The following is a 140,433-nucleotide window of genomic DNA, read 5'->3' on the forward strand; positions in this document are numbered from 1 at the left end:
GTGGGGCAGGGCTTAGAACCCGAATCTCTTGCTTTGCAGGTGGCCTGTCCAATCTGACCGTTGCATCCTAGGGTGTCCCAGGCAGAGGTGGCTGGGGGAAGCTCCAGGCTTAGCCATCTCAGAGCTCCTTCCCAGCAGGCTGAACCAGGCCTGTGGAGGCACAGCAGGAGGGAAGCGGGGAGAGAATGACCCTAATCAGTGTGTTTATTGGATCATAACTGTATTAGCCTCACAACTCAGCAAATCTCCCAGAAATCACTTTCCTCTCCATGAGGATCTAGCCGCAGCTCCATTAAAAGCTGCTGGCCCACGTGTACCTGTGAGGAAGCTCTTGTAGAGCAGAAGCAGTGGGGGAAGAGGGAGAAGCAATATTTCTACTTCCTCATTACACTGAAAGGGAAAATGGCTATTTCACATTCACTGTAGAGGAGAAACCCCTGAAGGAAAGGGAATCCGAGGTTCACGATTGTCTTGTCGGCAACATTCGGCTCAGAGAAAATGTTCTCTTTGCGCCTCCCTTTTTGAAAGCACTTGTGATGCTGTTTAAGATAAAACAAGAGTCGGGAAGGAACTTGTGTTTGAGGAACATACCAGGTGCCAGATGCTTTCCACATATTATTCCATTGAAGCTCTCCAAAGGCCTGTGAACAAGGCATCATAATGCCCCATTCACAGAAGCATCCATTCCACGGGTGAAGGCCTCCTCACTCAGTGGGCTGGGCCTCGGCAGGGCTGAGCTTCAAGCTGGGGGTCCGCTCTCTCCCTCCGCCCTACCTTAACCTCCCGTAGGTTCGGTTTCTACCTTTGCACCCTCCTCCTTCCCCTCAAAAAAAACCATGGAAACTAGTTTTCAAACCAGGTCACTGTGCACCCATGGCAGCTTCCTTTGCCCAGCCTCTGTCTGTAGACTGAGGACTAGCCCCCCACTCTGGTCTCAAAACTTTAATGATTTGATGATGGTATTTTTCTTCCCTGGTCGCTCTCAGCACATCCTCATCTAATTATTGGAGGGAGTGGTAGTATGGGTATTATTCCCACGCAGAAAAGTAATGGAGGGGGGTCAAGGTTACAGCGTGAATGGAGAAGCGGGCAGTCTGCCTCCAGCCCCTCAGACATGCATGCACGCAGCCTCCAAGGCCGTCAGCAGCAGCTCTGGAAGCCTGACACCTGAGCCTCACCCTGGCTCCTGATAGAATTATCAGAGAACTGGGGAACACATACTTCCCGTAATCAGGGCAACTTTTCTTAGCCAGGGCTGGAGGGAAGCAAGATGTGAAGTGTGTCTGATGAGCTCCTCTTCCAGGGCAGGGCCCAGAGTTAATAAAACCCAGGCAAATCACGGCAGACAGCTGGAGATGCAAGCAGGCGAGCTCCAGGGGCAGGGCTGCAGGGACGTGAGCTGCCACACAAAGCCAGTCTCGTGGCATCTCGTGTACGTTTTAGTTTTCTTCAGCGGCCAGGCAGGCAAACACAGACAGCTTGGCATGAAAATTAATTTAGGCCTTAAAAAAACTGTTTCATTCTCAGTGGATTTTTAGGCCGCCCCACTCCAGGTGCAGCCAGGGGAGACACTAAGGAGCAGTGGTGACAGAATCTGAGGGATGGGGCAACCCCGCAGCCCTGAGCCCATCAGCTTGAGGTAGGGAGGGGTAGAGAGTGCCGTGGCCGAGGCAGGCCCTCACAGCAACTGGGACAGGGGACAACGGTAGGGGAGGGAGGTTTCTGGGAATAGAATCCATCAAGGCCACCCAGGTACAAATCCAGCTGTTCTGTCCCTCATCCGGGCATGAACATGCCACTCTGGAATGTGACAAGTGTGTTGGTTAGAGGTTGGGACTTCAGGGAGGGACACAGTTTGCTTTTAAGTTCATGAAGAAATGCGAGGACTCACCCTCCATTTCCCAAGATGCTCAAACAAGAGGAAATGGGCTTAGATCAAGTGGAGAGAGGGTACAGGAGGCTGGGGAGCAGACTGGCTGACTGGCAGTAATGTATTCAAATGCAATTAAGTCCAGTGAAAAGAAAGAGGGAGGCTGAGGCCCGGGAAAAGTCAGGCTGTGGAGGACCAGGACCCACGGCTTGCAAGGTACACCCCTTGCTAGTGGGGAGAGGAGAAAAAAAAAAAAATCCACCTAAGAAAAGAGTTTTGGAAGTTCTGTGGAAGGAGAAACTCTGTCAGGTTGGAAGAATCCACTTTAACTTCTCGAAAGTGCTAGGACCTGAAAGATGGGGAGGATTTGGGCATGGCAGAGAGGAAATGGCAGGAGGAAAGGCCAAGGGTAGCCTTCCACAAGGTGTGGCCAGTTCTGGTTGGGCATAAAAGCCCGATGGTGGGTATGGGGAGGAATCCCCTTGGCTTTTATTCTGGAAGGCCCAGAGATGGCACATCTGTGTTTACCAATCAACAGAAAGTCAAGGGGGCCCATCTCTTCCTGAAGGAGCCAAGGTGAGAGAAGATTCTTGAGACTGATTTTTTTTTTTTTAAAGATTTTATTTATTTATTTGACAGACAGAGATCACAAGTAGGCAGAGAGGCAGGCAGGGGGAGAGAGAGGGAGGGAAGCGGGCTCCCCGCTAAGCAGAGAGCCCGATGTGGGGCTCGATCCCAGGACCCTGGGACCATGACCTGAGCCAAAGGCAGAGGCTTTAACCCACTGAGCCACCCAGGCACCCCCCGAGACTGATTCTAATCAGAGCTCCTGTTAGTTTTTCTTTCTGGTTACTGCCTTTTGGTAGGACAACCTTGGGCCAATCTCTTCTCTCGAGGACTCAGTTTCCAGACCTATAAAGTCTAAGTCGAGTTATCTTCAAAGGCAGCAGCACGGAGCTTTCTAATATTATCACTAACAATACCAAGCTAAATACTGGATTTAACTATTGGGGGGAGGGTGACAGACTATGATGTCTATGCTGGACAAAGTGAGAAGTGGGTCAAGGCCCCAAACACAGATCAGGTGGAGACTGGTGAGGGGCTAGGGGCCTGGGCCATGCTGGCAGTGGCTGGAGCTCCTGGTCAAGCCCTGAACGAGGCCTGGAAGGATGCCGCATGGCGTTGGGTAAAGACAGGACTTTGGACCCACACAGTCCTGGGGCTGCATCCTGTTACCACTTGCCTGTGTGAACTTGGGCAAGTTAAGGTACTGAACTACTTCAGACCTCAGTTTCTGTATCTGTAAAATGTAGCAGATAATGCCCTTATTCTACAGGTTTCTCGAACATTAGTCCCAAGCACGTGCTCCAATTCCACTGCACACCCTCTGAGGAGACGGGCTGTCCCTCATCGCTCTATCCCTGGTGATGAACTAGTGTAGCTAGTTTGCACAGCTGCTTTGCACAGAGGAGTAATTGCCAAGAGAGACAACGGCATCTCGGAGTTAGGATTAAATGTATGACATGTTTAATTCTACCTATTCTATGGCGGATTCTCCGTAAAAAACAAATGCATAAAAAATTCCTTCCCATCTCTGTAGTACCAGCCAAGGGGCCCAGAGATTCTTGGTATGACAGTCGTCACACAGTTCAATGACTGAAGTCATTATAGATGCTTAATATGTGTCTGCTGGACAGAAGAAGGCTAGATGAGATGTGTGTGGTGGGGAAGACTGCCCCCCCTGTTTGGGACTGGTAGGTGGAGGCCGAGGGTCCTCCTGAATGAGCCGAAGTTTCAGAGGGAAGGGGTGGATTTTTTTCATTGAGTCATTTGACAAGCTGAGCACCTGCGATGTGCCAGGCACTGTCTTAGGGGTGGGAATGCAACACTGAACAAGGCAAGGTCCCTGCCTGCATAAAATTTACATCCTAGTGGGACACAGACAAGGAAAATGGTATAAGGGACAGTAAAATGGATCGGGGAGCAGAGTAATGAGGCGCTGTGTTGGGTGGTGTGGTCAGGAAAGGGTCCATGCAGAGGGGGCATTTGGGCAGAGACCCAAGGGACTGGGCTGAGGGAACAGCAGGTTCAAAGGCCCTGAGATAGAAGTTGCAGGGCCAATGAGAAGAAGGTCGGTGTGGCTGAGATGGTGAGGAGAAGAGAAAGATGAGAGGAAGTCAAAGAGGTCACAGGGAGGAGAGGGGACTGAGCCCGTAAGCAGTAAGTCCTCATATCAAAGAGTGAGATGGGAACCAGGGAAGGATCTCCAGCAGAGCCAAGCCATAACCTGACTTTGGTCTCAAGTGGATCCCATGCTGCTGGGAACATTCCAGTAGCTAGGCTGTGTGGGGTGGTAGGTTCCCCTGACTTGGAAAAGCCTGAGTGGCGGGAAGGAAGAAGAGCGCAGGAGAAGGGAGAGAGGAAGCTAGTGCTCACTGGGCCACCACAGATGCCAGGCCAGGGGGAGGTGGAGGGGCAGATCCGAAGGTAAGAAAGGCTGCTGGGTGGACAGCAGAAGTGCCCTGGGGCTTCTCTCTGCCCTGATGACAGCTGGCCCCAGCTAGCCTGTGCTATGATCTGGGGAGAAGGGGAAGGAAGGGACAGTGTGGGGTTCTGGTTGGGATGGTAGGGCGCCTGGCTGGAAGACTGCCACCCTCAGGGAAGAATGGGGGCTGGAGGTGTAGAGAGCTGTGGACAGAACATGGCTTCTCCCCACAACTTCTCAGGCAGGTCCTCGCTGCTCATGGGTGCCTGACCTTGCTGTTTTTGGTGGCATTTCTTGTCAGGGGAAGAGTTCAGGTGACCTTGAGCCCATCGTTCTCCCTCTCTAAGCTTCTTAGTTAAAGAAGGGGTTTAACTCAGTGGTCTCCAACCAAGCCCCTTCTAGCATTTCTATTAATGGATGGAATCAGACACTACATCTCTCCCACCTCCCTACTGCCATGGTCGTTTCAGGTTTCTGTCATGCCCTCTATCTTTCCTCTTCTCCCCAGGGCTGCCATGTACAGTAGTGGGGAGGGGGGGTATTCACTGCACAAGGACACACAGCCAAGGGAGTAAGTGGAGGCTCAAAGCCTGCCCACACTCTGCTCAATGAGCCATGTGCCCTGTTTAGCTCAGCGTTTCATTTACCCAGAGTAAAGAACACATCTTTCTAGTTTGCTCTAAGTTGCAGGATGGACAGCCCTCACTGCCCTGTCCCACACAGAGCCCTTCTTCTGCTCTTCTGTGTCCCTTTCCTCCTACCATCACGAGTCTGACCCAGGGCAGATCTGAGGGCAGCATTCACACAAAGTGTCTTGAGAAGGGTGGGCAGCAGCTGGCTCCTCTCTGAGGCTCTCTGCCTCCTAAACCCCGTGGTGCTTTTCCTCTTCTTATCAATGCTGCAAGTTGCCTCTCAAAATTGCTCTGCCGTCATTAACACCGCGGATTAGGTCAGACGAGAGTGTGTTTGCAGTCTTGGATGGCAAAGGCAAAGCGCTGATGCTGATTATTCCAGATCTTCTGGGCATGGCCCGTTCCGTGCTCATAGTTCTTAATCAGAGGGACGAGCACTGGTTATGTGGCCGGCGGGTGGGGTGGGGGGGGGGGGGGGCGGAGCAGGGCCATGGTCAGTTCTAATCTGGCTGCCGGGCCCAGACAACACGTCTGCAGCACTTGCTGGCCTGGCGGCCAGCTTGCCTGAACATCACAGGTGACCTAAGCAACTTGGCATTAGCTGATGCCTCAAAGAAGAAGTGACCCATCCGATGGCATGCCTCTGGCTGCTTTTGAACCATGAGCGATTCATCTGAGCAAGGAATGTGAGCATTTGGCCTTGGGCCTGATCAGCAAGCTTTGTGTTCTGGGGTTCATTCTGTTGGCCCTGTAGCTGGGTGGGGAGGTCTTCCAGACACCAGCCATCCTTCGGTGTCCCCTTCTGAAAAGCTCCTGCGACTGGAGGAGGCCTTGCATCGTGGCCCCTCACCCCTGGCCTTGCGTTCTACCACCTCCCTCGTCATCCTGTCCTCCAGCCACGCTGCCACAAAACAGCATTCCTCAGCCACTAAGCCAACGACTGACCAAAAAATTGGGGCATACACACCCCTGCTCTGTCACCCCTCTGGTGGACTAAGTTTGAGGCATGTTCTACCTAGTCTGCCAGAGCTCCTCAGTGGGGATGAGCCCTAGGCACCCAGGGATAACCGACTTGGTAAACCACCTGTATTGCCTGCTTACCTGTAGTCTCACCTCTGTACTCTCCCCCCAGGGTGTTTCCTTCTTTTCCCAAATACACCACTCACACTTCAATCTTTCTCTCAGGGTTTGCTTCTGGGGGAACCAAACAGACATCACCTTCAACGACCTACTCAAGATCACCTTTATTTAAGAGAGAGAGTTCTTGCTCATAGAGGGAAGGGGTGCAGAGGGAGAGGGAAAGAATCTTAAGCAGGCTCCACGGCGAGGACAGAGTCTGACGCAGGGCTCAGTCTCACGACCCTGAGATCATGACCCAAGCTGAAATCAAGAGTCAGATGCTGGGGTGCCTGGCTGGCTCAGTTATTAAGCATCTGCCTTTGGCTCAGATCATGATCTCAGGGTCCCAGGACCGAGCCCCACATCAGGTTCCCTGCTGGGCCAGAAGCCTGCTTCTCCCTCTTTTACTCCCCCTGTTTGTGTTCCCTCTCTCTCTGGGTCTCTGTCTTTGTCTCTGTAAAATAAATAAATAAAATCTTTAAAAACCAAAAAAAGAGTCAGATGCTTAACTGACTGAGCCCCCAGGGAATCCCCAGACCACCTCTTTTTGCACTTTCCCCTGACCATCCCTGTTCCCACTCCTGAGGCAGAACTGTTGGCCACTCTTCCGTTCCCAGGGCCTTTATAGCTCCTTCAACAACATCCATCATGCTGCACTGTAGCTTAAATGTCTGCAAGTCCTGGGATCCTTACTAGCCTGCAGACTCTTGAGGGACAAAGTCTTTCTTGCCTTTATATTCTTGGAGCCTAGGACAGCCTCTGGCACAGAACAGGTACCTGAAACAATGTTTTGCCAAAACCCAGCAGTGGAAATACAATGACTGAGAGGGAATGGAGAAACAGACAAGTAGAGAATCCTTCCAGAAAGAGGCCCTGGGGCTGCTCTCCCAGGTGCTGTCACATTGCAAGGTAATATGATAGAGCTTCAGTCTCACTACTCACCTGCTGGACAACCTTTAGTGGCTCCCTATGGTTGGGAGTAGGTCCCTGATTTCATAGATGGTTTTTAAGACCATCATCTGGCCCCATCCCAAGAGGCAGTCAAACTTGGGTTCCAACGACCAGGGTTCAAATTCTCACTCTATCAGTTCCCAGCTGGAGGTTCATGGGCAAGTTCCTTAGCCTCCCTGGCCACTAGCTTCCTTATTTATTACATGCAGACAGTAATGCCTCACACCTGTAATTATTTTTTGAGAATTTAAAATCATATATGGTCATTGTAAGATATACTAAAACCACTGAACTGTATAGTTTAAAATGGTGAATTGTATGGTATGGGAATAATAATATGTTTTAAAAAAAAATTAAGCATGGGCTCTAAGGGGTAGGCTCTTTGAAAATTGAAAGGTGGTTATCAAGAAGTTTCCCAAGCGGCCCTGGCAGTGGCCAGGCACACAGTAGGTCTTCAGTAAGTACAGCTGGAATGAACAGATAACATATACCACAAGTATGTCTGGAAAATCGTTTAGGAGAGGTATGTGGGGGGTGGGAGGGTGGAGGGCATAGAAATTCCAAGCCCAGAATGACATCTCTCAGGAAAGGAGGCCGGAATTAATCTCTGGGGAGATAGGGCCACAGGCTCAAACCGAGAGTGGGGCCTTTGGACTGGGGCTGCCCCTCTGCCCCCTTGGTGTCAGTCTCGGGTGGCAGAAGGAGTCCAGTTCGACCAAGCCGTGGGTAAACGGGAAACACTTAACCTAGGCCAAGGAATATGCTTTTATATTCATCTTTGACACTCTGGCTGTTTCTCCTGTTCTGAGAATTGACTTCAGCCAGCCGCTGAAGGCAAGGACCAGAGGGCGTGGCTTTTCCGGGTCCAGCCTCAGGCTCTCGGCAGCCCGGGGAGCGGGGACGGGGTGCGGGGGGGGGGGGGGGGGGGGGGGGGGGGGGGGTGGTCCCCTCCTCCCGCCAGTGTCAGGCTGTGGGCACAGTAAAAGGGGTTCCATCTCAGCAAAGCTTGCACGGGGACTGAGGAGGGGCTGCGGGGGATTTTCTGGAGACGAGTTTATGCATGCTGCAGCCCCCGGAAAGAAGCCACAGCGCGTCGACCTCCGGGTCTGGAAGGGCCTTGCTGAGGCAGAGTGGGGCCTGTCCCGCCTTGAGGCCATGAAGGACTTGGCTGGGAGTTGGGGGTACCTGAGAGGTACCTCTACTGTCCCCTCGCTCCCAGGGGAGGGATCAGAGCCCGGCACACAGCAGGCGCCTACTCGGTGCTGGTTAAATAGGAGCCCAGGTTAATCCGGCCACCTTTCAGTCTGGTGGAGGAAGCTTCTAGACCCCAGGGGCTGGCTCAGCTGTGTAGTCACGACTGGCCGGGGATGGGGAGGGAGCTGACGTGTGGCTTATGTGGCTGGCTCCGGGTGGCCAGGCCCCGTGGGAGCCAGAGGAGGATGCGGAGAGCCCGTGCACAGACCCTGCCTAGGCCTAATGGCCCTCCGCGGGAAATTGAGGAGGCCCCTCGGGCCATTGGGGTGGTCCCCACACCCCTCCGGAAGAGATGTGATTCTGTTTATAGGCTGACACCTGCCACCCCCACCCCCCGTTGGACGCACCCTCAGCAAAGAGCACCCCCAAACCTCTTGGGGGGTGATGTCTCTTTTGCGCACATCGCTCCCACTTAGCCCCGCACGGACCCTTCTCAAACAGACACCCTTTGGTTCTCAAAACCCCCCTTTCTCTTCCAGTCGGAAACCCCTGAGCTGCTGGGGGTGGGCGCAGAGGGAGCCGCTCACCGCCCGGACCGTCTCTGGGTGTCACCACCCCCCAGACGCCCAGCATCTGGAGCCGTATCCCCACGCCCGCCACGCGCACGCACACACACGCACACACAGAGACTCACGCTCACACAGACACACTCACACCCGTGCGCAGACCCCGCCCGCGGCCCCGCCCCGGCCCCTGCGGGCGCCCCCTCCGGCGCTCGCGGACCCGGCACGCAGCCCGCCCCAGCTGGCGGGAGGCGGCGGCTTCGGGCAGATTTGATTTTCCCGCAGCCCGGGCGCCCTGAAGCCCGAGCCCGAGCCCGAGACCAAGCCCGTGCCGAGGAGGTGGCGCTCGCACCGGGTCCCCGGCCCCGCTGCCGCCCGCGCCGAGCTCCAGGGAGAGGCGGCGCAGCCTCGGCGCTCCGGGCTCCGCGCTGCCGGCGTCCGGCCACCCCCGCCGCCCGCGCCGGATCCGGACCCCACGCCCCTCTTCCCTCTTCCCTCTCCCTCACGCCTTCGGTCCCCACCCGAAGCTGCACGCCCCTCTCCCCATACCCTTCCCCACGACTCCGAGCGTCCCTCCCGGTGCCCTCTCCCCGCGCCCCTCCGCCTCTCTCCGCTGCGCCCCAGCTCCCTGGGCACCTGGCCCCTCTCTGCCGGCCCCCCAGCCTCCTCGCCGCGCCCCCCCCCCCCCTTCCCTCTCTCACTTCCCACGCCCCCTCTTCGCGCTCCTCTCTCCTCCCTTTGCCGCCCAGCGCCGGCTCCGGAGTTGGGGGAGAGCCCAGGGTTTCAGTCGCTTTGGAGGAGGCGTGAATCCCGCAGGGATTGACTAATTGGGGGTGGGGGGCGCGGTGGGCGATGGAGCAGCCCGAGGACATGGCGTCGCTGAGCGAGTTCGACTCCTTGGCGGGCAGCATCCCGGCCACCAAGGTGGAAATCACCGTGTCCTGCAGGTGAGCCGCCCGCTGGCCGGGTCCCCCTGCCCCGCCCCTGGACCCGGAGCCCCGCGGCCCCCGCCGCGCCGACCCTCTACCCTCGCGCGCCCCCTTTCAGAGTGTCCTTGCCTCCAGGACCCCCCCTTGCCTGTCCAGCGGGAGCCCCTGCCCAGCCATGGGTGGTGACGGCGGAATGGGAAGGCAGGCTTGGGGTCGTATCGCGGAAAGTTTGGACTCCAGGCGGCTGCGGAGAGGAGAAATGCAGACACAGGAACAAGGGTCCAGACGCCAGAGGAAGGAGAAGGAGGTAGTGAAAGGCTATCCCAGGCTATTTCTGATCAACTCCTCCCCAAATGGAGAAGTGAGTGATTTGCCCCATCCTAACCAGGCATAAGCAGCCTCTGCCTTTTGTGCCCTTCTCTCCTCTCTTCTCCCTGCTCGTTTGCCCCAACACCCTCCTCTCCTCCCCGCCCACCCAGTGTCCTAGACCCCAAGATTTAAAGCTTTTCTTCACCTCCAACAGCAAAACTGACTCGTGGAAAGGGATCAGATTGATTCATTCATACTGAGCTGTGGATAACTGATAATAACTTCAAGGGGCATCATTAAAAAACAACAACAACAACTTAGGTACAAAATCTTAAGCGAAAGGACTACAACACTGAGTGTGGAATTTGAGAGCCCAGTAGGGGAGGGGAGGTGTGTTTTTGTGGGCTACCACCCCCAAATCCTCAGTTATGTTACAGACTTTGGGGGTATCTCCCCCTGTTTCTCCTATCTGAGGAGAAGGCTGCCCCAAGCAGTAAGTGGGTACTGGTGGAGAAGGGGGATTTTTCTCTAGTTCAGTCATGGCCTCGGGCTGGCCTATGGTCACTACCTGGCTGGGGCTGTGAGGGGTACTGTGGCCCAGGCATAGCCCCCTTGACGTTCCCCTGGAGATGCCATTCCTCCCCCCTCAGGTGACCAACAGCATTTCCCTAGTCCTGGCTGTATGCTTGTTCCAAATCACCCACCTCATTTTTTGCCCAGGTCCCTCTCTGGTCAGACCCTCCACTCAACCTCATAGCCTCCCAACCCTCTTTTCCAAAGTTGTGGCACTGCTATGTGTGTGTGTGTGTGTGTGTGTGTGTGCGCGTGTGCGTGTGTGTGTTGGGGGGGGGGTTGTAAACCGAGCCAGAGGTACTGGGCTGATGTGTGAGAAAGGGAGGGACTGAGGGGATTTGAGGGTGAGTGGGAGTGAGGGCTGGTGAGGTGGACCACAGTACCCCCACCCCCACCCATGCTGGGGCCTTCCTGGGTCTTCTGTGACAGCTCCCACATGTCTCCGCTGTGGTCCTGCACATCCCTATCATAATTATCGCCCGACACCATTTATTTGCATCTTGCCATTGCGCTGCTGGGAGATTCCTGATGGCCCATTAGCTCTCATCTCACCTCCTCAGCCATCAACAGTTGCCAGGGCCTGCCTTCCCTCCCTTGTGAAGCACACACCTGATGCTCCCTCCTAGCTTGTCAGGCTCCTGTCAGAGCTGTCCTCTGGATCCTTGTCACCCCGGAGCTCTGAGCAGCCGATTCCCCGTCCTGATTTCACCCCTCCTTCATCTCCACCAGTTCGTGTCCCCCCCATCCTGAAAACCCTAGCCTCATGCCCCCCACTTCCAGCCATCTTTCTCACCCATGAGACACCCAGCTCAAATCACACAATCTTCTGTGTTCTCTGGGTCCTGAGTCCTCAGCCGGGGGTCGGGGTATTACAGACCGAGTGCTCAGCCTCTGAAGGCAGTGTAGACTTCATCCCTCCTCCCCCAAAACAACTGTACAAAATAAGCATTTGAGGCAGGGATCCCTACCCTGGCTTTGACCACAAACCCTCCACTGTAGTGGAGAGGAGACAAGGCAGAGAGCGCATGGCGCAGTGGCTTCGGGGTCGACACTTTGAAATTGATGCTGCTTCACCCTTTGCAACAAACTTTTAGTCTCCATCGCCCCCATTTGACAAGGGCACACAAAGAACCTGCATTCTAGAAATCTTACTTGCTGAGGGAGCTCCCGTGCTTAGACGAGTGGTTGGCATGTATTCTCCACAAATACTTTTGGAGGAATCAACTTCCAGAAATCGAGGGTTGAGAAGCACCCAGTACACTGCTTTGCACTAGCTTGGCATGTGGTAGGTGCTCAGTAAGTGGTCACGATGATTCCTGTAAGGCAGTAGTGCTTGGCCCCTCCTGTTTGCTCTCTGAAAGTGGAGGTGTCCAAAGGACTCAGACCTTTTGCTCAAGAAGTACCTATGGATGCCTCTGAGTGCCTGGGGAAAGTGGTTTGGGATCAAGCCGGGGATCTCTTCCCCCTCAAGAGACATGACCCATCAGCCTGAGGAGGGCCTGCCTCGGGGCTTCTGAAAGCCACAGGGGTGGGAAGTGGGTTCTGGGAAGAAGAATGAGGAGGCAGGAGTCACCTGGAATAGAGGGGAGACAAGAAAACAGTTTGCGTGGGCGTGAGTTTGTAAATCCATCTCTTTGCCTCAATAAGGTCCAACTACCTGGGTTCTAGAAGAGAGAGAGAAGGAAAAGGGGGAGGGGGCGAAGAGGAGCATGGGGAGGAGGGAGGGCTGCGCAGAATGTCTTTCTTCAGCATATTCTACACTCCATGGTCATAAGTCTTCCTCCATTGTATCCCATGATCCTGACAGGGTCCCAGGAGAGGAGGCTAAGGGGTGCCCTGCCCTGGGCATCCAAGTGACACATTCTGGTTGGGCAGGAAATAGTAAGGCAAGCAGAGGGGTTGGTGGGGTGAGAACTCCAGTAGGCTCTAGAATGGGCAGCTGGAGTTGAGGGGGCCCAACATTTCAGGTAACTGGAAACTAGCATTTCTGGGAGCCGGTTACCATCCCGCTGTGCTCTGCTTCTTAGGAAGGTCCCTGCCACCCCCTGCAGCCCCAGGAGGCTATCTCTCTGCACTTGCCTCTGGGAAGACCCAACCCCCCACCATGCTTAGCCTACAGCACTCCTCATTGAGCCCAGCTGCCTGGTAGAGGGGCACATTTGAGCCCCAGCACCAGCCAAACCTCCGCTAAAAGCACCTGACACTGTGGGATGGGTCATATTTGTGTCCCTGCTTTGGGTAGAGTATTTCTTAGACTGAAGATCTATATTGTCCACTCCCAAACAGTGGTTGTTAGCAACTTTGGTAGATTCAGGGTCAAATATTGTAAAGCTTCTGGTGGTTAGGCTCAATGGTTAGGAATGTGGGCTGTGGGGTCTCTCTACCTGGGTTCAAATCCCAGCCCTGTCCTTGAGACATTGCATAAATGACTCAGTTTATGAGTCTGTGCTTCAGTTTCCTCATCTATAAGAGATGCGCACTAATTCTTCTCTTTTTTAAAAGATTATTTATTTATTTATTTAACAGACAGAGAGAGAGATATCACAAGCAGGCAGAAAGGCAGACAGGGGGTTGGGGAGCAGGCTTCCTGCCAAGCTCGATCCCAGGACCTGAGATCATGACCCAAGCAGAAGGCAGATGCGCACTAATTCTTATCATAGCTATGAGGGTGAAGTGGATTCATTCACCAGTGGTAATTTGCCCATTATTTGACACCTGAAAGTAAATTTTCAAAAAAAAAGTCTGTCTTTCTAGCTGGGTCCCAAGGTTTGTCTGGGTCCTGGAGATCTGATCCATCGAGAGATTTTTATTTGCCCCTCCCCCCAGCTTTATTGAGATATATTTTACATATTGTGCACATTTAGATTTTCTGAGGGGTTTTTTGGGAGTGAGTAGGATAGATGGTTTGTGGAACCACATACCAGCAGACGTTATAGAAAATGTGAGCCTCAAGCTTCTCCTCCCTCTGGCCCTCTGTTTCAGACCTCTTCTGACTCTTAGCCTCCCCGCCAGACCCAGTCAGAAGTCAAGCTATCCAGCGTCCCATTCCCCAAAGTCCTCACTGTTTTTCAGGTCTCTTTATGCAGGGATCTGGACCAGCAGAGTGTAGCTTAGAAAGAGTGATTTGCATTTTTTATGTAACAGGAAACCTTTGCACTTCCACGGGGTCCTGCTGGAAGAAGGGGTGCATAGTTTCACATGGTGGGGCTCCTGAGACCCATCGGGAGGTCGAGGAGGGGAGGGTCCAGAGGTGGACAGTTGCTGGGCCCTGCTGGGATCCCTCAAGCAGCTTCCCTGTCCCTGCCAGTGGGCGGGGCTGGTGGGCAGCTGTCATCTCTGCCCCCAAGATATTTTCTGCTGTCGGTTCAGGTTGGTGGTTTGCTGCCCTGGGGCCTGAGAGGCAGCCTCGCTCAGGAGCCCTGCCCTGGGCGTCTCAGAAGAGGGTGTGAATGGGCTCTGAATGCTTTCTTCTGACAGGCTCCCGGAGGTTGGCTTTGGGGAAGGAAGAGCCTGGGCACTGCGTGACAGCTGTCAAAGCCAGAGCTAGGAAAAAAAAGGTCCAACCAGCCACTGAATATTCCACCGCCCTCCTTAGTTGAATCGGGGGGATGGAAACAGTGGGCTTTACTGAGTGCTCACTACATGCTAGGCGCTTTACATCTGTATTAGGCCGAACCATATGCAGTTGCCTATATTCAGCTGTTTTTGACCTACTTGATTAGCAATTTGGCTCAAACTGAGATTATGATGTTAATTTCCAATTGCCACCTAATACATTACCACAAAGCTAGCGGCTTAAAGCAGCAGCCGTTTATAATCTCACGGCTTCAGTAGGTCAGAAACGTATCTGGCCTTTCTGCTCAGGGTCCCCCTGAAAGCAAGCTGTCTGTAGGGGCTGTGATCCCAATCTGAGGCTCAGGGTCCAAGCCAAGCTCATTTAGATGGTTGGCAGAATCCAATTCCTCACAGCTGTGAGATGGAAGTCCTGTTTTCTTGCTTGTGGTTGGATTGGGAAGGTTCTCAGCTCCTAGAGGCCACCCTCAGGTCCTATCCATGTGGGCCTCTCAAAACATGGCAGCTTCCTTCTTGAGAGCCATTAGGAGAGGCTCCCCAGTCTGCCATGACAGGATCCTTTCTAAGTAACAGTAATCACAGGAGTGAGTGTCTACCCTATTACCAGGTCCCACCCACACTCAAGGGGAGGGGATTATGCAGATTTGTATGGGGGTGGGAGGGTAGAACTCTCCGGCACCATCTTAGATTTCTGCTTTCCTGCAGTTACTGTATCTTTTTAACCTGACCACAATCGACAATCAACAACCGCGTAAGGTAGGGAGTAGTATTTTCCCTTTTTTGCTGATTAGGAAACCAGAGCTCAGAGAGGTTAAGGGACCTGCCCAAAGTTATAGTTAGCATATTTTGGAGAAAGGGCCCCAAATGCAGTTTCCTCAGACTTCAAAGTCTTGAGGCCTTCTTGAGGTTGGGGGTTGGGGTCTCCATGGGGTCATGGTAGGGGCCTGGGTACCAATGATAGTAGTTGTCATCAAAGAGTTGGTGTTCTCTCTCCTGGGATGGGAGAGGACTTCCTTACTCAGTGATGGCCTCTGGCTCTGTGTGGCAAATCCAGAACTGGAGAAATCCCCAGGGAGCAGAGACCAGAGAGTCGTGGGAGGGCAGCCAGCTTTCATGTAGCTTACCATTCCTTCTCTCCCAGCTCACAATTCTCCCTGCTTAGACCCAATTCTCCCTGCTTAGACCCATTGGTAGAGATGACCTACCATTGGGAAGAGAGGGTGGGGAGGAGGTAAGGGGAATAAGACTGGGAAGCTTTGGAGCACAGAGGAGTCAGGTTCAGCTAGGAATCCTTTGGCTATAGATATCAGAAATAGTGGCTCGAACACAAAATATATTTATTTTTCTCAGATCACAGTGAGTTTGGTGGTAGATTGTCTCAGTGTGAGTTTGTCAGCTTACTTTGCTGTCAAGGACCCAGCTAGCTGTATTTCTACTCTGCCATCACCCCAAATGGTGGACCTCTTTCTTACAAAATGGTTGCCTCTGTTCCAGGCATCACAACCACATCCAAAGATAGGAAGCAAGGAGTGTGACTGGGTGGCTCATGGGTTAAGTGTCTGCTTTTGGTTCAGGTCATGATCCTAGGGTCTTGGCATTGAGTCCTGCTTTGGGCTCCCTGCTCAGTGGATGTGGGGAGTCTGCTCCTCCCTCTTTTGCCCCCTACACATGTTCTCTCTCTCTCTCTCACTCTCTTTCTCCCCCTATAAATAAATAAATAAATAAATAAATAAATAAATAAATAAAATCTTTTAAAAACCCAAACAAACAATAATAACAAAGGTAGGAAGCAAGACAGAGGGCCAAAGCCCTCTCTTTGACAAGTTCTTTTTATCTGAAACTTACCCTCCCTCCCCAAATCTCTCACCACATTTGTCCTTCTATTTCAGTGGCTGAAGCCAGGTCTCATGTGCACCTAGACTAACATATTCGTTAGCAAGGGCTGCCATAACAAAACACCGTAGAATGAGTGGCTTAAACAACAGAAATTTATTTCCCACTGTTCTCAAGGACAGAAGTCTGAGACCAAGGTGTCAGCATAGTTAGGCTCTGGAGAGACTGTCTTCCTGGCTTCAGATAGCCACCTTCTCACTGTGCTATTCCGTGACAGAGAAAGAAAGAGTAAGCTCTCTAGTGTCTTTCCTTGTAAGGGCACTAATCATGAGGGACTCACCCTCCTGACCTTCAATTATCCTAATTACCTTCCAAAGGCCACGTCTCCAAATACTGTGACATTGGGGATTAGAGTTTCAATATATAAATTTTAGGAGGTACACAATTCAGTGGATAGCAACAAGGGACAGGAACCTACCCTCTAGGACTTTGAGTGTTTTCACCAGACACTTGAACTAATGTAGATTCTGTTAATGGGAAGAGAGTGAGGCATGCTTGCTGGGTGGACAGCCATGGCCTCTGCCACAGGAGAATTTCAAAGGGATCCATAGGCTACCTGAGCTCCCTGGAGGTGTGAGGGGCCTAGAGTTTGGTGTCTCTGAGGACTAGCTCTTCAGATTTTTCTGTGGTCAGTTGACAGCCCATGTTAGGTGACTAGGGACTTATTTTCCAAGCATAGCTTGACTGGATCCCTGACTACCTCTCTTCCTGTTTCCTGGGCAAGAAAAAAACCACTAAAAACTTAGTGTGATAATTTGGCAAACATTCATGAACAAAGCATTGCAGGGTACCTCTGTTCTCTACTATTACTCACTTCTGATGACCTAGCATAGTGCCTAAAGGTCCCAGTAGGAGAGCTGTATGCCTTTGGACACTGAAGAATCCTGGGCAGGACACTGAAAGTCAATGCGATTCCTGGCTTATCCTCTCTTAAAATCTTGGCCAGGTTATTATTTCTTTTGCCTCAGTCTCTATTTGTAGAATGGGGGGAAATATTGGTCCTGTCCCCATTCTATAAGGTTGTTATGAAGACAAAAGAGATTATATTTGTGAAGTTTTATATAAACTGGAGTGTGCTAAATAAAATTAATAATGACAATAGGTACCAATAACTGAACGCTACTGATACATTCATTCCTTCAGTAGTTAACACTGATCCTTATTTGCTATTGAGAGTCTTCACAGTTTGAAGTGCCGAGGATATAGTGGTGAACAAGACACACAGACCACCTCAGAGAACTCCAAATGGTGTGGTGTGGTAATAGAACAAATACATACTTTTAAAAAAATTAATTCAATTATGTCTGATAGGGACAGGTGCTCTGCAAGTAAGTTTGGGGTTGATGGGGACACTTTAGACAGGACAAGCAGGTGACATTGAGCTGAGATCCAAAGGATGAGAAAGCCATCTGGGGGAGGATCTGGAGGGAAGGTGATTCAGATAGGGAGAACGGCAAGTGCAAAGGCCCTGTAGCAGAAAAGGCCTTGGTAATGCTTGCAAAACTGCAGTGAGGCCACTGTGGCTGGAGTAGTGTGATACAGGGAAGGGAAGGAGAATGAGATTAGAGAGGAAATGGGGGGCTGGGAGAACGGTGTGGAGGGGGTGTTTGGGTCACGGTCTTGTGACCCATGCTAAGGAGTCTGATGTCCTAACAGCATTTCGGGGTTTGGGTTGTTAAACAGGAGTAATGCGATCTGACTCTCTTTTCTTTTTAAAAGATTTATTATTTATTTGAGAGAGAGAGAGAGAGAGAGAGAGTAGTGGGGAAGGGGCAGAGGGAGAATGAGAGAGGGTCCCAAGCAGACTCCATGCTGGGCTCCATCCCAAGACCCCGAGATCATGACCTGAGCTGAAACCAAGAGTCAGATACCTAACCAACTGTGCCAGCCAGGCGCCCTGATCTGATTCATTTTCTAAAAAACTTTCTCTGGTTGCTGTGAAGAGAATGGCTATTGGTGGGTAGGCTAGGGTGGGGAGAAACAGGAGTTGAAGACTGTTGCTAGGCCAGAAGCCACCGCAGCACCCAAGGGAGAGACAATGGATGGTGGTGTGGGGGAGATTGGACAGACTTGGAATGTGTTTTTGAAGGAGAAACCGTTAAGACTTGATGGATAGGACAGGAGGGGGCATAAGGGCAAGAGGAATCCGACAGACTTCCTGCATTTCTGTTTTAAGCTATTGCTTTCACAATAGTGGAAGGCAGGGACATGACCCCATGGACAGATGAGGAAACTGAGGTTCGGTAGCTTGTCAAGGGTCACAGCGCTACCATGTGGCCATGCGGGGGGACTCAGCGTGGATGCCTCTGAGGCCAGAGCTCATGCTCTCTTCCTTTGGCCACATGGCATGGGAGGGATGATTGTTGCAGTAATTAATAATAATAATAATAATAATAATGCAAATAGTCTCAGGAAAGAGAGCTCTTGAAACCATGTGCAAATTGCTTTTTAGACCTTGGTGAGGTGGCTTGGCAGGGAGACAGAGCTTGCGGGTGAGGAGCCAGATCTGAAAGGGGAGATGGGCGAGTGCCAGGGGCTGGGCGCCAACATCCCTTTCCTCCCCAGCTCCTTCTTTTCATGGATGGCTTCTGCATGTCTGGGTGGAGAGCAGGGCAGGAGGGAATGGTAGCCCTCCAGTTCCTCTCTGCAGCTGTTCCCTTTGGGAGCAGCCCTGATGAGGTCGGGGGCAGGACACGGGAGAATAAGATTGGGAAGGGGTGCTGCTGGTTGGAATGGGAGTTTTGGGAGAGCCTGGGTTTGGAAAGGCAGACACTTCCCATGGGCACTTCTAGATGGGTTTGGGCTTCAGAGTTCAATCTCAGCATGTTCCCCCACAAGGTGGATGGTACTGTGCGCACATTTCAGCCCCAGCTTCCTGGCCTCTAGAATGAGGTGATGCCAACCTCCTGTCATTGATACATAGGGTAAATGGGGTGTCAAGGGTTAAGTACCCAACAGAAGACTTGGTGTAGACCATATCTGCGATTAATGTCTCCTGCTCCCATGTTCTTTGCCTGCCTATGGTGTCGGCAGGGCAGGGCGTTTGAGGCTGAACTGTTCTATGGGCAGGGCTGTGTCTCCCGCCTCAGACTGGGGCTCCCTGAGGACAGGGCTGTGTCTCCCCCCTCAGACTGGGGCTCCCTGAAGGCAGGGCTGTGTCTCCCCCCTTCAGACTAGGGCTCCCTGAAGGCAGGGCTGTGTCTCCCCCCTCAGACTGCAGCTCCCTGAGGACACGGCCATATCTTCTCCTGTCTCTGACTGGAGAGTCCCAGCCTTTACTCCCTACTCTTGTAAGCCCCAAGATGGGAGTGCGGGACCCTCAGGCTCCCTCCTTTAGTACCAACAAAGAGGTCTTATTATAACCGTTCCATGCTTTCTCTCTTTGCTGGGGCCCTGGAGACTTCTGATCTCAGCCCCCAGTGCATGGTTGTTTTCTTGCGGCCATTGAATTGAAAAATGATTCCTTGGGGGAAAGCAAGGAGGAAAGGGGCCCTGGGCTCCGTTTCCTGGCCTTGATTTAAGGAACAAAAGAAGCTAAGCTCCAGGCTGCTGCGCGGACAGCTGAAGGGTTTTATGCTCTTTTGGGGAAAAAATACATTTGCCTGTTGGAAAAAATTTCTCTTTGAGCTCTCCAAAGACAGAAAGTGGAGAAAAAGCACTTAGGTCTGATCTGTCTATGCCCTGTGGTTAGGGCCCTGCTTTGGGCCAGAAGACCTGGTTTCCTTCCCCTGGGCTTCTTGCTGGTGTGTGTCTGTGGGAAATTCACCCACTGTCTCTCGGCCTGGGAGTCCTCAGTGTGTTGGGGTGAGGGTCACGGAAGAACTTTCTGGTGCTGCGTGGGTGTACATTGTTACAGTGGGGGAAACTGAGGTCCTCAAGACTGCTGCCATCAGAAGCATGATGTGTTTGGGTGTGTGTGGGATGAAGGTGGGTGTGTATGGTGGAGAAGTTAGTTGAAACCTGACTTCCAGGGCCTCATCCAGACCTGCAAAACTGGGCCCCGGGTAGGGGCCCAACCAAGAATCTACCTTTTTACAAGGAGGGACAGGGGCGAGTCCCAGGAAGTGAGGCTCCTGAGGGGGGAAGCCCTTATCTCAAGGCCACGAGAATAGGCTCAGCGGGCCACGGGGCTTCAGGTAGAACAGGCATTGAGGTGAGGCACAGAGAGGAGCGAGTGTGAAGGGACCAGAGAGGGGTGTAGGACGCAGGGACTTGGGCAAAGGGGCAGAAGGGCCTCAAAGCTGAGCAGGGGAGAGGACAGGAGACGAAGGAGGAGCCTGAGGCTGAGGTGAGCAGGGCTGTTGTTGGCCAGTGGGGTGATTCAGCACAGACTCACAGTGGGGTGCTGGGGGCATATGCGCTTGTGGGGGGAGCTTCTTTGGACAGGTGAGGGCAGAGGTGGCTTGTGTTGCCCATCCCTGTGTGTCTGTGGGAAATTTTCTCACCAAGGGAACCTGAGCACCCCCCATGAGGGAGACTGCCCTGCTCAGCCCCAGGCCGGGGATGACCAGTCCTCTGAATAGCCCCGCTTTGCGCAGATGCTCCAGAGCAGTCCTGACGAGAGGAACTGTGTTAGTCCTACTTTTCCGACAGGGAAACTGAGGCACAAGGAAGCCGAGTCATTTGGCCAGAGTTGGGATGTGAACCCAGGCACTTAGCCATCAGGCTGTGCAGCTAACAGAAAGTATAGGGGCCGTCCCTGAACGCGATCGGACACCACGCAAGTGGAGAGACAAGAGCCTTCCTCTGCCATGGGGCCATTCCTTTGGTCTTCCTTCATCCATCCCATCAGCCAGCCCACCAGCGCCCCCCCTCGCCCCCGCCCAGCTCTGAGTCAGGTGCAGAGCTGGCCCGCAGCAGAGGTCCCTAGCATGGAGGAGCACCCACCCGTGTGAGAGATCGACACGCCCCTCATTTTGCAGCCCAGGGTGTGCTGAGCAGGGACGTGGGGTCCTACCAGTCAGGGGGTTGTGCACTACAGGCCAAAGAGAGCTCGGCCGAGGGGAGGAGAGATGGTTGTTGATCAGGGCCTGTTCAGGGCAGGCAGCGTGGAGGAGGATAGATTGGAATGAGTCTGGAAGGATGATGAGGATCATCTCAGCAGGGCGGAGGGACTGGGGTCTTCAGCCTCCTCAGGGGCCGTGGTGAGCTAACCCAAGCCGCAGGACTCAGTGAGAGGCCTGAGGCCATGGGGCAGGGAGCCCCTGAAGCTACGTGGCTCGTTCTATTTCTCATTCCAGATGTGTCCCTCTCGCCCAGCTGGGGGGGTGGGCGGAGCCAGGGAAATCCCTGCTTGCTTCTCTTTGAAGCTAGGACCCCTTCTCTCCTTCTCCCTCTGTCTCTCTGTCAGTCATCTTCTGTTTCTCTGTCTCTCTCTCACTCTCACACGTACACACACACAGAGTTTGAAATCCAGGGTCTCACTAGCCTGAACATGACAAAACCTGAGTTCCAGAGCCAGACCCTGGAGAAGTCAGAGATTCTCTCTGAGTCTCATATTCCTTTAAAAATAAAAAAATATTTTATTTTATTTTTGTCAGAGAGAGCACAAGCAGGGGGAGGGGCAGGCAGAGGGAGAAGCAGGCCCCCAGCTGAGCGGGGAGCCTGATGTAGGACTCGATCCCAGGACCCTGGGATTATGACCCGAGCCGAAGGCAGCTGCTTAACTGACAGAGCCTCCCAGGTGCCCCGAGTCTCACATTCCTGATTTATAAAAGAATTGGAAAAGGTGACCTCGGAGGTCCCTTCCAACTTGAGTGTTCTAAGCTTTTGAGCTATTGTAGAATTTCATTATAGAATACAAAGATAAACCCCGACACTCTTTAATAAATTCCCGGCCCCCCTTCTTTATTGCTTCTAGCTCCTCACCCTGCCTCAGATTTCACCAGAATAAAGGTTCCTTTTTGGGGTGAAGGCATTTTGTCCTTTACTGAAATCAAGACAGGCATTTGTGTCCCCTAACCTAGCATCCTGCAGGAGGAGAACAGGTCAGCCCTCTTCGGTGTGACTGAGCATATGTAAAAGTGGTATCTCACCTGGCCCTGAGCCCCCGCCGCCAACCCCTACCCACCCCTTCAGCCACCTTGCCTGTCATTTCATCTGCTGCTCCCTGCAGGGGCCTGGGAGTTTTATCAGATGGTTTCCAAAGTGACAGCCAGCTGGGAGCAGGTCTGGTGCAGGAGCGGTGGAGACCAGCAGAGGGGGTGTGTGTCTTGGGGTCATGGAGGGCTAGCTGGGGGTGGCTGCCTTTTGGGAAGAGATCCCTGAAAGAAGAGAGTGGAACAGAGGTTGGGGATCTGGAGATCCCCCCGCCCTCAGAGACACCGCTGGGAATCTTGGGGACTGAAGCTGGGGTGGCTCGTAAACACAATCAGGGTCTCCCCAGCAGCAGGTGGCAACTGCATCTGTCTGTCCGTCAGCTGGTCTTTGGCTCCCACCTCAGGATGAGGGGCAGGAATTGACTGTGGGTCAAACTGCCCTATAGGCTGTCACTCTTGATGGCTCTGGTGAGGGAGCCAGGATAAGGACTCCTTACAGGTCTTTCTGGCTCTACCTCTGTTTGTTCCCTGCCATTCCCTGGGCCTCAGTCTCCCCCTTCTCTGGGAGAAGATGAAACAGATGATCCAGAGCGTTCCATCCAGCTCTGACAGTTGGAGTTTGGTGGTCAGGGAGACACACAGACTAGTGAGAATTGTTTCTTCTTTCTGAGAAAGGGGTTCATGTGGAGTGGAGGGAGGAGGAAGAAGACCCTTGGGGACCTCTGGGCAGAGCTTACTCGTAGGACGGAGTCAGGAACAAGAGAATGGAGGATGCCTGGCAGCTGCCCCCAGTTGGGGGTGGGAGAGAACAAGAAACTGGGTATTTATCCCCCAGATCCTGCCCCTGGGGGCGGATAAACTTCCTGGTATTTGCAGCTGGCTTGCCCGAAAGAGCCCTTTGGAGAGAAGTAGCATAGGAGGAAACCCTGGGTGTGTCCAGGAACTAGAAGGGCTGAGGAGATAGGATAGGGAGTCCACAATCTTTAGGACTGGCTCTATGGTACGATAAAGAAACAGACGTTCAGAGAAGTGGAGTCACTTCCCAGCCTGAAACTGAGGTTCCAGTGGGCTGTGTTGCTTTGTAACAGCAGCATGTCACTGTGGAATGGAAGACACCAGAGGTGCAGGACCTAGCCTTGCCTGATCCGTCTGTGCCTCCACTTCCACATCTGTAAGATGGGATGATGCCTGCTCCGTACTGACCTTGCAGGATTGTGTGAGAATTGGGGGCTAGTATTGCAGAACGCTTAGCTATGTGCTTGACCCGTCCCTGGGGTTCAAGAGCGGGGGCCGTGATTACATGGAAGCAGAGCAGGAGCAGCGGGCCCCCTCTTCCACACCTCTCAGTCCCTCAGCGTCTCCACCATCCTGCTGACGTGCTTCCAAGTCTGATGATCAGGGCCACATGTTAGCTCCCGGCCTTGGCCTTGACCACAGAAGGACCCCGTTCCAATGAGTCTGCATCCTGTGGGAGGTTTCACTGGTTCATCTACTAACATAGGTGACAGATGCAATAAACTGGCTCTACCTAGAGCCCGCAGGGAATTATGGGACACTATGTGGCTAAGTTTTGTTTGCTTGTTTTACTTTTTTTTTTTTTTTTTTTTTTTTGAGAAGTAGAGATGTCTTACGAGGAGAATTTCTAGAACAGGCTAAGCCATTGGGCAGATGGAGATGTGTCTCAAGAGTGAGGTCCTGCAGGATGTGGGGTACTCAGAGTGCATGGCACGGGTTGGGGGGTAGGAGTGGACAGCCACACTCCTCAGGAAGCAGGGCTGAGGGGCCTCCAGGGCCCGCTCTGTGCCTGCTTTAATGAGCACCCAAGAGATGTGTGCCCAAGGAAACTTCTCTTCCTATTTTGCCTGCGGCCAGGCCTGAGGCGGTCTCTGGGTCTCACCCTGGGCCTTACTCCCCTGAGACCCTTCTCTCCTCTGGCTGTGCTAACTCTTCCTCTCTCCCCCTCTTTTAGGAATCTCTTGGACAAAGACATGTTTTCCAAGTCCGATCCACGTAAGTCCTGCTCTGACACTAATAACAGTAACAACAACAGCAATGACATGGTGACGGATGGCAGTGACACACTTGAGCCCTTCCTGAGCTCTAATGAGGCGCTAGGCCCCTTTCCCGGCCCATCCAGGCTGTTTATTGTCTCACTGATACTGTCTGGAGGAGAACTAGGGCTCTGACCCTTCCCAGGCCGCAGGAACCTATGAAAATTCAGCCCAACCAGGGGGGTTGGTGGGGGTCAGGGTGTCTGGGGGCCAGAAGTTCTCAGTCCCAAAATGCAGTACATTTCAGAGCCCCAACTGGCTGTGGTCTGGGGTGATGACGAGCACTGATTTTCGAGTCCAGGGATCTAGCCCTGAGCAATGCCATTCAACTCTCTGACCTTTGATGGGTCTTTGGGGAGCCTCAGTTTGCCCATCTGTGGAATGGGGCTGATGATACTAATAGGCTTCATGAGGTTGCCTTGGGCTCTAAAAGGATGACTGATTTGGGTTTCAGATGCTCTCTCCCGACACATCTCTGCAACCCAGTCCTTCACGTGCCCTCCATCATGTTCTGGCCTAGATGTGAATTACCCTCAACCCCCTCCACGAGGGTCCTTCGAGAGGAGGGTCCCCTTCTATATTCTAGGACCCCTTCTCCAAGCTGACCCCCCCAACTCCAGACTCAACAGTGCTGCCCAGGCCAGAGTCTCCTGAGGTGCCCTTCCCCTCCAGAGATCTCCCCATCTGGAGCACCCACCTTCCTCTTGGCCTGGGTTTTTAACCCTCTTTTTCTCCTCTCCCCACAGTATGTGTTATGTATACTCAAGGGATGGAGAACAAGCAGTGGCGGGAGGTAGGTGGTCCTTTCCCCATCCCAGACACATCGCTTGTCCCTCGTTGTCTGTTTGTCTGACTCTGGAGACATCCCACCTGATGTGTTTTGAAATGCAGCATTTAGGCCCTTGGGAAAAGTAGTAAGGTGGGAAGAACATGGAGTTTTATCCTGCTATTGTAGGAAGAAGCATGGTGGAGGGGAAATTTCCTGCCCTGTGTAAGCCAGGCTGAGGAAGAGGTACACTCTTGCCTAAGGGAGCCCCAGTCTGGGGCGGGGGGGACATAGCTGTGCCCTCAGCAAACCCCATTCTGAAGGGGAGACATAGCCCTGCCTCAGGGAACCCTAGTCTGAGGGGGGAGACAGGAGACACAGCCCTGTTCTCAGGGAACCCCAGTCTGAGGGGGGACACAGCCCTGCCCTCAGGGAGCCCCAGTCTGAGTGGAAGACAAAGGGAGTCCAGGCCCAACAAAAAAGACCTCCTCTGGTGGCCTAAGACTGGATATAGCAGCTGGTGCCCCGTCTCATCTACCCCGGCCTTCGTTTGGTGTCCGACCAACATGAACATTCAGTTAGGAGATTGTCTTGCCTGGAAAGCTTCAGTGACTCCTCTCCGTTTTGAATCAAGTCCCAGCTCTTTAGCGGGGCTTCCAAGCTCTGCCAAGAGCCTGGGGAGTCCCTCCCAGATGACAAGACCAGAATGAGAATAGCCAGTAAAGCTTCAGTAACCCAGGGGCGCCTGGGTGGCTCAGTGGGTTAAAGCCTCTGCCTTTGGCTCAGGTCATGATCTCAGGGTCCTGGGATCCAGCCCCGCATCAGGCTCTCTGCTCGGCAGGGAGCCTGCTTCCTCCTCTCTCTCTCTGTCTGCCTCTTGTGATCGCTGTCAAATAAATAAATAAATAAATAAAATCTTTTTTTTTTAAAAAAAGAAGGAATTTAAAAAAAAAAACACCCAAAAAAAAAAAAAAAAAAACCCAGCTTCAGTAACCCAGACTTTAGTAACCTCATCTTCCTTGTCCGTGGCTTGGCCAGAGCATCACCTGTCCTTACGCCATCACTACCCCTTACCCCCAGGCGTGGTAGGAGCAAGTGGCTAAAGGGGGTGAATTTTATCCATAAAATGTATGGGAAATATTTCCACAGGGGCTGGGCTAAAGTTTACTTTTTTCGCCTTCTCTAAGACTCTGAGCCAATTAAAGCGGAAACCAGATTGCTGAGGAAACATTTAGCCTACTTAAGTGAACTAATTACTTTTGAGGCCTTTTGGCCAAGCTTCATAGAAAGCAGCAGTGTGCTAATGTCAGAGTGATTCATTCAGGAAAGTCTGGAAGGGCCTCTTCAGAAGGCACTGCTCCGTTGGCCATTAATGACATTCAGTAATGTCATAATTGTCCCCATTCGGGCCAGGGTTCCTGACTGTCCCTGAGACGTCATCACCACCTGCACCATTGGGGCAGAGTGGACGAAAGGCAGGAGGCCTCGATGCTGGCTCTAGCCCTTTCTGGAGGTGGAATCTGGAGCAAGTTGCTTACCCTCACTATGCCTCAGTTTCCCCATATGTAATATGGGGATAACACTGCCCTGGTACTCCTGTGGTGAGGGCGAAACAAGGCAATGGATGGAAGGTGGCTGCTGTGTAGTCATTGCTCGGTAAATCGCATTGCTTGCATCATCCAGAACGTTTGGGGCCTCCCAGTCACTCCCACAATGGGTCGATATTTGCAACAGTAAGCACTGATGTGTCCCAGGCAACATACCAGGTGCAGTGGGGAAAGAAGGAGGTAGTCAAAAGAACAGAGCTTCACCAAAAATGTGAGCTGGCCCTGGAGTTTGCCGCCGGGAAGGGGAGAGTCACCTATGTGAATAAATCCTAACGGAGGAAACAGGGAGTAGAGAAGTATCAGTGAGAGTAAGAGGGGGGTTCACGGAGAGAACATGCTGACCAGCACGCCATGTTTCGCCAAAGCACTTTGATAGCTTGTTGGACTCTCACAAATCACATGTGATGAAGGGAAGCTGGGGGCCCAGCAGCACAGCTGGTGGCAGAAGAGACGGCACGGAGGGGGGGATCCAAAAGGAGCAGGTCAGTCCAGCGCCTGGGTAGCTGGGTGAGTAATAAGGGGCTATTTATGAAGGAGAGCTCAGGGTTTAGGGAAGCCATGAGGGGTGACAAATCACCAGGCTGGCAACAGTAGAAAGCCATTACTACTCCAGGCCTGAGGAAGTCCGTGGAGGCCAAGGTTCCTGGAATCCCCGGGGAACCTTAAAATGAGCCCGGGCAACCTCACTCTCTTTCCACCCTCTGCTCTCCTGCCGGTGCCTCTTCCTGGTATAAACCCCACTGGGAGCCCCAGCGGAGGGTCTCCCTCCTGGGCACAGGGCAGGGTGGACAAGCCAGTGGATCCAGAGGGACAAAGAGGGACAGTCCAGAAGGGACAGTGAGCAGATGAGCGAGGTGGGACAACAGAGAGGAGGAGGCCACCGAGGGCGACCTGGCGGCTGTCGGGCTGAGGACAACTGGGACCATGAGGTCAGAATGTCAGAGCAGGAGGGTCCCAGCCCCAGGGAAAGCCAGTGCCACGCACAGCCTTCAGGGGTGACGGTGGCTGAGCTCAGGCTTCCAGCTCTTTCTGGAGAAGGGAAGATGCACGCAGACATATTGGGGCCCTGTTTCTTTGCCTGATTCTCTCTATGACCCACAGAGGACAGTATTAGGAATGGAAAATTTAAAGCAAAATCCGGAATCCATCTCTGGAACTACCCCTGTGGTGGAAGACTGCTTTTGCTCGTAAACAGGAACCGGCTCCCACCTGCTAGTTCATTGCAAAATGTCTGTTAGCAGAACCTTGGCCGAGAGGTAATCAGCCTGTGACCAGGAGTCATCAAGTGCGGGCACGGCAGTTTCTGCAGGCAAGGTCCAGACCCCGGGGTTTGCACAGGCTGCAGAGGGATGAAAGCTCTTCTCTCAGCCCCTGGCTGTGGGGTTTCAGCTGATTTTAACTGTTTGGGTCATTTTAAATGCCTTCTGAGAAAGCTCCAGCTTCCAGCACCTAAATCTGTCAATGCATTTTATGAAAATTGACTCAAGATGTAATTTTAGCCCAGGAAATTGAGCCCTATTTGCATCAAGGTTGGCCAGGGCCTTCTGCATGTCCCAGGGAAGACAGGATGACCAGGTAGGAAGAGTCCTAGAAACCTTCTCACAGGGAGGAGGCTGTTATGGGGAGCGTCTCTCCATTCCCCATTTGAAAAATGTGTGGGCAGGTGATCCCTACCCCTCCCTGGCCAGACAGCTGTCCTGGTCAGGGGGGCCCCTTGGAAATGAGGAGATGGATATTACAGAATTTTAGGGTGTCCCACTGCTGGACCCACACTGCTTGTGGGGATTGTCACCAATTGCGACCACGCCCGCACATCCCTGCCAGAGCGCTATTTTTTTTTAAAGTTTTAAAAAAAATTATTTATTTATTTGACTGAGAGAGAAAGCTCACAAGTAGGCAGAGAGGCAGGCAGAGAGAGAGGGGGAAGCAGGCTCCCCGCTGAGCAGAGAGCCTGATGTGGGGCTCGACCCCAGGACCCTGAGATCATGACCTGAGCTGAAGGCAGAGGCTTAACCCACTGAGCCACCCAGGCACCCCCAGAGCACTGTTTTTGAGCAATCTCAGTTCCCGGAACATTCAACACCCGCTGGGAAGGACGGTTCATCTCTAAATGTCAACAAGAATGTGTGGATACCTACTGTGTGCCACCGTAGAATGCCAGGGATGCAAAGGGGGACCACACGCCACCAGAGGAACTCCCTCTGGGTTCTGGAAGGTACCAATTAGGGAACAGCAATAAGAATACTAATAGCAGAGGTGTCTGAGTTAAAGTGTCTAACTTCGGCTCAGGTCATGCTCGGGGTCCTGGGGTTGACCCCCGGGGTCAAGCCCTGTTTGGCCCACACTCAGCAGGAAGACTGATTCTCTCTTTTCCTCTGCCCCTCCCCCTGCTCATGTTCTCTCTCTCTCTAAAATAAATAAACAAAATCTTAAAAAAAAAAAAAAGGAATGCTAGTAGCAGACACTGCTGTAACAGTGATGTTCTGGGCACGGATTCTAAGTATTTACATGTAGTCACTAATTAAATGCATTAATTAGTGCATTAAATGCACTAATTAAATATCATGCAGAAGGTATTATTACTATTATTATTATTGGCCCCATTTCACAGAGATGGAAATTAAAGCAGAGAGAATTTAAATGTGAAAGGAACTTCTGGAACATTGATGCTGTAGGATATCTAATAGTTATATATAAAGGGCAAAATTCTGCTAATCCCAAATTCGACCCTCCCTGGGTGCACAGAGCAAGCTGATTTTCTCTTCCGCATGCTCTTTCTCTCATCATCTGAGGACAGCTCACACAGTCCACTTTTGGGCAGATTTATTTGTTTACTTATAAAGATTTTGTTTATTTGAGAGAGAGCACAAGTGAGGGGGTAGCGGCAAGGAGCAGGGTGGACAGAGGCAGAGGGAGAAACATGGTCCCTGATAAGCAGGGAGTGCGATGCGGGGTCTCAATCCCAGGACCCTGAGATTGTGACCTGAGCTGGAAGTAGACGCTTAATCGACTGAGCCACCCAAGCACCCCAACTTATGGGCAGATTAAGAAGGTGACCATTTCCATCTGTGCTTCCTCTATCACTTTCTCTTGTCCCTGTCCCTCTTGTCCGTCTTGTTACCTGTTGGGTTACATGTTACCTGTTGGCTTGTCCCTGGAACCCGGGTCCACGCATCAGTGTTCTCCCCAGAGCTGGACCCACTTCTTTGTCCAAACTGCTGTCCAGACAGGATTCCCCCAGCTCAGACTTCATGATTGGATTTTTGACCCTCGGTGTGAGATTTTGCATTTATCTTCGTTACGTAGTAGACTTGTCATTTGGTAGGTTCCATCTATTGTTTGGCTGTGAAGATTGTGTTGAATGATGGTCGTGCATTTGGCATCTTGGTTCCGCCTCCTAGACCCCGGTTGGCTGTGGTTGCCGTTCACGCGAATGATAAGGGATTGCATGGGATGGAGTGTTGTGGTCCCCCACTGGAGACCTTGTCCCAAACGGACCTTGTTTCTCTAGTTGGTCTTGGAGGTATGCTGTTCAGCCACCAAGGAGCTACATGATCTGGTTATCATCTATCCTGCGTTTCTCAATCTGTTCTCTAAGCGCTTCCTTGATAACCATCCTTTGCCTTCTCAGATGAGGGCCTGAACTTGATGTCTAGAACACAGCATTCCCATCCTAGCTCTGAGATTTACTATGGGACATGGGTGAGGTCTTTATCTTCTCTGAGTCTCAGCTTACTCATCTGTAAAATGGGACTCGGAGTCCTCCTTAGGAGACCAGCTAAAATAACTCTTCTGAAAATACTGGAAGTACTAATGGCAATGTGCTATTACCCAGCTTGAGCACCCAAGTGCTCTGTCACAGTGGGAACAGCCGTATGTGGAGACCCTGTGAACTTTCCCAAACCCGAGTCCCCTTCTCAGTCTGGGGCTCTAGGACCCAATTGGCTCTAAGGAGTGAGGGCTTCCAGGAAAAGGAAAACATCTCATCCTTGTGTGGGAGGGGTCCTTCCTTAGGAGGGGCTCTTCCAGGAAATGCTGGACCAAGGGAGGCCATTGTCACTGTGCTGTGTCCAAATAGCATGGCAGTGTGGCACACTGGCACAGTGGGGAACCCCACTCCCTGCCCCTCTAGTGCTTTTGTCCCAGGGTGTCTCTTCATAGTCTGCCCACAACACCCTGCGTCTCTGTGTGGTGGCCTGTCTGGCTCTTGCCCCCTTCCAAGCCCCGGTCTTCCCTGGCTCTCGCCTTGAATTTCACCCCATGCTCGCTCCCAGCAGCCAGCGTTTTTTCTGCTTCTCCTGAACAGAAAAGGGCCTTTTCGTGGTTCCCGTGGCTTTCAAAATCACAGCTCAGTCATTCAGCGGTTTCCCAAGCCTGGGAGACAAACATCAGCTTCTTAGCTTGGTGTCCAAACCTCTCCCACTTGGGCTACCCTAGAATTGGCTGTATGGAGGAACGGGCATGGAGTGAGCCCCTGCAGGTGCGCTCCTGGCTTGTCCCTAAGGCTGCAGCCCTCTGTGAGGAGCTTCGATGGGTCCACGTCACAGCTGGGAAACTGAAGCCGGGAAGGTTGAAGCGGCTTGTCCACGGCCACGCTATGAATTGGCTCAGGATTGGGATTCACATCTGTGTGGAAGCCACCTAAACCGGATGGCTGTCCAGAGCTGCCAGGCTTTTAGGGGTGCCAGCTCTGCTTCCACACAACCTTGACCCTGGAGCCCACGTAAGCATGAAAGCCGGACTCAGGCTTACTTCTGCCCCGTGCACCCGCTGGCTAAGTTGAACCATATGGATTTGCAGTTTGAAAATTTGGTGAAATAATTGGCAATTTCATGTCATCTGATGGTCAGGTTAGACTCTCATCTAATATTAGCAAGTGGCCCCTAGTGACCTGCTTGTCCTTATCAGCAAAGTGAGGTCCCAGGGCCTGCTTGTTGCCTTAAGGCACACTGGGGGCCGACCAATGAGAGCTGATGTTCCGGCACCAGGGAGGGTCAGGCAGCCTCCGCTGGCAGGAGAGCCCTGGGGTATCAGAAGCCCAGGCCCACTCCCAAGGCATGAGGTCTCTGCAGGTTCTCACACTGTGTTTGTACAAGTGCTTACGGGTTTGTATGGCACTTCAGCCATATGTGTGCCTCTCCGTACCTTCCTCTTGGCGGTGAAAAATGATTGGTAACCTCCTTCTGTGAAAAGGGTTCTCCAGTGCCGGGGAGATAATGTACTGGAGATGATATCTCCTCGTTTGGGCTTTCAAATGTGACAGCCATCCCTAGGATGGATGAAACTCATTAAAAATTTTTTTTTTACTTTATTTTATTTCTTTAGAAGATTTTTCATTTATTTATTAGAGAGAGAGAGAGAAAGAGAGAGAGAGAGAGTGTGCGAGCAGAGGGAGGTGTGGAGGGAGGGGCAGAGGATGAAGCGGACTCCAGTTGAGCGGGGACGGGCTCGTCCCTGCTGGACCCGATCCCAGGACCCTGGGATCATGACCTGAGTCAAAGGCAGACCCTTCACTGACTGAGTCACCCAGGCACCCCAAAATTAGCTTTAAATAATATACTATAGACAATAGAACAGAAGCCAAGCTATTGGACTCCAGGCTTCTCCCACCTGACAGTGTGTCCCCTGCCTTCTTCCCTAGCTCTGTCTTTCCTCTTGCACCCGGACATTCAGAGTCTGGCCTGCTTCCACCCTCATGCTGTTCCTCTAGAGGAAATGCCTTTCTCCGACTCTGAGCTACCTTTGGCCCTCTCTGAGCGCCCCCAGGCAACCCTATCCCAGCAGCCAAGACGGTGGCCCAATAACTTTGATGGTTTAAGGTACTCAAAGAACCAGCCAAGCTGGTTGAAAAATCTGCCATGTTACAGCAGAATTCCTTTAGAATGTGCCTGGTGTGGGCCTGACATCACATCTCCCACTTGGTCCCGATCCTTAGAATGGCTTTTATCTCCAGACCTCAGCGAGGTGACGGAACTTGGCCCAGGTGACAAGGCTAGAAAACCAGGGTTCTCTCCCTATTGAATCACAGAGGAGGGGTGGTGTCGTGGGCAGTTCCTGGGTTTGGGTCAGGACCTTGGTTTTAGAACTGTGTGACCTTGAACAAGGCGCTTATCTTTTTGGACCCCCTGTTTCTCACCTGTAAAATGGGCAACTAGCAATCCTTACTGGCTGGATTTTGTAAGTGTTAGAGAGAACATAGGATAAGGTGGAGGAAACAGGTAGGCGGTTGGTAAGAGGTAGCTCTTGTTCATGGTACCATTGATGGGCTGTGGGTGTCGGGCAACGTAGCACCTCCGTCCCAGGTAACCCCTTCTGTATATAGATAGCAACAGGGAGGCAAACAGGCAAAGTAACTTGAATAAGGGACTGTGATATCCTCCAGGGTACAAAGCTGTAGCAGCAAGGTCCCTGCCTTCAGAGACCTCATGGGGAGCTGGGGACACCAGACACAGGTATGGAAGGAACTAAAAACCTTGTTTTCTTCATTCTCGTGAGAGTGTTGTAGCAGATCCTCTCAGAGGCCCCGAGTTCCAGAAGGTAGCTAGGCCAGGAGCTACCCAAGCAGTTTAGATGTGAATTCTCAGCTCTTCACAGCTGGGAGAGGGCCGGGAGGGCCTGAAGGGCTTCCAAGGGTAGGTGACACCAGATTTGGGAATTGAAGGATAGTGGGGAGAAGAAAGAGCATTCCGGGAACGGGGCTTGCCATGAGTGAAGCCTGGTGGTGGAAACATTCTGTGTGTCTGAGAGCTGGCGGTGACTAAGTCTGGCTATGGCCCGGGCTGTGTTGGAGGGAGGGGAGAGATGAGCTGATGAAGGGAAGGCCGTGCCCCATTGGGAGCCCTCCTGGGAATACAAGGCCTTCGATTTAATCACAGTTTCCAAAGAGTCAGCAGTCAGTGAGCAAGCATTTATTGTACACCTACCATATGCTACCCACCGATTCAGACATATAGTAGAGAATAAGACAGGCAGAGTCCCTACTCTGGAGAGGCTTATTTATTCAGCAAAGAAGTTGGATAATTTCAGGTATTGTTTGATGAGTGCTGTGACAAAGATAAAAAAACAGCATAATGAGATAGAGAGTGACCAGGGTGGAGGGAGTCCCTTCTGAGGGACAGGTGACTTAACTGAGTCCTGAGTGTTACCATGCCTATGTCTGGGAGGGGGTATTCCAGGCAGGAGGTACAGCAGGTGTGAAGGCCCTGAGGTGGGAGCAAGCTCAGTGCACTCAAAGGACAAAAAGAAAGTCTGTGTAATTGGAGTGCTGAGAACAATGAAGACAGTGGGCAGATCCTCTAGGGTTTCATAGGCCATGTAGGAATTCAAACACTGCTCTGAGTGTTGTGGGAAACTATCTGAGAGTTTTGAGCAGGGTAGGGATGCAACCCCGTTTATGTTTTGGAAAGACAACTCTGGCCACCGTGTGCAGAGCAGATGGCAGGCAAAAGTACAGAAACAGGAAGACACATTGCAGTCTTGTGGAGCTCCTAGTTTAAGACAGTAGTGGGCAAAGGCAGTGGGGATCCAGTTTGTTCAATGGTCAAGAGTTTAGATGCGAAATGAACTCACCCTCTGCCACCATACTCTGAGCCCAGTTTGGGATCCCTGATGACCAACCCAGGACCCAGCCCCAGTCACACTACACAGATCTCTATCAAAAGATTTCCCTATCAAAAGGAACAAGTGGATCATTATTACTGTTTTATAATGGATCATTATTATTGTTAAACTTCAAAGCAGGAGACAAGCCTCCCTAGGAGGTGGGTGCCAAGGCAAGCATGGGGCTGGCTTTCTGGGCTCTCCTGTTTTTGGAGAGAGGGGTCTGCCTCTTCAGGGAAAGGTTCCACTTGAGCCTCGGGACCCATGCAACAGCCTCTCGTGGCCTTCGCTCTTGTCCTGCAGCTGGATTTCCAGGGCCCTCCCTTGCAGTCAGCAGGAGCAAGCAGCCTGGGACCGAGGCCTGACTGGGGACCAGACGGGTCACAGGCACCTGCTCGTAATCTTAGGGTTAGGGCTTTAGAATCTGCTTTGGCACAGCCAGGTGCTGTCACTGTGTCCCTTGAAATCTTGACTCTGTCACTTCCTTTAAACTCTCTGAGCTGTAGTTTCTTTTTCCTTCTGTGTAAATGGGATCCCGACGCCTACTCCCTGGGCTGTGGTGGGAACTTGAGGACAGAATCGCTCAGCACAGTGCCTGGCTGTGCTTGACACTTGGAAATATTATTATGCAATTCTGTCAAAGCTGGGAAGAGGCTGTACCCCCTGTCCTGCTTCTCCCTCCGTAGCCGGGATGACGTTTCCTAGCGCTGGTATGGTCTCTACATGAGCAATACCCCATAACTCCCCTTAGCCCTCACCATACCCCAGATGAGTAAGCAGAGGCACAGAGGGTCCCCGCTTGGCCCAGCGCCTCAGCTCGAGAGTGTGGAGCTGAGGTGTGCTATGGTCTTCTGAGTCTGCCCGTCTGGCCAGGCCGCTATCGGAGTGGAATTTTCTAGATCCGGGGTTGGATGTGGTGTGTCAGGGCTGACTGTGAACTTGTGTGTGGCTCCTATTGCCCTCCCCTTAGCCGACCAGAGCTGTTCTGTGAGTTCTGTGTAATACATTCGACAGGAGCCCAAGATTTCCTCTGAAGAAAGGAGTTTGCTTTTCTGGTAAACCCTGAGGTTCTCGAGTACGTTGTTTGGCTGCTGATAAATCTCTTTTCTCTTTAGTGTGAACGTCCAGGTGCCTGCTCTTTACAGCTGTGGTGGAGCCGCTGAGAGTGTGGGTTCCAAAGTTAGGGTGACTGGGTCTGAATCCGGGCCACCACCTCCCTGGCTGGGGCTCTTGGGCAAGTGCTTCAGCTCACAGCCTGCTTTGAGGAATAAAGGAGCTAATTTTGGTAAAGCGCCTGGCAGGAGACAATGCGCAACAGTGACTCCATAGAAGGAGGCCTTAAGCAAGAAACCAGGGCTTCACCTGGGGGAAACAACCATTGGGGGTATCCCTTCAGACACCATCATGCCATTCCACAGGAGTGACAGACATTTTGGAGTGCCCTGGAGGACCAGTGCCTCTAGGGCAGGGCTCACTCAGGGCCCTCCTTGCACAGGTGCCGCTGGACGCTGGCTCAGCCGCCCAGGCAAGATCAGGGCACGGGCTGGTGGAGTGTTTTGCCAGCTACTTGGCAGCTAGGCTCATTGGTAAAAGGGCCATTCCCCCAGGAGCTGGGACGTTTTAACAGATTATCTGGAACAATGGCTAATTAGGAACTAAGCCTTTTGTCAGGAAGTCTTTCATTATAAGCTTGGCTGTGGCTGCTGATGTCTGGGGCCAGAGAGGGAAAATTCTCCGTCCAGGCCTGAGCAGGGAGAAGGCCTTTGGAGCCTCCGTTCTCCTTACTCACCTCTGCCCTTCCTCACCTAGAGGCCTTAAGGCAACGGGAAGTGGTCTGGAAGGTACCAGGCCACAGAAGTCATGGCTCACTCTGCTTGGCTTTAGGCCAGCCCCTTCCTCTCTCTTGGGGCCTGCTTTTCCTCACTCTCCAAGGAGAGGGTGGCTACAGACTCCTGCCCCCGCCTCTCTGTGAGGGAACCTCAGAGAACTTTCCAGACCCCAAACCATGCAGGCCTGGCCTGGAACTAGGTCCTCTGTGCTCCTCCTTGAAACCTCGGTCCTCCTTCCTGGTGCCCAGACCTCAGGCCATTCTCCAGCATCAGGCACCCAGTTGGACCCCTGTTCCCAGCACCCAGCTCGCTGCCTTTTCCAGTTTCTATTTGAGTCAGATAGCTTTCTGGCCTCTAATTTTAATCCCAGTGAACATGATTCATGAGGGGCCAGGGCTGGGCTCTCTAGCAGGGCTTTTAGAATCCCCAATTAAGGAGCCATCAATTATATATGAAAATTATAGGGGAGCTCCGGCTGGGGATGGGTGGGCAGCTTCGAGGTGGAGAGCAGTCTGTCAGTGCTGGCCTCCTTCTGTCCCAGGAGGCATAGCCACTGGGGGCTTTGCAGCTGGGGGGAGGTCTCTGGAGCTTCATCCAGCTGTAATTTGTAAAAAGGCCAGAGCTGCTTAAATCTGGGGCCGTGAACATCGTTCAGGCTTGCAGAGCAACCCACTCATTACTGAGGCAGGGGACCGTGGTGAACACCATGGGAAGCCACGACTCCATCACTCCTGGGAGCCCTGGTCCTCCATCCCCACCACTGGGTGCCTCTGGGAGGTCCTGCTGGCCTCCTGGAGCTCCGTTCTCTCCTCTATCAAATGGGGATGACAGTAATAACGTCTCCATGGGGTCACTGGCGGGGGGCGCTGAATGAGATCACGGGTGTGGAAGGTGTTTTGAAGATGAGGAGTCACGAAAAGAAGAGGTAGGAGGAGGATTTGATGGAAGGAAGACCTGAGAAAAACCTGACAGAGGGGGTGACAGGCTTCTGGGAGAATCAGAGATCACTCTGGGTGGGAACTGACCTGACCTGGGCTCCCATTATAGCCCTTTTCCTAAATAGCCGTGTGACACGTGTCAAAGCACGGTCCCCCCACCCCGCTTTTCTGCCTCTCTCTTCTCATTGCTTGAGATGATTTGATTCCTTCCAGCTCCAGAATCTTCAAGTTCTAAGTCAACTTGTCAGTCAGTAAATCCTTATGGGAATCATAGGAGGGGCCAGGAGTGCCTGTGTGGTCTGTAGGGATTGGAAATGTGGGTGGGGGGTGAGCAGAGGAATAGGTCAGGGGCACTCACCTGTGCCCTGTGACCTAAAGCCCCCCAACAGGAAGAGTCAGCAAGGTGGAAGAGAGAGTTAACATTGAGGAAGCTCAGAGGTTTGGCTGCAGGTAAGAAAAGAACAAGAATAAAGATTGAATAGGACATAGTCCAAGCCTCATTCACAGTACTGACTTCCTACTGGTTAATGACTACATTGACTCCTTACTGATTTGGAACCAGACCAGAGAGTCTGGGTTCGAATCCTGTTTCTCCCACCCACTGGCTATAGGACCCTGGGCAAGTCACTCCAGCTCTCTGAGCCTCATCTTAGTTAACTTATCTGTAAAATGGGAATAACAGCCATGTTTCATAAAGCTGTTATGAAGATTGAATGAGAAAAAATGTGGAAAACACTTAGCACCTGGCTGTCTTTAGGGCTACGTGAGGATTATTCTCAGTATTGAAGATCAGTAGCAGACATTCTGGGTCAGGCTCCATGCACGTTCCCTTCTGTCCTTGCCCTGGAGAGGGAATGATTTGCTCTGTCTTAGCAGTTGGGGAAGTGCACCCTCTTAACTATTCTAGGTAGCCTCCTGTAAATAATTAGCAACAGAACCCTGGCCAGTGGGGGGTCCTAAATCCAAGCCTAGCTATCCCTCTACTCCACCCTGGCTCTGGGCCCCAGGGCCCTCCAGCTGTGGGCATTTGCAGGGAGTTACCGGGGGCTTGTGTGGAAGGAGGGGTCCAGACTTGACAAATCTAGAAGCAACAGAGAAAGCTTCTTTCTAGGCTGCTTTGCTTTGTGCCTCCTAGCCCAGTAGTCGTGTGTCTGAGCAGGGACTGAGAGGGTCAAGGGCTCTCCTCCCCTCCCTCTCCTCACTAAGCAGCCTCCACGCCCAAGGGGTCTTTCCGCTTCACTTTTCCTGCCAGTGGCAAGAGAGTGAATTTTCTTCTCCAGGCCTGGGTCTCTAAGCAAGCATTACACATACTACTGCCTTTTCCTTTCCCCCCTAACAAAGGCCTTGGGCTTTGCTGGACCCAAGCTTGTGGGAAGCCCATGGGCAGGGCAGAGCTTAGATCTTAATGGAGTAGCTGTTTGGTAAGAGCAAACGGACAGCCCCGCATTTTTCTCTCAGCCTTGCCTGTGTGTGGAAGATGTCTGGAGAGAAACCACTCAGAGCTGGGGCCTTTTGGGCAAGGAAGATGAGCAGAGTGTCAGCAGCTCCTGCCGGGAGCCTCTTAGAGATAAGGCTGAGTTCAGCGACCCAGGAAAGACACACCTCCTGGGTGCCTGGGCCAGGGTTTGGGGTTCAGGAAGGACCAGAGTGTAGAATCACTAATTTAGACTTCATTTTAGGCCCCGGGCTGCCTTCTAAGTACACTACATAAATCAGATCATGTAAGCCTTCAACAACCCTGTAAGGTATGGATAAATTGTTGTTCCCATTTTACAAAAGAGCAAACTGAAACACAGTGGGGGAAAGGGATTTCTCCTGTCACATGGCCAATGAGAACTACAAAACCAGATTTGAACCCAGGAAGTGGGGCCCCAGACTCTGCTCTCTGTACTTCACTATTCACTGCTTTCTGGGGGAAAACCTAAGATGTGTCTTCAAAGCTAGAATCATAGGTTCTTAAAGGTTTCTGTAGGCATGCTTTCCCTTGGAGAAACTGATGGAAACCAGAGCTCCTTTCCCCGGAAAATGCAGACACGTACAGACAGACATTTCATTCGATTTCGGGGAGCCACAGACCCACTTAGAGCTGATTAAAAGCATCAAACTTGACTCTAATCAGGTAGGTGGCCACTTTCTATAAAGCCAAGGACACTGGTGTGGGGAGCCCTGGTCCTAGAGAGCTCCCACTGGCGCCCTTAGGGTGGGACAGCTGTGCTGAGACCCTGCATCCCAGAAGGTGGTCGTGGGACATCAGGTGTCTTGGCCGCACAAGTGGGGGTCATGCACTTTATTGGTGACAAGAGCATTCCACGTGTTTCAGCAAAAGGAGGGGGGTGGGGACTGTTCTTGGTTTATGTTCACTTGAGTTGGCAATTGAATGTGTTAGGAACGTGTTTGGTGAGAGAGAAAATAGATCAGTCAGGGCCCCAGCAGAAGAGCAAGTTTCCTCGGTCAGTTTAACTGAGGAGATTTGATGGGTTTCTTTCGAAGGTATGGGTGAGGTGGAGGATTCAAATCTGCAGGAGGTCGCCCCCCACCCAGGGCCCAGCACCAGCAAGTAGCTGCTCTCACTCAGGGCTCGAAGGGGCAGTGAGAGGAGACAGTGCTCTTGTCTGTGAGTGAGAGGCGGACCATCATTCTGGGAGAAGAAGCACCTCCTTCCAGAACCCAGGGGCCAAGGCTGGGCCAGAGTGGGAAGAAATACCCTATCTTCTCTCTCCACCCATCTCCCATCTGCTGGTGCCTCCCGTTGGCCAAACCCAACCTGGAACCCGCAGGGCAAGGGAATGAGGTTCAAAGGGGAAACCGGGTCCCCTGGCGTGTAGAGCAGGACAGAGAAGGAGCTGGGTGGGCAGCCATGAGAGACCCTCTGGCACAGAGAATAAGCTTCCAGATCCATCCAGGCCTTACTGCCAGCCCTGTGCCTCATTGCAGCTCAAGAGGCCCATGTCTTGACAGGATCCCCCCACTCCTGGCCTCCTAGTTGGATGTGGAATGGGGAGACCTTAGGGTCTCAGGCAGGGAGACCTGCCTGAACCAGGTTTTCCATCCCAGCCTGGCAGCAGCCCTTGTCCAGAGGGCGGTTTGGCAGGACCGCTGCCCAGCCGGCCCCATAGATGTCAACTTCTGTGTGTAGCAGAGCCCCGGGGAGCCATCTAATTTAGTCCTCAAAGAAGTTTCAAGTCTGCTTTCCCTTTGGGGGTCTCCCTGGAACTGATGATATGTAATTAATGCTGTTTAATTGATATTCTTGGGGCTTAGTCATAGAGGTTTTAGGAGCCCTCGGGAGCATCTTTTGTGGCGTGTTAGGAGCTTTTCCCACTGGGTTTTGTTGCCAAGAACAAGACATGAGCTTTGGAGAGGGTGAATGTCCTGATTTCCAGGTTTCGCACTCATCTGTACTTTCTCTTTCTTTCTCCCCTCCTGGGAGGCTATTCCAGGCCTTGAAGTCAGGGAAGTCCCCCTCACCTTTATTTCTGATTGCTCAGCCCCTTCCCCAGTTTCACACCAAGCCCTCACTAGTCTGCACTTACCCCCATAAGCAACAGTTCTTAAAGGCTGTCTGTATCAGAATTGCTTGTTAAAACAAAGATTTCAGGGTTTCTCTCCAACATTGCTGATCAGAAAATCCCCGTGCCCACTGATGTTGGGTGGCCTACGCCCCAGACCATGAGCAGTACCATTCTCAGAACCTGGAGTGTGGACAGAGGAGTTCAGAATGGACGAGAGGCAGGGACAGGCACTTCCAGGGTGCTGGAAGAGCGTTCAGCACTGGTTCAGCTCCGATTATGATTACAGGCGCAAATGGTTAATCCCTCTCCCCTTCGCCCCCAAGCCCAATTTGCCACACATCATTCAGACTATATGCTTCCCACTGCTCCGTGCTAACACCTCATCTGTCCAAGTCCCTTCGGGCTTGGAAACTAATTCTATGTGGAATGAAAAACAATCAAATTGATGTTTTTAAAAGACATCAGTTAGGTTGTTTCCTAATGTCATATTTAATAGGGGTATAAAATTGGAACTGACAGAGACCTAGCGGCTTCTTGGATTTTCAAAATCCAAGTTTTTTGGTTTTTTTTTTTTTTTTGTCTTTGTTCCCTTTGTGATTAGCCCAGGTAATGAAGGCTATAAAACATCTTTAGTAAGTCCCTCCTTGATTTTAGATTTCACAGTTGTTTGTGCCCGGCATATGTTAATTACCTCTGCCTGTTGGAAATTCATCACTGCCCAGCCTGGCTCAATGGCCCCCTCTCCTCTCTAGGAGATCTTGGGGGCCTTTGCAGTCCCACTCCAAGTCCTGTTTCCAGGGGAACTCCATTTTCTTCTCTGGCAGAGATCAATCTCTAGGGAATTCCCCTCTATTGAAGCTTCAAGTGCCATTTTAAAAGCGGCGCTGTCATCTTCCCTAATGGGTGTTTTCCTTGGAGTCTCTGCTGAGAGCCCGGTGGGAGAGAGGCGGCACAAATGCTTTCTCCTTCTGGGCTGGGGTGTATCTAAAATCCAGCCGGAAGCATTGTTTAACATATTTCGGGGAGCTGTACACTGAAGAGGAGGTAGAGCCCTTTCCTAAAGGAGGATTCTCTCACACCTGGATGTTTACCCAGAATACTCTGCAAGAAAGCCATTAGGAGAAATTTTCCTTTTGTCTGAAGACTAGAGGTATTAAGAATGAGAGCAGAAGAGGAGAATGCAGGAATTCTCTTAGAACAAGGATGGATTATACATTGTAAGATTGTTACTGAATTTAGGGGATATGCCAGGAACCCAGTCTTAATTGACTCAATATCTACCCCATTGCCTGTACACAGTGGGACTTTTATAAATATTTGTGAAGTAAATCTCATCTTTATTTGATTTTCATAGTGCTTGAGAACATTAGATGAAGTAAAAATATAATGCGCTTTGGATTACACATACCTGCATTTAGGTCCCAGCTCTGCCTAGCTGTGTGACCTTGGGCAAGTGACTTAACCGCTCTTGATTCTGTTTCCTCACTTTGAAAATGGGTAGGTAGTTACTCACCGGGGTGGGGTGAGGTGGGGTGGGGGTGGCAGTGTGAGAATCGAATGAGATAATGATGCACTTGATCTAGTGAGCATTCAGAAGGGGTTCAGTAAATGTTAGTGTTCTTCCTCCATTAGTGGTTCTCAACTCCAACTGTGCGTTAGAATCACCTAGGAAACTGAAAAAAACAGTTGTTCAGGCCCCACCCAGGGAGACTGGGTTTCATTGGTCTGTGGCGGGATTTTGAGCATGGGTATTTTTAAAAAGCTCCTATTAAAGGATACATCCTCTCTAAAGGTAAAATGAACACATGGTAAAGATTTGTTTAACTTATTAATTAAATGAAGGAACCAGTAAGATGTTACAGCTGGTTCAGATGACTCAACACACATTCTCTTGACCCTTGAACAACACAAGTTTGACTGGCACAGGTCCACTGATACACAGATTTTTTTCAGTAAATAATTTTTTTTTTCATTTCAATAAATTTCTTCTTCTTTATGACTTTCTTAATAACATATTCTTTTTTCTGGCTTACTTTATCGTAAGAATACAGTATGTAATACATATAACATACAAAATATTTCTTCATCAACTGCTTGTTGTCTGCAAGGCTTCCGGTCAACAGTAGGCTGGCTATTAGTTAAGTTTTGGGGGAGTCGAAAGTTATACCTGGATTTTCGACAGCGTGTGGAGGTCCACTCCCCTAACCCCTGCATTGTGGCAGGTCAGCTGTATACAGGCAATCAGGAATGCCGAAATTAATTTAAAAATAGATGCAAAGTTGGTCAGTATCAACAGGACAGTAATCAAATAATTGCATTCCACTGAGCCAAATGTATTTACATTTCTACAGATAAGAATCATTTGCATTATGATGTGCTTTCTGCAATTTTCTGTTATAGAATAGCTCAATAATCATGAAGGGTGCAGATCTCGATGAAGTCAGATGCCTGGACCAGTCTGTGAAATAGGACACCCAGTAATCTGTCTTCGTGTCAACATCTTTCACTTTTTGCCCCGGGGGCTTCTGGTGTGTAGCTGGGGAAGACCCTGTTGTAGAGGTTTATCTATGGCTCTGTTGTGACACTGTGTTAGGGTTATTGTTTATAAGTTGTTTCACCAATGACAGAGAAGTCCTTAAGTAAAGGATTCACGTTCTCTTTATATTCATAGCTCAGCACCCAGCTCTTTGTCTGGCCTATAGTAAGTGCTGAAAAACTTTGTTGAATCGGTAATTGACTTGGATGATACCTCTAAGAAGTAAGCAGGACACGTAGTGTTCTCCCATCTTTTGATGAGGAAATAGAAGCTTTCTTCAATCAAGTCCCACAATTAGCTTGTGATAAGCTTGCGACTCAAACCCACTCATCCCTTTCCTCATTCAACCTTACTTCATTCAATGGTTTCTGAGTCCCCAGTGCATACCAGACACTGAGAGCAGTGACCAGCCTTTGCCCTCGAGAAAGACCTCACAGGGTGCACCTGGAGCATGAAAGGCATGGGCCAGAATACCTAGGTTGTGACTTGCCCTCAGCAATGATCAGTTGTGGAACCCTAGACAGGTAACTTAGCTTTTCTGTGCTTTTGTTTTCCTATCTGTAAAATGGGGGAGCCTACCATAAAAGAACGAAATAAGGTAAATACGGTGCAAAATGTGTCACGTGGTTCCTCATACTTATAATTACTGGTGACTATGAGAATGGGAGTCTGTTAAACGATGGCCGGTCCTGGGCTGCAAAAATGAGGGGAACTTGAATCCTCAGCTGTTCGAGAAACTTTAGTGGGGTGGGAAGAGCCTCAGTAGGTCGTTGTCAGGGGACATAGTAAGTGCAGCCATAGAGATACCAGGTGCATTATGGGAGCACAGGGGAAAGGTTGGGAGTTGTAGAGCAGGAGCTCCCGGGGACTGGGTCTTCAAGCATTAGCAGTGTTCTCACTTAGGGGGCCCTCTAGGAGGCTGCGGCAGGGGTTGAGTTCAGAAAATGGGGAGCCCTGGCCGAGGTCACAAGGGAGGAAGTGGGTACGGGGGAAAGGAGAGAGGTTCGGTTGGTGGAATTGATAGAGAGTAAAGTCAAGATGATGCCAGATGGAGTGCTCAGATGACCCCACACGTCCTTGGGTGGGAGGTTCCCTTTGCAGCTTTCTAACTTAAATCAGGGTACAAGTGACTGCTGGGCTAAGTCCCAGAGAAGAAGATCTTGCCCACCACACAAGAGAGGTACCTGTGTACTGGCATTTTTCTGAGCTGCAGAGCCCCATTAAGGGGGACTAATACTCGGGATTAATTTTTTATTTTGGCAATTACCGCCCAAATTGAAAAAAATGAGTTTATGTATTCAGAAATATTCACAACTTATTTAAAATATTTATCATGCATCTGTCCGTCTTATTCACTTTGTAGGGTTGGTATCATGCCTTCATTTCATGGAACACAGAGCACACTGCTTTTACACTTGATCTTTTAGCCTTGTGTCCCTTTTTTTAAACAAAATATCACCAGAAATGTCCAGTGTATTGAATAGATGTAAGAAAAAAAAACAGATGTAAGAGAGAGCTGTTTTGATGGGCCTGATGGCCAGGAAACATGTCCCCACTGCCCTCCTCCGTAGTGCAGGGAGACCTCGAGGAGCTCAGAGCCCTGTGAACCACAGTTAAACCCGAGAGTTGTCAAAGGGAGGTCAAAGGGATATTTGTCAAAGGGATATTTGGGAGTGAGGCCTATAATCGGTCTTTTATCAAATCCTCCAAGTGACTCTGGTGCCCAGACCTGGGAGTTACTTGCCTTAAGTCATTTGGGGAGTTTAAGGGGATTCAACTTATGAGTGCCTAGAGTGTCTGCTGCAGGGGATGTGGAGAAAGTTAAATCCGTATATTAGGTATCTGTTGCTGTGTTACAGATTAGCCCAGAGTTTAGCAACTTAAACAACAGGGTCATAAATCTGGGTGTGGCTTTGTGGGGTCTTCTACCTCAGGGTCTTCTATAAGGCTGTGGTCAAGGTGTTGGCTAGGGTCTCAGTTGTCTTGAGCTTCTGCTGGGGCAGGGTACGCTTCCAAGTTCCCTTGGTACTTTCGGGAAGATTCAGTTTCTTACAGGCAGGTTGGCTGACAGTCTGGCTTCTCACTGGGTGTTGGCCCAAGGCTGCTCTCAGTTCCTTGCCACACGGACCTCTCCATAGTGCAGCTGGCTTCCTCGAAGTGAGCAAGCAAAAGAGAGTGAGAGAGGGTCCCCAAGACAGAAGTCATGGTAGTTTATAACATATTTTGGGCAGTGGCTTGTGCTCTATTCTATTCATTAGTAGTGAGTTGTGAAGTCCAGCCCACTTCAAGGGGAGGGGAGTGCGCATGGGCGGGAGGTGGGGATTTTAAAAGCTCCTACAATCCCTTCTTCCTCCCTTTCATTTACAATGGTGACATCAAATAATTAGTCACCTAACTGTGGAATCAGAGAAGGATGGTGGTCATAGGGGTGAGCCCAAGTTCAGCAGTGGTTCAGAGGGAAGTAAACCTCTCTGGGTGGAAGAATCAGGAAGACTTTCTAGAGGAGGCAGCATTAACAGGATTTTGAAGAAATGGAGGACGTGCCACTGGCAGAAAAGGGAAAGCCGAAGTGAAGGGCCTGCTCAGGTATTCAGGTATCAAAACCTTGCAACTTGGGTGGAGCCTAGATGGAGGTCGGGAGAAGAAAGCCGAGGTTGGATTTGGAGCTGGGGATGGTTTCCATTGTTAGATGGAAGAGCTCTTGCCCTGACTGGGGATAGGGGATGGGGGCCAGAAGGCAAGGCTTCCATTCCTACTGGGGCCAGGACTGAGGAGCTTGGAGCCCTGTGCTCTCGCCTGCCCCACAGCCTGGTCCTGAGGTCCACACCCTATTTTCTCTTGCAGTTCGGACGCACCGAAGTCATTGACAACACACTCAACCCTGACTTTGTGCGCAAATTCATTGTGGATTACTTCTTTGAGGAGAAGCAGAACCTCCGTTTTGATCTGTAAGTGTTTTGATCTGTAAGTGGAAGCTAGTACTGAGGATGGGTCTGTGGGGGCGGGGGGACCATAGATGGGAGAGGAGCTCTAGGACCTGCGATTGGTAGTAGTTTCTCTTACCAAGGAAGGGAATGGGTGCCATGACATTAGAGGGATCTCAGGTTTGGCCTGGGACAAAAACAATTAACTCAAGTTCAGACCCACCCTCATCAGGAGATGGAAAAGAGGTGGGAAGAGAGAACAGAGGCTCCCCACCATTTGTCTCCCTTAAGTGTGGGAGGACCCCAAGCAAGCCACCTGACTCTGGGGGTTAGATCTTGGGGGCTTCCCGGGAGCCGTTTTCTCCCCAGGTGATGGGGACTTCCCCATTGACCTCTCCCTCTGTCGGAGCTTATTCTTTTTTTCTTTTTTTAAAGATTTTATTTATTTATTTATTTAACAGACAGAGATCACAAGTAGGCAGAGAGGCAGACGGGGGCGGAGGGGGAGGAAGCAGGCTCCCTGCTGAGCAGAGAGCCTGATGTGGGGCTCGATCCCAGGACCCTGGGATCATGACCTGAGCCGAAGGCAGAGGCTTAACCCACTGAGCCACCCAGGTGCCCCTCTCAGAGCTTATTCTGGGAGAGGGGTGCCCTCTGGTCTCCCCTCCTGCAGAGGTAACCTGACTTGATGGGGCCTTGGGCATGTGCATGTGTTCCACAAAGGTGCAGACCACCCTTCTGTTGAGGTTAAAGACGATGATGGGATTTCAGTCTGGCGAGCGGGTGTGGGGAGCCTTGTTTCATTGTTTTTCCTAGGCATGAGGATGGTTAGAAAGGACTGTATCCCAGAGGACTGTGGACAGAGTGGGCCAAAAGGGGGTTGGGGGCTTGCAGGAGCAGAGGAAAAAAAAATGCAATGGAAGGACATGACTTTGGAGGGACTGAGGGAGGACTTTTAGCCCATCATAGAGAAGACACCATTTGGGGACATTTTGGAGAAAGAAAGTGCTAGAGCAAGGGTAGAGTAAAAAGGACTGCCCCTCAGTGGGAGGCCTGGACAGCCAGTGGGGTTAGGCGGGGGAGGGGGATGCTGGAAAAGGGACTGCAAGAGTGGCTCCAGGTCAAGAGAGGGGCCCAGGTGCAGATGGAAGAGGGTAAAATGTTCATGCCTCTCCTGTTCTTGAGTGAGGAGGCCCCAGGTCATGCTGGGCAGGCCTGGGCAAGGTGAAACCATCAGGAGGTTCAAAGGCAAGGTATTGAGCTCCAAGGGCACCTCGCCTTAGCTGGGAAGATGGGAGAACAGGTTTTGAAGGGCAAGGTGGCTCAACCACCTGAGAACCAGCCAGGGTTGCCAAGCAAGTTTATTTTAGTTTTTCGGTCTTTAACGAGGTACAACACATACACAGTGAAGTACACAAATCTTTAGAGTCCATCCCATGATGCATTCTGTATCTGTTTACCTTCATGTAACCATCAGCCAGATCAAGAGACAGAATATGGCCAGTACCCTGCAAGGCTCCCATGTGGGCCTCCCAGTCGTTACTCCCAGAAATATCCTACCTTCTCAGAGCCTGTATTTGGGGATGTGGGGGTCTTGACTCAGATCAGGGACCCCAGCAGTTCTGGACAGGATGCCCCAGCAGTCTTTACCATCTCTGTGTGTTCCCTGCAGTTACGACGTTGACTCGAAGAGCCCGGATTTATCCAAACATGTGAGTTCTGCCAGTGACTGCCCAGAAATTCAGAAACTCTCTTCAGTGCCAGAGTCTGGGTTAGCCTCGAGCTTCCCTGGGACACAGACTCATATGTCTGATGCTGCTTCTGGTTATTTCAGAGTCTACCTACTTCTAGGCATGGGGTGATGGGGGAGGTAGGGTGGCCGTGGGTAGAGTGAGTGACACTGGCTTTTTTTTTTTTTTTTTTTTTTTGTACCCTGGGCATGCAGGATTTCCTGGGCCAGGCCTTCTGCACCCTCGGAGAGATTGTGGGGTCCCCTGGGAGCCGCCTGGAGAAGCCCCTCACGTAAGTATAGAAGGGAGTGGGGCCTGTTTGGGTTGCTTCCCTGGGGATGGGCCAAACTCCCACCCACCCTTACTTAGGTCAGGGTAGGAGCGCAGCAAGCCACCACTCATGCAGGGTGATTAGGAATAAGGAGACCCTGGAGACCTAGCAGGGCCATTAACCCAGTGAACTTGGAGGGACCCAGGTTCAGTTATTAGAGCCCCGTATTCCTGGGACGACGTGAGACACTATCTAGTCTACTCCTACCTCCCACCCTTGCCAATGTAAAGGGAAGGAATCGGTGCCCAGAGAGGGAAAAGTGACTTGCTCAGGGGCACACAGCTAGGAAATAGGAGAGCTGGGATTTGAATTCAGGGGTTCTCCTCACATAGCATATCCCTCAGATTATTTACCTCTTACTGTAGGCCAGAGGTGGGTAGGGTGAGGTCCTCCTCATCTTACCCTGCCCTGAAAATCTGCATTATAGGGCTGTAAGTGCTTTTAGGGGAATGCTATTCTTCTAGGAAGACTCTGGGATAAGGAATCCCAAGGCTGCTTCTGGTGGAAGCTGCAGGCGGCTGTAGGGACCAACCAAGGGTAGCGGGACTGCCCTCTCTTTTCCCTATTTCTCAGGAAGCCCTAGGGGCAGAACCCAGACAAAAGGAGACTGCAGACTGGGACAGGTGTCCTGGCCACATGACAGGATGGGCAGGAAGGGGACAGCAGGTCGGGCTGGATATCAGCTCCCTGCTGGCTTCTGCTAAATTCGAACTGGGGGTGCTATCCCCTCACCATGACCAAGAAGTGCAGAATGCATTATGGTCAGGAACGGGGGTCTCTCTCCCAGCCCCTTGTCTCTGACTCCCACTAACTGTATGTTAACTTCAGGGCCCCTAGAGAGGCCTCTCTGTCCCTGAAAATGTCTCCTTCTCTGGGTTCACAAAGAATAATGATATACGCTATCATTTATTGAGAATAGGAAAAAAACATCCAGGTTTGGAAGGCTCTGACATTTATAGAATTTGGGGTTCCCAGAGTGAGTATGTGTGTCTGCCTATTCGGCCCCCAGATGTGGGTCAAAAGACTGCTTGTCATTCCGGTCTGTTTCTTCCCTGCTGTCCCCCTGCCCACCCATGGTGGACAGGCACACCTGCTAAGTGGATTGAGGAAGACCTCTGCAGGAGACAGCTGGGGAGGCAAGCCTTGGAGGGGGGGCAGCAGGATCTTGGAGATGATGGATTGGTGAAGGAGGAGGATCTGTTTCCCATACTGAAAATGTCCTGTGTCTGTCTCATCGTCTCCCTGCTAGACCCATACACAACACCTCCCTTTCCCTGGGGTGTCTCTTCAGGACTAGACTGACATCAGCTTCTCTGATCTCCTGTGATTCTCTCAGCAGTCTCCCCATTTCACAGTCTAGAGGTAGAGCTGTGGTCCTCAAAGCGTACAGCCTTTGGCTGCCACCCCCCCTTAGTCTATGGGGCTGCCTGAGAACTTACATTTCTAACACATTCTCCGGGGATGCTGACGGTGCTGGGCCCCAGATCACACTTTGAGGACCCCCGAGGTAGAGGCACCTAGCACCTCACAGCAAGGTTTGGGAGGAAGACCTCTCTTTCCTCTGGCCTGCAGCTCTTGGTCGTGTTTTGATGTTTGATGCAGAACAGACACCTGTCTCCAAGAATTCTGATGCCAAGTGCTATGTCCTCTCAGGACCAGGGGCTGACTCATGACATGCTCTCTCTGCCTCTCTCTCTACAGGATAGGAGCATTCAGCCTGAATTCCAGGACAGGCAAACCCATGCCAGCTGTTTCCAACGGGTAGGTCAACAGACATCCTTGGCCCTGGAGTCCTCAGACATCCAGCCGGCTCTGCAGAGGGGGCCTCAGTGTCCAGGCCTGGGCCCTGTTCCCACCACTGTGCCTTCAGCCCCGGTCAGGCAGGGCGGGGATGGGGGGTTGGGGTGAGAGAGAGAGAGAGAGAGCACCAAGTGTGCACAAGTGCCACTCTGCAGCCGGCCCCTCCCACACCCGGCTGCAGCTCCAGCATCCCCAACCCCAGTGGCTCATGGGACTTCTGGGAGCAGGGTGGGGCGCAGCGGTAGGGGCTGCTTCCAGTGGCCAGCAGGAGCTGGGCACTTGCCCTGCCTCTCTCCCTGACCTGGTTTCTTCCGCCTCCTACCTCTTGCCCTTCTCCCCTCCCTCTGTCCCTTTCTTCGTTTAGCTTCTTACCCCACTTCCCCTCCACTGCTTCCACTGCTGGATGTCAGCCTCCTTTCAGAATAGATTCTGCTAAATCCTTACTTTCTGTATTTGCTCCCTGTCACTGGAGGGCCTGCCTTGCTTGCTCCCCTGGCCTCCACCCCAACCATCTGCTTTTGGCGGGCTTCATGCAACTACATGCAACAAAGACACACCACTCCCCTGCCCTGGTACTCCTTCCTGCTCCCCCTCTCCTGGTTGGAGGGAGGATCCTCATCAGAGGGTGTGGGGTGGGGCAGGATAGGGAATATCTGCCCCCCTCCCGCCCCGGGTGGGGGGCCAGCCTGGAGGGGCTTGAGCCTTGTGGCTGAGAAAGCAAAACTCCCCTCTCCTTGCTGAGAGCTCCTAGGAGCCAGGGTCCCAGCCGCTGGGCTGGCTGCTGGGGCCGCTGGATATGGGAAAGGGGCCTCTTGGGGCCCTGGGTGCTCACAGCCCAGGAAGGGTGTGGATGCTTATTTACATGGAGAGTTATGGAAGCTGCAGTTGGAGATGGAGCAGGAGTCTGGGAGAGAAGCAGCCGGGGAGGGCCGGAAAGGCAATGGGGGAGCAAAAGGAAGGCCCTAGGCAGGTGGGAGCGGGTTGGGTCTGGAGGGGAGGGAAGGGAAGATGGGAAATCAAAGAAAGGCCCAGGGCCCAGAGGCAGAGGGAGGAACAGATGGAGAAACACTGGCGGAGGAGGATGGTGTGAGGATTGTCTCTCTGGTCAAACAAATCATGTCTTTATACTCGGGAGGGCCAGACCAGAGCAGGGGCACTCTGCTCACCGGCCCATGTCTAAGGGGACAAGCTGGCAGGCCTGTGGCAGGGGACCCTACTCTACTCTCGTTTTGTGGAGAGATCTGGGCTGTCTCAGCCTCGGGGGCCGGCGCCCCTGCCTCCTGTACTTGAGAGCCTCTTCCTCCAGAAGCTGGCACTGGGGAGAGCTCCATCAGTGGTTCTCAAAGTGTGTTCTGCCGACAGCAGGCTGGGAGCTTCAAGGCTGGCCTGAGGTGTGGGGCTGGATTTTAGCAGCTTGGGGAGATTGTGAAGGAAAGGAGGCAGGGAGCGAAATGCTGCTCCTTGGGGGCCTTTTTTGGTGCCATGCGCTGCGTGTGCACATTCTTACTCATGGAACCTACAAACATACTCATTCTCTGGGCAAGGAACCCGGGAGTTGGAGAGGTACCATCATGAGTCCAAAGTTAAACAGCTACTGGACAGCATGACATTTTTTTCCCTCCTTCCCAGTGGCCCCTGGCCACACTGGAGACCTACAACCCTGGGTTTGTCCCAAACACTGGAGTGGAATGGGCTGGTGCCCGGGAGAGGGGGCCCTCCTGACCCAGTGGGGAGGTGGTCCAGGTTCCCTGGGCGAAGACCCAGCTTGGGAACTCTACCTCTTGGTGGGGATTCTCTGGGTGGGCCGACTTCACATCATGGTTGCCCACCTCACTGAGGAGCTGCATGAATGGCCATGGGATCTCTCTTCCTTGGAGAGACCCCAGCCAAGGTATTCAAGGGGAGGTAGCCATGGGAGAGAGCCTGGACAAGCTACCACTGGGAGGATACCAGCCCTTCTGCTTAACTCCCTCCTCTGCTTGCTCTCCCACCCATGATCAGTCAGAGTGGCTCAGAGCTGAAAGGTTCCAGGACTCTGGGGGTCAGCTGGGTGCAGGGTGGGGTGGCTGGCCCACGAGGTCTTTTGCCCACAGAAGTGGTCTTTGGATGGAAAATTTGAGAACCACTGGTCTGGAAGCCTCCGGGTGAGTCTGGATGCTTTTCCGCTTCTAGGACTTTCATTGCAGGCACTATACTTCCTGGCGGGCTCTTGGGGGAGCAGGGGGTGGGGCGGCTCCAGGCCTGGGGGGCCTGGCCCAAGAAGCAAGTGCCCTAGGCCACACTGCCCCGAGTATTTCAGGAGACTCTGTCTTCTCAGGGGCTCTGGGCAGATCTGCTGGTTGGGGAAGGGGGAGGCTGAGGAAGGCCCATTCAGGGAGTGCTCAGGCTTTGTCTGTCTTTGTCTGGCTCTCCATTCTTTCATCTTCTCCTCTCCCAGTGGGGTCCCAGGGAAGAAATGTGGCACCATCATCCTGTCCGCTGAGGAGCTGAGCAACTGTAGGGTGAGTGGCAGAGGGAATCAGGACCGGGTCTGGTGGGGGTGGGGGTGGAGCCATGGCAGAGGGCAGACTGTGCTCCCTGTGACCCCAGGGCCACACGTGTTGTTAGAGGGATCTGAGGAAGTCAGGTCTCCCCAGTTTTACCTGGCTGTCCAAGAATTCTGTACCATCTGAGCTAGAAGTTTGTCTCCTTTTATAGCTGAGCCAACTGAGGCCCAGAAGGCATGGAACTCGCCCACAGTTAGTGGCAGAGCCAGCTGCCACTGGTCCCCGGGCTTCTAGGCTGGGGCTCCTCCATTCCTCGTCATGGTCCTCTCTCCCTGAACCAAGACTGCTTTGGCTCCAGCCCTGGCAGCAGAGGGCTTTTTCAGTCGTGAGCCTGGGTGCTTGGCAGTTAGCTGTCATGTTTCGCTTTTAGCTCTGGAGTAGGGTGACACCCTGCTTGGGATTGAGGGAGTGAGGACGCGTGGTTGGGGTGTGCGTGCTGCGAAGCCAGAGGCTGCAATCCCACGCAGCCCTTGGTTTTGCTCCTTCTGTGGGACTGTGGAGAAGAGGGAGATGGGGACAGCGGAAGGGGCAGCTGAACACACCAGGAGGGGCTTGGGGGGACCAGATGTCTAATAGTAACCATGAAACACAGTAACAATGATAGTTGTTATGTGTCAAGGGGTGGGTGTTTTGTGTAAGTTGTCACTACTCCTGACAGCAATCCCAAGAGGTGGGTACTGTTGTTATTCCCATTGTATGAATAAGGAAATTGAGGCTCAGAGAAGCTAAACTATCTGTTTGAAGAGAGTAAGTGGTAGAGTCACGGTTCTAATCCGGGTCAACCCAATTCTAAAATGGAGGCTCATTCCCAGCCTTGCATGCCTCTCTGGTTGATTAGGAACCCCAGGTGGGAATGGGTGTGTCCTCAGGAGAGAAGGATGAGGTAGCCAGAGCCTGGGTAACCTGGGAACCCAAATTCATCTTGGGCTCAGGTAAGAGGGCCTGGGAGGGAGGAGGAGAAACAAGATTTTCTGACCTTCCAGGGAAGTCAGTGCAACTATGGTTATTTGTTAACTGTAAATATTTGCCATATTAGAAAATAAAATCGATAAATTAAAAAATATAGATTAACTCATTTAAAAATGACAACAGTTTAACCCATTATAGGATAACATAAATAACAACTTTTTTGGAAAAATAACTGTATTTTCCAAAACAAAAGTCATTTAGTGAGAAGAGTGACCTTGTTTTGGACTTTTTGTAAATCTCTTTAATGTCAGGCTAAACAGAAGAGGGCTAGCGTCTCATATCTGTTTCTGTAGTCAATCTGTTGTGATATCAGTGTTAGGTAACTTCTAAAAAATTCCATGTCTTATTGATACTATTACAAAAATAGCTTTGGCCTCACAGACCACCCCTTGGGGGTCCCTGGTCCATACTTCGACAACTGTTACTATGGGGATATAAATTGTTAGCCAAGATTAATTGAGAGATTACACTGAACGGTTTACATGGTTGACTGATTTATCTGTATTATTATAATATGTGATATAAGACTGTAGGTAGGTAGTATGAGGGCCGCCTGGGTGGCTCAGTTGGTTGGGCGGCTGCCTTCAGCTCAGGTCGTGATCCCGGCGTCCTGGGATCGAGTCCCACATCGGGCTCCTTGCTCAGCAGGAAGCCTGCTTCTCCCTCTGCCTCTGCCTGCCACTCTGTCTGCCTGTGTTCACTCTCTCTAAAAAAAAAAAAAAAAAAAAAAAAAAAAGACTGTAGGTAGGTAGTATGAGATATTATCATATCTGGTATATTACAGTTTTTATTTTATGGAGAGGTTAAATGACCTGCCCAAGGTCACTTAGCCACTGGGTAGAAGAGATATGAACTCACGCAGTCTGGTTCTAGAGCCAGGATCTTTAACTGCCAGGCAGTAGGGTCCCCAGCTCTGCTTTCGGGGGCTTCCGGTGGGAAAGTAAGATGCAGAATCTCAGTATAATGATGACCGCATCAGCTTATACCCAAGTGCTCGTTCTTTTGGCTTCTCTGGCTGTTTATTGTGGTAGATCTGGGAACTTGATGGCAGAGCCACACCAGTCCTGACGCCTGGCCCCAGCCGGGGGCTTGGTGTGCAGTAGGCATGCACAGGGATCTCTCGGGAATCTGCAACTGAATGAATGTCCAAATGGTTAGCACCAGATGATGGTGGAAACTCTTACAAGTGTGTATGCTGACCATCTGGAAGTTACTGGGGTTGAGACAAGGGAGAGGAAACCCAGCTGACATATAGTAGAGCTATTTAAGCTCCCTGAGCCTTGGTTTCTCCACCTGTATGTTGGGCTGATGGGGTGCCTGCCGTGAGGATTGAAGGGGTTCGTGGAGGAGGCTGGGCCTAACAGGTGTCTGCGGAAAGATGGAATCTGAATTCCTTGAAGCCTAACTTGGGTTTGCCCCCAGCTTCTAGCTCAGTCCGTGACTTCCTCCCTAGTTTCTAATTAAATCAGGTAATAGAAGCGAAAGTGCTTTGGGAATTCTAAAGCTCCAGACCATGCTGGGTGCTGTCTTTGGTCTGGTTTCCTGGGATTGGCAAAACAGCCCGTGTTTAGTATTTATTAGGTGACTCCCCCTTCCTCCTCCTCCCCCCCCCCCCCCACTTCATCCAGGGGTGGTAGCCGGTTTCCTCGTTCCAAGCTGTTCCAAGGCAAGGAGGTGGGGGGTGGGCTCCCTTCCTTCCTCTTGAGATTGTCAGCTCCTTTTCTTCTGGGGCGCCTTTGGCTGCGTTCTGTCTTTCCCTAGAATACTTGCAAGGAAAAGAGACTAATTCCCAGCATCTGGCTGAATGAAAATAATTACATCTGAACCACTTCGCTTCTGTGCTCCAGCCCGGCATTCAGTGGGAGGATCAAAGGAAGAGGGTGGAGTCTGAGGGGTGGGTTGTTCCCCCCCCCCCCCAATCCGTACCAGAGCAGGGCTTTCTGCTCAAGTGAATACGTTCTGCCTAAGTAGACAAACCCTCTCTCTATCCGCAGGGACTGTGTGGGCGGTTGGGGACGAGCGAAGGACTGGAGTGGACTCCGGTGGGTCACCCGCACGCTTTGATAGGTTATAGAAAAAGCCTTGCTCATCGAGATTTTTAAATACCGAGAAAGTTGCAACAATCAGAATTTGATCCAAAATACTATTCAGTGATACTTGATGTGGATGATGATGAGCTTAAGCTCTTGAAGGGCCTCTGAGTCACCAAAGATTTAATTATGTTCTGTACCGTCATTGTTCCCTGTCACGCTGACCGACATTTGCATAGTCCCGCACAGTTGACCTGAGCTCCTGGTGTTTGCAGTCTGTTTGATCCTCAACCCTGGGGCGGGGAGGTGGGGAGAGGTGAGGGGTCCCAGCCCACAGATACAGAGAGTATGTGTATCTCATTGAGATACACAGAGTATTGTATCTATCTCATTCACTGGCACATCTCACTGTCCAGCCTCAGAGGTCTCAGCTGTGGCCTCCTAATTCTTGGAGTACTTCCCTCACGCACGGTGAAGCTGTAAGCTTTATAGTATATGGAATAGCCATGGGCTTTGTGATCTTTGTGGAGCCAGGATCCTTCAGCAGGCGTGGTGAGTGGCTGGGCTTCTAGAGAGTTCCTGGCCAGATAGCGATCTTCAGGGCCTTCCATTCAGGTCCCTGTACACACTGGCAAGGGAGCAGCTCGCCTCTCACAAGCCAGGGAAGTCAAAGCTTTTCACCAGTAACTGCCCCTAGCTGCCCCCACTCAGAGATCACCAGCCTGCTCATGTGTTCATTTATTTGTTTTGGCAAATAGGCCTCGGCTCAGTTCTTGCCCTCCCAGCCAGCCAGAGTTTCTAATTTAGTGTGAGAGACAGAAATGCCAACCAGCAATCACAGTACAGCAGGGGTCCTTAACTTCATCAGACCCATTGCTTTTTTTTTTTTTTTTTTTAATAGCAAGTATTTTATAGCACTCTTTACTGTCCTGAAGGAAAATCCATGGATAATACCACATAATAGGGCCAAATACATACAGGTGAAGGAATAAGCCCTTGCGGCTACCTAGAAGAAGATGGGTCCAGGCAAAGAGAACAGCTTGTGCAAAGGCCCTGGGGCAGGGAGGTAGTGATGAGTGACACCAGAGAGGGGAGAGAGTAGGTGGGAATGGGGGCCAGGTAGTGCAGGATCTTGTAGTGGGCCTGCTTAGCAGTTTTGAGTCTTGATAAAGTCAGGACTCTCGCTGTTCTCAGGACAGACATCGGGGAGAGCCCAGTGTCTCCATGCGGCCGAGGGAAGAGTCCTGGGAGAAAGGGAGAAAGATAAGGAGAAAGAGGCAGGTTAAAGTGGGGCAAACTGGTGAAGCTTTTCTGAGACTAGGAAGTATGCAGGTTGATATTTGGGAGAGATGTGTGTTGTGGCTAGCAGAGATTGAAGTGTCCTGTGTAATCCATAATCAGCAGTCACATACCACCCTTTACAAGTTAGTTTATATATATATTTTTTTTTTTTGGTCTTCAGAATCATCCCTCTGGTTTAAAAAAAAAAAAGAGAGAGAGAGAACAAAACAAAACATTTTTTCCTGATGCTAAAAAATAACATGGTCACAGTGGATATGATAGAAAATACAAAGAGATAATCATTGTTGACATTTCGGTGTATTTGCTGCATTTCCTCCTTTCTTTTAGGCATTTATGTACATAGCTTTTTTCCTTCTAATTAGTAGAATATGGTATCCAGATTTATTTTCCCATGTCATTAGATATTCCTTGAAGACCTGTATTTAATAGCTATATAATTCTTCCTCTATCATATGGATGGCCATAATTTATTAAATCTGTTCTCTTAGAGGAAACAGTTTCATTTACACTGCCGTGAACATCCTCCTAGCCAAATCGTTCCATTTTTCTTTTGAACTTTAGCTGATGGATTTTGGTTGGTATCCCAGACACATAGGCTCCAAGTGTGGGAGGGAAAACGGTCAGTCTGGGGTTTTCAGCATCTGAATGACCAAATCAACAGATGTACAGCTGATGAGGTTGTTTGAGAAGTCAGTCATGAAGACGGCAGAGAAAGCCCAGCTTGACCCCCACGTGGTTATTATAGACAATGCGTAGCTACAGGCCTGATCTCCTAGATCAACTCCTACACCCACCATCTGCGTTTGAATCAGCTGTAGCCTACGGGGTCTTCGTGGATAACCCCAAATGCCTGTACCCCAAGCCCCGTGCTTCTGCAGTCTTATCCTGACAGACTGGGGCTCTGGGCCCTTCTGTGAATGTGGGAGCCCTCCCAGAGGTTGCAGCTCACAGAATCACTCTTGGCTCTGGGTTGTGTTCCCTCCTGCTGACGTGCTGAATTTCAGAGTTGGGGCTGACGATTCTTTTTCATTTTAATCGATATCTTTTTTTCTTGGCAAACTTTGAAAAGAAGCCAGTAAATGTCACTGTGTTTCCACCATCTATCGAAAAGTTCTTTTTAGGGTGTAGCAGGAGGGCAGGGTGGTTAAGAACTTGGGGTCTGGATCCAGACCAAATGCCGTTGCTTACTAGCTGTGTGACTCCGGGCAAGCTACTTGACTTCTTTGTGCCCCTGTTTCTTCATTTGCAAAATTGGCTTTTATTTGAATTGGGGATGTTTTATTTGTCATGGGTTTTTGCATTGATTTTGATTTTTCAAGATTCACATTAAAATCTTGATTTTGGGGGCGCCTGGGTGGCTCAGTGGGTTTTTAAAGCCCCTGCCTTCAGCTCAGGTCATGATCCCAGGGTTCTGGGCTCTCTGCTCAGTGGGGTGCCTGCTTCCTCCTCTCTCTCTGCCTGCCTCTCTGCCTACTTGTGATCTCTGTCTGTCAAATAAATAAATAAAATTAAAAAAAAAAAATCTTGATTTTGATGACTGAGCTTTTGGGGGCCTTTTAAATTTTTGTACCTTCCTTACTATTGTTCTGATCCTGGAGCATGCCAGCAAGGCCCAGCTTCCACCCCCCGCCCCCAACCCCCATGTTGCTACCCTCTCCTGGCCTTCAGCCCACCAGCTGCCCTCTGGGTCTGAACTCTAACCTGCAGGGGCTCTCTCTGGGTCAGGGACAGCTAACAAGCTACAGTAGGCCTGGCCATCCGGAAGTGAATGGCTGTTTGCTGTAATCTCGCCAGCAGCCTGATTAACATGCGGAAAGATGCAAATTGAGGCAATCCTGCTGTTTTAGAAGAACTTAATATGTTTTTTAAAACGACAGGGCGAAAAGGCAGAAATTGCAGGAAATTATATATTGCAGGAGTTGTTTATCTTCACAGTGGATTCCAGAGATGGTTCTGGTTTGGGAAGAGCATTTCACGTGCTCGGAGAGCCCCACCCTCCAGCTGAAGCTTCCAACAGCGGGACCTCTGACCTCAGCCTGGATTGGCTGCTTCCAAATCCTGGCGGCCCAGTCCATCTATTGCCACTCCCCATACTCTTCCTGGGGTCCATTTACCAACCTGCCTTTAAGGGGAGCGGTCAAAGCAGCGGTCAAAGCCTTGTCCATATGATATGACTATTGACCTAACTCAGAGCCACCTTCAAAAGCGCAGTCCCTGGGGAGGGCGCTGGAGGACGGGCATTAAGGAGCCTGCATGGTGATGGACTGCGTGTTCTAAGCAACTGAGGAGTCGCCGAATTCTACCTCTGAAATTGATAATACACTCTATGTTCATTAATTGAATTTAAATAAAATAAAATGAAAAAGAAAAAAAGCAGAGTCCCCAGACGGCTACAGGGCCTTGTCTCAAGGACTCCCCATGGGGGTATGTGCACCCAAGTGGGAAGAAGCCTGCCTTGGTCATACCCCAGAAGTCTTACAGGCAGGTCTGTTTTATCCCTGTGGATATGGCAATGGCACCACAGTACCAACGATCACAAGAGGCTTTGGGTGAACGCTTCCAGGTCTAGACTGCATTAGGGAGGGCGGATCAGGCTGAGCAGCAGAAAGAGCGGCCAGCAACACCTCACGGATTTGCCACCGGTGGGAATGAGGTGTGGCTCCCCAGAGGATTTTTCCAGTTAGCTGAATTTCAGAGCCAGGCTTTTTTTTTTTTTTTTTTCCTTCCCCTGTAATTTTAACTAGTTTGCATGGAGGAGGCCTTTTCTAAAATGGATTTCACACTTCTCTGACTCCTCAAACTGAGGCTACAGAACATAATTAAACTTATCAGGATGATGCGGGGTCATTGTGTGAAATCTCAATTATTAAGCTTTGGAGCCAGACCGTCTGGTTCTGATCCCAGCTTCTCCTCCAGATTGCTGTGTGGCTTCAGGTAAGGGTGTTAACCTCTCTGGGCCTCAGTTTCCTCATCTTTGAAATGGGACTAATAATAGTTTCTGCCTCATGGGATTGGTGAGAGGACTAAAGGAGCCAATAGCCATGAAAGGATATGCTGGGCGCAGAGCAGGCAGAGCCATATTCTACTGCCATTTTTGTAGGTAGACACCAGTGAATCATTGTGGTTGCATAGGGTTCAGCCCAGGAGTAGATGGGCAGTCCACAAGCATCGACTCCCGTTCTTTTTTTTAAAATAACATTTAGTATATTATTTGTTTCAGGGGTACAGGTCTGTGATTCATCAGTCTTACACACTTCACAGCACTCACCATAGCACATACCTCCCCAAAGTCCATTCCCAGCCACTCCATCCCTCCCACCTCTCTCCACTCCAGCAACCCTGTTGTTTCCTAAGATTAAGAGTCTCTCATGGTTTGACTACCTCTCTGGTTTCGTCTTGGTTCATTTTTCCGTCCCTTACCTTATGATCCTCTGTCTTGTTTCTGAAATTCCTCATATCAGTGAGAGCATACGATAACTGTCTTTCTCTGATTGTCTTATTTCGTTCAGCATAAAACCCTCTAGTTCCATCCATGTCGTCGCAAATGGCAAAGACTTCATTTCTTTTGATGGCTGCATAGTATTCCATTGTATATATGTACCACATTTTCTTTATCTGTTCATCTGTTGATAGACATCTGAGCTCTTTCCACAGGTTAGCTATTGTGGACATTGCTGCTATGAACATTGGCATTGATTCCCATTCTGACAGCAGCTCCATGCTCCACACTGTGGACTGGTGTTTGACATTGGCCCTGTGCTTTACTCCCCCTGACGGGGTCACAGGGGGCATTCCTACTCCATTTTTCCAGAGGCGACCACCCAGGCTTAGGTGACATCGCTTGCCACAGGCTGCTCAGCGGATAGGTGGTAGAAGTGTGGCTCCAAGCAGATGGCCTGGGCTCCTGAGTACTGTTTTGTGTCAGGTGTGGTGTGGGGAACAGTGGACCTCCCAGGGGAGCACTGAGTGGTCCTGGGAGTGATGAGCTGTAATGTTCTACATCAACTGTTCCTCCTTCCCTTCCTAACCTTTCAGGGCTTTGAGGGCTTCTCCTAGGAAGCACCCATAAGGGCTTTGGCCCCTGGATTTTATGGCATTGCTTTTGGCTGTTTCAATATATGTAATAATTTTCGAGTCAGTCACTGCAGGTTGCTGCGTGTGGCTTGCCTGTGTTCATTCAGTTGACCTCCAGATGCGAGGGGTCACACCTGGAGTTCCAGACAAGGCATATGCTGGGGAGGCTGCAGAGGCTCTGGACTCTTGAGTGCCAACCTTCTCCACTGCCACCCCCATCCCCATATGCTCCCTGGGGCATCAACACCGAAGCCTAAATCGCCTGGCATTAAAAGACAGCGTCGCCCCCCGCCCCATCCAGCAGGTTACTTTACAGATAAGGAAACTGAGGCAGAGAGCCCAGAACTCAGCGCGCCTGGCTGGTCTGTACCCCCTGCTGTCCTCAGCAGACTCTGAAGGTCAGTGTTTTCTGGTGCCATGGCCCCCTTCCCCCATGGGGAGGAGGAAGGGCCGGCTTCGTGAGCCCATGAGCAGTGCAGTCCCGTAGGTCCTATGCCGCCTATGCTTGGTTTAAAGGCCTGCTGTCCCATTTTCCGTTTGCCACTGGCCTCACCAATTCTATAGCCAGCATTGGGAGCCCACCTTGTCCTAGGCCTCCTTCTTTTCTAGGTCACAGAATAGAGCTCCTCAAGGAGGCATTTAAAATGCTCCCTCCCTCCAACACAGGATAGGATTGGAACTTTCTGCTGTGGAGATACAGTGACTGCAGGGGGCAGGTTTAGAAGGTTAGAGACCTTTCAGCAAGGCTGAGGGGGAAAGCCCCGCCTGGGTGACCCTCTGTGTGACCTTGGACACAGGACAGGATTTAAAACCCTCAGTTTCCTTATCTGTAAAATGGAGAGAGTAGCAGAGTTACTTCATATGGTTGTTATGCAGATTCAGTGAAATAATGTGCATAAAGAGGAGGCCTCATACAGTGACTTGCATGTAGTAAGTGCTCAATAAAGAAGTCGGTCTTTTATTCCAGGTCTGACGTCCTAGATTTCTCTGGAGGCTTAAGATTCCTGGGTCTCCTAGGCCTTGCAAGCCCCCAGTCCAACTCCTTCTTCCTCTCGGGTGGGCCATGAAGAGGGACGTGAGGGAAGCCATCATTACCTGGGCCCCTCTGTGTGCCTCAGCAAGGCCCCTCCTCAGCATCTCCCTTGAGGGGGCACTTGTGGCCCAGGTTAACCAGAGGCCAGCCCCTCCCTGTCCATACCCACCCCAGAGTCGGAAGAAACCAGAGCAGCAGACCCCATGAACTGGACAGCGCTCTCTCTCTCAGGGAGCAGAGTGGGGTGCCAGAAGAGACATGACTTGGAAATCCATTCGTACGCGTTGAATTGCCGGTCTACCAGTTGCCCACTGGTGATCTTGGCCAGGGTAGCTGCTTCCACCCCCTGGTTCCTCATTGATAAAAAAGCAACAAAGGATTACTTCAAGGGCTAAAGGTATAAGGAGCTCAGTGACTTGGCCATGCCTGAGGTATCTAATAAATGTATGTTGAATGAATGAATGAGAAAAGGGAGGGCTGCTTTGTGTTTGCTATTGTCAGGTGTCCTGAGGGAAGGTGTGTGAGGGGCTGGGGCAGGGACAGAGTCCACCCCTGTCATGGGTACAGGGAGGGGCAAGGGTACAAATAACCATGATAGCTTGCACGTTCAAGGCCCCTGGTGTGCACCATACCCTGTTTCCAGCACTATCGTCATATTGACTCATTCAACCTCACACCAAGCCTATGAGGTAGGCTGCCAGTACCCAGTTCTACAGATGAGAACACTGAGGCCAGAGAGGGTGAACAACTTGCTCTAGGTCACACAGCTAGAAAGGGACGGAGCTGGAGCAGGCAGCCTGGCCCCAGCAGCCATATTCTTTTTTTTTTTTTTTTTTTTCCCTCCCAGCAATCATATCCTTAACCATTATACTATCATACCCACCCCCAAACCTTTGGCCATGTCCTTCAAACTTGGGGGAAGTTACCTTTTCATCTCTGCCACCATTTTGGTTCTCACAGGGCTGTAGGACACTGATCTCATGAGACTGGCCCCCCAGTGAGAGGAAGGGGGCAGTGTGAGAGCTAGGTGACTTCCCGACAGGCCCTGGCTCTGAAGGGCAAGCTGGGCCCCAGGGACCTGACGACAAAGCTCCCAGCCCTGGCCACCTGGCAGCTGATTTGTCCGGATGCAGACCTTTCAGGTTGAAGAGGCCATATGGTGATGGCTGGAGAGGAGGATGTGGGGGCACTTCTGCCCAGGGCCCTGTCAGCTGCAGCAAACTGAGGGATGGGGGGCCACGGAGGGGTCCAGCAGTCCTCTCCGGGGCCTGGGTAACTTCTTTGTGCTCTTGGGCTGAGTCAGGGCAGTCAGATACCAGGGCTCTGCTTCTCGAACTTGGGGGAGTCACTCCATTCTTTGAGCCTGAGGCCTCTTACCTTGGAGAGGTGGGTGGGTTTCTCATGGGTTAGTGGGCATGAAAGTGATGTCTCTTTTTTTTTTTTTTTTTAAGATGTATTTATTTGAGAGAAAGAGAGCATGTGAGCAAGGGGAGGAACAGAGGGAGAGGGAGAGGGAGAGGAAGAATCCCAAGCAGACCCCCAGCTCAGCACAGAGGCTCCATCCCCTGACCCTGAGATCATGACCTGAGGTGAAACCAAGTGTCCGGCGCTTAACCGACTGCGCCACCCAGGAGCCCCAATGATGTTTCATTTTGACCGTCTGCTGGGAGCCACCCGGTGTGTGAGGGGATGAGGCAGTGTGGACAGAGTGAGGGCTCTGAGGTTGGCAGACCCAGCTCAGAGGAGCCTTGGGTGAGCTGATTCAGCTCTCTGAGCCATTGTGTGAAAAAACAGAGTGAGGCACATCAACACTGATGTGACTTCACTCTGCCAAGGGCTTTGCCTCTAGTCCTTGCAACAGCCCTTTGAGGTGGGTGCTGTGATCAGCCTTGTGTTACAGAGGGGAAACTGAGGCACTGAGGGGTTGCCTCCCTTGTCTAAGGTTGCACAGCTAGAAAGTTTAGAACCAGAATTCAAACTGGGGCAGTGGGTTCCAGAATCCACCTGCTTCACCCCCAGCCTCTGCCCCCTACCCTGCACTGCTCCATCAGACCTGCCCAGTGGGGTTGTTTGAAGATGGAGTGGGATCCCCCAAGTATTAGCCCAGGGCCTGGCCCTTCATTGGTGCAGGGCAAACAAAACATGCTGTCCTTTAACCAGCTTGGGGCTCGGAATCCTTCTGTTTACAAGGGCCTCGGGACTGTGTTTCCACAGGGATTGGGGCACCCTCCAGCCTTCTCCTGCCTCACACCCTTGTTCTGCCTCCTTCCTACCAGGATGTAGCCACAATGCAGTTCTGTGCCAACAAGCTGGACAAGAAAGATTTCTTTGGGAAGTCCGACCCCTTCTTGGTGTTCTACAGAAGCAATGAGGATGGAACGTGAGTTCCCTGACCACACTTCACCCCCTTTCCAGCATCGGGCAGGGAGGGGTATGGTGACCTGCCAGGCAGGGGGGCTTGGACTTGCTTCTTTCCAGTGGTACCTGGGCCTCCTACTCAGCATGGAAGTCAGGGGCTCCCAGTGGTACCCTGACACGTGGTTGGGACTAGTGGGAGGTAAGGGCAACCCCGAAGCCAGGGTGCCATTCTGAGGGTCTCAGCCATGGTTGTTGGAGGTATAGGGGAGTGAGCGAAAGCTGGGCTAGGGTGGGAAGGAAGGATCCCTCCGATAGCCCCTTCCTTCTTACACACAAGTCAGCGCATATCTCCAGCCCACCCCTCCTCTGCCCGCAGCCCTCAGAACACCCACACTAACCCACGCACCCCCCCACCCAACTACCACATGCCCAGCATGGCAAATCAGGACCCTGTTACCTGCCCAGCCCCACACCTTGCCAAAGGCTTCATTCAAAACTGCACGCGTCTTTAAATCCCCCATTTCCTCCTCTCCTCTCCCTAATCTGGAAGCCACCCACAGTATGACGGAAACACACACAGCGCGGCGGCAAATGTAGGTCAGCTGTGCACACGGATGCTCAGATTCCAGGTTGAGGGTCTGGGGACCTCTGTCCACCCCACCAGCTCGCTGTGTGACCTGGGGCAAGTTATGCCCCCTCTCTGGGCCTGTTTTCTCATCAGGAAAATAAGCCAGTGGGATGAGGCAGTCTCCACCGTCTCTTGAAGCAACATGGCTTTGGGAGGCTGTGGCCACTTTGAGCTGGGATGCTGCCGAACCAGGAAGCCATGGGGTCAGGGAGGTTAATTAGAAAGACACTGCTGGAGGAGAGGGAGAAAATGGATCCATGGGGAAGGAGAAGGGAAGAATAACAGGCAAGAGAAAAGCAGAGCGCAAAGCAGGTGTGCCCGGAGCAGAGGGCAGAAAGGCCTCTGCCCAGTTCCCCTGGATTCTGGAACTGTGTGTGTGTGTGTGTGTGTGTGTGTGTGTGTGTTGGGGGGCAGGGAGGAGTAGGAGGAGGTGTGTTTCAGTTCAAGAGAAAACTGATTTTAAAACCTGAACGAAGAAAACAAGGGAAATTAGGTGTGATCATTTGCATAACAAAAGGAGTCTTTGTCTCACCAAAGGACTCCCAGCAGGATTTCTTTAAATAATTCTTGTTGACTTTGACTTGACTTGAAGGAGGGAGGGAAAGGGCCCAGCGATGTTCCGGGCACCCACGGAAATGTCCACACAGGTCCCCTCCAGAGAGCCAGTGCCTGGTCGGGCCGGGTTTGTTTCAGAGGTGAAGGCCAGCGGGGCCAGGAGAGAGGGATTGGGGTTTAGGAGCAGTGGAGGGGTGTGTTGCAAAGTGTTTGCCAGTGATTGTTCTAGCAGAGCCTGTGTAGGATGGGTGGGGAGGGGGCAGGGAAGAGGGAGAGACTCGTGACTGACACCGTGAACAGGTGGGAGGTGCTGCACCGCAGGCGAGCCTTGCTGGGGGGAATGCAGGGAGGAAGTGGGGAGGGGAGGGCGGGGCAAAAGGACAGTGAGCAGACCTCATTGGGCAGGACTGGGGTGGTCACTGAAGTCAGAGCCCCTTCCTGGCAGTGGAGCTGTGGGAAACCCAGAGTGTTAAAAATGGCAAAGGAGCTGGTCCAATGGGGGAGGCGATGGGAGTTTATTTGGGGGTGAGTTTCCCTTGAGGCACGGGCTGGATCTCTCCAAGGGCAGCTGGAGAAACCCACCCAGAGCCCCCCAGAGGGTGGGGCTGTCTGTGGGCACAGGTCAGAGGCTGACCTGGTGGAAGCAGGGTGGTTACCCAAGGTTTGAGGAGAGACCAGTAGAAGGTTCGGGTGACATTACCAGTTAGGAAGAGGTCAGAAGGAAGGTCAGTGAGGGAACCCAGGGAGTGGAATGTCCTGGGGGTAAGGGGAGGAAGCGCCCACGGAGCACCCATGGAGCTGCTGGTGCTGCACCTACTTTGTCTTCTTCAGTCCCGGTCACCCCTCCAGCTCTGCCAGTCTGCCAGGCTGCCCGCTGTGTACCTTTAGGCAAGTCTCTTAACCCAATGGAACTTTCTGGAATGATGGGAGTGTTCTGTCTCTCACCATCCAATACAGTCGCCATTAGCTACCGTAGCTGTTGGGTATGTGCAAAGGGTGACTGAGGACTTTAATTTTTAATTAAATTAAACTTTAATTTAAAGGTAAATAGCCCCATGTGGCTAGTGGCTACCATATCGGACAGTGCACCTCCCCAGCTCGGTTTCTTGTTATGTACAGTGGGGATAAGCCTACCACCTTCCTCACAGGGTTGCTGTGAGGACCAAGTGAGTTCATATGTGTCATTAGAACAGGGCGTGGCAGTATTAGCTACTGGATCCACCCCCCCAATCATTTTACAGTGAAGGGGAAGCTCAGAGAAAGTCTCTTGCTCAGGGAGGCACAGCTGGTAGCAGGGGTCCTGGGACTGGAGCTTCACCTGTTAGATCCTCGGGTTCATGGTCTCCCACATCACGGCCTGAGCGGATATCGGGGTGAATTGAGTTGAGCCAGAGATGTCTGCAGGACCATTTCCATGCCAGGGCCTGGCCCCAGGGCAGCTGCAGCAGGGAGTCCAGGGGTCTGTGGATTTGGTGGTGAGGGGCTGGGAGGACCTTAAAAAAAGCAGCTTCAGATCAGAAGCCCGAGGGAGGCAATCAGGCTAATAGTGCAGAAGACCTGGTCAGGATACTGGTTGGCAAGGGAGAAGAGACGGAGAAGTCGGTGGGTCCAAAGAGATGGAGGGGCTGGGAGGGTCCACAGAAGGTGGGCGTGACTGTTCCAGGTAGTAGGTCTCTGGAGCCCAGCCCCAGGCTTCTGCACAGGCGACCTTCCCTCCCTTCACAGCCCGGGGTGGCTCCTGATTCTACCTCTCACGCCCTCCTCCCCAACCCTTTTGTCTTCCTGCCTTACCTGCCTGCCCCAGCTTGGGCAGCCATGGCCCCCTCCTGTCCCCGTCCTCATTCCCATCCTAGTCACCAGCTCCAGGGTGTGTGGGGAGGTCTCCCACATGTATCTCCACACTCCAGTGGGCGGGCGAGAAGGAGCAGAGAAGAGAAACGCTGAGCCGCGGTGACAGGAATGACATTTTGACTTGAAAATTGCCAGAGAAGAAATGGCAGAGGCTGTGTGGGCACGGGCGGGGCCCAGGCGCTTTCCTGCGTGACCTTTTTAGGCTGGTAGGTGGCTGGGGTGGGGGTGGGGAGGCTGGGAAATCACAGGGGGACAGCTTGTGCCCCCGGCCCCCTCTCTGGCTCCTGGCTGCCCCTCTGTGTTGGCAAGGGCAGGCTGCTACGATGCGGCCAGCAGGCACGCACGGGGAGTGGGCAGGGACGCTGGACTGGAGCCCGGCGGGGTAAGCCAGTCCGACACTTTCAGTTTGCAAAGCAGGCTCGTGGATTCAGACTGGGAGAGCCGAAAGTGTCTAAGAGATTGTCTAAGCCAGGGGCCTCACTTTCACGGCCTTTAATGCCAGGGAAAGCTGTGGAAACTCTGCTGCAAGACATACATCTATTCATTAGTTGGTTCCTAAAAAATATTTAGCGAACGCTTACTCAGTGTCAGGCGCTGGTCTGGGCACCAGAGATAAATCAGTGATCCAGGAAGACCAAACAAACCCTTGCCTTCACAGAGCTTGCGTTTCACCGACAAACCGTACAAGTAAATAAGGAGAAACATAGACTGTGTCAAATGTCAAATGATAACAGGTAAAATGGAAAAAAAGCATGGAAGGGGACAAAGGGATGTCAGAGACAGGAGACCGGGGGTTAAATAAATTTTATATCAAGGCGGGTGCTTTTATCAAATGGGTGACACTGGAGTAAAGACCGAAAGGAAGTGAGTAAGTGAGCCATGGACATGGGAATCTGGGGAGATAACGCTCCAGGCAGGGGAGCAGCAAATATATGAAAGTCATGCACCCAAGGTCATCCCGATTTTAGGGCTTCACAAACCCTTAAATCCCATCCACAGATCCTTCCGCGGATCTCAGATGAGGAACGTCCGACAGTAGCCAACTCCCTGAGTTTATAAGGGAGGGATCAGCTTACTCAAGGTCACACAGAGAGGGGGGTAGGGGGACAGAACGCATTATCTCCTGACACTCCCCACCTCCCCCTGGGAATCTCTCTCAACTGTCACCAAGAAATGGCCACCTGCCTCGACGGCTTGGTTGGTGAAGCATCTGCCTTCAGCTCAGGTCACAATCCCAAGGTCCTAGATGGAGCCCTGCTTTGGGCTCCCTGCTCACTGGGGAGCCAGCTTCTCCCCCTCCCTCTGCTCCTCCCCCTGCTTGTGCACGCTCACTCGCTTGCTCTGTCTCAAATAAAAAAATAAAATCTTTAGGGAAAAATGGCTGCAGGTAGTGTCTGGATGCTGCTAGTGACGGGGAGCTCATCGCCTCCTGAAGCTCTAGCTTCCACTGTCAGGCAACCGCAGAGGTTAATCGGTTGGCCCTTCTGTTGACCTGGATTCTGCCTCCCTCGGTTGGGGCCTGACACCTTCCGTCTCTTCTTCACCAGGTTCACCATCTGCCACAAGACCGAGGTCATGAAGAACACCTTAAACCCCGTTTGGCAAACCTTCTCCATCCCTGTGAGAGCACTCTGCAACGGGGACTACGACCGGTGAGATGAGACACTGTCCCTCACAGGGGTAGGGGGTAGGGGGTAAGGTGTAGGGTATAGGTGCTGGCTGTCTGGGCAGTGGGGGCGGAGCCCCCCAGAGCTGTGCTATTCCTGCCCCTTGCCTCCTTGGGCTGTGTCTGCCTCTGTTCCCCACCCCGCCCCGCTGCCCCGCCACCGTCCCCCTGGTCCTGCAACCCACTGCTAGTGGGGGACCTCCCCAGCCAGGGGGGATAGGAAGCCAGGGAGCCCCGGTGGGTGTTGGGTATCCCCACCTGGAGCTCTGCAGCCTGTCTCTTTGTGATTTCCAGTGGAGGGGCAGGCAGGGGCAGGATGGGGGCTCTTGATGCAGGCAGAGGTGGCCACACCAGCCCCAGCTCCTAGCAGATGGACTCTGGGGAGTCAGGATCCCAAGATAAATGGGGTATGAGGGGCGGAGTATGGAGAACTCTTGGAACTTTCTTGATGTGCGGCAGCCCATCCTGATCACACGTCTGTCGTCTCTCACTGTCATTGTTTGAGTGTAGGTTGTTGGGTGTAGGTACCAGGGACCTGGTTTCTAACTCTGGCTCTGTCAATAAAAAGTGCTGTCAACCTGGGCAAGCTTTGACCTGCCTGAGCCTCAGTTTCCTTATCTGTAGAATGAGTTTTAAGTATCCACCTACCTTCAAGGGCTGTTTAGAAGTTCCCACGAACTTCAACCTACAAGAAAGCCCTGGTGTGCATAAAATACTAAATCCCGCATTTTGTCCACATTTATTGATTTACCACCATCTGCTGGGCACCATGCTAGATGCTGGGAACTCAGCAGGAGACCAAACATGCCGTCTTCACCCTTCGCCCAACCTTGTGGAGTTTACATCCTTGTGGGGGAGGCAGACATTAATCCGATCACCACACAAAGAAACAGATAATTGCATGTTGTGCTGAGTGCCGGGGAGTGGGAGCACAGTAGGATGGCATCGGTCTGTGTGAAGTTTCGAGAACCTGGCCTGCTTTCCTGTTGATTGCTGTTGCCGGTGGATGAGCTGCCAGATGGGATGGAACACGGGGCCTCTGCAGGCCATCCGGACAGGAGCACTGGGGTATCACAACGGACCTGGCAGGGGATCCTGGCTGATGCCGTTGGCAAGGGCTCCCTGGGACCCTGCTCATAGTGTCTCCTGACTGGGTACATGTTGCGGGGAGGAGTGGGAAGGACAGTGCGGATGGCCTTCAGACATCCCTGTCTCCCTCCAGGAAACCCTCAGGCGGCCCTGTTAGGTTGCTGATCCAGGAGATGAGGTGACTCCTTTTCCTGCCTCTTAGCTGGGACAGATCCGCCAGTCTGTTCCATAGGCGGTCGCTGAGTACCTACGATGTGTGCTCAATGCTTCTCCTGCAGCTGTGTGGCTTTCAAGGGAATATAGCCACGTTTCCATCTCTAGGGAGCCTCGAGGCTGACCACAGGGAGCTCAGATGTGCACACATCTGCATTTTAGATAGCTAGATAATTGTGCAAAATGAGACTGGAGACAAAAATAGACATTGCAGCCAAATGAAGCCCGGTTACATGTCTGGCCAGTCCTGGGGCTTCCGGGGGCTGTGGAGTGGAAGGACAGTCTGGTTGGAGCAGGAGGGTGAGAAGGAGACTTGGGGAAGGCTGAGAGGTACTGTGGGGGGTGGTTCTGGTTGCTGGAAGAATGGTTGAGTTATCGAGAGGTGACAGGGAAGGGGGGCAATTGGAGGTTGGGGGATGGGAGAACATAGCAGTTCAAGTCTCACAGGGTGGGAGGAATTGGCATCTCTGGCTGTTGGGGGCTCAGCCGACCCCTGACAACCCTGCACCCTGAGAACCCAGCCTTGTCAGTGACAGTGAGGGGGGTAGTTGGGCTCAGACAACAGGGCTCGCTGTTCAGCCACCAGTGGAAGTGAAGTTACGGGAACACCTCCAGAGCCCACCCCCATCCCTCCCCTTGCAGGCTGAGCCCCAGACGGGTTTCTCTCCAGCATCCAGGACCCTTTCCACAGCCGGGAACAGACTGACCGTGACGTGACTGACAGTGGTGTTAATGGAGGGGGCCAGGCCTGTCACGCGGCTCCTCTGCCACCGAGCTCTAGGGCGACCTATGTACCCAACAGCCACTTGGGCGGTGCAAGTGTCTGGAAGGCCCTCACAGGGTAGGAGAGGGAGGGGTTTGTGCAGGAAAACAAAGCCATTTCCCTCTCCCCCCGAGGTACCTCTGGAAGCTCACAAAAATACATTCAGTTTAATCTAGCAGCCGTGTCTTCCAAGCCAGCCAGGCCACGGACATGCTGCTGGGTGCTGTGGGCATAGTGGACATCAGATCCGAGCCTCCCTGTTAGGTTACTCCCAGGCCAGAGTGGGAGACTATGACATTATTACTATGACCCCAGGTAGTAGTAGTAGTAGCAGCAGTAGCAGCAGCAGCAGTAGTAGTAGTAGTAGTAGTAGTAAATGCTCTTGTAGCACTTCTGTGGTCATTTATGTATGTAAGCTAATTTCATTCTTCCAACAATTTCCTCTGAAAAAGGTGCTAATACTATCCACATTTTACAGGTAAAGAAACTGAAGCCCAAAGACCTTAACAGCTCACCTAGGATCTTACTGCCCATCAGTGGTAGAACCATTATTTGGAGCTAGGCAGGCTGCCTAGAGAATTTGTATTCGTGTCCCTCATGCTCTGGGAACAAATGGCTAAGACGGATGTGAGTGGGGCACATTTAGTGGAGGGCTTGCCCAGGGACTTGGGGCAGGTCTGCTTGGAGCCTGGAGGTGAAGACTTGAAGGCCTGGCCATCTGCCTAGATCTGGGAGTGAAAGGGATTTAGAGGACGTTTGTGTTTGGAGCTGAGGTTGAGAGGGAGAAATGGAAGAGTGACAGGGACCCTGAGGGGGCAGCTGTGTGACAGGCACGGCAATGCTCTGCCAAGCAGAGAGGAGGACAGAGAGCTGGCAGAGGTGAGATGTCCCAGGTCCTGCACAAGTAGGGAGCAGGAGAGAGACACAGAGATGGTCCGAGAGCTAGGAGGGTACTGGGAGAGGGCGGCTGGGGCAGAGCCCCGGGCTCGGGGAGAATCCAAATAGAAGTATCAACTCCTCCCATGAAGGAGAGAGCTGGGAGGGCGAGAAGCAGGGATCTGTGAGGCAGGAGAGTTTACTTGGAATGAGGGGGTAGAAACCAGTTAAGATGACTGAGTCTTTCAGACATGGGTCAAATTGTGCCCTAATTGGCTTAAATACATTACCCTATTTTGTGAATTTAAGTTTCACGGCAACCCTAGAAGCTGGGCCCTAAGGACATGCCCATTTCACAGATGGGGAAACAGAGAACTAGAGCTTATGTATCTTGCCCAAGCAAGGAGAAGGTATATTTCCCTTCTCCAGAAACTGCCTTCTCTAGAGGCAGAGGTCCACCTCACCTTTGCTGTCTCCAGTTCAAATCCAAGCGAGCCAGCTGGGCAGAGTTGGGGACAGTGGGGCTGGCGTCAAGATCAGAGGTGTTCAAGCCCTCCTGTGGGGTGAAATGGGTGATGACAAGAAGCCCTTCCCCAGCCTTTTCTGAAGCCCCTCTGCTCTGGCCTTGGGCATTCTGCAACTTGAGGATCTATTCACCCTTGAGCCAGCCAGATTCTCCCGCTTAGGCTGCCGTCCCTCACTCACACCTTAATGTTGAATGTGTGGATGTAAAGAGGGTAAGTTGTACTGGGTCCTCCCCTGGAGAGGGGAGATGATTCCCCAGGACTGGGGGCTCTCACATCCCAGAAGCTACACACTTCTGTGGGACTGCTGGAGAAGGGAAATACATCACCCTTGAACCCTACTGCATGCTGAGTCCTGGGAGGGGGCCCAGCCACTGCATATGACCAGCTGACACACGTAGAAGCTGAAGCTGAAGGCAGAGGAGGGAAAGCCTCTGCTGTGTGGCTGTGCTTACACAGAGCTCCACCTTCCAGCGTTGCTGCCTGTCCCCCTGAACCCCAACACCAGTCTTCTTCCCCGAAGCCTCTAAGACTGTTGGGCTGACTCAGTCAGTTTAGGGCCAACCCCTGGAGTCCTGTCAGCCTAGTACCTCTTCCTGCCCTGGAGAAGCTCATTAGGAGAGAGACACAGTTCTGCTCCAAGGAGACTGTAGATAGAGCTGTCGGTGTGCAGGTGTTCAGAGAGGGAAGCCTGCAGTCTTTGCTGGCCTCCCTTGGCCCCACTGGCTTGCTAAGGCTCACACAGACCCAGCTCTGTCCCCGCAGCCCCAGGCATCCAGAGACCCACAGGACACTGGCTCCTGGCCCCAAGCCTGGCTTCACAGCTTGATTTGGAGAAAGCCCCACCTCTGCCCCCGACCCCCCGCCCACGCTCCGGGCTTCCCTTCATGATTTTGTGTAAGGAGGGAATTGTCACTGCATGATAACTTCACAGAGTTGTGAGATCTCAGTCAGACGACAGATATTTAATAATATTTATATTACCTGCTATATGCCAGGCACTGTTCTAGAAGCTGAAGATTATAGCAGGGAACGAAACAACCCACATTTCCTGGTCTCAAGGAGCTGACGTTTTCATGGTGAATAGCAATTGCTTGGGAGACAGGGACTTGGACGAAAGGCTGGAGTGTTTTAGGTGGAGCAGAACATGTGTCCAGTCCTGGTGTGAATGACACGTGAATGATGTAGTTGACTTCTCACAATGCCAAAGTGGGTGTGATGATCCCATTTTACAGAGGGGTAAACAGAGTCCCTGGGGCCTTTGAGAGGGCTGGGCTGAATTTGCACAGGAATCTCACCCCTGGAAGTCTCAACCTCAGCGGCAAGTTAAAATTCCCCAGGGAGTTTTTAATACGCCCCCTGCCCAGGCTGTACCCCAGACCAACTGATTCTGAACTGCTGGCATCAGGATTGCTAATACGCGCGCCCCGCCCGGGATCCAGTGTGCAAATGATGGGGGAGCCCAGCCCTCTCCTCTAGAGAAGGTCGGTGGCTCTGGCCAGGCATTCCAATCAGCCAGGGGATGTTCCAAAACTACCCAAGCCTGAGTACCATCCAGACCAACTGAATCAAGCCCTTGCGCCCTGGGATTAAAAACAAGAAACAAACAAAAACCAAAAACCTCCTTAGTGATTTTGGGGGGTATCCAAGGCTGTGTCTGTAACTGGGGTCCTCCTGTAGTTCCTGAGCCTGTGGCTGTCACTGATCCAGTCGCCTGAGTGGCTGGTCTTGGTGGTCTCAGGAGAGACACTCCTTGCTGGGGTCCCCGAAAGTCCCCTGCAGAGCCGCATGGGTCTGGGAAGGACTGGGTGACTTTGGCATTGTGGGTCAGGGTCCTGGCTCTGGCCCTGGCCAGCTCTGGGCACATCCCTTAGGGCTTGGCTTCCCCAGCTGAAAATGAACGCACACAGCAGAGCCGCGGGGTGTGTGTATGTGGGGAAACTTTAAACTAGATCCCAGGCTCTGCCCAGAGACGCCAGGAACAGGACTTGGGGCTGTGTATGTCTGACAGGCTCCGTGGTGATCAGCCACATGGCCAGGCTTAGATACCACTGAGGTTACTTCCAGCCTTGTCATTTCAGGAACTGGAAGTTGCAGAGCCCAGGTACCCAGGCGGGAGGGTCCCTGATTTAAGTAAATTTCCTATGAAAAGCAATCCAAGTGTGGCGGAATGCCAGAGTGGAGAGGGGGAGGCATTTTTACGGAGACCCACCTGTGCGCCTTGTGGGCTCTGTCAACTCCACTAGTATCCTTCTTGAAAAGGATGGTCTGTGGCTCAGAGAAGTTCAGTGACCTCTCCAGGTCCCACAGCATCTGCACTCCAGCCTCTTTCCTCTCTTTCCAATCACCAGCCCCCTCCCCCGCCTTCAGGGACCTAGATTTTTTTCTAGATTTTTTACCCCACGATTCATTCCAGAGAGAGACACAGTATTTTGTTTTTCCTAAGAATTTAAGAGGATTCCTTGAAATGACGGGCTTCCATGCCTGCCCCATTTACCTAGATGGTCACAAAAATCCGGGGTGGTGCACGACCTCCCAGACGTTCCTCCATGGGGGGACAGTTGATGCCGCCCTCTGGCCCCGGGAAGGCTCATCTACGGGGAGACAGCGCCTCCTGCTGGGGGCCGCGCCACCCCCAGGCCGACTTCTCGAAGACCCACAAAGACTGGCTGCGGCCCCGGGGCGAGATGATCTATAACTAGAAGACAGGCCCAGGCAGCTGTCTCTGCGAGCCTCAATTCCGACGGAGGCTGGAGACCCCGGCTCCCCCACGCCTCTGGTTCCACCCCCCCGCCACTACCCCGATCCTGAGCCTGCAGGGAGACCCTGGCAGCTGCCCCTTCCCCGGGCCTCCCTGGAGGACCACTGGCACCAAGGGTTAACCCGCGGTCTTCCACCTCCCTCCTCCCACCTCTGGTCTGCTAGCCTGTTGCCATGGAAACGGGCTAAAAATAAAATGGGCTCCCAAAGCCCAGCCCCCTGCACAGGAGTCAAAACAAACTAATTAAAGCAGCCAGGCTAAAATATGAAGATAATTACACCCTCACTCAGGAGCCAGTCGTGGCAATGGAAAAGCTCAGCAGGCCATTCCTGACTGGGGGAGGCCCTGGACCCCTCCCTGCCGGTCTGTGCTGGTTCCCCATTGCTCAGACTCCTCGGATGGGGGTCCCACCAGTTCCTAGTCTTGTTACCTTTCCCCAGGAGAGCGCAAGGCTCTGGCCTGAGATCCCACGGTCCCTCTGCCCCCCCCCCCCCCATAAATCCGCACTATGGCTTCTTTCTACACTATGGCTTCTTCCCGGGACCTGTGTCCCATCTGGGGTGGCCAAGGAGAAGGTGGGGTGACTGAAGTCTGAGACTGTTTTTCCATATCCTTCCTGAAACTCAGGCAAGTCCCTAGGCAGCTTTGAGGATGCCTCTGTCCCCAAGACCTTTACTAAAAGGCCTAAAGATAGTTCCTTTGTCTCTGGGGCTGTTGTGTGTCCTCTGAGGGCCCTAGAGCCTGGTGGATGTCTCAGCGCACCTTTCTGGCCCAGGAGCATGGGAGGGACCTTGTCTTCCCGGCCATGCAGGTGCTGGGTCAACCCACCCCACCACGGGCGCTTTGCCTTGCAGGACCATCAAGGTGGAGGTGTACGACTGGGATCGGGATGGCAGGTAAGCAGGCAGGACAGAAGGTGAGCGGGGATGAGAGCAGCCCCGAGGGGTGGTTGGGCCCTCCCCTCAAAGCGGGAGAGCTCGCCAATGGCAGCTCTGGGGGTGAGGGAGCCTGGGTTTTCCAGGGTCGTCGGGGTCCACTGCCCCAGTGGCTTGTCCCTGCCCCGCTTCCGTGAGGCAGCAGAGGATCTCGGTCCTGCATGACATGGTTCCAGAGGCACGGGAGGCCTCTTTTTCTCAGATAGCCACCTAGCAGACAGCCAGTGCCTAAAACCTCACCACATTTGGGAGAATTAGGATTTTCTGAAATGTGCCTCTTCGAATGTTCAGATCCAGGTGACCCCGAGCATTCATGTTCTCCGTGAGGCTAAGTGCTGTGAGGTGACCGAGATGGGAAAGACAAGCTCAGTCCTCGGAGAGACTCCTCCGGGTCTAATTGTGTGGGGGGTGGGACTGGTGCATCAAAGGAACGGTTTGTAGGGAGCTGGCCCTGAGGGAGTGGGCTATGGGGAAGGGTAAGCTTTGATGCACACGAAGGGTCCCTTGAGCCATGAGGCTGTCCCTGAGTTGGGCCAAGCCGGGCCAGGAGGAGGACAGTTCTGTTTGGGTTGTGGGAGGCCAGTACCCTCCCTGTCTGTGCCTGGAAGGGCCCCCATGGAGCAGTGTCACTGGGAATTCATAGATGAGGACAAGAATGGGCCTCTCCTGGCTCTACTCCAAATGTCCTCTGGACTCTGCCATTCTGTGGCACTACGAGGGGTGTTGTAAGGGGACTTTTGCCCCATAATCTCCATCCATACCCCTCAAGTCTGTGATGCTGATAGGGGGTACTGTAAAGGGCTGTGCAAACAGAACTCAAGGTAGACCCTAGACGGTCCAGGTGGCTCGCCTTTCCCTGAGGCCTTCTGAGACAGGATTCCAGTGCCACAGAACCTCTGTTAACTCGCTCTGTTCCCCTGTCCTCTCCTCTTTACCAGTTCCATGTTTCCTCTTACCCCAGAGCTCCCCATACTTCTCCTTCACTGGGGAAAACTGGGGATAGCCACCAGCTTATAGCATCCCGCCATCAAGGAGCTTGTAGTCTGAGTCCCAAGAGCTATAAATACATAGTCAAAATCCAGAGTGGCTTCCAGGCAGAGGCAGGCTCCAGGGACACCTCCTAGGCCTCACTCTCCAGCTGCTCCGGAGGCCCCCCCCAGGCTGCCTCTCTCGGGGGTGGTGACCCCAAAAGGCAGCCAGCCATGGGAGAGATGGTGAGTGGGGTTCTTCTGCGGACAGGTGTTGCTGCTCTTACCAGGAACACATACTTGATGGGGCAGAGTCCCAGAAAGTGTGGTCACCACAGAAAATCTCAGGCTACCTCCACGGACATGATGCAAACGGTCTTTTCAAAGACTGTTACTGGAAAAATGGCAGATACACAGAAAAAGAGGAGTCTAATGAAGGATTTTTTAAGCCTATCATCTGAATTTAACAAGTGTTACATGTTGCCACATTTGCTCTATGTTTTGCTGCTGTAGTTTAAATTACAGACATCAAGGCATTTCTACCTCTAAATATCTCATTGAGAACATCTGAAAAATAAGGACATTTTCCTACAGAACCCTGAATGCCATTATCACACCTGACATGTTGAACAATAATTCTTGAATGCCGTCTAATATTCATTTCATATTTAAATTTCTCCTGTCCTCCCTGAAAGACCCGGCCCTGCAGGTTTTGTTCAAACAAGACTCCAAGTAGAAGTGGGCCCCCTTCCCTGGGGCCCTGCTCTTGGCTAGGTGACCGCTGGCTTTCCTGCTCCACAGGGGACACAGGGCTCTTCCCAGGGGCCCAGCCTGTGTGCTGGCGTGCGCCCCTGGAGTGGAGGTCCTGGGCAGAATCGGGAGCCCAGGGCTGGGGTGTGAGAGGCAGGGAGATGGGCAGAGGCAGTACCCAGTGTGGGACACTGTCTCACAGAGACCTTCTCTTACAGCCATGACTTCATTGGGGAGTTCACCACCAGCTACCGGGAGCTGGCCCGCGGACAGAGCCAGTTCAACATCTACGAGGTGAGGTGGACACCAGAAGTCCAGGGTTTGCTCTGATTATATCCAACTTCCAGCCACCGAGGACTACTGCAGGCCATGTGCTGGGCTGGGGTTTTCTCGTGTTCTGGGATGTGGCTCTTATTGTCTGAGTCTCAGAGAAGCGAGGGAATTTGCCCAAAGACACGTGGGTCAGTAAGTGGCAGAATAAAGAGGCAAACAATGTCAGCTTGCCTGGCTCCCCAAATCATTGAGTTACAGTGTCCCCACAAAGTGTTCTTCCAACAAGATGGGGGAGGAGGGGTTCCAGTGGGGCAGAAGTTGGGGCTGGGGGAAACCCAGGGTCCTGAGTTCAAGGTGGCTCTCTGCCTTCAATCAGAACAATTTCAGGGCCTGCTGAATATCTTACTGTTTCTGGAAGGGAAGAAACAAAGGAACAGGACTTAGGCAGCCTCCATCTGGATCTGGAGAATCTGGACAAGCCTCTCCCCACCCTGCCAGTCTTTCTGGAGATAACAGTGCTTGCCCTCCAAGGATAGTTTCTACCGCTGAGTCTTCGCCTGTGTGTGCTTGCCCTCCCGGGATGCCCTCTCAGCTTCCAAATTTAGCTTGAGTTCCAGCTCCTCTTGTGGCCTTCCCAGCACTCTGGTCTCGTGCTTTCTTCCCCATGTGAGCCTCATAGATAGTACAGTCTGTGCTAGACCCACTTAACCGCAGATACTTCTTCTTCTTCTTCTTCTTTTTTAAGATTTTATTTATTTATTTGAGATAGAGAGCAAGAGAGCATGAGCGAGGGGAGGGGCAGAAGGAGAGGGAGAAGCAGACTCGCCACTGAGTAGGGAGCCTGGGAACATGACCTGAGCCGAAGGCAGACGCTTCACTGACTGAGCCACCCGGGGGCCCCAACCACAGATATTTCAAACCCTAACAACTGCCTGGGTTCATATCCTGCTGCTACCACGGACTGGCTCTGTGACCTGGGCTATGTTTCTGCACCGTTCCGTGCCAGGCCCACTGAGAATGAAAGAAGTCACTAGGACAGTGTCTGGCCCCTAGTGAGCATGACGTCACTCCTGTCTTCCAGCATCTTCTGTGGAGTGCAAGGAGAGTGACATCTCACAACAGCCCTAGAGATGGGCTCTCTCCCCACAGGGGCAGCCACTCAGCTAGTGACATTGAAGGGCCGGTTTTGACTCCCATCGCAGAGTCTGCGCCACTCCATATTCTCCCTCCTTCACCCCAGGTCTCTGTTCTGAGTGGGCGGGTCGCGAGTTCCACTGGGCAGGAGCTCCCTGAGGGCAGACTGGGGGGACAGCCCTTCCTGGGGCCTCCCTTCACATGGGCCTTTGCAGTGCCGTGTGCACCTAGTAGGTGCTGATGGTCCAAGCATGTCCTGAATTCAGTTGAACGAGGCCATTGTGACGATGGAGCGTGGGTGCATTTCTTTGAAAGGGCTCCTATCCTCACAGTTAATTGCTTTGTTTTCTGCATCGGCAAAGGGAAGGGCTGTCTTGTTCTCCCACCTAGGCAGTGTGTGTAGGGGGGAAGTAGGCTCCAGCCTTCTCTGGCTGCCTTTAAGAAGATTTTTAGGGAAGGGATTCTCTCTTGGAGTTTGGCTTTTAAGAGTGCTTGATAGGCTCAGAAGAGGCTGTGATCTCTCAAGCTAAAAGCAGGAAAGGTTGGATTGACTTGTCGTCTCCATTGGAAAACGCCATTGGGTAGAAAAGGAATGAAAGTCTGGCAGTCCAGGGCCTAGGAGGGAGGCAGGCCTTGCCCCCTGGGTAGTGTCACTGGTAGGCCTTACTAGAGTCCAAACTGCCTGAGGAGAGAACAGGCTTCTGCTGGGAAAGACCCCCATCTTGGGCCCTGGTGTCGTCACTCTGGGTGTCTGACTTGTATGTCCATCCAGCCACTCGGACTCAGCCTTCCCAGACTGAAGGCACAGGCTGAAGCCTCCCCATAGCTATGCCCACTCCCTGGCCAGCTGGCTCCTTCTCCTGGGCTGCCATCATGACAGCCATGGCACCTGGGAGTCATCCTTGACACCACCTATCCATCCCCCCACATCCACTCCACTGAATCCTACTCCTCCTACCGTCCACGGACTCTGACATTTGTTCCCTTCACTCCTGCACCCCCCCTGCCATCATGTCACCTGTATGGAGGTGGAGGGGGCTTTGCAACAGCCCCCCTAATGGCCTTCCCCCCTCCTTCCGTCCTTTACTCAGAACTCCAAGGCCTCCTCCAAAATGGTAAACTGATCACATGGCTTCCCTGCTTAACCTTTGGCTGGGCAGCCTATCCACTGCCTGGCCAGGATTCACACAGAGGGGAGGGGAGGAGGTTCAGAATGACGCCCCCACCCCAGCTGAGATCCTGCAGGGCCCATTTCCTACAAGGTGGAGTCCGACTCCTCCCCAGGGGCACCATGCACCCCCAGCCGCCTACAGTCTGCGACAACCAGTGGGTGTGTATGAGCAGACCCATACCTCCCACCTCTAGCATGCCCCCAGGGTCTTACCTTGGCCCCTTCTTTCTGCTCACCACCATGTGGCCCCATTATGTTCTCTGAGGCTCTCTGAACCTCCCTGCTGGCTCAGTTCTGTGCTTCACTTCATGGTTCTCTCCTGGGGCTCCCTTTGCTCTTTTCCCTTTGGATCCTTGGGGACTCCCTTTGGGTATGATTCCTCCTCCAGGAAGCCTTCTCTGCCCGCACACTCACTCTACCCACAAAGTCTGAGGTAAATATCTCTCCTCCGTGCTCCCTCCCATGCCTCTCCCACGCCCCTGGCTATTATTACCTGTTTATCCTACTTCTCACCCCCTTAAAGACCATGAGGTCCCCAAGGGTGGGGGGTGTTGTCTCATTTGCTATTGTATTCCCGAAGCCAGCACAGCTAAGCCAGCACAGCTCCTGGCCCCTGGGAGCAGCTCTGTGGCTTGCTTGCACTGGAGGCCTACCCGAGACCTGCCTGGGGGGCCTTAGGGCCCCTGGGGGTGTGAGAAGAGGGAAAGAAGGCTGAGCTTTCCAGCCTGGGAGTTGGGAAGTTCCTGGCCTGGCCCCTAGGGGGCGACAGTGCCCTACGTGGAACTTCAGGGTGTGGCCCCAAGTGGCTAGTTGGTGGGGGTGGGGATGTGCGCTGGGAGTGCTGGAAACCTCAGAATAAACAGGGCGTTTCTTCAGTGCCCACTTCACATGAGGATCTGAGAACAAAACATGGCTTTAATATTAAAACAGTTATAATTAGAGAGTGGAAATGTGGAATACAGGCTAATTTAAAGTTAACACAGAAGACTTCAAAGAAATGTGCTTGTGGCCAGGTCTTTGGGCGACACCCAGACCCCCAGGAGGCCATGTTTATTCTCCTCAGCTGGGAGGGCTACTTGGGAATACAAGTTTGAGATGTATTCAGTTCTCAAAGTTCCACATCCTCATGAGACAGATTGGGACACTGAGGCACCGTGCGGCATTGGAACTTTTCACAAAGCTATCTGTGAACACATCATCAGGGTGGCCTTCAAGTCTGTGGGGGCTCTGAGATTGTTCTGGGCTTCTCTCCCCAGGTACACGATTTCCACCTGCAGAACTTGCCAGCTCTCCTCACCTGAACTTTCCACCTGAGCCCCCAAATCCAGCTCTTCCTTCTGTCTATGTGGTTACCCCTGACCCCTTTCCCTCCAGCCCCCACAGCCACGCCCTGGGCCCAAGGTCTGTGGTCACTTCTTGACAGTGCTGTTTTCCCATAGCTCAGTACCTGTTCTAAGAATCCCCAGGCCCTCATTACCTCTTACCTTCATGGGGGCGGCAGTAGTGGTAGTAGTAAAAATTAATAGCGGCTAACACTTAAGTAGTATTCACTACATTTCCAGACCATGTCCTAAACGCTTTACTTGTACTGACCTTTTGAATACCCAAACCTCTCTATAAGGTAGGTACTTTCTATTCCTATTTTATAGATGAGGAAACTGAGGCTCAGGGAGGTCAGGTAACTTGCCTAGGGTCACACAGCCATTAGGTGGCAGAACCGGGCAGGTAGACATGCCCCTGATGTCTCTCCTTCTCCCCTCATACTCATCTCTACCAGGGCTGCATCCTAGAGCCTGCTGTGATCATGGCCCCCTCCCGGTTTAGAGGTCATCAGAGTTCCCTGCTGGCTGCTGGGTGTTGTTCAGACATTTAACTTGGCATTCTAGGCTCTCTTCCAGCCAGCCCAGTTTGCTCTTCCACCTTGTGGTTCTGCTGTCCTGTTCTGTAGCTGTCTCCTCTCCTCCAAACTATCTCCTCGGACTGGAATGCCCTCCCTCCAGCTCCCCATGCCCAAACCCTTCCTGCTGTCAGTGCCTGCCGTCAGCTGTCCTGGGGAGGCTTCGAGGATGCTCAGCGGCCGGGAAGGGTCCTTCCTTCCTCCAACTCCTTTCACGTTTCTGGCTCCCCGTTTTTGGTGCCTCTTGTCCTCTGTCTCCTGAGGACATATCTTTCTCCAGCTGGAGTGAAGATTCTAGAAGAGAGAAATTGGTGTCCCCCACTCCCACCCATAAGTATTTGTTAAGGAATGTGTTTGTATTCGTTGTCAAGGTGGCACCCAGGTAGGCAGCACTGACCTTAGGGCAGGAACCTGGTTTCTAATTTTGTCACTATGCAGAGCCCTGTGTAACCTTGGGGAAAAGGCTTCTGTCCCTGGGTCTTAATTTCCTGATCTCCAGGAATGGATATTAACACTCATTCAGACAAAAGAGGCCTCTGCTGATGACAAAGCCGGCCACCCCCATGCAGAAGAACAGGGGATGGGGGAGCAGGGGCCATGAGTTCACCAGAAGCCTAGAGAGGACAGAGAGGGTGTGAAAATCAACCCGACTTGCTTCCTTTGATGGGAGATGAGGGCAAGGTTGGGCCTGAATGTCCCCCATGGAAACAAAAGACTTGGTGAGGCTTCTGGCCCATGTGAAAGGCCCTGGAAAGCTCAAGGGGAAGAGGGCTCACTTCTCAGCCTCCACGCTACCCACATCTTGGACTCGAAGATTCTTTGCGGTGCGGGGGGGAGGGGGTTGCTGCCCAGAGCATGGCATGGCGTTCAGCAGCATCCCTGGCTTCTGTCTTCTCCCCGAGTCGTGACAACCAAAGTGTCCCCAAACATGGCCAAATATGTGGGAGTGGTGGGGGGGGCAGTTGAGACCCCTGAGTTAAGCACACCCACAAGCGATTTTTTAGCATCTACTAAATAAGTGCTTAGGTCTGGTTTGGAATGAAAGGTTTCACATGAGGAACAGTTAAGGAAGTTCTAACTGCTGTGTTGGCAGGGGGGCGTGGAGGGGGAGCCCCCAAGGCCCGAGGACAGCCCTAGGGCTGAATCTCCAAGGAGGAGCAGGGAAGATGGGAACTGGTGGTGGGGGAGGCATTCGGGGTGAGGGGAGCTGCCTGAGCCAACACACAAAGGCAGGCACAGACAGGGCCCCTTTGCGACATCGAGCCTCCTTTGGCAGCATTGGGTGGAGGGCGTGTTGGGGGAGCAGTGGGGAGGAAGGTTAAATAAATATTATTCCTGGTGTGTTCGGTTGTGGAACACTGGATCTAATCAGGAATGCATAAATCTAAATGCCAGTTCTCTCACAAAACCTCCCTGGAGCCTCCTCCCCCAGACCCCCCAGTCTTACACCCCCCATTCTTCTTACTAGGGCTGGAGCCATACCCAGGGATTGTTAGAAGCTCTGGGAGCCCACCCCTGACTGCTTGGAAACGTTCCTGACCTAGTACCTGTTTTCTCCTGCAGGTGGTAAACCCAAAAAAGAAAATGAAAAAGAAGAAATACGTGAATTCTGGCACGGTGAGTAGCCACGCCCCTCTCTGTAGCCGGGTGTGTACATCCTGAGTCCGGAGCTAGGTCTGCCTTGTCAGGAGTTGTGCGTGTCTGTGTGGGCTCGTGTGGGGTGTGGAAGCCAGACCTGGAGAGTTAAGGGTGGGAAGGGTGGGGCAAATGGAGCCACAGCCCTGGGGTGGGGGTGGGCAGCCAGTGTAGACGGTAGATGGGCCACACCACAGGCGCTGTGATACAGAATGAGAAATCCCAGAGAGGAACTCCCATGGGGACTTCCTGCAGAAAGGGAGAGGAAAAGGAGTCGTGTGCATTGAGCCCTTACTCTGGGAAATTCCCCACCGAGGTACTTTTCACAGGTTGTTTCCTTGAGAGGTAGACATTATCATCCCCTTGTCATAAAAGAGGAAACCAAGGCTGCCAGCAGGGAAGTGACTCAGCTAAGGTCACAGAGCCAGAGAGGCACAACCAAGGTCCTAGAGCTGGAGACGGCAGTCAGTGCCCGTTTGCCACAACGATCCTAGGATTACACGAGCCATGTGGCATCTGGGCGCCTGCTCTTCAGGACATCCATGCATTTATCCAACAAACATTTCCTGAATGCTGCCATGTTCTAGGCATGAGGGATATAGCTGGGAACAAGACAGACTCACATCTTTACCTTCCTGGTACTTATATTTTAGTGGGGGAGACAGAAAACAAATACATATGCATACATATACCTGTATTTTTCAGGTGGTTATAAGTGCTGTGGAAAAAAGTATAAGAAGGTAAAAGGTTGGGGTGCCTGGGTGGCTCAGTCAGTTAAACTTATGTCTTGGCTCAGATCATAATCCCAGAGTCCTGGGATCAAGCCCTGCATCGGACTCCCTGTTCAGCGGGAGACCTGCTTCTGCCTCTCCCACTCTCCCTGCTTGTGTTCCCTCTCTCGCTGTATCTCTCTCTCTTTCTGTCAAATAAAGAAATAAAATCTTAAAAAAAAAAAAAAAAGAAGGTAAAGGGTTAGGGAATGCCAGAGACAAAACTATTTTATATTAAGTAGTCAAGGAAAAGCTTTTCTCTGAGAAGGTGACATTTGAGCAGAGATTCAAAGGTGAAGGAGCAAGCATTGGGGCTACTGGAGAAAGAGAATTCTAGCTGTGGGGATCAGCACATGCTGCAAAGGCCCTGAGGTGGAGGCCACGGTGCCTGTCTCAGACAAGCCAGCGTCTTTCCCCTGCAACTATATTCAGAGTTGTACCCCTCCTGTCCCTCCCTACTATGGCAGTCCGAAGCCCCAGAAGCTAATGCGACCACAGTTAGTCATTGGATTTAAGCAAACTGCAACTCCAGACCCGGACGAGGTCCTATTCAGGGAGCTCTGCGGCTTTCTCTGAGGTACCTTATTGTCTCCATCTGTAAAATGGGTTCATAAATCATCCCTACCCTCCTTACTGCACTGGCTGGCTATGACAGAGGGCTGGAAATTCTCTTTTCACTCCAAGGAGATGAATTGTAATGGCTGGCAGACCCCTGGAACTTTCCCACATATTCCCGTGTCCCTAGGGGAGGCAGCACTTTCCCCAGCTGAGAAATCCTGGATGTACAGCTCAAAAAAAAAAAAAAGAAAGAAAGCTTGAAAATCACTGATCTTTTTCAGTCTTCTTGAAGATAAGGAAACTGAGGCCCAGAGAGGGGACACGATTTGTCTCGGGCCAGTCTTCAACATAAAAAGTTAGTCAGGGTCCCGGATTTTTTTTTTTTTTTTTAAGATTTATTTATTTGAGAGAGAGAGACCTCACATGAGCGGGAAGGGCAGGAGAGAAAATCTCAAGCAGACTCCCTGCTGAGCACATGACCTGAGATCATGACCTGAGCTGAAATCAAGAGTCAGATACTCAACTGACTGAACGACCCAGGTGCCCCGGTCCAGGACGCTTATTAAAATGCATATGCCGAGTCCAGGTCCCTAGGGTTCCATTTTAGGAGGCCTAGGCTGGGGCCCAGGAAGCTGCGTTTAGTGCTTCTCATACCTTCCTTACTATGTGCAGAATCTTCTGGGGACCTTGTTAAAATGCCAAGAATCTGCATGTCTGCATTTCTTTCTTTCCTTAAAAAGATTTTATTTATTTATTGATAATTTTTTTGAGAAAGAGCACAAGCAGAGGGGGAAGCAGACTCCCCACTGAGCAAGGAGCCCAATGTGGGGCTCCATCGAAGGACCCCTGGATTATGACCTGAGCCAAAGGCAGGCACTCAACTGACTGAGCCACCCAGGCACTCCTGCATGTCCACATTTTTAGCCAGCATCAGGATGCTGGTGCTGCTGGGGGGGTTCGGGGACCACACTCTGAGCAGCAGGATCCTGGCTCAATCCGTATGGTCTGGCAAGTTAGGAAATTACTTCATCCGAGGGCCTTGGGGTTCAACCCCACCTGCAGGTTAGACTCGTGTGAGGAGCTTAAAAAGGATCCAAGGCCAGAACCCTACCCCTGAAACTGATGTAACTGGTTTGGGTTCCTCACCCAGGCTGCAGGAGGTTTTCAAAGCTCCCCAGGGAGTCTGGTGGTCATCAGTCAGGGTAGAGGCCACAGCCATAGTCTCCTCCTAGCGAAAGGAGGCTTTGTTCATCCAGGTGCCTAACACCCTAACCACGGCAGGTAGGGTCTCCAGGGCCCAGCACAGCACCCACAAACCCTCCTGTTATTTGGGTTGATGTCAAGCAGAGGCCCTCTCTGGCCTGCCCAGAGAGTTTGTAAAGACAGCAGAGCCTGCACCAGTAGGGAGTTCCCCAGATTCTAGGGTAGAGCTCTCCGACACAGGTAAAGGTTTCCTGCCCCAACCTTGCCCCATTTAATTGATTTTGGCAGCCGGGTTTTCACTTACTTGTCCTCACAGTCCTAAATCATTATTGTAATGAGCCGCCAGGTAGCTGCCTGTCTAGGCACAGTCAATGCCAAAGCCATCAGGGGGCAGGGGTGAAAAGGCGTCTGCTCTGGGGCGGGGGCCCAGGTCGGTTACCTCCCGGGGAAGAAAAGGCTGCTTATGAGGATCTTGGGTCCAAGAAGGTAGAGATCAAGAGATACCAAACAGGTGAGTTGGGACAAGTGAGACTGAAGATACAAGGACACACCAAAGGGGCATGTTTTTCGGATGGATGGTTCGTGGGACAGGGAGCTCCTCAACATTGGCAGGTTGGTAGTGCCATGTCGGGAAGACCCCCTTGCCTTCCACACTCCATGCCGGTATCCACTTGGGGGAAACTTGTGCTCTTGGCTTGAGCCTCCATGCTTCAGGGACAGAGGGCGGTCCCTGTGGGGGTGCAGGTGGGGTCAAGGTCAAGAGGGCAGGCTCTGGAGTCAGACCTGAGTTCGCTTCTCACTCAGCCAGGTCCTGACAGTGTCCTTGGGCACACTGCCTCCCTCTTTGAACCTCAGTTTCTTTGGCTAGAAAATGGGATAACCATTGTGCTTCACAGGGTTGTTGTGGGTACTGTATGCAGTGGAGTGTGCAAAGCCGGCGGTGCTGCGTGTTCCCTCACTTGCAGCAAACCATCTCCCCGCAGCTCTGAGCTCCCCACTGACCAAGCTTCCTCTTGTTTTCAAGGTCACGCTGCTTTCCTTCGCTGTGGAGTCTGAGTGCACATTTCTTGACTACATCAAAGGAGGGTGAGAAGAGATCCAGCCTGGTTTCTTTGGCTTTGGGGAGAGGGAAGGGGGCCCCACATATAAGCATGAGCAGCTCTGGCCGCTTTGAGACTCTGGACATAGCCTGTGAGCCCTGAGCCAACTCTAGTATCTGGCCTCAGACAACTTGCCCAGAGCCCTGGATGCTTCTGGATCCTAAGTAGCTACAGAGGGTGCTCCTGAGCCATGGAGGCCAGTCTGGGTCCCATCTGGATTGCAGGGACGGGACCCCGAGGTGGTAGGGACTCCATGACAAGAGAACCAAGAGCTTAGGGAAGCAGAGCTCTGGATGAGGAAACAGGAGGCCCAGGCTCTAGGCGCTTCTTAGCCATGAATTTGTTAGATTACTTGGAGCAGGTCACTTTCCTTCCCTGAGCGTCAGTTTCCTCCTCTATACATGCAGAGATTGGAGTGAATTCTAATGGCCGTTCCTTCTCTGAGCTTCTGATGCCTGGTCTGGTGGGGGTGGGGGGCACTGATTAGCCTGCCCAGTGGCAGCAGGGACCTATAGGGGGCAAGAGGTGCTGGGGGATGAGCCATCAGAGGGTCCCACAGCCAACAGGTGGTCAAACATGAGCTTAAGGAGCAGAAAGAACCAGAAGGGCTGGCATCCAGTCCAAGACAGGCAGGAGAGCCCGCAGGCTCTAGCCCACAGCTCATAGAAATAGAGACTGACTCCGAACTGAGGTTAGTGTGCTCTGTGCCAGAACAGGGGCCAGGTCAGGGTGTGGGGAGCCGAGAGCCCACAGGTGCAGGCAGGTGAGTGACTACACCTGTCTGGAAAGAAGACAGGCAGGACAGGTGCCAAAGGCTCATCCCAGCCAAGCGGGCACTTGGCTGCTGCCTTTTCCAGGGCAGAGGGAAAAATCGGGCCCTGGGAAGCCACACGTACTCTCCCATGACACCACACCCTGCTGCCTCGAAACTGGTTTCTAGGTTGCAAACTCTCCTTCTACCCGCTGAATACACACCTCTTCACAGTCACCTGGGGGCCTCCCACTGCCCCTACCTGCCCTTCCTCTGAGCGCACTCCAGACCCTGCCTGGGCTCCCTTCCCCCATCAAAACCGCCCCGTTCCCTCGCCCATGAAGCAGCCTGCACTTACATTCTAGAACACCTGCTAATTTTCAAACAGTGCACATCCTATTTATCCTTCTTCTTTGCAAGGCGCCCCTCATGTACAGAACCCAGTGGGCAGGGCGAGGATGATTATGTCCATTTTACATAACTTGCTGGTGGCCACATGCCCAGCCAGCGGCAGGCCTCCTCCTGGCCTCACGTGCGGCATTGCTTCCACAGTCGTGAGTCATCCTGGCCCTGCCTGTCTCACAGCAGCCAGGTGGGCCAAGATGCCGGCAGACACAGTGGGGTGGAAGGGCTGGGTGCTGGGATGTCTCATCGAGAAGGAGCCCTCAGAGGCCAGCCTTCCCTGCGAAGCCGGCGCCGCAAGGCCGGGGAAGGTTCGGCGCTGGCGCCAACCCCAGGCCTTGCTCACACCTCTTCGTCCTCACCAGAGACCCGAGCCGGAGAGCAGGCTCCAGGGATCGAGAACTCGCTCACCTGCATGTCCAGACAGGCAGCTGATGGAGGCATTTGTCTCGGGCTCCTCTTCTCCCTGGCCTCCCTTCCCTGCCCGCCTGGCCCCAGAGGGTGGGAATGGCCACCTGGGCCCTGGCTGTGTTCTGCCCTGCTCTGCCCCAAAGCAGGGAGGCTTTCTAGCCCCTTCCTTCGCCAAATCATTTTGGAACCCAGAGCAGGGGAAGACCAGTTTAAGGGGTAAGACTTACCTCTTCCTTCACCCTGATTTGGAAGAGCCCAGCCAGTGGTGTCCTCAGTTGTGGTCCCATAGGCCAGAACCGCCCTCCCGATGGCGGCCCTGGGAGCAGAGCTCTTTCCCTGTAGCAAAGACAAGATCTCTTTACTTCCCAGGGAGAGATGACAACGAACAGTAGATGAATAGGACAGGTCAGCCGCTCTAACAAATAATCCCGTGACCTCAAGGCTTAATACAAACAAAGGCTTATTTTTTATCCATGGGGTGGCAGGGGTGGGTGGGAAGATGTACCACACCATCCGTCAGGGACCCAGGCTCTTGCCATCTTATTTCTCTGTCTCCCTCAGAGGTTGGAGTCCCTTGGACGCCCTGCCCCCAGGCAGCAGACAATGGGAGAGGGCGTGGGCTAGACTGCTCTGGCCAGCAGACCCAGCCCTGGGACTCCTGCTGGGTCCTTCTTCCTCCCTGGGGGACAATGGTTCCATGAGCAGGAGCTCATGCACAGTCGGGTGGAGAGAGGGCTGTGGCTGATCTTACATCGGGCCAACTTGGAACCACCCGAACAGAGCGTCCCCACCTGTGATCCCAGAACCACTCCTCAGAATCCATCCGTGGAGGAGGGCAGGGATTGTCTGTTGAAGAAGCAGACTCTGGGGCCCCGTCTTAGGCCGACTGAACTGGCATCGTTGGGAGTGTGGCCCTGGGCTCTTCTTTCTAAACCTGGTCACCGACTAGCTCTGTGGTCACTGGACAATGAGGCCCACAAGACAAGACTTTATCCAGGGGCTCCTGTCTTGTCAGCTTCATTCTGTCAGTATCTAGCCTGGACCCTAGAGCAGCAAACCCTCATCAACCCTGAACCTGAATCTTTAAAACCAAGCTTTTTTATTATGGAAAATTTCTAAATACACTCAAAACTAGAGAGAAGGTATAACAAACCCCCAGGCACCCTTCACCCAGGTTCAACAGTTAACCGACCCCTGGCTATTCTCCTTCAACACATGCTCCCTTTCATTCAGTTATTTTGAAGCAAATGAAGCAAATCACAGTCATCAGATTTTATCCCCCCAATACTTAGGGATATAGCTCTAAAATATAAGGACGTTCTCTTTGTAAAATACAACTGCAATACTATAAGTAGTATAATTACACCTAAACATCAAATAGTTTCTTTTTTTTTTTTAAAGATTTTATTTATTTATTTGACAGAGAGATTACAAGTAGGGCAGAGAGGCAGGCAGAGAGAGAGAGAGAGGAGGAAGCAGGCTCCCTGCTGAGCAGAGAGCCCGATGCGGGACTCGATCCCAGGACCCTGAGATCATGACCTGAGCTGAAGGCAGCGGCCCAACCCACTGAGCCACCCAGGCACCCTCAAATAGTTTCTTAATACCAAATATCTAGGCAGTGTTCCAACTCCCTATTTTTCTTATAAAGTTGTTCAGTTAGCTTATTTTAATCAGAAATCCAGGCAAGATCCATATATTGCAACTGGTCGATTTGTCCCTTAATTCTCTTTTCATCTGTTGATTCCTCTAAGCACGCGAGGGCTTGCTAAAACAGAGCCCTGCTCCCCACCAAGGGATTCAGATTCACAAGGTCTGAGGGGGGAGGGGACTCCCTCAGACTGGGTTTTACTGGCTGCTTCCCCCAGCTGTCATGGAACATGTTCCTCTGTCCCCTGTATTTCCTGTACACAGCTGGGAGAGAGCTCTGGAAGCTCAGTTGGATTCAGGTTCAAGTTTTTGGCAAGACAGCAGTATGGGGGGTATTTGGTTCTTCCCTCAGAGATGCATGATATCTCTTTGGCTCTCTTTTTTTGCCAAATAAGCGTTAACCCTGCATCTGACACTGAATTTGAGTGAGAAACACAGTGAGAACTTCACGGGACTCAGGTGGGCCCAGGGGCAGGGTTTTGGGAGGAAATAATTAATTGTCACCATGTGCCCACACAGAACACAGTCCATTCAGAGAGCTTCAGACACTGCCTTCCTCTTAGGTTCACAACAGTCGTTTGTGGGGAGGCCGTGGCTGGCATGATTATCCCCGTTTTCCAGAACTGGAAGAAGATGAGCGACTTCACCAAGGCCACGTGTCCAGCAAGCTGTGGGGCTGGGGTGGAGGCCGGATTTTTCCCTGTCCAGGTGACTCTCCTGCTGCTCTTCCTCTTCCAGGACCCAGATCAACTTCACGGTGGCCATCGACTTCACGGCTTCCAATGGTGAGTGGGGGGATGGGCAGAGGAGCTGGCTCGGGGCTGGGGTCTGGAGCAGGGAGGGCTTCTCAGAGCTGTGGTAGTTGGTCCTAGCTGGGACCAGCTCTCCCATTTTCTCTGGCCTCATCTTCACTGAAAAGGAGGTCCTTAGGGCCTGGGGAGCCAAAGGGATTACCAAGATGGTGAAGGTGTCCCCAGCCTGGACTGTGGTCACTAACAAATCTGGGCTCTGGGCCCATGAGGAGCGCTGGAGAAAAGATGTTTCCTCATAGGATCAAATCTCACATCCTCCTACATAGCCCAGTCCCCAGGCTGGAGGAGAGCTCGTTGGTCATCTGTGAGGGCACGAATCCCAGTTCCCAGCTTCGTTGGGGCTGCCCCAGCTCCCTTCCCACCGAGGACCTTCACCAGGGTGGGGCTCTGCCCAATTCACCATGAGCGACCAGTGCCCAATTTCACACTGTTGGAAACGTCACCACCTCCCTTGGAGTCTGGACCCCCGCTGGCGGTACTCCGTGCTCACTCTCATGCCTGTCAGAGCAGCCCCGGTTTGGGACTTGTGGGATGGGCCCCAGAGTCCTAGGGTGGTAGGATTCAAGGCCGGGAGGGGCATTGCAAGAATCCCACCTGCTCTGTCCTCACAACACTCCCATGAGGTGGGACTGTCACCCCCACTGCACACACGAGGACCTGAGACTGAGAGGTAAGGACCCACAGGAAGAGCACGCAGCTGGTCGCAGGGAGAGACAGGATCTGTTGGTTGGCAGTCTGTGACGTAATGCCTTGGATGAATTAATAAGTAAAATGTGGGCTTTTCTCAGGGGGGATGAGGGCTACAGGGGTGACGTAAGGCAGCAAGAGGGATAAGGGAGTATTGGGGGAGGCTATGATTTTCAGGACGCACACTGGGAAGGGGACCCTTGAGTAGACGAAGCAAGCTACACGCACCTATACGGAAAAGTGTCCTGGGGCAAAGGGACATGCCACTGTGGAGGCCCTGAGGTAGGGATGGCAGGGGGCTGGGCCTGAGTGAGGGGAGGGGCTGGCAGGAGGCAAGGAGGGAGGTCACTGGAGGCCTGACCCCAAAGAGCCTGTGGGCTCCCCCGTAAGGACTGTGGGTCTGGTTCTGGGCAAGATGGGAGCCTTCAGAGCCAAGAAGAGGCGTGGCCTCATTCCTTGGGCTGGACTCCAGGCAAAGGACCGAAGCTGAGAGATGGTCTGGGCAGCCGCCTTCCCACAGGCAAGGGGATGGGGCTGTCACAGAGGACAGGAGAAGCCGGTGAGCGGGTGCATGTATTTTGAAGGGTTAGCAACCAGGATTTACTGAAGGATTGAGGGTGTGGCAAGAGAGAAAGAAAAGAGTCAAGGATAAAGAAAATCACGGGTGCCCCTGGAGACCCCCCTCTGCATTCTGAGCCCACAGTGCTTGGGGTGTCAGGAGCAGCAAATGTTCTCATGTCCCGTGTCGCAGGGAACCCGTCACAGTCCACGTCCCTGCACTACATGAGCCCCTACCAGCTGAACGCCTACGCGCTGGCGCTGACTGCTGTCGGGGAGATCATCCAGCACTACGACAGCGACAAGATGTTCCCTGCCCTTGGCTTTGGGGCCAAGCTGCCACCCGATGGAAGGGTGTCCCATGAGTTCCCGCTGGTAGGAGGTCCTGGGAGGTCAGACCGAGGGCTGATCAGGCTCGGGGCTTGGCGACAAGCCTGGGGTGGAGGGCTCATCGTCCTGCTCATCATCCCTGCCCCAGGACAGTCAGTGCCCCCTTTGGAGGCAGGGTGGGTAGGTTGCCTGCTGGGGGGTGGGTGAGCTCATAGCAGGGCCCCCAGAAGCCCACTCCCCACCTTGCTCACCAGCACCTCCCCTCCATGTCTGATGCCACTCACAGTGGGCTCTGGCCTCCTTTCCCTGACAAGACCCAGGAGAGGTGGAGTGGAGATGTGCTTGAACTGCCCCTCCCCCCCAAGGCCCCCAAAATAAGGGTAAAGGGGTGTGCACTGGGATAAGACAACTGCGGATGGTCCCAGGAGCTCCCTGAGTTGGTGCTGAGACGGGGGTGGGGGGGCACCTCCTCTCCCTCCCTCCCACAAGCTGGGAGCACTCCGTCATGCCAGGCACGGTGTTGCACGCCAGATACAAGAAGACAGATCAGCTGCTGGTCCTTCCAGAGCTGCTCAGACCTGGCAGTCACCTGGAGGATGGGGTGGTTTGCCCAAGGTTTCCTGAGGGGAGCAGCCAGGGCTCTCAGGGGGGCCTGTCTGAGCAGGAGCAGGGAGTGGGGCAAGGAGCGGGGTTTGGGCTCTGCTTCCCCAGAGTGTGCGCTGCCCGCGGGGCTCCCTCCCCTGCCCACTACCTCCCACCAGGGAAGAGTCCTGGAGATCCCAGGCCCGCTGGCCTTCCCCACCCTGGCTGTGCACAGGCCCGGCTACCCTCCCTCCTCCTCCTCCCTTCTTCCTGGGCTCAGCCTTCCTCTCCTCGGCGCCCCCAGAATGGCAACCAGGAGAACCCTTCCTGCTGCGGCATCGACGGCATCCTGGAGGCCTACCACCACAGCCTGCGCACTGTGCAGCTCTACGGCCCCACCAACTTCGCCCCGGTGGTGACCCACGTGGCCAGGTGAGTGCCAGGGTCCCCAGATGCCCATCCCCAGCGGCTCATGCAGCGTCCATCCACAGCTGTCCTCTCTGGAACGTGGGAGGGGCGTCTCTTCCATTCACCCACCTTTCAGGGAGCCCTGACCCTAAAGAGACTCTCCTCCCGCCAAAGAATCCCCCCCACCCCCTGCAAAGTGTTATGGGGGCGGGGAGGGGTGCAGAGCGGGTCAGACAGACTGCAGCCCCCGCTCCCCCAGGACCGCAGCCGCAGTGCAGGACGGCTCCCAGTACTCGGTGCTGCTCATCATCACGGACGGGGTCATCTCGGACATGGCGCAGACCAAGGAGGCTATCGTCAATGTGAGCTGGGGGTGGGGGGCATGCCTTCCCACTTCTTTAGAGAAACCCCTGGGAGGAGGCTACGCGGGCAGTGAGATTTGGGGAATGGAAGGATCCTGTGGATGAGCTCTGTATCTAACACCCACCCCCCACGTGGGCCATTCCCTCCCTATGCCTGTGGCTCCCTTGTTAATCTGTCTCTTGGACCCCTGCCCCAGACTCCAGCCCATCCCTGCCAGGAGGAAGTGGGAGCCCAGAGTGGGGGAGGCCCAGGAACATGACTCCCCTTACTGGGTGGGCTCCCAGTATAAGGGGCTACAGCCCCAGCTCCCACTTCTGGCTGCCCACATAAAAGATGTCCCACTTGATGGAGATGCAGGGACAGGAGAGGGGATGGGGGGTATCTCACAGAGGCAGACCTGGCACCCATTTCCCCCTCTTGACCCTCTCTTCCTCTCCGGTGCCCCACGGCTATTTCCCTTGGTTCGAGTCCCGGCCCTTTCATATGTTTCTCTGTGTGTCTTCATCCTTCTGTCTGCCATTTCTCCGTCCTTCTGTCCTTCTTCCATGGACCCACCCCATTCTGTCCCTCCTCCTGATCTCCCAGGCTGCCAAACTCCCCATGTCCATCATTATCATCGGAGTGGGCCAGGCGGAGTTCGATGGTAAGTCCCCACCCCCTGATGTTTCCCCAGAGGCGTCACGCTCTTGGGAATGACCCTTCCCCAAAGAGTGAGAGCTCCTGGGTGGGTGTGACTGTCTGGGTGAGCAGGCAGGGTGTGAGGGTGTGTTTGTTTGTACAGGGAAGGGTGTGTCAGGGTGTACACCCATCCCATATCCCAAGGCTGTGGGGAGCAGGTCCAGTCCTTCCTCCCTCCCCCAACCCTGGGAACGGAGGGTGGGGGAGCCAGAGCACTGGGCTAGAAGTCAGAGACGCACCATGTTGGGCTCCTCCTATCTCCTCATCTCTAATGATGGGGTCTGGACTGACCATCTCTTCCTGTATTGGCCCGGGATTGGAGGACAAGCCCACTGTCCTGCCAGGCCCGGGTGCCCACCTTAATTCAGTGTACCACCAATGCCTGTTTTCACACAGCCATGGTGGAGCTGGATGGCGATGATGTGCGGATCTCCTCACGGGGGAAGCTGGCAGAGCGGGACATTGTCCAGGTGAAGCCCAAATCCTGCCTGTCCCAAGGAAAATGCCCAAGCCCTTCTAGCCAGGCCAACCTCATACCCCCTTTTAGAAAATTCTCTGGAAAGGGGCCTTGGAGGGAGCTCCAGGGTGGTCTGGTCACCAAAGAAGGGAACAGGAATCAGTCCTTGGGTGACACTTGTCCCCTGGCGGGACCCTTCCCTACCATGTCTGAGACTTGCCCCCAGTGTTTTTGCCCTGACCGGAATGGTCTGCCAAGGCCTCCCGGAGCCGCCAGGCCTCTGTGGTTTCCTGCAGATCACTTAGGCCCAGTGCTTGCGTTTTCCAATGTCTTCTGTGGAGCTGCCTTCCCAGTGAGATGGCAAACCCCTTGGAGGCAGAGGAGGCGTCTTTAGTGTTGCCAAAGCCTTCTCTGGGAACGGGCATTGCCTGGTTCTTTGTATCCATGTCTTACCCTCTCATGTAGGATGGCACACGTAGTGAGCAGACAGGTCTTCGTCCTTCAGGCGCCCCTGCCCAGTCAAGCCTCAGAACGCACCTTAGTAAGCACTCTTGTCTGTGAAGCTCCTAGGAGATTGGAAGTAAAGACTGACGTTCCCCAGACCCCCTGGGGTCCTTCCAAGGTTGAAGACCAGTCAGGAGGCTAGACCCCAGAGCAGGGGCAGTTCTGGGAGTAAGGCCGGGGTGGGGGACCCATGGAAGGAAAGGCCTGGAGGCAGACATGAGCTGAGGCACTCAAGGTTGGGTCACCCTCTGGGAGAAAGCCAGAGGAGTGTGACTGTAGGTGTCCGCCCAGAGACAGAGGAGAAGTAGAGCAAAGGAGACAGAGAGGTTGGGGTAGATGGGAAGGCCCATTTCCCAGAAGCCAGGGTCTTCATCCAGCATTTTCTGATCACTGGCTGAGTCCCTGTGCTTGGTGCCAAGACTTCGGAGCTAAAGGACTCCTGTTTAGGGGTACATCTTGGCATGGAATACGTGCCCCGTGATACCTCATTGAGCCAATGAGAGAAGGGCCCCTCAGTGTTCACCAGCAGAGGGCTGGCTGATGGAGAGGGCAGAGGCAGGGGAGGCATGGTCCTGGGCTAGGAGACTGGGGATGGGGAGGGGCTGGGGTCCAGCCAAAGACCTGGCCTGACTGTACCTTTCCTCCGGCCAGTTTGTGCCCTTTAGGGACTATGTGGACCGCACCGGCAACCACGTGCTAAGCATGGCGCGCCTGGCCCGCGATGTGCTGGCCGAGATCCCTGACCAGCTGGTGTCCTACATGAAGGCCCAAGGCATCCGCCCGCGCCCCCCACCCGCGGCCCCGGAGTCCTCGCCTCCACGGTCCCCAGCCCACACTCCCCCTGCCTCCCCCCTGCACACACACATCTGAGCGCTCTTCCCAAAGGTCCCTGGCCTGTGGTGGGTGGCTCCCTGGGGGGAGGGGGGACAGTAGAAGCACAGCTGGGGTCCCCAGACCCCCTTGCAATATGCCATGCCTAGCCTTTGTAACTGTGTGTGCCTGGGAGGCCAGCGGGGGACAGGGCCCTGAAGACTCTGCTCTCATTTCCCAGCCTCGTGGCCCAAACCCGGGGAGTTGGAGGGTACATGTGGTGGGGGTGAGTTTTTGGGCCTCTGCCCTTCTCTGTCCCCCCAATACCTGGTTCTAGACCAGACAGGAAGGGGTTAACGATCAGGAGGATTGGGGTCCCCCTCAGTCCACCTGGGCAAGCCCATCTGTTCCTCCGTGGCCCTGAAGCCCCTCTGGGGCCCTAGGATATCCCACCCTCCTGTGCCGTATACTCCTACACTTGGCCCCCGATCTCTCACTCCTCAGTATCTACCCCATCCCTATTTCCAGTGAAGCCTGTGAGGCTGATGGGTCTGCAGGGATGCCTGAACATGTGACCCCCTCCCAGGGACACTTGCATGCCATGGGAGCACAGCAGACCCATGAAGGGGAGACTGTGATGGGAGGGCCATAGGCCACATGATGGGCTAGGAATGGAGGCTTTTTAGATACAGAGTCCTTTCCGGTGCCTCTCGGGCCCAGAAGGATGCTGGCTTTAGATCCATAGGCCTGTCCCTGGTGTGGGCCCACAAGCACCTCTACAGTTGACTCCTGGTTCTAGGCATCCTCTCCTCCCGCCAAGGCTGCCCAGTGCCCTTGGAGCCCAGTCCTCTGCTGCTCCCCTGGAGGCCTTGGAAGGAGCCATCCAGCTCCAGCACTCCCATATTGCCACTTTCCCACAGGGATAGGAGACAGGAGTCCTGGGTTTGAGCCTGTGGGAACCCAAGCAAGGCCCTTCCGTCTTCTGGGACTCAGAAGTAGGGCAAGAGGGTTGACCAGATGGTTCCAGGTTTATCTTCAGCTTTGGTGTCCTGAGAGTTCATTCATGCCATGCCCAGCTTCCCCATCCCACGCCTCAGCAATGTGACCCCTTACTCCAGGCCGTCTTGGCCTTTAGGGTCACTCTCTTCCCTCCTGTCACCTCAAATCCACTCTAGTCCTTCAGCCTTGGGCTGTGAGGTCTGAGCCTAAGCCTCTGCCTCTGCTGTGGGGAAGGCTGGAAGGGTAGATCTCACCCCTGGGCCCCCCAAGCTGCCCAGCCTTTACCCACACAGGGAGCAAGTCATGCATGCCAGCCCCTCCCACAGCATGGGGCCCCTCAGCCCACGACATGTCCCATGCCTGGGTGGAGACCAGGCCCCCAACCTGTCCACTGCCCAATACCGCTTCCCTTCCCGTCATGCATGATGGTGGTGTTTCTATGCTGTCTGGTCCTGTGCCCGTCTCTGAGACAGTCTCTGTGTGGAATTTGCCTTAAACTGAAGTAAATTGGGTTCTTTTAGTAACGTTCCTTGCTTTCCTTTCTCCTGTGAAGAACAAGTGTGTTGCTGTTTGACAGAATCCAAGCTCTCCTCTGTCTCTCTTCTCTACCTCTATCTAGCTCTCTTCTATTCTTTTGTTCGATTAAGGATTTCCTGAGCAACTACAATGTGCCAGGGCCTGGGCAGGGTGCTCAGGGTATAGCAATGAACAAAACACTTGCCCTGTCTCCGCACAGAGCTCACAACAGACACACAAATAAGATGGGAAACCCCAGGAAGCACATAAACAAATAGGTACATAACCTAATTTCAGGTGGTGGTAAGAGTTACAAAGACAAAGAATGGAGAAGAAGGGAGAGTGGTGTTTTAGGTGTGGTGGTCAGGGCGGGCCCCTCTGAGGAGGTGAAGGTTGGAAATGGGAGAAGGAGGCATGTTGGTCTCCAAGGCAGGAGGAACAGCAAGTGCAAAGGCCCTGAGGGAAGAGGATACTTCACGTGAAGGGCAGTAGGGATGCTTATGTGGTTGGAGCTGTGTGAAGAGGGGCAGGGGCCAGGGATAGTTCAGGAGATGAGATGAGGGAGGCGAAGAATCCAGAGCTCGTAGGCCCTTGTGGGCCATGGTAAGGGCTTCAGGATTACTGTGAGTGAAACAGAGCCAACAAAGAGGTGAGAGAGGTGAGTAACACGATCAGATTATTCTGGAAAACAAGTGGGTCACTTTACTACATTAGATCACTGACTCATCCCTCAACAAGCATTTACTGAGCACTGGTGCCAGGCCCGGCTCAGGTTTGGAGACACTGATTCACACATGGTTGCACCCTCCAAGGGTGACCTCTGCTTTGGAGCAGTGGACAAGGAAATCCTACCACTCTGGGCTACCCATGCTAAGCCCATGGGAGGGGCCAGCATCTTGGGCACCAAAGGGGCGCTCCTGACCCAGCCTGGACGACCCATAGGCAGGTGCCAGGAGCGCTTGTGTGTGATGGGACCACTCCTCTTTTCTGGCGGGATTAGCATGTGGACAGACTGTGGGCCTACAGATGTGCCCACATCAAGTGTGCAAGGTGCACAGCCAGATTGCACTTGAGGAGGATGGTAATCTCTCTCCTCCTGTTCCCTCTTCTTATAAATCACTGTGGCCTTCAGAGCCCAGGATTGTGGGGAAAGGGGACTTCCTCCTCTGGGCAAGCTCATGGTCAGATTAGCCCTCCAGCCAGCCATTTCCAATCTGCGCTTCACAAGAAATCTGGGACCAATTATACCAAAGTTTGGGACTTATTTGCTTCTTATGATTTTATAGTAAATTAGAGCTGATTCATGGCTGTCCCTATAATTAGCTACCCCACTGACTTGCATTCCAATATGCTTTGAGTAAGAACCGGGTGGGGTCATAGCTCCGAAGGAGGGAGTTCCCAGAACCAGTGACCCATTTTGCCTCACTTTGGGTGCCTGTGAGAAAGCGTCAAGAGGAGATGCCCACCGGGCAGGGGAATCAAGTCTCAGAGCCACCACCCCAGGGAGCTAAGGTCATCTATACTGTGCTTGACACTGTAGCTTCCCTCCTGGGTTATTTCTCAAGGTGTGTTCCACAGAACGCTGGTTCTCTCACATGGATTTTGAGGACCTGCCTACTCTGAGCCCCTCTCAGAGAATCCCAGTGACCTTTGAGGTATTCAAGGCTCTGATAAGTCCTGCAGCAAAGAGACCCGTTTAAGTTGGTTTAATCCAGTGTTTCTAAAGCCTTTTGACCATAGAGACAGATTGTGTGTGTGTGTGTGTTTAGCCGTAACACTATTACCAAGCAGAACATGTTGTCTTGGGACTTTAAGTAGAGACAATTCTCCTGGTTACCAAACTAACACAGATTCTGAGACCTGCTTCCAGGAGGGAGGTCCTGGAGTTTGGGAACTTCTCAGAGGAGATAGGGTAGGAGAGGTGGAGACCTTCAGTAGCTCTGGGAAGAAGGAAGTGTGTGCCACACTGGGAAGAGAAATCGCAGAGAAGAAAGGAGGCATTCAGAAATTCATGGCTTCAAGGTTGACCGTGTATTCGCTTGTTGGGGTGAGAGGTGTGTGTGACCCAGCTGGGGGAGGGCAGGCAAAGAGGGGAGAGGTCCCTAATGGGCTCCCCTGGCCTTGGGGCCCCTACCCCAATAGCAGCTATCTCTTCCCCTCACCCCATTTTTTCCCAGGCCTTCAGGATTAAGGACCCCAGGCTGTTGTTCTCTGGGTCATTCCTATACCCACATCTCTGCCTTTGGAATCCCTTTACCGACCTCTTGTCCCCTCACCTCAAATGCCCCTGAATTAATAAAAATAAAATGATAATGATAATAGTAATGATGAAACCCATACGCGCTTACGAAGCACCAGGCCTTCTAAGCACATTATATGTTATGTTTGTCTTTATAACAATGCTATGAAGAAGGGTATGATCACTACCCCAGATGAGAGAAAAGAGTCAGAGAGAGGTGAAGGGACTTGTTCAAGATCATACAACTAGAAAGTGGTAGAGTCTACAGGGAGCTGAGTCCCAAGGCGGGACAAGAGCATCAATCCAGTCACCATTTCGGTTGCTGTGTCTCCTTGGCTGGGCCACCTGCCCTTTCTGGATCTCAGTCTCCCCGTTGGTAAAATGGAGGGGATAGGCTCTAGTGTCCCTAAGCGTCTTCCCACCCCTCTTGACTCTCAGCCCTCTCTCCCATCAGCCTATCTTCTCAGACCAGCCCCCCTGCCCCCCCCCCCCCGCCCCCCAGAATCCATAAGGCCTCCTCAGGCCCTGTCCTGGCCCAGCTGGATGCTCTCCAGCACCATACCGGCCCCGCCCATACCCTCAGGGTGGGTGGCGGCTGTGGGCCTGCAGAAGATATCCCTGAGCCCTGCCTGGAAGGGGCGGGAGAGGTAGAAGCAAAGGATGGGGCTCACGGCACAATTGGAGTAGGCCAGGATAGTGCAGAGGCTGGATGCCACAAAAGCCGCTGGCGTGACAGGCAGGCCACCCACAGCTGCCACATAGCCCAGCACGGAGCAGGGCCCCCACATCAGCACAAAGGCCCCCAGCACCACCAGGATGAATGCTGTGTTCTCCCTGTGCTCCTGGATGCTCTCCCCACTGGGGCCACGAGGCTGTGTCCGCATGAGCCAGCCCACATGGCTGAAAGAGCAGCCCAGACCCCCCACACAAGGCAGGAAGGCCAGGGCTCCCAGCAGGGTGAAGTAACAGGAGGTCCCTGCAGGGCTCAGGAGCAGGAGGCAGGCCCGGGTCCCCGCTGCCCCCTCCTCCACCACCACTCTCTGGAACAGCCAGTTGGGCAACGAGGCGGTGACGCCCAGGACCCACATGGCCCCACAGAGAAGCAGGCGGGTGCCTCGGCCAGCGGAGAGGGCCACTTCAGGCCGGGCCACAGCCACGTGGCGCAGAAAAGCCGTGGCCACCATGCTGTAGAAGGTACAGAACATGGTAGCATTGTTGGTGGCCTGGCTGGCAGTGCAGATGACAGGGCCCAGCCACCAGTCGCGCCGCAGGAAGCTCAGCAGCAGCACGGGCACCACGCAGACCATGAAGAGCAGGTCGGACAGTGTGACGTTCACCATGAGGCTGTTGGTCAGGGCGCGGAGCGGCTGGGAGGTGCCTGAGTCCCGGCCTGCCACGAGCAGCATCAGCCCATTGGCCGGCAGCCCCACCAGCAGGATGAGGCTGCACAGCCCGGCGAAGAGGAGTCGGAGCCATCGCTCAGGTGTGGCTGTGAGTCCGGTGGCCGTGAACGTGGAGTTGGGCTCCATTCCCCTGCCCTGGACACACAAGGACAGTGTCGAAAACCAGCCTGAGGGCCACCTTCCTCTTTCCCTGTAGAGCGCCTTCCCCTTTCACAGCCCCCTACATCCAGTGGGGGCCCTTGCCCGGGATTAGTCCCCTGAGACCTCATGACAGCCCGACCCGACGGGCTCCGTCAGGGCCCCAGGTTCAAATCCTGACTCTGCTACTTTGTATCTCTGTGACTTTGGGAAAAGTTACCCAGTTTCCCTACCTCAGTTTCCTCAACCATCAAGAAGGAAGGAAATCAAGGAAAACAGATGTCAACAGTCACTGCTACAAACGCGTGAGGTTCAGGTTTTCATTTTCCTCTTTGTAATTATTTCTACAGTTTCTGCAGGGGGTACAAATTGAATTTGGGGTGTGTGAATCCATGTATGTGTGCACACACACACACATATTTTTTTAGATTTTATTTATTTATTTAGAGAGTTGGGGGAGGGGCAGAGGCAGAGAAGCTGACTCCCTGCTGAGCGCAGAGCCCCACACGGGCTCAGTCTCAATGTGGAGATCATGACCTGAGCCGAAATCCAGAGTCAGACGCTCAACTGACTGAGCTGCCCACGTGCCGCTATGTGTGTGTGTGTGTGTGTGTGTGTGTGTGTGTGTGTATTTTTTTTTAACAAAACCTTGCCTGCCAATGAAATAGGCAGATATTAGAGGTTCAAGCAAGAAGTAGATATGCAGGGGCTTTGAGATGGCATGCAGCCCCTCCCAGGGGTTCCCAAGCTTGTCTGCACAGTGGGATTACCTGGGGAGTTTCAAAAATCCTGATCCACAAGTCCCACCCCAGGGACGGGATTTAGCTGGTCTGGGCTTTGGCATTTTTTGAAAGATCCCAGAGGACTGTCCAGGGCAGACCAGCTTGGAACGGACTGCCCTCTGTGGTTGTGCTGTGCTGGTTACCTTGCAGGGTTGGGGGAAGCGATGCACCCCACCTTCCTCCTCACCCCCACTTCATCCTACATGCTGAGGACCTGGGGAGACCCCGATTGAGAGGAGTCAGGCTGGGAAATGGGATCTAGACATTCCAGAGTCAGCCGAGGGACTAGCGTCTCCACCTGCCACTCCACAGACCGGGACCAGAGTCCCTAGCTTTCTTGGGATGAGACTTGCCCATTGACTCAATAATTAAATATTTCCGAGTATTTACCCTGAACCAGCAGCAAGCACAACAGCCCTGTGGAGTCCTGATTCTAGTCCCCATCCTCTTTTCTCTTATGCTGAAGAAGGGGAGTCTGGAGAGACCCCTGTCTAGCTGGCTTGGAGCCTAGGCTGGGAGGTCCACAGATGCCCTCCTGCAGAGCCCCACCTGGAGGAGACTTGCTTGGTCTCTGGGGTCCCAGGGCAGCAACTTGGCTGAGGACAGCTGAGAAGAGACAGGAGAAAGCTAGGGCAAATTCTGCCACTACTACCTCTCGGGGTCTCCAGCACCTTCCAGGGACTGCAGGGGACGGAGGAACCAAGGGACCAGCCCCAAACCTTAACTGCCCTGGATAAATGCTACAATCATGTCCTTCTCTCAGCATGTGTAACTCTTTTTTGTTTTTGTTTTTGTTTTTCTTCCACCTGACCCTGCCTGCCGATGACACCATAGAAGGGAGTGGAGGGAAAGAAAGGATCCGGGACCTGGTCCCTGCACCACCTAAGCATCCATACCGTCCTGTAAAAAGCCCCCTAACTTGGTGGAGAAGCTTGTGGCGGCTGGAGCCTGGGTTCAAAGCCCCGCCACACCACTTGCTAGCTGTGTTGACTGTGGACAAGCGACTTATCCTCTGTGCCTCCTTTTCCTCATCTGTAAAGCAGGGATAAACAAGCCCCATCTCACAGGGTTGATGCGAGGATTAAATCGTACACGTTAGGTGCTCGGAGTATTGCCTGACGTGAAGTAAGTGCTTTGTAAATGAGGGCTGTTCTGCTCCTGCCCATCCTCGGCTTCAAAAGTTCTCTTGCCCAACACCTCTGTCCAGGCTCCAGTCTGTCCACCTTGCCCTCCCCTTCTCCCTCCACATCTTGAGCCCCATCAGCCCAGTCCCACCCTCCTTTTCTCCATCAGCCTCAAGCTAAGGTGACCAGAGCCCCCCTTGGCAGACATGCCCTGAGAACTCACCACTTGTCTGGAAGTTCACTCTGAAGTCCACCTTGAGTCCCTCCTGCTGCTCTCCTCACGGGCCTCGCACTCCTTGGAGGTTCCGGGCCCTGCTTGCTGACTCCGGGAAAGGCTGGGCCCCTCCACACCTCTGCTCTGCACAGAAGCTGGATCTTGCCAGAGAAAGCCGAGAGATGGTTCTGGGCAAGTGTTTGGTCCCTTCTCGCACCCCACTTCTAAGGAACCTGAGCTGGCTGCCCACAGCTGGGGCACAGCTGAGATGGGGAGGGGGGCAGGCCTGAGGGCCACTTCTGTACCAGGTCCCCCTGAAGGCCAGGGGCTCTATCCTCTTTTCTGGCTCCCCCAGGAATCACACCCTGCTTACCTGCCTCATTAACTCACTGGCCTACAGGACAGAGATGTTGGAGCCTGCCAGGTCCCTAGGCCCCAGAGACAGCCATTAGCAACAGCAGAACCTGTCCTCCTCCCTCACCAGTGGCCAGGCGTCACTCACTCCAGCCCACCTCTCCCTGTCTGTCTGTCTATCTTAGAACCTATGACAGCCTAGAAACTGCTCAGAGCAGGGGGAAGCTTGGGGGCTGACGGAGAGGATCCGGAAAGGGAGAAGATATTGGGGGTAAGAAAGAATCGGTGAGGGAGGCCAGTAAGAGAACTCGCTAGATCAGGAAATCATCCTGCATGTTGACTAGAGGCTGAATGGGGTCCATTAGGGCATCTGATCCAACCTCTGGTCGCTTCTGTTGTCTGAACCTTTTCTACCTTGCCTCTTGCCAAAGTGTCCCCCGACTTCCCCTTGTATGCCTCTAATGACAAAGAGCTCACTGCTGCAGAGACATTCCTTTTGGAACTGTGCAGAGGGGATGGGGTGCAGATTGGAGACTGATTAAGCCAGGGGAAGCCTCTGTCTTCTGCCTCCTGCCCTTTCTCTCTCCTGCAGTCTCTCACTCTGTACCACTTTCTCTTGAACTCTCTCTGCTTGTCTCTGTGAAAGTGGGGTGTCCTCTGATTCCCCAGTGCTGAATGATTGATTACAAAGTGATCAGCACAAGCTCAGCCTTTTGCACGCACCAGACTGCAGGCGCTGGCGAGCGTCATTGTGGTTAATAGTAAGATGACAGTGGCAGTGGCACTGGCAGTGACAGTGGCAGCAAACATACATGATAGAAGATAGTCCAACTCTGAGGGACCATCACCCTAAGGCTCTCAAAGCAGGCTCCTTAAGGGCACTGAGGACCCCATCCCAGCTTATCAAGGGCAACCACCTTCCGAGAGATGAATGGCAGGCAGTTCTGGGAACTTCAACAAAAGCTCTGAAGAGGAGCCCCAAAGTGATCTGAACCTAGTTTCCCTGCTTCTCCCCCGGCCACCCCAGCCACCCTTTTGGCTGCACCTCCGGGCAGAGGGCTGCACCAGGTGACATTGTGGCATTGGAGCAGGGGGTGGGATCCCAAAATATGACCCCTTAGAGGCAGGTCTTAGGGAAAGGGAGTGGGGTCGGGGCTCGGAGAGACAGGGGAAATGGGGCCTTTAGGGGGCCATCAGAACACCGTTCTTCCCCAGGAATCGGATTCTGCTCAGAAGAACCTTGATGCTTGCAAACAGGTGGTGAGTGAGACAAGGTTCACAAGTTTCGGCAGGCACAGAAGAGTGGGACCTCTTTAATAAAGTGTTTTGTAATTAACAGGTTGTAGCAATTAGTAATCAGCACCAAAGCAAGCTCCTCTAGAAGATTCTTTCCCTCCCCTTGACGTTTATTTTTATTTCGCATTCTATAAGGAATACCTAGGCACTGCAGAAGATCTAGAAATACAAATACATATCAGAAGGGTAATGACACCCCCACACATTCACCCTATAATTTTCCCCCACAGAGATGTGTGGCCAATGATATGGTGTGTTTGCCTTAATTCATTTTTCTTGACTTTACCATTCTTTCGAGAGTTTTAAGCACTACTGCCATGACCCAGCACCCCCTCAAATCCTTCTTCAGAGCGCAAAGGGCAGAGTTAGTGCAGTCCCTGCCCTGGGATCCAAGTCTTGACCTGAGGGGGGATTCCCTGAACTTCCAAGCTGGCCATCTCTGTCACTGCTGCATCCAGGTAAGGTGGGACAGGAGCTGGGGAGCAGGAATGGGGGAGGGTGGTCATCTCCCCCACCTCTGGCTGGGCCGGAGGGTCAGAAGCAGCAGCCAGCTCTCTTCTTTGGCCTTTTGGGGGTCACCTCCACAAGGGAGTCCTTCAGGCGGTCTTCCTGCATCTTGAGTGACCTGTATGGAGACACCACACATCAATCCTCTGTTTCACCTTGAGGGGCAGCAGGGAGGGGCCCGTGGGTGCAGCTGGGGGACCGGGGGATTGCCCCCCAAGCTTCCTCTCTTCCCACTTGCCCTGCTCCTGTGCTGCATCCCACACGGCACTCGAAAAACAGGGCCACAGAGACTTTGGCCTGTCACTTTCCTAGCCTTCTTTCCAGCCTCCTGTGTGCCGGCCACTGTGCAAGGGACTCTGAATAGGACAATAAGGCCAGCAATGTCCTTGCCTTGGGAGGTGAGGCGACAGAGAGACAAGGGGCCGTCAGAACCTAGGAATGAAGAAGCACACACAGGGACGTGTCCTCGAAGTTTCTCAAAGGATTTAGGGAGGAAGGAGACAGTGTCAGAGCTGAGACCAAGCATTGGATAGGGGTTCGCTAGCAGAAAAGGGGGGTGCATTCCTGGCTGAGGGCAAAGGTTCAGTGAGAAAGAGAGAGAGCTTGGAGGCTGGGTAAATAAAATTCATTCATTCATGATAGATTTACTGAGTGTGGGCCACTGCGCAGAATCACAAAGCCTAAAGAAAGAAGAAAGAAGCCTTGAGGCTATAGGGGTTCAGGGCCCTGGGGGCCTGGAAGCCGCATTCAGGAACTTTGGCTTTTGTCCTAAAGCAAAGGGAAACTGTCCAGCAGTTGTCCATCAGAGGCTATCCAGTGATCAGGTGAGCGGTTTCCCAGACTCACCCTTGCTGCTTTGTCAGAGAAGGGGCTTCCAGATCATCTGACCTAGGGTCCCTTCCACCTTACTCATTTCCATCTTTTATTGGGCTCCCGGTATGTGCCAGGCCCTGGGTGTGGAGGGAGAGGGCTGGACAAAACAGACTCGGCCCAGCCCTCCTAGAGCCACAGCCCCCAGCAGGCGGCAGACAGCAACCAGAAACCAGACAGCTGCATGTATAATTACAATTTGTCCAGAGGGGCTTTGAAGGACACAAACAGGGGATGAGGATCCAGAAAAATGGTGGGTCGGAGAGTGGCCAGGGAGGGCCCCTCCGAGGGGCTGAAGCTGAGTGAGTGAGTGTGCATGTGCACAAACAACCCGACCTCCAACCATGAGGGCCATTTCCCAGCATTTGGTTTTATTCTAAATTTGGTGGAAACTGGGACGCCTGGCTGGCTCAGTCGGAAGGGCCATGACTGGCGATCTTGGGGTCATGAGTGCGAGCCCTGCATTGGGTATAGAGACCACTTAAGTAAATAAATAAAAATAAAAACTTCTTAAAAAAATTAATAAATCTAGTGGAAGTTACGAGAAGGTAGAGAGCAGGAAGGGGACCCTTTCTGTCCCGCTGCACTGCGCAGATGAGAAAGCTGAGTGACGCTTTCAGGAGGTGATACTGTCCTTGGGACGGTAGAGCTCCACTCAGACTCTCCCCACAGTGCTCTCTCTCCTTCCCCAGAGGGTGAGCCCTGTGGCTTCAAGGCGCTTCCTCAGAGCGGGCCTTCCCTTCCCACAGGAGGGCTCTGGAGGCTGCCCAGGGGACTCTGGGTGGGGAGCAGTGGGGTGGCACTCACCGGGCCAGGTTCACCACGGGCTCCAGGATGTTGTGACCCAAGGCAGCGCTACACTCACCGAAGGAGACCCCCAGCTCCTGCAGACAGACAGACGTGTGGGAGCCCACTGAGCGTCCCAGCGGCAGCCCCCCACCACCCCCCAGCCATCAGATGGAGCCCCACCCAATGCGCCCCTCCCCCCGCTCCGGCGCCCCACCCCACCCCCAGCCTGGCTGGCCACCTGTCAAACATGCCACCCCAGAGACTTTCCACAGCCTCCTCTCCGAGTGATGGTGGAAAACCTGTGTCCCGACTTGGAGAAATGTCCCTGGGGACATTTTAAACTATTAGTTTTTTTGTTTGTTTTTTAATTTCGAAAATACTCAACTCGGCGGGGGGGGACGTAATATTGGAACATAGAGCATTCAGAAAGTGTTAAGAGCAAAATATAAACCCCTCCTGTTAGCGTTTGATATGTATTTCCATTCTGTTTTACAGAACCCATTTCCTGGGGGTGAGTGGGCTCCAGGTCATCGTGCTGTTGGATTAAAGTCCAGGAACCAGGAACCTGGGGCTCAGTCAGTCCCCGGTCGGACATCAGCGACCTCGCGGGGTTCAACCCCACCTAAGCCTGGACTTGCAGCTGCTCTTCTGACTTCACGTTTCATTGTAAGCATTTCCTCCACGCCCTCAGATATTTTTCCAGGACAGGATTTTTGATGGCAAATCCAGCCTCTCACATGAACCTCCACAGCTTAACCACCAACTGCTGCCAAATGTTTGTTATAAATAATACTGTAAAGAACATCCTTCTGGAAACATGCTTGATTATACATTATACGCAGGTATCCATTATGCTGTTCTCTTAGGGATTATTACTTCTGATTCTTTTCTTAGGATAAATTGCTAGAGGAGGAATTACTGTGTCAAAGAGATGAGCCACTACATTTAAGGGGGAAAAACATCCCACCAACCAAGGAGCCACGATGATGAGAAAGGAGAGGAGAAGGAGCAAGATACACAGTATGGAAATGCCAAGAGGGGTTGTGGCAGAGGGGTGGGGTAAGGGCTGGGTTCTTTTTTCCTTCCTTATTATTCTCCAGAGTTTCTGGAATGTGGTCAACTTCTATTCATAAATAAATAGTATCCACTGTCTGCCCCAGTGGATGGGGCAGCCCCACTGGTGGGGCTTTTGATGCAATCTTGTCAGGGAAGAATTTGGGTCCCAAGATAGAATAAATTAGAAGGAAGGTGATGTTAATTAGAGACCGGAGAGAAAATGAAGATTTGATTGGGATTTTTAAGTGAAGCTTTTAAAACCTTTTTTTACTCTGAAGATATTTTTATATAGGTCAGAATGTTGTGTGGGGATCTGCTAATTCAATGTGAGGTCAATGTCATGCCCGCCAGGAGAGCCTCATGTTTGGGTTTGAGATCAGGGAAGAGTGGGAGGCGGAGGTGGCCAGGCTGCTGTCCACTCTGACCTGGCCTTTGGCAGGGAGGGGCAGGAATGGAGAGTGGATCCTTCTCAGTTGCCCAGGCGAGGGGAACCTATTCACTACACTCCAGGGAGAGGTCTGCCCAGTCCAGGCTGGGTGGGGGGCTGATGTCCAGGTGCTCACCTGGGCCAGTTGCTGTCCGGCCTCGATGGGCACCTGCCGCTCCTCCTCACAATCCGTCTTGTTTCCCAGGAGAAGGATAACCACCCCGTCGGGCCCTGATTCCTGCGTATAGAACACACGCCCTCAGCTACACATGTTGAAGGCCTGCTCTGCTATGCCAGGCCCTAGGCTGGATTTGGCCCTGCCCTCCAGGAAGCTGACAGGGTACACACCCCCTCCACCACCTTTCCGTGTCACACTCACTCCACACCCTTTCCCCACCCATGACTTTTTCCCTTCAAGCTACAGTAAGGCTGCCCCTCCTTTCTGCCTACAAACATGTCACCCATTTTCCAAGGCCAGCCTCAAAGGTACCTCTCCCAGGAAGCCTTCCAGGATTGTTCCTGCCCATGTTCCTCTCTTCCTGCCTGTACTGAACAGCCCAGCGCTTGATTACACAGGCTGGCTTGGCTTGTTTCCTAATTGTTTCATGGTAATGACAGTGACTATTACTACTAGCTTCTGTTTACTGAGTGCTTACTGTGTACCCAGTGTTGTTCTCAAGACAATTTTATCAGGTAATCCTAACAACTGTAGGAGAGAAGTTGGAAAATTGAAGTTCAGAGAAGTTAAGTCACTTGTCCAAGATGATAGAGCTGGGGCAGGGGAGTTGGGATTCAAACCTAGGTCCTGTCAGACCCAGAGTCCAGGCTCCTTGAGCAGTTTCTGCTTTTGCTCTCTTCAACTGGACTAGAACTTCCAGAGAGAAGACAACATGCCTTTCTTCATATCCCTCTGCTGTGCTAGTACATACTGCAGAATTTCAGTATATGTTATTGGATATTCAGTATATATATATATCAATTAAGTACATGAGGGAAAGAACTAGAGATGTGCAGACAGAGGAATTGTCACCTAGAGTGGTACTAGACTTACATTATCCCCAGGTGTTAAGAAGACATCACCAAGCTGCTGTATATAGGAAAGAAATGTTCAGAGGATAGAGGAAGTAGTTTGTTTTGGAGGCTGTACTTTGTGGTTGTGGTTCTTCCTATGACTATGCTCCCAGCTCATCCTGCCACACATGCCCTCAGTAGGTCACATCACCCACATGTCTGTCATGTCATTTGTAATCCTGGGAAAAAAGGGGGCGAGGGCAAGGGTACAACTTCCTTCTTGACTCCACAAACCAGGGCCAAACCCAACAGCCGTCTGCAGGTAGCCAAGATGGCCGCTTACCCGGAGACATTCCAGCCAGTAGCGCACGTGGGCAAAGCTCTCCTGAGAGGTGATGTCGTACATGAGAACTACTCCATCTGCCTTGCGGAGCAGCAGCTGCCGAGTCATGCTGTGGTACCTGCCCAGACAGTCTGCCTGAGGCTATGCCTGGTGGGTGGATCCCTAGCCCTAGGGCCTCAGCTACTTCATCTGCAAAGTGGGAGGCTTAACCCTTCCTGCCTCTAATTGCTGCCCACGTAGAGTGTGCAGACGTTTTCCTTCTTGCAGTATGATTGTTGAATAGGTAACTGTTCTCATGGCTTGAATTTCAAAAGGTACCCAAGAGTACCCAGTGAAAATTCTGGCATCCCTCTCCCCCAACCCCACCCCCGCTATCCCCACCACTCAGTTCCCCCTCCCCAGAGGCAGCCGAGTGATACCAGTTTGCAGAGGAAATTTATGAATATACATAAATGTATGTATGCGTCCGTGCACACCATATACATATACACATCCACACACAGACCCTTTTCTCCCGTTAAACACAAATACAGTGTAAAACACTCACTGTATCACTAATATTCAGTAATCTGCACTTTGCCTTTTCCAGTTAATAAAACGTCTTGGAGGTGCCTCCTTAGCGCAGTAGGCAGCGCGTCAGTCTCATAAAACGTCTTGGAGGGGCCCTTCGGTGGCTCAGTTGGTTAAGTGTCTGACTTCGGCTCAGGTCATGATACTGGAGTCCCAGGATTGAACCCCATGTGGGGCTCTGTGCTCAGCAGGGAGCCTGCTTCTCCTACTCCCTCTGCCCCTCCCCACTCATGCTCTCTCTCTCTCCCTTTCTCTCTTTCAAATAAATAAATAAAACCTTTCAAAAAAACCCAAAAACAAAGTGTCTTGGAGGGGTTTCCCTGTTGGTACATAGAGAGTCCACAGTCTGTCTTTGTGACTTCCTAATATTCTACGGATTGTGCAGCTAGATCCTGACTCGGCAGGTCTTCCCCGCCTCCTGTTTAGACGATTCCTTGTGCTTCACAACATAAAACCACGCTACTGTGGCCATGTTCCTCTTACGGTCATGGATGAGTTCAGTAGAATGAATTTTTGGAAGTGGAAATGCTGGGTCAAAGAAAAGGTGCCTTGTAAATTATGACCACTACTGCCTAGCTATAAAGGGGCGGGCCAGTGTTTTGGAAGGATAGGAGATCAGGCAGTTGTCCCCTGAGGGCCACGTGGGGATGTTAGGCCATGGGGCCTCTGGCTCTCCTGCCCACTTGGTCAGCCAGCTGGATCTCAACTCCCTGCTTCCTCCTGAACTTCTCAGTCCTTAGGGGGTGGATGCCTTTTGGGCCCTTGGTTGTCTCTTGCCTATGCTGGAGTCTTCAAGATCAGGGCTGCCCTCTATCCCTCTGCGCCTTCGGCTCAGCCTGGGGACCCAGCAATGCGGATGGTACCCGTTACCTTTCCTGGCCAGCTGTGTCCCAGAGCTGCAGCACGAAGCATTTGTTGTCCACCAGCAGAGTTTTGACCCGAAAATCCACTCCTAGGACACACAGAGGGGCATCAGGCCTGCTTCTAAGTTCTCAACCAGGACTTCCAGGCCAAACCTGCCCCAGGATGTACCCGTCCCCAACACCAGCCCCTCTGGCTGCTGGGCTTCCTTCCCTTTGGCTCTCCAAATCCCATCCATACTCAAGAGACCATATCCTCCAAGAGGTCTGTCCTGACCCCTAGCCTGTGGGGTTCACGGTCCCTGCAGTACTCCCACACCCTCACGGTCAGTGCCAATTCGAGGCACCTTGCTTTTTTTTTTTTTTTTTTTTTTTACCTCTGTGAACATAGCTGTCTTCCCAACTGCACAGCAACGGTTATTCCTCAGGTCACTCTGGACAACCAGTGTGATTATTTTATCTTTATAAATGTCACTATTTTATTTTTATAATACTCCCTGTTTCATTCCTGATTATGGCTTGGGTCTTCCCCTTGCAACCAGGCAGCAGGGTAGAAACAGGCAGCCTGGGAGGGTGGGGAGAGCACTGGCTTCAGAGATGACCGATGGCGCTGGGAGCTGTCTACCCACTGCTGCTGTACCAGCTGTGTGACCTCAGGCAGGTTGCTTTACCTCTCTGAGTCTCCCCTCCTCATTCTCAAAGTGACAATATAAAAAAGACCAGGGTCATAGTTCAAACCCTACATTGGGGTAGAGCTTATTTCCAAATAAATAAAATAAATTTAAGAACTATCTATAAGAAAAAAAAAAGAATAAAATAAAAAGAGCTACATTGCAGGGAAGGACTGAATGACCCATGTTTGAGGTTTGGCTTGGGGGCGGGTGCTCTGGAGGTGATCCTTTTATCATTATTCTCTTCTCCCTGAGCCACAGCCCTTCAAGGTTTACAGCCCCCCACCCTGCCGTGGTCATGCTTCCAGACCCTTCTTATCCCTGGAAATAGGAAGGTAATAGTGAAATCCCAGGGGGGTTTAGAAGCTTTGGGGGTGCAACTTCCTGGCAACCCCCAAAGAATTTAGGCAGAATAGGGAGTGATGGAGGACTTCTTCTCCATCCCCACTCCGTTTCCTATGGGAGCCCTGAGGCAGCAGAGCCCATGGCAGACCCCAGAGCAGCTTGGGGGAACGGGGTGCCTCCTCATACCAGCCCTGAGCTGGCAGAGACCTTTCTACCTGCTGCAGCCCCTGGCAGTGGTTGAAACCTTGCCCCAACCCCCATGCCCTCCACAGGAAGTGGCAGTGTGGGCACCTGACTTGGCAAAATGTGAAGCAAAAGTTTGCCTGTAACATCCATTTCCCTTTATTGCCGTCTTTCCTGGACGTCTTAGGAAGCCCAGGGTCTGTAGGAACCAGAGATTATCTGACCCAGCCCCCTGCCCCATAATATCCAGCCTTGGCTTAACTCCTTACCATGTAGTGTATGAAGGACTCTAACAAGTACGCGTCGCCTTTCCTAACTCTGCCATTACTCCCACTGCCATTACGGTCCCACCTCCCTGCCCACCCCCTCCCCAGTCCAGCCACGTGGCCCCTGTGCTGTCCCCAAAACAAGTTAGAACTTAACCACGCAAATCGCTAAGAATATAACAGTCATCTCCTCCCCAAGGAATCTGCTAGCATACATGCATACATGAGCTGCCCTTCAGAGACGGGCATGCTGAACTCAACACAGGCTAACTCTTCTGGGGTGAGGCATGTGCCCTGAAAGCAGGAGACTGTGGGTCTGAACTTTGCACCCCAGTGAGGGCAGGACCCTTAACCAGGTCCTCAATGATCTGTTTCCCTCATCAGTAGAATGGGGATATGGAAAAGCCTGGCCAAAAATGCACCTTCAGCTGTAACTCAGTTGTTTCTGGCTCTGGTCCTCCACAAAGCCCCATTCTCTAATGCCAGCAGGCTGGAGTTCTTATCTTCCGAGAGGGGGGTGGGAATGGAGGTGGTGAGGTCAATTGTGGAAATGTTCTTCACTGGGGAAGCCAGAATCCACCCCATTAATAATGAAGCTCAATGGATGATAGCCACCAGGAGGTGCCAAACCGCAGCTGGCACCAGGACAGATGTGGCTCACCACCATCCTCACCACCACCACCCCCCCACAGCCCATCCTGGAGACGCCCAGCTGGTCAGCAGGGCAAGCAGGCTTGTCCCGTCTTTTTACAATTACACAACCTGTGTTTTTCTTGATTGAATTTTGTGGAACCTTCTTATCACATAATAATGGGGGCAGGTCAGTTATCTAAGGAGGGCTTTTGAAAGGAAGGAGGCTTGAAGATGCTTTGGTGCGCTGTAGGTGGTCAGTAACCAGGACCTTCAGTGATGCATAATGGTGGCCTTGCAGAGCCTGTGACCCTGCCCGACAGCAGACTAGGCCTGCTATGGGATCTCATTCCTCAGGACACTGAATTTTTAACTGGTTCCCCAGGTGAGGATTCTTAGAGAAAAATTGGAGAACCTATCTTGGAGCCTCTCTTGCATGAAGACAGTCATTTACCCATGGCTCTGGCCCTGGTCTCCAGTCGGCATATGCACCCTGAGGACACAAACACACGGATCCCCCCGACCTGTGCCTAAGCGAGCCCCTCTTCATTCCTGAGCTTGCATTTCTGAGGCTCTACACATTGCCAAGTGGTCACAGATCCCAACGTTTGTAGGGAGAGGAGTATTTGTGTTTGGTGACATCTCACAGGCACAGGCCACTGAATTAGACACGATCAAATATTAACTTATAATAACAGCAATAAAAATAATATTTATTGAGCCGGTGCCACATGCCAGATACTATTCTAAAAGCTTGACATGTAGTAACTGACTCATCCTTACAATTATTCTAGGAAGCCAGTGCTCTTGTCCCTCTCATGCAGGTGAGGGTTTGGGAGCTCAGAGGGGTTAATAATCAGCCCAAGTTTATCCTACTAGTCAGGGGCAGAGATGGGATTTGAACTCAGGTATCTGTTTCTAACTCACCATACTCTAGAAATACATTCTGTGTAAGTTACTCAGCCTGCCCGAGGCAGCTTCCTGCCCCAGCCTGGTGGACAGGGCTGGGGAGCAGAGAGGGCTGAGGGGAATTGTGGACAAAGGCAAGTAACGTGGACCCTGTGGTGGCCTGCCCACCAGCCACGTGGGTGGGGACTTGCTTGTTTTTGCCAGCAACCGGCTCTGGCACCTAAATTGCAGGGTGCTTTGTTGATGGGGCACATTATAAGCTAATCAGATCAATGCAGCAAGCAAATTACCTATAATTAGAGATAATTAGTAAAATAGTAAGATTATGCCCATATAAAATAAAGTCTAATGCAGGGCCTATGGCCAGGACAGAATCCGCAGCTTCCCTGGGGGGAAATGGCTCTCTGTGGCCCCCCTTCCCCTCCTTGGCCCTGGGTCTTCCCTCCCTCCACAACCTCCCTTCCCAGGTGGGCTCTTACCCACGGTGGCAGTCAGCCCGGTGGCGAAAGAGTTCTGGTGCAACAGGTGCAGGAAGGATGTTTTGCCCACGTTTGAGTCTCCCAGGAAGATGACATGGAAGAGGTAATCAGGGTCGGCAGGAGTCTCACTGCCAGTGGCAGACCCTGAGGTCGGCGCAGCCTCCCTGGAGTCAGTTCCTGGGTCTGGAGGCCTGTTCTCCACCGTCGGCTGCGTGGACCGAAGGGAGCCTTGTTCTTCCGCACGAGCAATTGCAGGTGAGGTCATGGGTTGGGTTTCCAGTTCAGCCATGGTTGGGGGGCTCTGCGTGTGCTCCTGGGGTCCTGCTCCACCCCTAGGCTGAGCCTCTTCCTGGGGAGAGTCCCGGGGAGGTGGCTGTGTTCTACGAGCTTCTGCTTCAGCCTCAGCCCATGATATGTCATACTCGAGAGGAGTAGACCCATGATCTCGCTCGGAGAGTTCTGGATGCCCAGCTTTCAGACCATGGGCCTCACTTGATTCCTCTGGACAGAGGTCTGGCCCTCCTTGGCCCACTTGTTTCCTTTCTTCCACCCTGGGCTCTTCTAGATGCTTGTGAGAAAGTGCAGGCAGCCCATCTGGACCAGGGGCCTGGCCATGAGCTTCTCTTGGCGCCCCCTCCTGCATGCCAGGGCCCAGCTGGGCACACTCTGGTCCCTCTGCAGGAGGCTGACCTCCAGGCTCCAGATTCTGGGAGAGCCCAGCCACCCCTGGCATGAGGGCTCTGGCCCCTGGCGACCCCAGTCCTGGCTCAGAGCCGGGGCTGTGCGGGTCCTGACAGAGGGCCTCGCTCTGCCTGGGCAACTTGTCTGGGACAGGCTCAGACCCAGGGGTCTTGTCATCTGGGTGTGAGGCCTGGAGCTGTTCTCTGGACCCAGGTGGGGCCTGGGGATGGGGGGAGGTCACCTGGGGAGGGGGTGCATCCTCCAAAGGAACAAGCACTTTGAGGGCAGCTGCCACCAGGCTCCCTGACTCTCTAGTTGGGGCCCCTGGGAAGCTCCAGTGGGAGGGGGCCTCGGGGCCAGGTCCTGACTCCTCCTCAGGTTCCAGGCTCTGAGGCTGGACAGGTTGCCCTGGGCTGTTCTCCTGCCCATCCGGGCCCACTGCTTTGCCTTCCTCAGCCCTGGGGGGCATCCCAGTGGGGCTCCTTGGAGCACTGTCCCGATCTGAAGGTGCCTCCTGACCAAGCAGCAAAGCGTGTGGCTCTGAGATGGAGATCTGCCTGACTACTCGGGGTGTCTGGGGGCCTGAGGGCGTCCTCGGGGTTGGAGGCGGGCTCCAGGAGAGCTGCAAGGCTCTGTGCGCGGAGGTGTTGAAGTCTTTCAGGAGCTGGTCCCAGTTATCCCCTTCCCCAAACAGTCTGGGCAGGGGAGCCTCTTCAGAGGAGACTGCCTGGACGTCTGGAGCCTTCTCGTCTCCTGTTCTGGGGACACTAGGAAGGGTTTAGGAAGTGAAGGGTTTAGGAATTTCTCCCCATCGATAACACCCCACAGCTGACCCCATCCCCCCAGTCTCTGCTCAGGCAGTCCTTCTCACCCCACATGCACCCCCATTCCTCCCCCTTCATCTTTCAGGACCTATATGAAGCTTCACCTCCTCCAGGAAGACTTCCCTGACCATTCTGGTTCATCCCACTCCTCTGAGCTGTAACAGGTAGAGTGAGGGCCTGCCTGGGATCCGTTGCTATACTAGCCCCTGTACATGTGCGCGCGCTTGTGTGTGTGTGTCTGTGTATGTGTAATGTTTGAATCCCAAATGTATGACCTTGGGCACATGATGACCTTTCCCCCCTCTCTGTGCCTTAGTTTCCTTGTCTGAGAAGTGGCCCTGAGCATGTCAGCCTAGCAGGATTGTAGTGAGGTTTAAGGAAGGAAACTCTAGGTGTGTTCTGGGTCCAGACCAGAGCCTCAGAGAACTCAAAGCCTCCCTCCTCCCTTTTGGGAAGCCCTGGTCCCCACCTGAGTCCAGGGGTGGCAGTTCCTTGCCTTGGTTCCTCCTCCAGCTGCCAGTACACATGGCCCCTGGTGGCACTCAAATGGCCCCTGGTCACCCGCAGCTGTCCCTGCACCTCCTCCAGCCGTCCAGCAAGGTCTCGCTCAGCCTCCCGCAGCTGCTGGTTCTCTGAGCTGGCCTCCCGGTGGGTGCTGCTGAGGCGGTTCAGCTGGGCCTCCAGCTGAGGGAGGGGGGAGCATGAGGGGGAGGGAAGCCCAGATGTCTTCCAGGGCAACCAGCCCCCGAAGGCCACCATGGGGCCTCAACTCCAGGCTCCTGGAGACCTAGCTTCAACAAAGCATTGTGGTGTGTGGGGGGGTACCCCTTGTGGCCTAATTAGCTCCATTAGCTCCCATCTGGGAGAAATATTTGAATGGAAGGAACTGAGTCAGACACACAGACATCCAGCCCCACAAGGGCCCCACAGGTAGATGGGATCACACCCTCCTCTGCTCAGAGCTCTGCAAAGAGGGCTCATCTCGGAACCCCATCTGGTCCACAGGCACAGGACTCGGAGACAGAACATGGCTTGAACACTCAGAAGGGAAAGTAAAGCCTCACAGTGGCATCCAGTGCCCTGTTCAGTCCTTCACACCCCAGGAGGTGTCTCTGCCCTCCTCTCCCACTCCTCTCCTCCCCCTCCGTCTTCTCCAGCCCACGAGTCTCCTCGTTGCTCCTGGAACTTTCATGGCACACCCCCACCTCAGGGCCTTTGCACTCACTGTTCTCTATGCCTGGACTGCCCTTCCCCAGGTATCACATAGCCCACCCCTCATCTCCTTCAAGCCTTTACTTCAATATCAGCAACTCAGTGAGGCCTTCTTGGATTCCCCTGTCAAAACCCTCTACCCCCTGCCCTGCTTCCCCTCACTCTCCTTAGCATCTTCACTCGCCAGCATGTTCTAGATTTTACTCACTTACTTTGTTTATCATCCATCTTCCTGACTAAGTCTATAACTCTGTGGGCCAGGGTTTGTGTCATGTTCCTCAGGACCTAGAAAAGTGCCAGGCACTAGTAGGCACACTATTCATAATCACTGGGCGAAGGAATGAATAACTTCAGGAGAGAGGCTTCACGTCTGCGGGGACCGAACAAAATGGCCCCATGTAGAAAGTCCAGTCTCCTCCCTTGGTTGATGGGGCCAGCCTCCATTTCTGAGGAGAAGCTGTGGCATAGGCATCTGGAAATCAGCCCATGATGGGAAGCTGTGACCTGCTGGCAGAGCCTGGCAAGGCAATGGTAGAAAAGGCTCTGGGCACCTTGTCCAATGCTAAAGGAAAGCTGATTGACTTGGTCCCATCAGATGGTGATTTTACTAAAGTCAGTGGTCTGGGAGTTGAGAAAGGAAGAAGGAAGAGATGGTGGGGCAGGTCTCAGATGCAAAGACTTAGCCACAATGCCAACTGGCAGTGACTATGGGCTACAAGATCTGGGGTTTCGGGACAATAGGGAGCTAGGTCAAATTCAGAGACAGTACAAATTGTGATGCATAAAGCACCTACTGTGTGCCAGGTGCTGTGCTAGGCCCTCACACAGGGTATCTCTAGTCGTCCCAGCAGCCTTCTAGGGCAAGGGTTCTGATATCCAATTCTCTGATGAGGAAACCAAGGCTCAGAGACCTTAAAAACCTGCCCCAGGTCACTCAGTTGACATTGGAGACAAGAGTTGACCACCACCTTCACCCTAAGCCTTTCCGACCGTAGAACCTCACATTGGCCCAGTGCCTTTCTGTTTCCAAGTGCTTTTCCCTTTATTAGCTCATTTGACACAACTAGCCTAGGAGAGGCTGTAGATGTAGCTCATCCCATTTTACAGATAAAGAAACTAAGGCCAAGATGAGCCAAGTTATTGCCTCAGATCTGCATGGCTCTTAATTGGAACAGCAGGGATTTGAACCTGGACCTTTCCAGTGGCCCCTCTGCACTACCTCGCCTCATCTCAGAGAACGGGGCTACTCTCCTATGGGAGTCCAACCGCTCCCCTCAGAATTCTCAGAAGATGGGTGTCAGACTGTGACTCCTCAGAGACTGGGCTCCCAGGTGAGCGCTGTCACTCACCTCCCTCTGGCCTTCCGTCAGCCGTTGAAATTCACGCTCCTTTGCCTCCAAGACCTCCTGCATCTGAGAGCTGATGGCCAGGCCCCGGGAGTCGCTCTGGGGAGCAGAGAGGTTTCAGCCCCCGCGCTGCTGCTTCTGAGTCCCAGCAGAGCCAAGCCAGCCCGCCCCACACTCCACCTCCACCCAGGCCTGGGGTCTGGGGTCCGGGATGTCCTGGCAAGGCCGGATCTCAGGACCACTTCCCTGGTGCAGGCCAAGATGTGGCAACACAGTGGCGGCCTAGAGAGTGAGACCTGGCCCAGCTGGTTGGTGGGGAGACAACCCACTCCCAGCAGCCTCCTGCTGCCCCACACTGGCCAGTGTCCAGCCCCACTACTCAGCCAACAGAGGAGCCCAGGGCCAGGGTAGGATTGGGCTGCTGGTGGGGGGTCACCTCAGCCTGCAGCTGCTGCTGCTCCCGGTGGATCTGCTGTTCCATCTCCTCATAGAGCTGCTGGACCTCTCGATGGTGGTCAGAGTCCCGCCTGGAAGGGGTGGGGGTGGAGGTGGCCGTTGAGCACCTGGGGACCCTGCTGCTGGCAGGGGTGATTTGGGCTGGGGTTTGGGGTCAATCCTGCTGCTCAACTCACTCTGCCAATGGTCACCCTGCCACCCTGAGAACGGTTATCCCAATAGCAGCCCCTGACTCATACCCCCTTGACATTGGTCACCAGGATCCCACTATGCTGACTCCTGTAACCATCACCAAGACATTTGTTCCCCTGGCCCCTGTCACATGGTCCCCTTTGCCCCATCACTCTGTCCCTACTTCCTGCTGTCTCCATCCCCCACCCCCTAAAACAGACTCTCCCCCCTGGGGCAATGCTCTGTCCACGCCCACCCCAGGGTCACCAGGTGTAATCTACATGAGCAGTGCCCCCTGGGGTGGGTGCCTTGTATGGAGATACACTTGCCATTCCCACTGCCACTCAAGGCCCGGCTCTGTCCTCCTCCACAGGTCTCCTAAGCCATCCCTCCTTCCAGCTCAGCCCTGCCAACCAGCTCCCCAGGTCTGCCTCGGACTCCTGGGCTCCAGGCTTCTGGAGCTGAGGGAATCCCATTCATGCTCAGCTAAAAGGGGAAACAGCACATACTCCATGCCAGACATCAGGTGCCCCGGCTCCTGGCCCAGCCCCACTCACTTCTTTAGGGTCAGCTCCAGAAACTCCTTGTCAGCCCGTGCCTCCTGCAGGCGGCTGCTCATCCTGGCCAGAAAACCCTCCAGGTTGCCTGCCAGCTGGGGCTCCTCCTGCCGCAGCTTCCTCCACAGCTGCCAGAGCTCCTTCTGCCTGGGGAAGGGGGACAGCCAGACCCGAGGTATGAGGTGGGCCCCGGAAGTGGGGTAGAGAGACCTTCTCCACTTTCATGGCAACACTTTGAGAGACATGGGCACCTGGGCCACAAAAATCTGTTTATACTCTGCAAGGTGCAGCTTGAGTGGCCACCTCCTCTAGGAACCTTTCCCAGATGTACCCTCTCCCTTCTTGAACCCCCACAGCACTTTGTTGCTCCGTGATGTGGTGATGAATTATGCCAGGAGGAGGGGTAAAGATTGGGAGCCTGAGCCCAGGATTGCCATTGGCCTTCTCTCTTCTCCCACTCTGCAGCTGTGTGACTTCTGGCAACTCCCGTGCCCTCTCTGGGCTTCTTTGTACAGTGGGGAGGCGGTCACCTGCTGGGTGAGGTAAGTTCGCTTGAGAATGAGTTGACAGTCCCAGCCTGGGATCTGGCACAAGGCTGACTTTCAATTACTGTTGCTTTCACCTGGATTTAATTAAGTCATGAAGACAGATGCCAGAGGGCTGAGCCAGGGCTAAGCTGCCAAGTAGGTAAATGACTGCCCACCACACCTGTCCCTCCAGCCTGTCCCCTCAGTCCCAGCAGGCGTGTCCTACAACAAACACCAGGCTCCACCCTTTGAGAGCTTGTCCCCGCAGAGCCTGTAGGTACACAGGCAAGGGTGAGTCCCTTGGTGGCTCTAAGAGACCCAGGGGGGCCTGGGAGGTATGGGAGGAGAGGCAGAGTTCCCCCCTCTCTGGGCATGAGTGAACCCCATGAGCCCAGAGCCTGAGACAGCTTGGAGGAAATGTCCTCTGCTCCTCTAAACCTGCCCAACCCAGGGCATTGCTCTACCTGAATCACTCCATCTTTTTTGGTTAAGAAAGGTACCCTAGGGCAGTCGTGTTTTTAAGAATATGAGTACCTTTGTTAGGCTGATACCCCAACCTGCTAATTCTGGGGAGCAATCACATAGGGCAGGACGGACAGGGAAGGCGGGGGAGAGCGAGTAAGGGCAGGAGGGCCTCCTGGAGAGCAGACACTCTCCACACAGGTTCCAGTTAATCCCATAATTGTCCCTACGATCGCACTGCAGCTGGAAGGTTAGGCCACTTGCCCACAGTCACACAGCTAACACGTGGCCAAACCAGGATATGCTCCCAGCTTTATTCGGTGGCCTCCCACCTGGGCACGGGTCCAGGAGAGTCCTCCACCCCACTGCCCGCCCATGGCCCGCCCCTGCCCTCCCACCCCCACATCCCTCCACACACAGTGCTGGCCTTACTCCGGAAGTAAGTGGCCTGCCCCCAGCTGCTGGATGAAGGCAAAGAATGCCTCCTTCTCCTCCGGGTCAGCCTCCTCCAGCCCTGGGAAGCTGGCGGCTGCGGATTCTCTCTTGGAGGACAGTGGCCTCTTTCTGTGGAGCCTGTGGGTGCTCAGGCTGGAGCCAAAGATGTTCTCTGTGGGACAGAGGGGACAAAAGGCAGCAGAGTGGGGTTGGCTTGGCCCCCTGATCTCCCATCTTGTCCAGCTCTGGCCCTCGGGGAAATAATTCTGTGTTGGTCACATAGATAAAGGACCATGTTCATACATTCATCCTATCGCCCCTGGGAATCTATTCAAGGTACACATTCTGCCTATTTTATGAGCTCTAAGTGCAGATTCCTGGCCTCCCTCTCCGTTGTCCCCCAAACTTCTGGAGACTCGGCAGACCCGAGAACTCTGGATGGCTCGGCAGTTTGAGCCTGAACTGTACTTTGCAGGGTCTTGGCAAGGACATCGCACCTTCCCCAAACTGAGAAGATTAGTGGAAATATTGTGCCCTGCTGACCTTGGTCTTTTTAGGTCCTTTGGGGCCTTGTTGAGAAGCAGGTGTTGGGAATAGCCCTCCCCAAAGTGGGGCCTAGGGCCTAGGAAGCCCCTAACCACTATATATCACCCTTCGCTTCTTCCCGGGGCCTGGAATTCCCTTCACTAAAGCCAGAATGTGACCTTTCTCAGGCAGAAACAAGGCATGTGGGCTTGCTTAAGCTCTTGCTCAAGGGAGAAACTTTTGTTGGGGAGAAGACAAGTGAGGCATCAGAAAGTAAGCCTGGAGGCCTCCTTGGAGAAGGGGGATGCTAATAGGACCCCCTCTGCCCCAACCCCCAGCCAATGAACTGCTCTTGCTCATTGGAAAGGAAGTAAGTGGGTCTCCTGGGCTAGAGTCTTAAGGCCCAGCCTGGTCTTAAACCAACTGCCTGCCCACGCAGGCTTAGATTCTCATCACCAGTATAAACCATACCACCATACATGCCCTGAATGGCTCTTGGGGGTGTTGTGGAGGAACCCTGTTGCATTTCCTGTCAGCCCAGCCTCCCTGAGCCAGGCATGCTGCCTGCGATGTCTGTCTGGCTGGGTAGAAAGCTCCCAGAGGCCCTCCCAGGACAAACATACTGAGCCCAGAGCTGAATTCCTCCAGGGAGAGGCGTCCCTTCTGCTCCACATCCACCCAGTCAAAGATCATTTCCAGCTTCTCCTCACTGCCCAGGAAGCTGAACTTGGCCACCTGCAAGGAAGAGGTAAATTGGCACTATTCCCTCTGGGGAAAACCCTGGGGGTCATCTTCCAAAAAAGAGAGGGGTTCAGATACGCCTACCTCCCCTCTCCCCAGTTTTGGAGTCCCAGCCCCAAGCCGACCCAGGACCTACACTGGAGGCTCTGGAACCCTACCCAAGATGGCCCTCTCAGCAGGATCCTAAACTCCCTCCATGCCTTTCCCCTTTCTCCATCCAACACCAAAACTTACCTGTTCTGAGTCTCATCCCTTTAGGATCCTAATAAAGTAGCTAATCCTCCCCAGAATGTGTTTATCAGTATCCCCCCCCAAATTATCTGAAATTTGAAAATAAGTCCAAAAGGTGGACAGCACGTTCTTTCAGCATTCCACAGGGACAAAGGCCACCCATGCATCTCCTAAGCCATAGGAATGTACTTCATTTCATCCCCTGGGACACACTGGAAGTCCCAGACTAAATGAAGTCACCTATTAACTTGTAGATTTTGTCCAGGAGAGATGTAAATAATTTTTGTCTACTGGAACAGATAACCTCATAGATTTATGGTCTGTTGGACATTAACAGGCTTTGAAAACTCTAACTCAGCAATCTTGTCCTAAACACTTCTTTGATATCCAGTTGTGTGTTTTTTTCTTTCAACCATTCATGACATCTCTCATTAATTAAGAGCTAAATAAAATCTTTGAGTGGGATTTATTTTATTTTTGCCCAAGGGTCATGATTTTCTCTCTCTCTCTTTGTTTTTAAGATTTTATTTGTTTATTTGACAGACAGAGATCACAAGTAGGCAGAGAGGCAGGCAGAGAGAGAAGGGGAAGCAGGCTCTCTGCTGAGCAGAGAACCCAATGTGGGGTTCGATCCCACAACCCTGGGATCATGACCTGAGCCAAAGGCAGAGGCTTTAACCCATTGAGGCACCCAGGCACCCCTGATTTTACCTTCTTGAAAATTATACTTTAAGAGTTTTGGTGGGGCGCCTGAGTGGTTCAGTCAGTGAAGCATCAGCCTTCTGCTCAGGTCATGATACTGGGGTCCTGGGATCGAGCCCTGCCTTGGGCTCCCTGCTGAGCAGGGAGTTTGCTTCTTCTTCTCCCTCTGACCCTCTCCCCTGCTCTGCTCTCACTGGTGCTCTCTTCTTCTGTCAAATAAATAAATTAAATCTTTTAAAAAAGAGTTTTTGGGGTGCCTGTGTGGCTCAATCGGTTAAGCGGCTGCCTTCAGCTGAGGTCATGATCCCAGGATCCTGGGATGGAGCCCCACGTCAGGCTCCCTGCTCAGCAGAAAGCCTGCTTCCCCCTCTACCTCTGCCTTCCTCTCTGCCTACTTGTGCTCTCTCTTTCTCTCTCTCTCTATCCCTCTGTCAAATAAATAAACAAAATCTTAAAAAAAAAAAAAAAAAAAAGGAGTTTTGGAGGTTCCGTAAAGATGCCCCACTAAACTCGGCCATCAGAACCAAATAACATGGATACTGAAGAAGGGCCCCTCGTGGGCTTCAGGAAACCCAAGCCCTTCCTCCCTTGGCTCTTGGGGAGAATCCCATGTGTGATAGAATTTTGGGTTTGCTGTTTCTTTTTGTTGTTCTTGTCTGCCTTTTTTTCCTTGCTGATACTGTTTTCATTTTTGGTGACAGTAATGGTGGGGAATTTAACTTTATGGACTGGCCATTGGTGGTCCTTGTGGGATGCACGATAGAGACCTAATGTCTTTTGGTTGAGAAGCAACAGAAACTCTGATTTGCTGATCTTTGTTGTTGTTTAAATGATTGTGCAAGGCAAAGCAGAGACTCATGACTTAAGGAGATATTTGCATACCCAAGTTCATAGCAGCACTATTCACAGTAGCCAAATGATGAAAGCAACCTGAATATCCACTGAAGGATGAACGGAAAGACAAAATGTGGTCTACATATACAGTGGAATATTTTGTTCAGCCTTAAAAAGGAAGGAAATTCTGACTCCTGTTACAGCATGAATGAGCATCAAGGACATCATGCTAAGTAGACATCATGCTAAGTAAAGAAGCTGGTCACAAAAAGACAAATATATTTTCCCACTTAGACAAGGGACTAGAGTGGTCAAATTCATAGAGAGAGAAAGGAGAATGGGGGTTTCTGGGGGATGGGGAGAAAGGAGAATGGGAGTTATTGTTTAATTGGGACAGAGATGGGGAAGATGAAGAAGATCTGGAAATGGTGGTGGTGATGCTTGCACAATATTGTAAAATATACCTAATGCCTCTGAACTCTACACATAAAAATGTTTAAGATGGCAAATTTTGTGTTATGTATGTTTTATGACAATTTTTAAAAATATTTATTTATTTATTTGAGACTAGAGGGGGGGAGAGCACAAGCCGGAGGTAGGGGCAGAAGTAGAGGGGTAAGCAAACTCCCTGCTGAGCAGGGAGCCTGATGCAGGGTTCGATCCTGGGACCCTGGGATCATGACCACAGCCGAAGGCAGATGCTTAAGCGACTGAGCCATCCAGGTGTCCCTTTTATGACAATTTTTTTAAAAAACTTGTGCAAGGGATATGTGTGACTGTAAAATGTTGTGTTATGTCTGTTTGTGAGCTTGGCTAAGTCTACTAAAATGCTTGAATGACACAGACAGTGCTCTCTTGTATCCCAGCTCTTTCTGTGAAATAGAGATTGGTTACTTTGTTTGAAAGTTACAATCACTACAGATGTTTGAGACTATACTAGGACCAACCGGGACGGAGAGATACAGCAAAGAAAATGGGATACATTTTGACTTTCCAAAGAATAAGGAGGTGGTTTTGTCTTAAGTGTCTATTCCAGAACATGAAAAGGGATGAAAATGAAAATCTGAGTTGGATAGAGACCGTTGAGGAGGGTTTGCTGAAAGGGAATCTTAGTTGCCTTGATTTATAAGACCTAAATCTGAAAATAAGCTGTGAAACATGTTAACATTTTATCAAGTGCCAAATTTGGCTCGGCTTTGATGGTTTTAAATAATTTTTTTAAATTGTGAAAGTTTTACTGCCGTGTGTTATATTAATGCAAAACTAGATTTTTAGCTCTATCTCTATTAAAATGATAAATTGATCATAGAGCTCTTAGCAAGAGTTAAAAAGAAGCTACTGTTTATCTTCTGTAAATTGCCTGCCCAAAAAAATGATTCCCTATGTCAACAGAGTAAATTTCTCTACTTTATTCTGGCTTGATCATGTTTTCAAGTAAAAAAAAAAAAATGAAAATAAAAAATTGAAGTCACCTCTCTTATAAAAGAGCTAAATATTCTTGCAATCATGTTACCTTCTTCGATGTTTATCTCAAAATATTTTATTTTATTGTCATTTTGATTCAACAGGTAGCCAAGTACTATTTCTCAGATTCCTATGATCCTATCTTAATCCAGTGGCCAAAATGTTCTCTGATAGCTCTTCTGATTTTGCTTTCCCAATATAAGATCCTAAATCTAGAAAAAAAAATTTAGGATATCCTCTGTATCTATTAAATACTTCACCACTTATAAGAGCAGGATGGGCAATAAATAACAAGTGTTGGTGGTGAGGATGTGGAGAAAAGGGAACACTCGTGCTCTGTTGGTGGGAATGTAAACTGGTGCAGTCACTCTGGAAAACAGTATGGTGGTTGCTCGAAAAATTAAAAATAGAACTACCCTTGGGAATCCAGCAATCCCACTCCTAAATATGTACCCAAAGATAACAAAAATGCTAATAAGAAAAGATATCTGTACTGCCATGTTCACTGCAGCATTATTTACAATAATAGCTAAAGCACAGAAAGAACCTAAATGTTCATAGAAGGGTGAATGGATAAAGATAAGGCATATATACAGGATGGAAGCTTACTCAGCCTATTGAAGAATGAAATCTTACCATTTGCAACAACATGGATGGACCTTGAGGGCACTGTGCTAAGTGAATTATACCAGACAGAAAAAGATAAAAACTGAATGAACTCACTTATATGTGGAATCTAAAACCAACCAACCAACCAACAAATAAACCAAAGAACAGAGCTCATGAATACAGAGAACACATTGGGCAATCCCTGAAGCGGATGGGGGGGGGTTGTCAAAAAAGTACAATTTCCAGTTATAAAATGAATATGTCATGGGAATGTAATGTACAGCATGGTGACAATCGTTAATAATACTGAACTGCATCTTTGAAAGTAGGAGAGTAGATCTTGAAAGCTCTCATCACAAGAAAAGAAATTTTGTAACTGTATGGTGAAGGCTGTTAACTAGACTTATTGTGGTGATCGTTTTGCAGCAGGGACAGATATCAAATCATTACACTGTATACCTAAAGCTAATATTATATTATATTATAATATTATATTATATCAATTATTATATCATTATATCATTATCATATTATATCATATCATTATCATATTATATCAATTATGCCTCAATAAAAATATGTGAAAAAATAATTTTCAAAAATTATAAGGAAATTCTTCAAATCCCCGATGCTGAAATATTTTTAATGTTCTTTTGGGTAATATAGATAACTTACAACATATTTTAAAAGCTCATTAAGTTTGATTAATACGATAAAAGGATTAAATAACGTGTTATGTTTAACACCCGCTTCTAAAAGATAATGAGCTGATTATTATCGCTAAAGATAAATCTTGCTGTATTTGTTGCATGTAGATGAAAATAAAAACTGAGGGTTTAACCTGTAACAAAATCTAATGTTATATATGGCTTGGGTTAGGAGGGTGGAGGTTAAATTTATATGTATATTCACACACACACACACACACACACACACACATAAATATATATAAAGTATATATACATATAAAGTATATATATGTACTTTTAAAAAAGATTTTATTTATTTATTTGACAGATAGAGATCACAAGTAGGCAGAGAGGCAGACAGAGAGAGAGAGAGGAGGAAGCAGGCTCCCTGATGAGCGGAGAGAGCCCGACACGGGGCTTGATCCCAGGACCCGGAGATCATGATCTGAGCCGAAGGCAGAGGCTTTAACCCACTGAGCCACCCAGGTGCCCCTATGTATGTACTTTTAAATATATATACTTAAAAACTAAATATAAATATAAAATTTAATAAAACAAAATAAATTTAATAAATAAAAATAAAATTTAAAAAATGTAACCTCATATTTTTACATATGTATATTTATATACATATGATATATATGGCTTGGGTTAAAAAAAACATCATGGGAAGAACCGTCAAATCAGAAGAGATGTTCAGGCTTTCCTAGGCTAAGTTTCCATAGATAAAATGGGATTCATATAAATATTTCAGAAACTGCATGCTTTATGGGAAGGCCTGGAGTTTGCTCAGTGTGTTTGCTGATCCATGATATGTGCTTATCTTCAGGCGAAACACTAATCAAACCCTACGAAATAGTTTTGTGCTGTGTCCCAACAGAGAACTTCACTCTCTTCCACTCTGATATTATTAGCGATGTAATAAATAACCAAAGCTTTTCAGTCTCATTAGCAAAAACGTTTCCTATCCAGGAAGGACTATGAACATTTAGGTTCTTTCTGTGCTTTAGCTATTATTGTAAATAATGCTGCAGTGAACATGGCAGTACAGATATCTTTTCTTATTAGCATTTTTGTTATCTTCGGGTAAATATTTAGGAGTGGGATTGCTAGATTCCCGAGGGTAGAACTATTTTTAATTTTTCGAGCAACCACCATACTGTTTTCCAGAGAGACTGCACCAATTTACATTCCCACCAACAGAGCACGAGTGTTCCCTTTTCTCCACATCCTCACCACCAACACTAGTTATTTCTCCTTTCCTACGTTGGCCTGAAGTCTCAGTTGAGAGCTGCAGGCCACCAGGGATAGACCCAACACCTTGCGGAAAAGGACTGGACCCAGTTCTGTGAGCTACTGATGCTTCCCTTGGATACAAGGATTCTGAGCTGATGTTAGTGGACCTTCAGCCAAGCTAGCAGACTGACAATTTCCAGGACTCTTGAGTCCAGAAACGGCCAGCTCATTCAATATCAAGCAGAACAGGAATGAATGACATAGAAATGAATGAATGGTTCAAGGAAATGGAGTTGTGGTTATTTGTCAGGGATAGAACTGGTACTGTTTTTTATCATTCTATCTTTATGGATCAAAGAGGCAGTTTTTTCTCTGTCTTTTTGGGCCATCTCTAACCTTCAGTCTGGTAGTTGACTGCTTTTGTAAACTGAAGTTAAACATTGTAAATGTTATCTGAATCTCACTGACCCACTCTTGATTCAGAAACTGACACTTCCTGGGCCTCCTGACTTTCCATGGCGATAAAATTATTGATTCAATAAGAATCTGTCCTTTTTTTTTTTTTTTTTTTTGCTGGGATATAGTTGGATGAATCAATTGTGTAACTAGAGTGTCACATTGAAGAATGATTCTCATTTAATCAGATGTGACAAGTCTGCTGTAAGGAACAGACATGGAGTCAATGTCTGCAAAACCCTCCCAGCAGGGTTGATGGTTTTAAATAAGATTTTATTTATCCCAGCAGCCTGGCACAGAAGGTCGGGAAATAAGTATAAAATTGACAAGGAAGGCTGCTTCCAGGCAGGAAGAGGGACCTTAGAAAAATTGGGACTCTCAAGAAGAAAGGAAACCCCTTGCATTTATAGGGGCTACAGGTGAAAGTTGAAGAGAGTCTTGGGTTTAGTTTCCTGTCCTGTGGATAGAAATAGGGTGGCCAGCTGGATCCAGTCTGCCCCAGATGTTCCCGGTTTTAACACTGAAAGTTCCACATCCCAGGCATCCCTCCAGCCCTAGGCAAAGTGGAACAGACATTCACTCTAGGTAGAAGAGCAAATACCAGAGGTTTTTAAGCTAAGATTCTGTATGAAAACTTAGGGACAGAAACTAAAATGACTTCATACTTTCAAAGTCTAGATTTGTAGAGCAAGCTCAAGGATGCTGAGCTGATGGAAATAGGGGGAATGAGAATAGGCTTTTTTATATCAGGAGATTATTTATCATCACAGAAAATTATCTGAATAATTGGAAACTGGGAAACTGGGCCAAAAGGTAGAGAGCATGTCCTTTCAAGCATTGTCAAGGCTAGAGGAATGCACTCAGTCCATCTCATTGTTTATCTTTAATTAAAAGTCCCAGACTTGCTGAAGTTACTTGTTAACTTGCAGATTTTTGCCTGGGAGAGATGAAAATTTTTGTGTAGGACAACAGATAACCCTAAAGATTTATGGCCTGTTGGACATCAGCCATGTTAAAAATTGAACTCAGCAATCTTATCCTAACAGTTTCCTGTCAAATTGCCTTTAAATACTGTAGCCTCGCTTCTCACATGCTAGTTTTTGGGCCAATTGTAACATCTTATTGGTTCCTTCATTAATTAGTAATAAAAATTAATTAGATAAAACCTTTGGTAAATGTTGATTTTGTACTTACTTGATTTTATATTTACCTTTTTTACCCTTTTGAAAATTATATATAAGGATGCCTGCAGGGTTCAGTTGGCTACTGTATCTGCCTTCAGCTCAGGTCATGATCTCAGGGTCCAGTCCCTATATCGGGTTCCTCACTCAGCAGGCAATTTGCTTCTGCCTCAGCCTGCTGCTCCCTCTGCTCAAGGGAGTTGGTGAAGGCCCCTCTGAGAAAGTCATTCTTTTCTATCTATTTATTTTTAAGTAATCTCTATGCCCAACATAGGACATGAACTCATGATCCCTGAAATAAAGAGGCACATGCTCCACCGTCAGGCACCCCTGAAAATTCTATTTCAACAACATCCATTGGTTCCTTGTTGTGGCCCCGAGGACAGACCACAGGAAAACTCAGTTCTGATGGGGGCAGGACAAAGTCTGGAGCATGGAGCAGTATCCAGAGGAGACGGTAGGCCTGAGAAGACTCCAGCAACCCACATAGACCCTTTTGCAGAGAATGAGGAAAAACCAAAGAAAAATTGGTCAGTGTTGGTCTGGGCCAGAGCCTAAGACTCCTTATAGGGACCAACCATGGCTGGTCTTGTCATTGATGTTTCTAGTCATTGACATGGTTTGATTTCCAGGACTCTGCTCCCCAGGATAAACTTCCCTGCTCCATAGGCAAGTTCCTTCTTTGACCTGAAGTCCTTTCCTTTGTTAAAATGCAAATGTTTCTGAAAGAGCAGAACACATACTGCCTTATCAGCCATTTACATATTAGTATAAACAAATTCCTCAACTTATCTGAGGACAAATTTTATGACATTTATTGATTTGCCTCAGAAAACACATGTGCTTGTCATTTAACACAAAGAATATTCCTTTGCAGAGGAGCATAAACACCTAGTATGCAAACTATGCTTTTTGCCTACTGACCTTTATATTTTTTAAAATTAATTAATTAATGGGTGTTATTGTTTTTTTTCAGAGAGGGAGAGAGAATGAGGCGGAGCAGAGAGAAAGAGGGAGAGAGAATTTTAAGCAGACTCCACGTTCAGCACAGAGCCCAATATGGGGTTTGATCTCACAACCCTGAGGTCATGACCTGAGCTGAAACCAAAAGTCAGGTGCTTAACCCACTGAGCCACCCTGGTGCCCCTAATTAATTAAATTTTAATTGAAGTATCATTGACACACAGTATTACATTAGTTCCAGGTGTACAACATAGTCATCTGACAAGTCTGTATGTTACATTGTGCTCACAAGCGAAGCTCCCACCATACAACACTGCTACAGTATCCTTGACTATATTCCTTGTACTGTATCTTTCATCCCCATGACTTACTCATTCCACGACTAAAAGTCTGTGTCCCCCACTTCACCTATTTTGCCTGTCCTTCCACTCACCTTCCTCAGGCAACCCCCTGTTCTCTGCATTTATGGGTCTGTTTCTGCCTTTGGTTTGTTCATTTGTTTTTTGATTCTGCATCTGAGTGAAATCATACAGCATTGGCTTTCTCTGTCTGACTCATTTCACTGAGCATAATACCCTCTAGGTCCATCCATGTTGTCACAAAATAGAAGATCTCATTCTTTTTTGTGGCTGAGGAATATTCCATTGTGTATATATGCCACATCTTCCTTATTCATTTATGGACACTATGTTGCTTCCATATCTTAGCTATTGTAAATAACACAGCAATGAACAAAGGTCTGCATATATCTTTTTGAATTACTGTTTTTGTTTCCTTTGGGTACATCCCCAGTATGGTATTTCCATTTCAGATTTTCTGAGGAACCTCTATACTTTTGCCACAGTGGCTTTACCAGTCTGCATTCTCATGAACGGTGCATGGGAGTTCCTCTTTGAGAGCAAATTTTGGATGGGAGAAAGGGGGAAGAGCAGGCCTCCCCTGCTTTATGGGATAGGAAGTCTCAGGAGGCCACCAAAAAGGGATTTAGGGGAAGAGCTGGGGACTCCGACTCACCGCCAGGTCCTCACGGGTGACGAAGCCCCTCTCCTTGGCCCCACAGTCCTGGAAGAAATGCTGCAGCTCAGCAGCCACCAGGGAGGACAAGGACTCCGGTTCTGAGGTCATGGAGGCATCCTGGCCGTCAGCTGGTTCTCGCATCTGCCGCCGGCGGCTGGAGCCTAGCTTGCGGCCCTTTCGGGGCACTCTCTCTCCACTCTCCATGCTCTTTTGGCCTGGGGACAGAGGAATAGTGAGGGGTTGTGGGGTGCTGCACACAGTTACTCTGCTGAAAACCCTCCCAGGTCTCCTGGAGAAAACACACCATGGCTGATGAGCTGCTTGGACCCCAGCTGGCCTCTCGTACCTCGTGACACTCTCCCACCTTCTGGCCTCCAGCATGAGGCCTTTGTCCTTTCTGTTCCATCTGCCTGGAATGCTTTTCCTTCAAGCTATCCACGTGCCCTCCTCTCTTTTAGATCTTTGCTCATCAAAAGTCTTCCTTGGCCGTTATATGAAAGAGCCCTGTGCAGGATCGGTTCTGTTTTGAGATGAGGATGGGGACACAGGGTTGTCCAGGGTCTCACTGTCCGAGCTGTCTCTCTTGCCACTCCTCCAGCTCATTCCCTCACATCTCACCTTGGAGGATCCCTCCACCGCTGCCTCCCCGCCTGACCTCCAATCCTCTTTTTCTCAACACCGTCTGACTGCTCCTTGGACACACGCAGGAGGCAACCAGTAGGTCTTATGGCCTTGCCCCTGCTTTACCCTGCTCCCTCCCACACCCTCGAAGTCCATCAAGCCTGCTGAACCACTTCCATTCCTGGAATATCAGATCCTCTCTTACTTTGCTCCCTTTGCCCCATCTTCCCTGACTCTCTTATCTCCCCACCCAGCTGATGCCTCTTCCTCCCTCACCTAAGAGGCCACCTTCTCCAAGAAGCCTTCCCTGCAGCCATCCCCATGCTTCAAGCACGGTTCAGTACCCACTAGACTGTGGCCCCATGATGCTCTGGGCTCCCCCTAAGGATGTCACTGTGCGGCTTAGTCTCCATTGCTCCCCACTCCTTAGCACACAGTAGGCGCTCACGTAAGCGTTGTCCAATTCACTAATTGGGGTCCTCCCAACTCTCACGGAAAGTCTTAGGTTGGTCTATTGATAAGGATTCTGACGGATAAGGATTTGTCTAGGTGAGACCCCCAAGGACAGAACAAAGGGAGGCTGGAGGCTGGAAGAGGTACTCTCTGGGCCTGCCCTGGGGTGGGGGAGGGGAATAAACGGGGAAGGGGTGGCACCTACAACAGTGGGCAGTGGGAGGGGCCTGATGTGCCCATGGACAGGCAGCTTCCAGCATGGCCCAGGGCGGGAGCCAAGCCCTAAGGAAGGCAGGGAGGATTTAAAAGCAGTGAACAACTTGCACAAAGGAACATGTGCGGCATGAGGCAGCAAGAACAAGAAGACCCCTCCCGGCTTTCTCTGCTGAGGTGAAAGGTCACAGACAGGCTGACTGGGAGGGATGATGGGCTTCTCCCTGGGCTCTGGCACCACTGGTCCAGCCTCCCCTGGGGCACAGGCTGCACAGGACTTGACTAAAGCAATCCCTCAGCCTGTGGAGACCCCCCCAAGCTTTAAAGTGAAGTCGAGTCTCTCTCTCTTTCTCTCTACCAGTCTTTCTCTCTGGTTCTTCCTGGGTGTTTGATCTCTCCATCTGTTTCTCTCCAACTTGCTATCTCTGTTTCTCTTGGAGCCTTCCAAGTCTGTTTCAGATGCAGGGTTTTTTTTTTTGTTTCAAGTATTCATTTATTTGTTTATTTGAGAGAGATACAACACCCAGGCAGGGGGAAGGGCAGAGGAAGAGGGAGAAGGAGGCTTCCCACCAAGCAGGGAGCCCAATGCGGGACTTGATCCCAGGACCCCAGAACCATGACCTGAGCCAAAGGTAAATGCTTAATAACTGAACCAGCCAGGCACCCCCAGATGCAGTTTTAAGATCACAGACGAAAACTGAGGAGCCAGATCTGAGGGGCTTTGCAAAAGCCAACTGTGCACCTTTTTTCCTAGCCCAGTGGTTTGGGGTCAGCCGCCATGTGAGTATTTGCACCATGTGAGCCAGCAAACGCTACAAATCAGGGCTTTCTCCCCCAGCAAAAAACAGTTAGCAGTACAGCATACCTCCACCAAAAAGACATTCTTCTGCCCAAACCGTTCCCATGATCTAATATGCGCTTGAGTGACAAGCATTTACTGAGTACCAGCTGAATGCCGGCACGGCAGTGAGCCATCCTGCTATGAGACACTGGTTCCAGTAGATAAATTGGGAAGATGTGTGCCTTCTCCCTGTCAGTCCATCCTGCCATCTTGATTCATGGATGTGGAGAAGGAGGCCCAAGAGAGGAAGGGATTTTCAGTCCCAGTACTCTGTGTCAGACAGACCTCTGCCTCTCCAAGGCCTGCCTCTGGCGAGCTGTGTGAACTTGGGCAAGTCACTTAACCTTCCCGCCTCTTGGCTTCCTTATGGGAACGTTGACCTGATATCTACCCCACAGAGTTCCGTGAGGATGGGACCGGATCACTGAAGTTGAAACACCACCTCATATTCCTGGCATGGCCCACCTCCCTTTCCGGCTTTGCTTTCTCTTAGCATGCGTCATGTTCTCAGAGAGTGTGTTATTCCTCTAGCTTGTAAATTTTCCACCATACAGGGTCTGCTGGGTAAAGTTGGCATTCACAATGGTGGTCATCCCATGGCGGGGGCGGGGGGATGGGGCACGTGACATTCCACTGGAGCCTCAGCAAAGCTGAGCTGAGTACTGTGCAGATAAAATTTCCTCCCACTTGACCTGTGAGGAAACCGAGGGAGGCTCAGTAGCAGAACTGGCATAGGCTCTCCTAAGACCACTTCCTGGAGAGGGACCTCATTGGTAGCCAAAGGCCCCTGTGTGGAATGCGGGACAGAGCATGCGTGGGACGGGGCTTCTGGAGCAGGGTGGAGTGAGCGGGCTTTGCTTGTTGTCGTAAGACTTGGAAACTTGGGGCACCTGGGTGGCTTAGTCAGTGAAGAACCTGCCTTCGATTCAGGTCATGAGCCCGGAGTCCCTGGATCAAGCTCAGCAGGGAGTCTGATTCTCCCTCTCCCTCTTCCCCTCTCCCTGCTTGGGCTTTCAGTCTCTCTCTCTCTCTCTCTGTCAGATAAATAAAATCTTTTTAAAAAAGAAAAAGGCTTGGAAACTCAAGTTGCACATGTACTTCCGTTGAAGATAACATACAAGAGGCAGCAAGATAAGATTCTCAGTACAGAAGCTTCTAGAACTGAAGCCCTGGGGGAAGAGTTCATAATGATATTGTGCCATATAACTGAGTCTGCCAGGTTCTCACAAGTAAGGGGAATTAGAATCCTAAAGTACATTCCCTGTGGTCATATCCCAGGATATGGGATGTTCTTGACATGTCTTTCAGGGAGTTCCTGGTCAGGCTGCACCTCCACAGCCCATTTCCAACAGTCTGCTGGCGTTTCATAAGAAAGCAGCACCTTCTGGGGCATCTGGGTGGTTCATTCAGTTAAGCATCCAACTCTTGATTTCAGCTTAGGTCATGATCTCCAGGTCGTGAGATCGATCCCCATGTCAGGCTCTGTGCTCAGCAGGGAATCTTGACATTTTCTCTCTCTCTCCCTCTCCCCCCTCTGTTCCTACCCTGCTCACTCTCTCTCTCTCTCTCCAAGAAAGGAAGGAGGGAAGGAAGGAAAGAAGGGAGGGAGAGAAGGAGGACCTTCTGGACACCTCACTGGCTCCCACCCTTCCACAGCCTTGGCGATCAGTCCTTCTTTCCCTGTAGGGCCACTCAGAGGCACCTCCTGCCTGTTAGGAGGCCTGGAGTGTAAAGGCAGCAGGTACCCTACCACCAACACTGCCTCAAAGTGCAAACACCATCAGTCAGGGATAGCAAACTCCCCCTTCACAGCCTTATAGCATACACTAAAAGTAGTCTGTACCTTTTCATGGCCAAGCATGACTACCCAGAGATAGTGGGGACAACTTCAGTCCCTCCTCACATGTGTGTACATGGGTGCACACACACACACACACACACACACACACACACACACACACACACCTCCTCAGCCAGCTCCCACCACCGTCCACTCCCTCACGGGTCTGACAGGACAATTCCTCACAGGTCGTTCACATGTATGAAGGTCCCTGCCCATTCAGAGCTGCTCAGAACAACACCCACTCAGAGTTGCTCAGAACAACACCCACTCAGAGTTGCTCAGAACAACACCCCTCGGAGCCAGCCCACAAGGGCACCCCCCATCCTCCGCCACATTCCCCTCCCTGGATCAAGGTGGCCTCACACCCTTGAAGTCAAAAGCCCCTGTGACCAGGAACACACATCCCACCCTAAGTCTACCCACCTCTCCCTGCATTCCTTACTCAAGAAAGCATACGAATTTGGGATCCAAACTTGAGAGCAAATAGATCCTACTCCCAGGCAACTGTAGGAATCAGCTCCCTACTGTGGGACTGGATTAGGGGAGCAGGCACAACAGGCTTGGAGTCAGGGAGTAGAGAGCCCATAAGAAAAATGGGGTAGGGGACAACTCTGCTGGGCTTTCCCCCAATTCCTTCATTGTCTCACCAAAGGGGCAAGGAACTGGGTCTGCTCCTCACTCCACTTACTTTACTAACTGCAAGTAATCGTGATGGTCACTGAACCCAGGTTATCCAAGCTGGTGGGTCTGAGAGACCACCTACTGCCTTGCTCTAGCCTAGTTACCCTCTCTCCTCTCCTAACTCAGTAGAGAAGCCACGGCTCTGAGAAGCCAGGTGACTTGCCCAAGGTCACAGGGCCATTTAAAGTAAGCAATCTATCCCAGTCCCCTGCCCAAGTGCCCTTGTTAGACCAAACTCTTGAGGAAAGTGGGCTCAGACCTTTTCAGCCTTGTCATTGGAGCCACATGCGGACCCAGACCACTCCTCTTCCCATCCTCAACCCCTCCAAAGAAAAGAAGCATTGCAACTCCAGGGGGCTCCCACCTTCAAAGACTCCCAGTCGTGCACACGGTCCTGGCCTCCTGGACCTGGTGATGGGGCAACTGCTGCCCCCAAGAACCCACGAGCTCTGGGACTGTTAACAGTCTTGTCTCTTGCTTAATGGCTCTTTCCGTTCCCCAGCGAGCCAATCTCCTGTGTTATCTATGGGACTTCCTGTAGAAGTGAGCACGGGGTGTCCTTTCATAATCCTGCCTGGTACTCCCCAGTAGGTCCCTCACCCTAGGCTCTTAGAACTGGAGACTGCTGGAAATGAGAGGGAGGCCCTTCTCTAAGGAGAGGCTCTGAAGGGCAAGATGGGCTGGTCAAAGTCACTCAGCTCTCAGTTGCAAAGCCAGAACTTGGACCCGAGTCTCTAGTTGCCAGCGTGATGCAATGCCTTATCCCAGCCAAAGTGTCAATAAGGCACCGTTATGTTTAAAGCTGGGTATATAGACTTTCTTAGGGTCACCTTACACCGTGCCTTCCCTCAGGTCTGCACCCTCAGGTGGCGAGGAAAACCTGGGGAAACTTACATCCAAATCATCTTCTAGAACATAGTCTAACTTAATACCAAAATATGCTAGAAAGCTACAACCATCCGAAGAGAGTGGGACCCTTGCATGAATATATAGGGAAGGATCAATGGCACAGAAGCGACAAGAATAGACTCAAGCACATATGGGAACTTAACATGTGTTAACAGTGGTATTTCAAATCAGCGGATAAAAGATAGTTCATTCAATAAACCATCTGAAGAATTGCAAACAGCAAAGCTGGAGCTCTGACTCTTAAAATAATTCCAGATGGGCTATCAGACGGCTCCCTTGGTCTCAGGGTTGTGAATTTGAGCCTCTCCTCATGTCTAGAGATTACTTAAAAATAAGTAAGATCTTGGGTGCCCGGGTGATTCAGTGTCCAGCTTTTGATTTTGGCTCAGGTCATGATCTCAGGGAGTGAGTTCCAGCCTTGTGCTGGGCTCCGTACTGAGCGGGACCCTGCTTGGGATTCGCTCTTCCTCTCCCTCTGCTCCCACCCCATTTGTGTGGACACTTTCTGCCATAAATAGATAGATAGATAAATACATAAATAAAGTTTTTAGGAAATAGACTTTAAAACTAGATAAGGAGGGGCATCTGGTTGGCTCAGTTGGGTGAGCATCTCCCTCTGGCTCAGGTCTTAATCCCCAGGGTCCTAGGATCAAGCCCCAGGTAAGGCTCCCTGCTCAGCGGGGAGCCTGCTTCTCCCTCTCCCTCTGCCTACTACTCCCCTTGCTTTTGTGCATGCTCTCTTTCTCTGTCAAATAAATAAATAAAATCTTTTTTAGAAACTTAAATAAGAAAATAAAATCTTAAAAAATAAAATAATTCCAGATGGATCAGAAGTTTAAGCATTAAAAACATCATAAAATTTTATGTTTAGGTTTTGTTTCACAATAATGGAGGGGTGGCAGAACAAGTGGGACACAGGTGAAATAAGGCCTTGGCCCCCTGTTCTTATTACTGTTGAAATTGATGAGGTCACTGTTGGTTCATTCTAGTCTCTCTACTCTTGTGTATGTTTGAACAAATGCTGTAAGAAATCAAGGGATAGGGACGATGGGGCAGCTCAGTGGGATAACTGATTTCCTCTCATTTGACTCAGTCTTGCATCCAGGTTCTAATCAGCAAGGAGTCTTCTTTTCTCTTTCTCCCTCTGCCCCTCCCTCTTCCCTGCTCACAAACGTGTTCTCTCTCTCTTTCTAAAAAACACACACACGAAAAAAAACAAACAAACCCAAATCAATCAATCTTTAAAAAAAGAAAGAAAGAAAGAGGAAATCACGGGATAGGAGAGCCTGGGTGGCTAAGTTGGTTGAGTGTCTGACTCTTGGTTTGGGCGCAGGTCGTGATCTCAGGGAGGTGAGAATGAGCCCTGAGTCCAATTGCACAGTCAGTGGGGAGTTGGCTGATTTTCTCTCTCCCTCTCCTTCTGCCCCTCCCCCTGCTCTCTCTCTCTCTGTCAAAATAAGTAAATAAATCGCACGCACGCGCACACACACACACAGAAATCATGGGATAGTTTTTAAAATAATCTTGGGAGCACCTCAATGGCTTAGATGATTAGGCATCTGCCTTCAGCTCAGGTCATGATCCCAGGGTCCTGGGATTGAGCCCCGTGTCAGGCTCGCTGCTTAATGCTGAGCCTGCTTTTCCCTCTCCCTCTCTCTCTGCCCTCCCTTCCATTTGTGCTCTTTGGCTCTGTCTATCTCTCTATCAAGTAAATAAATAAAATCTCTTTGGAAAAAAAAATCTGAGCTCTTTAAAAAAATAAATAAATAAGTAAAATTATCGTGGAGC

The 140,433-nt window shown here is 52.0% G+C and overlaps 3 protein-coding genes across 4 annotated transcripts; 1 reads left to right on the plus strand and 2 right to left on the minus strand.

Moving 5' to 3' along the window:
* Positions 1-9,527: 9,527 nt before the first annotated feature.
* Positions 9,528-98,307, plus strand: CPNE5 (copine 5). 2 transcript variants are annotated; one of them, XM_059399110.1, is made up of 22 exons: positions 9,528-9,761; positions 24,099-24,139; positions 24,927-24,973; positions 45,812-45,915; positions 47,564-47,603; positions 47,837-47,913; positions 49,654-49,713; positions 51,846-51,896; positions 52,190-52,253; positions 63,983-64,086; positions 68,646-68,750; positions 75,845-75,886; positions 77,862-77,937; positions 83,682-83,735; positions 87,309-87,370; positions 91,334-91,380; positions 92,846-93,027; positions 93,869-93,996; positions 94,232-94,334; positions 94,921-94,978; positions 95,410-95,483; positions 96,626-98,307. In XM_059399110.1, the coding sequence occupies exons 1-22, from the start codon at positions 9,667-9,669 to the stop codon at positions 96,842-96,844; spliced, it is 1,833 nt and encodes a 610-aa protein (XP_059255093.1). In that variant the 5' UTR covers positions 9,528-9,666; the 3' UTR covers positions 96,845-98,307. The 2 variants fall into 2 exon arrangements, with proteins under 2 accessions (XP_059255093.1, XP_059255095.1); XM_059399112.1 differs by lacking the exon at positions 51,846-51,896.
* Positions 98,308-101,056: 2,749 nt separating this feature from the next.
* LOC132018645 (galanin receptor type 1-like) lies at positions 101,057-102,067 on the minus strand. Its single transcript, XM_059401563.1, has one exon. The coding sequence runs from the start codon at positions 102,065-102,067 to the stop codon at positions 101,057-101,059; it is 1,011 nt and encodes a 336-aa protein (XP_059257546.1).
* A 3,871-nt stretch (positions 102,068-105,938) lies between these two features.
* RAB44 (RAB44, member RAS oncogene family) lies at positions 105,939-138,177 on the minus strand. Its single transcript, XM_059399113.1, has 14 exons — positions 138,101-138,177; positions 133,082-133,299; positions 123,585-123,696; positions 122,434-122,608; positions 121,013-121,159; positions 120,265-120,355; positions 119,832-119,927; positions 117,740-117,954; positions 115,766-117,213; positions 112,293-112,374; positions 110,853-110,970; positions 109,635-109,736; positions 108,034-108,110; positions 105,939-106,474 (listed from the first exon to the last, which is right to left on the minus strand). The coding sequence occupies exons 2-14, from the start codon at positions 133,286-133,288 to the stop codon at positions 106,384-106,386; spliced, it is 2,961 nt and encodes a 986-aa protein (XP_059255096.1). The 5' UTR covers positions 133,289-133,299; positions 138,101-138,177; the 3' UTR covers positions 105,939-106,383.
* Between the last annotated feature and the right edge of the window lie 2,256 nt (positions 138,178-140,433).

This window comes from Mustela nigripes, chromosome 5, assembly GCF_022355385.1.
Source record: "Mustela nigripes isolate SB6536 chromosome 5, MUSNIG.SB6536, whole genome shotgun sequence".
Taxonomy (NCBI): domain Eukaryota; kingdom Metazoa; phylum Chordata; class Mammalia; order Carnivora; family Mustelidae; genus Mustela; species Mustela nigripes.

Bases quoted from the DNA above. Each gene is read 5' to 3' on its own strand.
- RAB44 (XM_059399113.1), bottom strand. From the start codon at position 133,288: ATGGAGAGTGGAGAGAGAGTGCCCCGAAAGGGCCGCAAGCTAGGCTCC. The intron at 120,356-121,012 runs GTGAGTGGGGCT...CACCCCTTCCAG, and splicing joins CTGGAGCTGACCCTAAAGAA to GCGGGACTCTGACCACCATC. The intron at 119,928-120,264 runs GTGACCCCCCAC...TCTGCTCCCCAG, and splicing joins AGCAGCAGCTGCAGGCTGAG to AGCGACTCCCGGGGCCTGGC.
- LOC132018645 (XM_059401563.1), bottom strand. From the start codon at position 102,067: ATGGAGCCCAACTCCACGTTCACGGCCACCGGACTCACAGCCACACCT.
- CPNE5 (XM_059399110.1), top strand. From the start codon at position 9,667: ATGGAGCAGCCCGAGGACATGGCGTCGCTGAGCGAGTTCGACTCCTTG. The intron at 64,087-68,645 runs GTGAGTTCCCTG...CTTCTTCACCAG, and splicing joins AGAAGCAATGAGGATGGAAC to GTTCACCATCTGCCACAAGA. The intron at 93,028-93,868 runs GTAGGAGGTCCT...CGGCGCCCCCAG, and splicing joins TGTCCCATGAGTTCCCGCTG to AATGGCAACCAGGAGAACCC.